Below are 137,063 nucleotides of genomic sequence, written 5' to 3' on the forward strand. Positions count from 1 at the left end.
AATGGCCCACCCTGTACATCTTATTCCCCCTGAGGTTTTGGTAGGTTTTCTCCCGCTTCCTGTTTTTTCTGTCACCCTAAAGTGCTCACAGCTGTGGTGACATAACGGTGATTTCCAAATTCTAAACTCGTCGATGCTGAATCACTTTAAATGACATTAAAGTGACTCAGCAATAGACATTCAATAGGCATTTTATTTATTTCTATGTATATATTTTTTTTTTTACATAGCATGGCATTTGGAATTTTGCTTGGTTTGCTGCTTTTTAAGGTGTATTTTTTATTTCTTTACTTTATATAATTTTCACCCTATTGACCTACTTTGTTATGTCATTCTCTAGATCATTGAGACACTTTAGGCTATGATTTAATTTTTTTTATAGCTTCTGTTTGATATTTCGGCTGCTGTAACACAAATGTATTACATTTGGGTTAAATAAAGTTATTTTATATTATTTAAATTGTCTTTTTTTCAGAAAATCTCTTCAAGTCACAAGTTTTATAATGAAAGTGCAGGTAAATGACCTTTGAAACAAACACACACCCGCCCCTCAGGGTCACCAATAAAGTTCAAAGCCCTGCCCTTGTCAAGTGAAAAATGATGTAAACAAAAATCTCAAGTGCAAATTTTAACAGCAGTGCTGCTTACCCAGGAACTCATATGTCACAATAAAGCAATAACAGGACCTCACCATTGTAGGACACAGAGAGAGAGACAGTAGTGCCCTCCTCCCTACTTCTCTTATCACGCCTTTCAGACATAAAACCGGGCTGAGCACATGTACTAAACAAACCTCTCTAGCTCTGCTAAGCACGCGTTTAGCTCTGCAGTCTGAGTCACTGCAGTTTCCTGGTAAGCCTGCTGCGGTTTGGATATCTGTCCGTAGCTGTTTTCATTGGCGCTTTCCGACTAAAGCAGGTGAGAGATAGTGTCTTTGTTTTGAGTTTTGGTTGCCACGTGTATCTTTTTCTCTATTTTTAAAATCTAAAATCAGCTCTCGCTGAGATGGAAGAGTCTAGAACATGTTTTTATTAACGTGGTATGAAGCAGACATTAAGATTAAACGGTGTTGCTTCTGAGTATATCAGATTAGACTAGAGATGCCCGATAATCAGCACTGCAGGAAGCGTCTACTGCAGAGGCCGGATGCCACAAGCAATTTACATATGAACTTTTGACCTTTACGGTATTTTCAACAAACCAAGCTTCAGTTTACACATCTTGTGAACTTGTAAGCTTGGGTAATGAGTCTTAAAAAACCGAATCCAGTAACAATAATCTAAAAATGTAAATGGTTTTAGAAAAGTTGACATTCCAGATTCCAGAAATATTCCAAACATTAATTGGGAAAATGACAGGAAACCACCCGCTTCATTCATTTACAGTTCTAGATAATTGTAGATAGTTGTTCTCGGGACTTATTGATGTTGGCTTAAAAGTCAAACAGTGTTTAGGAAAGAGATTTGGGCAAACACAATTAAAAGCCGTATACAGTGTTTTTTCTTTTTCAGTGGGTCTGACTCACTTAAAGAAATATCCGAACTTGGTGCTGGGTTTAAGAGTAAGTGAACTGTGTTGCTGCATGTGTTTTAAATTTCTTCAGTTATCTAAACATCTGGTCTTTGTTTTAGCTCTAACATATAGTAATAGTTGAAATACATACTTGATTTTAACTACATAGACATTAAAGCATAGACATTGTTCATATGGCTTTGCTTTGTTGTAGATTCCCAAAATTTAACAGAATACATTCTGAGACAGCAGCACTGAGGAGACGAGAGTAAATGACCTGTCTGCAGCTTTCATTTCAAGTTCAACTTTAGCAGCAATGAACGTAATATCATAAAGTCACACAAAAGTGCAGCAACAGGATTGTAATATGATTTTTTAAAATCTACTATTGTTAATGTTGATGTAGAATAGGCATTTTATATGGAAATCCAAAAAATAAGGATTTGTAACAAACCAAATTGCTTCAAATTTGGTTTTAAAAAATGACAAGATATGGTGATATTTGTTATGTAAAAACAAAACCGTTGCCTCAAGAGATGTAAAAGATTAGATTTTTATTAAGAAATGGTATTTACAGCAAAAATGTTCTTCAGTGTTGGGCATACAGGTGGAGACAACTGAAGGATGTCAGACAACGAAGATACGATCGAAATGGGGATAAACGGAGCCCCTAAAGGGTCCCGTTCAAGACAACAGTTGCACGGCGCAACAGTCAGTTTCCACAATATTCACTACAAGGTGAAACAGGGAGGTGGATGTTTTTGCCGAAAGAAGGCCACGACCAAAGACATCCTCATCGACCTCAAGTGAGTAGACTGGTGCATTTAAACTTCGAGGACAACAGACGTTTTATTTTTAAGCTAACAAACAACAGGCTACTTGTCATTTTAAACACACTTCTAAAAAATGAGGGCAAAGCTTAGCTGCAATATCTCATCTTCATGCAGCCTAAAAGTACAACATTAGATTAAGCGGTCAAAAGTTTGGCTGTACTTCACAGCAAAATATGCAAACTCAGCAGCCTGCAACAAGTGCTTTAAGCTGATACTGTGCAAAGAAGGTAACTCCTCGAATCTGATGAAACACCCGGCGACACATAGCGGGGTATTTTTAAAGCCGAGAAATGCACCGTACCTACTGCGGGTGTGGTGCCTGTTATCGGACCCGGAGTTAGCAACATCCCCCAAGAACCCGAAGAGCAGAGTCCTGGCCCCTAGTCCTGCCAGTGTAGCAGAAATGATGAGGATGATGATGGCAGCAGCAGCCGTTCTTCTCTGCGTGAGTAGCTTAATGTTGTTCATGTGTAATTTACGTTGAGTAGGCTAACCACGTTATTACATTAATGCATGTAAGGTGAACTAGCAAACACCATCGTGGATACATTACATGCGGCTGTCTTCTTGTTTGATGGCAGATACTCCCTTCACCCTGGCCAAGAAGGCTAAAATGACCAAAGAAAAATTGGAAAACAGCTAAACATGAGAGGTTTTAGGACAGAGTTTGTGTTATCCATTGTTTAAGCACCGGCACGGTTGCAAAAGTACCGGTTTGGCACTGGTATCAGATAAAACCTAAACGATACCCATCCCTAAATGTAACAAAGGCAAATGAAGTCTGGGATTTTGATTTTTCCATGTATATCCCACAAATGGCTAATTATCTATTGGTTTTCAGAACTTTAAGCTTAATTTTGAAAGTTGTGTGGCTGAGGAATGTTTTAATAAAAGGGACGTTGTTCACACATTCATCTTAAAAAAATATTCATCTTTTTTACTGAGGACCTTTGAACACTCACAGGTGTGTTTTTCCCAAATTCTGGTTAATGGTATAACTTGGTTATGAATTGTCCTTGTGTGATGCTCAGTGGGCTATGATGTTACAACATCAGTGAAAGGCTATTGTTTCATCACGGTAAAGGCAAACAAACAAAAATTCCTAGAATACAGACTTCTTTTTTTAGAAAGATTCAGAGGGACGTCCAGTGGATGTTCATAAAAGACACTGAGCAGGTGATGAGGACACATCATTAATGTTCGCAGAATTTTAGTTTCGGTGCAGGCAATGTTTTTTTTTTTAAAAGCTGAACAAAGAAGCCCAAGTGAAAGATGCCGCTTACCTTCCTTTTTTCAAAATTGTGAGACAACAAATTTCGTAACTTTCCAATCCTGTGTAGTTATTCAGCCATCATAAAAAAAATTAACAATGTATTTTAATTAATTTCTAAGTTCACTGCAGTTTTCACACTTTGCAAACCAATCCATTGTGTTCAGTTAGACGATTTTGCAGGCCCATGTTGGACCACGTCTCTACTAAAAGAAACATGCAGTCAGGTATTTTAAAGATAAGATAAGATCAGCTTGGGTAATGCATTATTGTTAGAGCACATGTAACCTTGTCTTACATCACACACTCTAACAATCAGCAGAGTAACATGCAGCATGAATAAAAATCGGCAAAATGAGCACGCCCTTTACCCAAGGATATACCACGCAGTCACGTGGTATATATGTGTAGAGGGTGGAAATGCTCAGGTTTTGTCAGGACTTGTGATAATGAAACAGCTTCAAGGAAAAACTGTGGATTTACAACTTGACTAACAGCCTTTTAAGTCATATCTTGTCACCTCACTGTTTCTGTAGTGATGCACTTTGCCTCTTAAAGTTTACCAACCAAACTGCAATAAGCTGGCTTGGATTTACTTTGTCTTACAAGAAATTCCTGTGATGCTACAATGCATGCTTTAGCCCTCAGGTGACTGTAAGCATGAGCCCATACTGTGGTAAACTGGTAATGCACAGTCTGCATGTGCAGCTACTGTGTGTTTATTTGTCTACGTGCTGCCAGGAGCCCACCTGGGATGCAAACGTGACACGATCAAGGTTTGCTTGGTTCAAACACTCCAACATGTTGGGAGGCAAAGGAAGGAAGTTTGCTTTGTCGGGAGACTCAGGTTCCTAAGTTTGCCTCTGTGAAACACATACACATACTGTACATACAAAAGCCTGTGAGAAGACAATGACTCTGGGCTTAAACCAACAAACAGGCACGGGTACAGGATGCTGTACTGCCTCAGTTTGTTTGAAACTTTACTTGGCAAGAACGTTGAGGGTGTAAAGGTTACTGAATCAAAGATGCTAAGTATTAACACTTTATAACAGCCAGGATTAATAAATTTAAACTGACAGTTACTTTAGCACTGAAGCAATGATTAGTAAGAAAGTTCTCCAGGTTGTTGACAGTTAAGCTTCTTCAGGTCCTTAAAACAATGCCAGATGAGCCGTGCAGATGATGTTGGAGTTAAAGCTAATAAATGCCAAATAATGTAATAATAATAATAATTATAATAGTCAAATAATAGTTTCATTAATCTTCTGAGGTCTGAGTCTTTGAGTTTTTGAGAACAACTGAACTTCAACGGTGTAAGGCCCTATTCACAAAACCTAGAGACCAGTTGCCTATTCCCCTGGTAACCTTTGGTCACTAGAAAAAAATGTTTATTCTCTGACCAATTGGTGAGTGGTTCCTGTCAGTCACTAGGTGAAATCTATCACAAATAGGTGCAGGGTTCTGACAGAAAACCACATCATGATTTGTATTCTAACAAACATAAATGTAGAAGAACTCCAAAAATAAATGAAAGTTGAATCAACGTTGCTGATATTTTCTCAGTGTCTGTTCAACTTTCATTTTGAAACCATTTTTTAGTCATAACTAGACACTGTGAAAATCCTGGCCGCCAAAAGTTATTCAACATTGAAATGTTTGTTAGCTTCGGTCGCTAACCATGCCACAGTCTCATGTTGACGATCGACAAAGATGTCACCTTGTTTGCAAATTGCGATTTGCTTATAGTGAAACTGTGAAAAGTGCAACCTGGAAAGGGAGATCATTTACCTTCAAAAATGTGTTAAAGACCATAATTGCTATTCACATTTTTTTTTTACAAATAGTTGGTTTTTTATCTTTGTAGGGTCAGGGTAAATGTAGGGTAATGGTAGAGTTAAATCTACTACACCAACACGTATCTGCAGACAAAGCCATGGATTATACTCTGTTATAAAAAAGATCAATGTGTTATTATATATGTAAGTTATGAAAGCTTTAATGGGTCAAAGTGTAGCAGGTGTGTTTGTGTGCGTGTGTGCAGATTTTAATGACTTGTACCTGTGGGATTTTATTGGACATGTGTAATCATTGACAAAGTTGAAGGTCTGTGCTTTCGTTTAATCTGTTTGCATGAGAATAAGGGCTGTATCCTGCTGTGACAGCTCATACTGGAGCGCATTAAAACTGACTTTACCATCATTTATGATTGTGCATTTATAATCAGGCCAGAAACTGACCTGTCTGGGTGTAATGGAAGCTAAATTATCAGCAACGCCATTGTCACGCGGAGAATACACGCAAGGTATTCTGAATTGTGATAAGATGTGGAAAGGAAAACCTGATAAACAAAGGACGAGAGGAAGATATAGAAAGAAGGTAAAGTTAACAAAGCAGGATTTCATCCACCTTTTGTAGTGGAGTCACTTGGATGAGAGATAATAATATTTATAACATTTATAAAGCGCTTTTCGAGACCCTCAAAGCGCTTTTACAATTCCACTATTCATCCGCTCTCACATTCACACACTGGTGAGGCAGCTACAGTTGTAGCCACAGCTGCCCTGGGGCAGACTGACAGAAGCGAGGCTGCCATATCACGCCATCGGCCCCTCTGGCCATCACCAGTAGGCGACGTGTCATTGGATTGATTAGCTAACAAGTCGCCTTCTTCTTCAAGCTAATCCATCCATTCACTGTGTCCATTAGAGCAGCTCGGTAGAGCAGTGAACTTACTCTATCTGTGCATTTAATCTCAGACATACGTCAGTATGTGATAAAGAAGTGGAGTTTCAACAGTACGCCCTCAGTTTTCTTTTCATTACTAGAATGTTTTTTTTACCCTACACCTAGTGTGTAAAAAAATAAGTCATTTGCAAAGTAGATAGTGAAAGAAAAAAAAGCAAGAATTTTTTTTTGATCAATAAAAATTGATCAAATTACTCTGGTGTAGCATGAGATGCTGTGAGCGAGGTCCTTCACGATTTTGAAAAGACACCCATTGGGCCGTGAGTGAGGCAGAAAGTATGTTTGCATGGGACAGGATACTAATGCTAAAAAGCAGTGAGACTTTTTGTAAGTTAAACAAATAGACACAAGAATGCAGATTATATGTGAAGGACAAATATACTGTATTTAATTTTTCCCTTTACATTGCATTACATTTTTTGTTTTTGTTTTAATGTTCTTATGTGTTTTGAGTTACTAATGCTACGTTCACACTGCAGGCGAAAGCGCATCAAATCTGATTTCTTTTTTTGATCCTATGCGACCCATATCCGATCATGGTATGACAGTGTGAACAGCACAAATCCAATATTTTCAAATCCGACCTGGGGCGCGGGCCACTTTGAGGGCTCACACTATAGCGTGTTTGCTGTCACATTTTATTTCTAGTGTGAACAAGCAGACAAAAAAATTGGATTTGATCAAAAAATTGGAATTAAGAGTGGCAAGTTTCTCATTTGCAGGAATCTAAACAACGCTGCAGAGTCATGTTTTCTGCTGAATGAATGACAGGACAGATTCTGAGCAGGAGGAAGTCACCTCCCTGTGTTTCTCAGACTCACTTAAATGACTGAGTGACTAAAAATGAATTTTACTTTTCCAAAACAGTAAATTGCTGACTAATGCCCTGGCAGACACTTTACAGTGTGCCCATGTGGTTTTGGGTTTCAGATGCATGTGGTAAATTTCAATCCCCTTCACTATACTATAGCGATACCAGCAAGAGCAAAAAAAATAAACCTGCATTAGCCTGAAAGGCATGAAGGAGAGAAAGGCGACTATAAGACAGATACATATAAAACTGCTGTGTCATAGTTACAGCTTGAGATTTGCTTAGTGGCAGTTTAAAAAAAAAAGAGGAAGTCTTCGTCCTTGTACATGTCAGGGAAAATGCAGAATAAGAATCACAGTGTTACGAAACATCCTCAACCAAACGGCCACTAAACTTGTAACTTTGCTGGAAAAAGCCATTTCAGTTCCTCAGAAATACAGCAGCATGACTTCTGTAGTATCATAAAAGTCACTCTAGAGAAAAGCAGAACTCAAACTGCTTCATCATTTCAGAAAAAAAACCCTGTGAAAACTTTCAGGGAAAAGTAACCCTGGAAGTTACTTTTTAGAGCCTAACCTGTCACTGGGGTCAGACAGGTGTTTTGCAAACCTTTTGAACTGTTTGTTTCATTGAAGGAATTCCAGTGCTTTCCGAAAACAGCGACTCTGAGCCTTAAAGTGATATTGGGGTCATTACTGTAATCCTAGGCTAAGCAGCACTGCGAAGATGAAGGTTGGTAGAGAGAAGAGAGGGTGAGTGAGTGGGATGGAGGTCTACAGAAAGTAAATATTTTATTGGGCGATTGGGTTCTTTTTTTATTGTTTTGTTTTTGCTGTTTGCTGTGTTCTTTTTCCTCTTATTTCCCTGAGATTTAGCTGTGGCATACTGCCTGGGATGACTACAATGACCCTGATATCACTAATGACCACAGAGGTTTTGCTTTCAGGAGTTTTTGGTTGCCCCAATTCAGAAGAAGATTTTATTATTCCTACACAGTAAAAAATAAGATCAACATTTAATCTTTATTAGTGATCCATTAAACTTTAGGAATGTAAATTTTCAAGAGCTGTATGCTTCATGCAAATGAAGCTTATTATTTTTATTGCTGATTAATTTCACAGTTACCACAGTGACTTCATTCAACCAAGAGTTCAAATTTAAAAAATAGTGAAAAATAAACAGAATAAAGAAAAAACTGGAAATTTTAAAATTTAAGAAGCTGAAACCCTTGAATGTGTCCAAACGTTTCCCGGCTGCTGTTTATGAAATGAATTATTAAAACATTTTTCATGTGAAACTCACATCTACAGATTCACCGCTGATAATATTTTTGTCGCTCTCTCCCTCAGTGGGATCATGAAGCCAGGTCTCAACGCCATTATGGGAGCGACAGGAAGCGGGAAGTCATCGTGAGTGCTGCAAATGTGTTTGTGCAGGGAGAAATCGGGATGTTTTCCATTCATGTTTAGCAAAAATCTGAAGAAAACGTCTTTGTTTGTTAAGAGATGAACAACTGGTGGTCGACGCATCAGTGTAGAGGAAGTATTGTACACATTAACTGCTGGAAACCTAAATGTTTGTGTCTTTGCCTGTACACAGAAAGATAAGGTCTTCTTCTATCTAGTACAGTTTGAATATATAAACAATTTTCCTGCCACATGGAAAAGACATTACAGGAAATAAAACAAGAACGTTTTGCTATTTTTCCGTTCAAACTTCCCGTCTATATTTGTGCCAGCTGATTAGCAAAGACTGCCTATTCTTGCCTTTGCTAATTCAGATGGTGTGTAACAGGAAAGCAACCATCCTTATAGATGGTGTGAGCTGATGTCTGCATAAAGCCTCCTGACTGGGACTCAATTTGTGATTGAATGTTGCCTTTTTGTTTTAGGTTTCTTGATGTTCTGGCAGCTAGAAAGGACCCTGCAGGTCTGTCAGGAGAGGTCCTGATTGACGGAGCCCCTCAGCCCCCAAACTTTAAGTGTCTGTCTGGCTATGTGGTTCAGGTGGGTGAAGCAGGCAGGAAGTTCGACAGGATTTAGCAGAGTTTCCTGGACAGGGCAGGAAGAGATTTCCTGCAACAATAAAACTGGCTTCTTAGGCCAAGTCTGTTTGAGTTGCATAAAGTTAATTGTTTTAGAAATACTGAGGTCATAAGTCACATCTGTGGAAATTAAACTGAGTTAAAAAGATGTCCTTGAAGCAAAAATGCATCTGGCAGCAGTAAATGTTTGGTCACTTTTAATGTGTTAGATTTTTTTTCTAAACAGTAGCTTCCTGTCTGCAGGATGATGTGGTGATGGGGACTCTGACGGTCAGAGAAAACTTCACCTTCTCTGCAGCCCTGCGGCTCCCATCAAGCATCAGCCATAAGGAGAAGAAGCAGAAAGTTGACAGACTGATCAAGGAGCTTGGACTGGGCCGAGTGGCCGACTCCAAGGTGAGACGAAAGAAACTTCAATAAAAAAAATAAAACATTTAGTCAAGAAGTGGTACAAAAGAATAATAGAATACATAAAACTGACTCTAAAATATAGGAAGGATGAAAGTATCCAAAAGATTAAATAGTGCAAAGAAATGAGAAAAAAAACAAAACAAAGACGCATGAGAAGAACTGGAAGACAGATTGAAAAAGTCTGATTGTAGTGTGCTTGTGCAGGTGGGCACTCAGCTGATTCGTGGGATTTCTGGTGGCGAGAGGAAGAGGACAAACATTGGGATGGAGCTGATTATTGACCCGCCTGTCCTCTTCCTGGATGAACCCACCACAGGCCTCGACGCCAGCACGGCCAACTCTGTGCTGCTGCTGCTCAAGAGGTGAAAACGCACATATTTTTAGTGCTGATGCCATGAAGATGCCCATCTATATCATGCGGCCACACCTTGAACGTTAACACTGAGTCTGAAGTTATGTCCTTAAATCTATGAAGTAACTGGGCAAGCTAGCTCACAAACATCACTACTGTAAATAGTGATGATTTTGCAGGATACTGATTTTTAAAAATGGCCATTTTTCCAGATCTGCATCAGGAGTTTGGATGAACTGGGCGATGTTATCTATAACTGTATTTTCCAGTGTAAAATGTTTTATTAGGGATTAAGTAAGAAGCAAGAAGGACTGATGTAATCATTGCATAGCTGAATTCTGGTTCAATTAGACAACATTCGCTGGGTGAAACATGGAGTCTGTGTTTTTCTGGAGACTGTTAGCTAGCGCTGATTACTGTTTATTCTAGGAGCAGAGCAGAAGCACCTAGAAAAAGCATTTCCTAGCAAAAATGAAAACTGAAAATTTGAAGATTTTGCCTGAAATGCTTAAAAATGTTAAAAATCTTCAAACCTTAACTTGTTGAATGAGCTTAATTGCATTAGGTTTTCAATTAGGTTGCCAGGTTGCCATCCTAAGTGTAAAAAACAACAGTACCAAAACTGAAAATGCTCTAGATAAAACCAAAAGTACAGTGAAAGGTTAGGGTAACCCTAACCAAAAACATGAGTGAGAGGACCAAAGGCTGCCCTAACATGGAAAGAAAGGCAGGCCAAAGGTAACTTCAGTTAGCAAATTGTCAATGTAGGGTGAAAGCCACAAGCTGCAGCCCTCTGCATCATATGGTAGTAGTAATAGTAGTATCACTAAATGAATAACTATAATAAATGAAAAAAAAATCCATTGAATAAGTTTAACCTAAATAACAGTTTTTTACTGTTATTCCAGGATGGCAAACAATGGTCGTACCATAATCCTCTCCATCCACCAGCCTCGATACACCATCTACCGCCTTTTCGACAGCCTCACCCTGCTAGTCAACGGTCATCAGGTCCCCTTTAAATACTGCTTATTGAAAGACTTAAACATTTTCACTGAGCTAACTTCAAGCTACCTGTGGAGGAAACTGTGACTGACATGTTAATTCTTCTTCTCTCTGTTGTAAAACATGTCAGGTTTATCACGGCCCAGCACGGAGTGCACTGGAGTACTTCTCTGGCATTGGTAAGCACGCCTGATTAACTTTAACCCAACAAGATGCAACACGACAGAAAGGCAATGTTTGTGACTATGTTTTAAAACTGTTTCCTAGGATACACCTGTGAGCCCCACAACAACCCTGCTGACTTCTTCCTGGATGTCATCAACGGAGACTCGACCGCCGTCGCCCTCAACAGTGGGAAAACAGAAGGTGTGTAAGTTTGTTCTGGACAAAAAGACAGCAGTGGGGAAAAAAGATCCTCTGAGGTGTAAGCCATCGAGGTTATAACCTGACCTTGTTTGGAAAATCTCTTAATAATAATAATAATAATAATAATAATAATAATAATGATAATAACTAGAAACATTTGCATTTCCTGCAAAAATGCTGTGTGAATGCCTTGTAGTGGAATCGGAAAACAGCAGAAGAAGGAGAACAATCTGCTGAAAAGAGCTGAAGAAGCTAAAAATTGTGCTGAAAACAGCTAAAAAATCTGGAATTTGTGCTGAAAAGATGTGAAAAAGTTAAACTATCACCTGAAAGGAAATGTTGCTACAAGCTGGGCTTGAACCCAGGCCGCCTTGTCGCAAGGCAGTTAATCATCTTGCTGAGCCAAACCAGTTCTCAGTATACTGAGACGATATGGAGAAACTGAATAATCTGCTTAAATGAGCAGAAGAGGCTGTAATTTGTGATGAAAAGAGGTGAAAAAGCTTTTTCTGCTGAAAAGCTGCGAATCAGCAGAATTTCTGCAGAAAACAGCTGAAGAAACCGGAAACGTGGCTGAAAAGGGCTGAAACAACTCAAAATTCTGCTGAAAAGTGGTGAAGAAGTTGAAATTTGTGTTGAAAAAAATAAAAAATGTTTAACCATTAATCGAAAAAAATGTTGCCATAAGCGGGATTTGAACCCGGGCCTCCTGCTCTGAGAACGGCTGCTCATCTCACTGAGCTAAAACACAGCTACCCCGGCAAGCAAAATCAGTGACCACACTAATAATGTGGTCCCATTCAGCAAAATGGGCCTAAAATGGCATAAAAACCTTAATATCTCAAAAAGTATAGACGTTATGAGCACCAAAGCCGGCATTAGCAGAAACAGCAGAATAGTTTAAAATTTGAACAATGAAAATTGCACAAAAACTGTGGAAGTAGTTTCATGGCGAAGAACCACGGAGCAACTAGAATAAAGTATAAAGAATAAAAAGAAACAGGCATTCACACAATAATAACAACCATCACATGCAGTTTTTGCAGTTGAGTGTGGACAAATTGGGGGGAAAAAATTCAGAGAAAGAAGCTTTTAGAAGTTGTGTCAAGTCTTCCCTTTTCATCTCATCAAACACCATCCAGTATCAGTAAACAGCTGTTCTACACTAACACTGATACCCAGTTGCTGCACCATCATTTTATGTTAAAACACCAAATGGACACATTTCTGTATCACTGTGTCCAGTGTCCAACTCTGCCACTATCAGGTCACAGTGGGAGCTATAACTTTGCCCTCTATAATATTCGTAGGGCTTTCCACTGTTAGTTTTTTGAGAATTCATCCTGTGAAACTTTAGTTAGTTCAAACATGAAATCATTAAAGTCTGAACAATAACTTTTGTTCAGCAGACTGCGTTTAACTCACGATATCAGCTGCATCATAGTCATGATGATTAGGTTACAGAAGAGAAACAACAACATCCATAGAAGACAAATATTCCTGAAACTTTTTGAGCACTGAGAAATTTACACTTCTTTCATGTGGAAACCAAAACATACGTTTTAACCAGCTGTCCAGCATACAGTGGTTAGGTGAAAGTGGTTGACTTTATTCCCTTTTTTGTTCTCCAAAAAGGTTTTACTAATGACTGAAAATACTTACAGAAATGTTTACTATAACTAAAAGTACATTGATTTTAAAAGGTTATGAACTCAAATTATGGACAAGCTGCTAGCAGGATGAAGGTGCCCTCTTCTGTCCTACATACATTTTTAGATTCACTGGTCAACCAGGTGTGAAAGTGCTGCAGAAAGATGTGCAAAATCAAAATTCCCTCAAGTGAACCTGTAACACATGCTGCATTCAGGCACTGTAGGACACATGACATTATTTAGACTTGATTTGACGTTAGTTTGAATTTGTTTGGGTTAAAATATTTAGTTCTAATTGTAATTGTAAAGCGATTTATCCTGATTCTGTGACATATGCCAGTGATTATATGATTAGAAGTAATAATATAAAACCCTATTTTTTGTAGACCTGACAAGACCTCTCTTTGTCCAGATCCAGATCAAGAGCTGGATTCAGAATCGATGTCAAAGTCCCGAAGAGGGATTGGGGAGAAACTGGTGGAGGAGTACAGAAACTGTCAACACTTCAAAGAGACCAAAGCAGAGCTGGGTGGGTACCAAAAGAAGGCTTCAGTTTTTATTGATTTTTAATGTTTGTATCTGAAACTGTTACAAAAATATGTTGGGTGACGATAAACAAAGCTAGATGGCTACAAAAAAGTGGTAAAGTGAGTACAAATTGGTCAAAAATTCTCCAAATAATTGAATCCCGATGTAAATGAACCACAAAGAGATAACGAATGACTACATTGTCTCAAATTGATGTTGTCTTTATTTTGGTTTTACTGTGAAACTTTGCTGTCCTGTCTTCACAGGACATGTTAATGACTTTAAATGTGAACAAAACACATTAGTTCATACAGACATGAGCATTTGTTTAAATGTAAATTAATTCAAACCGTTGCCACCTTCTGTCTGTCTCAGAGAGGATCGTCCAGGGAAAGAAGGTGGTCACTACTACTCCCTTCAGAACCATCACCTACACCACTGGCTTCTTCACGCAGTTCAGATGGGTTCTCAAGAGGACATTTCGCAACCTCATACTCAACCCGCAGACCTCCATTGCTCAGGTAAGTCTGTGTAAAGTTCACTTTATTTATTCACTTATTTAAAACAAGAACTGTCCAGTTTGGAGAATGTGTATCTTCACTGTCTAAGAGGGAATTTATTCAGTTCATTGGATTTTGCAGGCATTCATTTACTTACAAGGTATCAGAATCAGAATCAGAATCAGAATACTTTATTGATCCCTGGGGGAAATTATTTTTTGTTACAGTGCTCCATTTTAAACCAACATTAAGACAAGACAGACAATACGCTAACTAAGAATAGTACAATATATACATATATATACATACATACATACATACATACATACATACATACATACATACATAAATAAGTCACTTATAAATAAATATTTGGAAAAGAAACATGTGTAGCTGTTGCAGTAAACAGTGTGTTAAGTGGATGCGTTGTACAGGGAGATGGCCACAGGCAGGAATGATTTCCTGTGTCGTTCAGTGGTGCTTTTCACAAAGTAACACAAGGGAGGACAACCAGTACAACATGAACAAATACAAACATTAACTGAGGGATGCCAGGGAACACAACTGAACAAGACAAACAAGACAGGATGAAAAACTGAGCACAAGGCATGTGAGACAAAGACTATGACAAAAAAATTAAGTAAAACCAACAGAATGAAATATGACAAAACACGGGGAACACAGGGGAAGGCTGATAACTGAAACCTGAAATTAGATATAAAAAACTCAAGAACAATCCCAGATAACCATGATATTAAGAACAAATGGTAAAATACAGATTATCACTACAATAGAAAGTCTTTATACTTGAGTATAAAATAAACAATTCAAAAAGTCCAAACATTAGACGCTTCCAGGGCGAGGCAAGATTTAGCTATAGGATAGATGGCCACACATTTGACACTACAGTACTTTGGTATGGCTGTCAGTCCTGTGGCTGTGAAGAGAAAAAGCAGCCCTCAGTTGTCTTTTTCAATTCACTTTTACTTTTATAGTGTCAAATCACCTAGAATAATGCAGAGACATCAATTCATCACCCCTCTACCACATCACTGCACAGTCTGGGACTGACACTGTTGGGAATACTGTGGCATTGTGTTAATGCATATCTGACGTCTCCAGAACAGACAACATATATAACAAGACTTCTAATCAAGTGAATTTGATTAGCAGCTTGTGGGTGATGTTTGTCCTCTTAGTCCTACGGAAGCAGTAAGGGGGCACTTAGTCTTTTACATGACTACAAATTTATCTGAAAGTTTTCTTTTTTTTTCTTGACTGTTATTTTGCCTGCTGTTGAATTTACTGTGGGCTTTTCTGTGGTCACTGCATCACCGCTCATCTCTTCCTGTGTGCATGTGTCATCAGTCAGTGGGAGTTTAGCAGGAGCAGCACCTGGTGTCAATAACTGAAACTGCATCATCAGATCATTTTAAGGGGTTTGGGAAACACACTACCTCCCTGCCTCAAACTCAAGGAATAATGAACTTGCATTGATAACTGTGATAAGTGGTTATAAGTGTCTTTTTAAAAAAAATCTGTTTAGGTAGCAGTGACAATCTTCCTCGCTCTGGTTGTCGGAGCCCTTTTCTTCAATGTCCAGAATGATTCGAGTGGGATTCAGAACAGGTATTTACTGTAGTACTTTTGTCTTTGTCACATTTGAAAGACAAATGATAAAGATGAATCTGGGATGTGAGATTATTGATGGTGTGGTTGTGTGTCCAGGACTGGTGCGCTGTTCTTCGTCGTCGTGAATCAGTGTTTCAGCTCCCTGTCGGCTGCTGAACTCTTCATTGCAGAGAGGAAAATCTTCACGTGGGTCTCACACTCAAGGAACTTTTTTAATTCACTTTGGGGTGAAAGGTTTTCATTATATGAGGGTAAAATTCACTCATTCATTCATGTTGAGGAGTTTGCATCTTTGCTTTCTTTAAAGATGTGTTCATGAAGTGAAATTGTTGGGACTTGCTTATCATCCAGGGACCCGAGTCGGTATTCTTTGCAGGAAATGCACATCTTTACTTTCTGTTTTAGTCAGATCAATATGTTCTCCTCTCATTGCCTTCTTCTTTCACAAAATGTAATATTTTAGGTTTAGCCAAAAAAAGAGAAATCGTAATACACACATTCTTGCGGTGCCCTTTTATATCATAATGACAACTATCATCTACTTATTAAAAACACATTATATTTAATGGTTTTTTTTCAATTAATAAGGATCAGTAGGATTATTAAGAAGCATTTTAAAAATGGAAAGTTTATGCATTTCCAATCATTTTGTTTTTTTGACATTTTACATTTTTATGCTGATTTTCTTTCTTGCTAATTCAGATTAAATGCTTCTGACAACTTTATTAGCTAAAGGTCTGCAGCAATGGCACTCACCTCTATTTATCATTATGTTTTCACAGATGCCGTTTTTAACACAACGTTTCCTGTATGTCTTCCTCTCTCTCTGCAGTCATGAGTATATCAGCGGTTACTACAGGGTATCGGTCTACTTCTTGTGTAAGATCCTGTCTGACATCATCACGCTGAGGACCATGCCCGCTATCGTCTTCACCTGTGTGGCATACTTCATGGTTGGTAGGTGGAAGACAAGCTGTGCTATCCTGGTGTTTATTCTTTAATTGTATGCAGAGTAGAGCAGATGTGATTGGTAAACCGATGTGTCAGTGTTTCTAATGGTCTGTGTTATGAATGTTGATCTTGATCTGTTTATCCTTTGCATATGTGAAGGAAAAACTGTTAGACTCTGAGATTTTTATATCACAGAAATCAAGGCAAAAAAACATATAAAGACAAGGTTGTTTTACACATCAGAGGTTTGTTAGGATTTGTATCATGTGCCGTTTGTGCATCTTTGTTACTATTTATAACCCTGGCACTCTGATTTGTGATTTTGTCTGTGTATGTACAGGTCTGAAGCCGACAGCTGGGGCTTTCTTCTTCTACATGCTCACCGTCGCTCTGTGTGCCTACACTGCCACCTCCATGGCTTTCGCCATCTCAGCTGACCAGACAGTGGTGGCCATCGCTAACATCTTTATGACGATCTCCTGCGTCTTCATGATGGTGATGCACACACATCAGCATACACCTGTGCAAACATTAGTGCATACACACCCAGAGCCTGCATATATGAAGATGGCTGCAGCTTCTGGCTCTGAAAAGATAAGCCAATGTGAAGGTCTCCTAGACCTGCATTTTTTTCTAATGGACAGCAGGGGGCGACGACTCTGTCTGATTGTACAGAAGGTTATGGAAAAGTGACCCTACTTTTGACTTAATTCATGACCCGATAGGTTTGTTTATTGTTTCATGTGAGTCACAAGTGTCCTTCGGCTTCACAGGCTGACTAGCAACATACTTGTTTATTTTTTATTTAAGCTTTATTTGACCCGAAAGTCCCTTTAAATAAAAAAACAAAACAAAAAACCCCAACTCTTTTTACAGCAGGCGAGGAAGAGCGGGCAAAGAAGGCACACTATTACAAAATTACAAATGTAACATAAAATCAAATACAAAATGAATACACACAACTCCATAAGACTCCAAAAGTAAAGAGGAAGGCATAAAAGTGGTCAGCTCAAGGCTTTACTAATCAGTTGAAGACATAATAAATGAATCACGTATTAAATAATAATGGCTTAGTCAATAAGTCCATCAAAAAGTGCAGAATGCAAACTGTGTTTATAACACAGGTAATGGTAATCTCCATCAAAATCCTGCAAACACTCACAAAACCATGATGGGACTGTGCTTGCAAGCATGCACCAGGGTATATTTTCCCTTTTCTGGTTCCACCTTAACATCAGGCTGCGATTCTGACACACGTTCACAGCAAACTGAATTAAAGCAAATCTCATAATGTTCAGTTATTTGATTATAAAAATATGAATTTACATCAATTTATGAGGAACTCGCTTAGAAAAAACTGACAGTGAGAAGTTAAATATCAGCTTTAGAGAAGTTATAACTAACACCTTTAATCTTCATGATGGTCAGACAGGTAATGCTAATGTTATTGAAGTTAGACAGAATTTCATAAAGGAATGTATTCCTGTGACATGTAAGACTGACTTAGTTTTATTTCTGGCAAAGGTAAAAGTCTGGGAGCAAGAAAAGAACAGCTATAAAAACACAAATCAATATTTCAACAAATTTTATGAAAGGTCAACAAGTTCAAGGCCTATGTGCTCTGTTTGATCTGTAAAAGGCTGAGAGATCAATACCATGGTTTTGAAATTGGTACTCATCAGGGAAGCGAAAAACCTCTGTAGATGTGGGATCTTCTATGCATACAGGCAGAAAGAAATGAAAACTCAAGGCTAAACCTGAAGTTACCACACAAAGCCTCGCCACTCGCCTCATCTGCTATGTTTCCTTTTCTCCAGATCTTTGCAGGACTGCTAGTGAACATCCCCTCCATCGCCAGCTGGCTCGCGTGGTTAAAGTACTTAAGTATACCCAGATATGGCCTCAGTGTAAGTACAAACACTGGCAATTACATCTATTTTTAACAGTTTTATTATATCTGCAGCAATTTTATAATCACTTAGAAATCTTCCCTTCCCTTAAGTTAGGCCTGTAACCGACTAAACTGTTAAACTTACTTTAGTTACTTACACCATATTTGAGCTCAGTTGGGCTACACCATGATACACAACATTGCAACATTGTTTTATTAACTAATCTATTTTATTAACTAATTTGTTAACTAATCAATCAATTAATTATTCTATTTTATAATGTTTATCTCTTTTTAGGATCTTTTATCTGGCCGTCTTTATTTACATAAAGTTTTACTGCTTATTTAATTTTTTTCCCTGTTGGTTCTTCTCCTGTGGTGCTTACAAGCTATTTTTTTTCTCTTTGACATTTTGTTATTACTTTCAAAATGCATCATTGCTTTTAGTTTGTATTGCATTTGGCTCTACCTTTCCTAAAACAACCCCAAAGAGGATTTGTGTCTCCAGCTGAAAGGGCGCTATATAGATAAAGTTTGATTGATTGATGTGCTGATTATCAGTTATAAGGTAAGATCAGCTTTTAGAAATAAACCATGATAGTATATGAAGGCATTTGCAAAGATTTAGAAAACCTTTTAACTTGCTGTAGATTTTCACTCCTGTGCAATAATGCTAGCATCACCTTACCTGGAAGAACATTTTGTTTTAAAAAAAGCAGTTCTTCAGTAGTTTTTACATTTTACACATGCATACTGTGAGCAGGGTTGGTACTCTGGGTTTAAAAGAACTTTTTCTTCAGATGAAACTCTTGTTGAGTGATGTTTGTTGATTTGTCTGTGAATCTCTCCAGGCTCTGCAGGCTAATGAGTTCACCGGGCTGACATTCTGTGAGAAAATGAATACCACTCTCAACCAACAATAGTAAGCAGCACTGAGACACATGCAAGTTAACATGAAGTGATGAGGTTCACTGGGGATTCCTAAATGAGATAGAAACATGGAAAACAGGCTCATCTGTGAGCACAAAGCCCATAACTACCAAAATAATGCAAAATGTTTAAAAAACAAATTTGTGCTGCAATCAAAATTCAAAATATAAATTTAGAGAATGGGATTAAAAAGGGATTAAAGTTATTAACACAACAGATTCATCTAAAATTAAGCCTTAACACAATTCAAGTCCCTTAGAGATGTTGTTTAAATAGATACTAGGCAAAAACAGCTTTTGTATCAGGCTGTAAACATGTTTATTTCTGCAATGAAGTTGGACATTTTTACATCAGTCTGTGGGGACTGACTCGTTTATAAAGCCAGTCTCAAGTGGTCATTAGAGGAACTGCAGTTCTGGTGTACCATGAGCAAATTTCTTCTGTAAAGTTGGGAGTCTCTGGGGAATGACTCACCTCTAGTGAATCAGAGCAACTGCAGCTTTTGGTATCTCAGCATATCTCAGCATTTATTTTGTTTTTGAGGAACTTTTGTGCTCTGTTTCCAGCTGTTACTCTGGGGAGAAGGTTCTGGAGGAGCAGGGCGTCGAATACTCCCTCTGGGGAATGTGGCAGAACCACTTGGCCTTGTTTATCATGACGATCTGCTTCCTCATCATAACTTACCTGAAACTGCGCTTCATCAAGAAGTTCACCTAAACTCCTGACTGTTGGTCGTGGATGTTTTTGTGTTATTTGTTCTTCTCAAGTTCAGGTCTAGTTTTCACGTCATTTATTCAGGTTATTCAGTTTATAAATACAGATCTATAATATTGATTTTTTTTCCTTTCTTTTTTTCTTTTTGTAAATTTTTTATAAAGATTGTTATAAAAACTGATTGTTTGATCACCCCTTACTAACAATGTCATTGCCTCATCAGCTGTATCATAATTTTTGCACTTTAAAGTTCAGCATCACAAATACAAGAATTTCATATTTATAAACTTTGAATTTACATTACGTGTCTGTTTTGCTCATTTTTAAATTTTCATGATCGTTTTAGGACATACAGTGTCAGCAGCAACATTTAGCTGTAAATGTTTGCCTGTAAAAAAAATCATACATGAGCTTTGAACCAATTCCTCCTACTGTACCTTCAAAGTTATTATAATTCATTCTGATGGACTCATGAAACAAGTGTTAAACCAGTCAGCTGTAGCAAAAACATTTCAGTCAAAACCCATTGATGGTGGTGCTGGGGGAACTAAGCAACAGGCAGGGACACGAGCCATTTTATTAGGTTCAGTCATACAGCTGCTCAGTTCAAGATTCTTCAAACTGAGCATCAGAATGGAAAGAAATAGGATTTAAGTGACATTGAAAGTGGTGTAGTTGTTTATGCCAGACGGACTGGTCTGATTATTTTAGGAACTGCTGATCTGGGATTTCCCCACGCAAGTATTTACAAGTCTTACTACGAAGCCCTGCAAGGGACATGGGAGAAAAAAAATTACGATGAACTTTTGCGAGATCAAGAAAACCAACTCGGGATCTTGCAAAAGTTGAATCCCAACAATGGCGGCAGCTACTTGTAATATTACTCTTTCTGGGTCACAAAATAAACTTTTAAGATATTTTGAGGCGTGACTGTAGTTGTGTAAACGTCAAATATCTGCTCGGTTTGCAAGACATCACATATTTGCAAAAGTGCTCTGATGTTGTTGGAGATCTGACACCCACCATCTCGAAGCTAACGGGAGGTCGAGACCTACTACAGCCATGGAACACCGCTCTCCCGGCACATCGTGCCTCGACCTCCCGGTCGGCTTCGAGCTGGCGGCCTCCGAAGAATGCGGCTAAAACTTTTGCGAGATCCCGAGTTTGTTTTGCGAGATCTCTCAAAAGTCCGTCTTAATTTTATTTTTCTCCCATGTCCCTTGCGGGGCTCCGTATCTTACAGAGAATTGTCCAAAAACAGAGAAAATATCCAGACATCTTCTGATGACTGCTTCCAGTCACGCCATGTCACAAAGTTTAAATCATCTTAAATTGGTTTCTTGAACATGACAGTGAGTTCACTGTTCTCTACAGTCAGCAGATCTCAATTCAATAGAGCTCTGGTGGCATGTGGTGGAATGAGAGATTCAAATCCTGGAGGTGCAGCCGACTAATCTGCGGCATCTGTGCAATGCTATCATTATAATGTGGACCAAACAGCCCTGAGGAATGTTTCCAACACTTTATTGGATCTCTGCCATGAAAAAAGCGTGACTCAAAAAGCAATCTGCCTTTTGTTTGCACGTGATGAGATAATGGGAGAGGATCATGAGGGTAGAGCACGTGTACACAAACCCAGAAACATCAAAGGGCTACAGTAGGTGTGTGCCGGTAAACAGACACTAGCTCCCATAGAAACCACTGCTATGTTTATGGTGTTGTGTGAAGTTGGGAAATCTCATTTAACATGAGTAACGGCAGTAATGACATATAGGTAGAGAACAGCTTTGTGTTGCTGTAGGAAAACCTCTGTGTGGTAAGTGGATGATTAACTGTTTCCATAAACCGTTTAATGAGCCCTTTAGCAAAACATCAAACCAACAGCTGAGATTATAAAGAGAAGCAAATTAGAGCAAATGATGGGGATTTTGTTCTCGAAGGAGTCTGATAGATTTGTGAATGTAAATAAGACAGGGGCATAGACAAACATTATCCTTCTTTATGGTGTGTGGAGATGTTTTATACGGAGCCCCGCAAGGGACATGGGAGAAAAATAAAATTAAGACGGATTTTTGCGAGATCTCGCAAAACAAACTCGGGATCTCGCAAAAGTTTTGCGAAAAGTTCATTGTAATGTTTTTTTCTCCCCTGTCCCTTGCGGGGCTCCGTAGTTTTGTTTGAAGTCCCAAGGTGACAAAAAGTATTGTGAAGCTATCTGTGCTGATGTACAAGTAAAAGTAACAAAGTGTTCCCTGCTAACAGAGTTTTTCTTTAAAACCAAATGTATTTGTGGGTTTCTCGTGTTAGATCAGAAAAGTCAAGGTTCATTTTTCTTTCTTACTCTATATCTCGCCCAAAGTATTTGCTCAACTGCCTTCACACATATGAACTCGAGTCACATCCCGTTCTGGATTCATAAGGTGTAATATGATGTCAGCCCACGCTTTACAGCTATAACAGCTTCAACTCTTTTATGAAGGCTTCCCACAAGGTTTAAAGGTGTTTATGGGAATTTTTGACCATTGTTCTAGAAGCACATTTGTGAGGTCAGACACTGATGTTGGATGAGAACGCCTGGCTCGCACCGCAGTCTCTACTCTAATTCTTCCCAAAGATGTTCTGTGCAGGCCTGTCAGGTTCTTCCACATCAAATTTGTTCATTCATGTCTTCATGGAACTTGTTTTGTGCACTGGTATTCAGCCATGTTGGAACAGGAAGGGGTTATCCCCAAAACTGAATTTTACAGTTGTAATTTGTGTGATACTTTTGTGGTACAATTGTAAAAACTAAGCAAAGTTTTTAAGGAAAATGTATCTCTTTTTGTGTGGAAGCAAGTTTAAATAGGTAATGACATTTCTTAAGATGTATGAATTACCTTGTGAAATCATCACTGGGAACTTGTTCCTATTTTTGATGTGACTGTGTAAACAGAAAATTTGCATTTTTGTTATTTTATTGGTATTTCATTGTTTTTAATGTTGTAATTTTAATGTTTATCAGAAACAGGTGTGAATGAGGCATTGAGTTCCAGTCGGACTACTTGTATAACTAAAGGATAAATTGAAAAAAAAAACTTAAACCATTAGTTTTTTTATATAGCTCTTGACTGCCCCCTGGTGTGCCCACAACGGAACTACAGCAAACTTCTGCGCAGTAGGACTGAAAGGAAGTCATCTCTGGTTTGAGTGAAAGCTCCTTGCACTAGGAGCTTGGTAGTTTCCTAATTGTAGCTTAGGTCGCAGGTTTATTCTGTCTAAGAAACAAAACAAACAACAACAACAACAAAAAAAAAAAAAAAAAAAAAAACCCAAAATGTGCAAAATGTTTATAAAAAAAAAAAGCACCTAAATAAATATTTTTCTTGGTTTTGAAATATACTAAATCCTTCTTGCAGAATTAGTTTTGAATATTGAATGCTTGTTTCTTATCATCTGATGTAGCTCTAAAATATAAGGTGTAACGCATTCAAACAAATGCAATACAGTAGGCCAGCAGGTATCATCATGCTAATTTTAGCACAATATCTTTACAGTATTTCACCAAGCTTTGCCTTAATTTTGTAATCTCTGAATGATGAAGGTAGTCTGGGTGACTGTGCAGGTTCTTCAATCCCTAAATAACAGTCAGGCTAAAGTTATGGCAACATTTAACTTAAAAATCTTTTATATCCAGGCCTTACAGTTTGGATATAAAAGCGATTTGAGGAGGAGTTTTACTATATATAAATAATATGAAAACAGTTTTTATATGACCAGTTTAGAAAAGTCTAGAAAAGATGACAAAATCTGGGAAAAAGTTCCCAGTAATGGAGAACACATATTGACATTGCTCCATAAACCTTAAATGAATAAAGTTTAAAAAAGCAGCAAGGATTAGTGGCTTTTACTCTGTTGCAAAACAGAACCACAAATCTGTCAGTCCTGCTCTGACTAATATTTACAGTCTAGACATTGTACATGTCTTCCCTTTCTTTCTCCTCCCTCCTTTCAGCCTCTTTTATTCAACACCTTGCTCTCCTAAGTCACTCTGCTCTCTGTCTTCTTTCTGTCTACCTTCTTTTCTGTTCCTTGCATCGGTGGTCATGTCTTGGAGTTCACCCTTCATTTTCCTGCTCTTCCTCCTCAAAGTTCAGAGTGTGGACTTAATTAATGGTGAGTACAAGTAAACTAATTTTAATCTGAAGAACTTAAGCCATAGGATGCAAATGATTATGATTAAACAACATATACTATAAATACAAATTTGGTAAATGGATCTATTTTTAGTATGCTATCTTCATGGCGGCTTTGCAACAAACCAAAGACAAAAGAAAACACCTCAGTCCTGTCATCATGAAATATGCAGCACACTGACAGATCAAATAGCAGCTCACACACCTTGATACAAAACAGAGCTGTTGACCTTGGTGTAGATAAGATAGAGGTTCACCACTGACTACTGAATCTGGCCTTAAATTGTAAATATGTCTGCATTTGCAGGCTGAATGAGTTTGTGGAGCTGTAATTTAAAACTTAACCCTCTGAATTTCAACTCATAGTAATTATGTTACTCAAATCCTGAATCCTATGTTTTGGATAAAAGCAGACAAAGAATTTTTTCACAAAAGAAAGTGTAAATAGTGCTTTCCCAGGAAGAAGAAAAATGCATTTACCATGTATTCAGTATTTCTCCACCTGTGACGACTTAAGAGACTCTTGGAAACATGCAAAGTGCAATAAATGTACTTCCAGTTAAAATGTAATACTTTCAAAGTTGTGCTACATTATCATAGAAAAACAAATCAAAAAAGATGTTTCTGTTAACGTCAAAGTTAAGAAATTGACAAATAAGCCTCCCCTCTGTTAGATCGGTCCATCTCCTATCTGACGGGTTTTGCGGTTCCAGAGATCGACGGTTCAGCTGTGGATGCAACCTGCAGGATTTTCTTTGATTATACACCTGACACTCCCACTGAGATAACCACAACCTCCCCCATCACCAGGAAGGTGATGTATTAGATATATTAAGAAGTAGCACCTTGACAGATTAGCTGTAGCCTAGTTTAACCATTTTTGTTACAGGCAAACTTAATCTCTTATCTTTGTATTACAGCAGCAGGTAGCCACTACAACTAAAAAGCCATCTGTCAAGCCGCCACTTAAGAAACCACAGACCAAAGATGCTGGAGTACCAGTCAGGATACAGCCAGCTGCTGTGATACCAATCCCTAACAGCCAATCCAACGCTGCCCTCAGAATCCTTTACTACTTACTGGCCAATAGACAAAGACAAATAGGACGTTCACAGATGGCATCACGCAGTGCCAAGTCATCAGCAACCTGGAAAGCAGGTTCATTCTCTTCTGAGGACTCAAGTGATGAATCTTAAAATCATACCATGACCATGTTTTGAACCTGATTTTCTGTTACAGATTTGTGAATGTTTTTCTTTTATTAGTTTATTTTAAACTCTACCACATCGAGCAGCTAGGACAGTAGTTGTTGTACCTGGCTGTTATAACAGGATTGTTTTGGGGATGTTTCAGTGACTGTATGATACTGTTCTTAGCTTAGGTTTAGTTAGCAAATCACAACCCATCCCTTATTTTATCCTTAAAGGCTCTTTTACTTTGATCTCATAAAAAATAAAACAACAACACTAATGTAATGAATTCGTTTAAGCGGTGATTGAAAATGTATTTACAAACTATTTATTTGCCACTTTAAAAGGTTTATCGTAATTAAACAGAAAAACAAGTTACAATGATTTACATTGTCTATCTCTTTGAAAAAATGTTCAAAGTTCACTGTTTTAATCCTGTGTTTTTAACAGTTTTTGGTTATTTGACAAATCACTCAATCTAAATCTGGTTACAGAAGCAAAATCCAGATAAATAAACCTTTATAATGGACAAAAGGATAAACATTTGTGTCCATAAATAAAAGTAAATTTCATGTTTGTTTTAGTGTGTTTCAGTGCTGTTGTGTCCACGCTGCTGTGGTTCTGATGGTAGATGGGATGGTTGTTTGACTTTTCGCTGGTTTGTGGCAGCTCCTTTTTGCTTTCCTGAGAACACAGGACATGACTCATTTGATTCTGACTCATTTGACAATAATGGCCAGAATAACATATACCACAATAAAATATATACCAACAAAATGGAATGTGCAGATGAGTGCGCAAGTGATTAGGTGAGAGTGCTGGGCATCCCTACATAGAGATCCCCAAAGTTGTTAGCTAAGTATCCAGTTGAGGTCGATAATCTCTGGAACTGGTTGAAAAATAAGTGATTATTGAAAATCTTGCTCTTTTTACCCCTACACATATTGTTTGGTGTCCACTGAAACTTTACAAAGGAGGTGGAGAGTGCAAGTTAGCATGTCCCATAGATGTACCACAGACTTACAAAGTGGTAAAACATCAGGTTGAAACAAAGCAAACTACTCTCTTTATGTGTTTTTCATGTCAAATCTCAAATGTAACTGGTCTTTTTAAACCCCAGTTAGTCCAAAAGGGGGCTATTGCTCACACTTATCATATAGCTTGGAAACTGGACTACTGGGTCAAATTGAGCTGCCATCATCACCATTAGCGCGCCAAAAACTGTTACCATGTGTGAATACCTTCTCTACATACCTAAATCTGGGAAATGTATGTGTGAATTATTTTTGGAAACATCGCTGCTATTCTGGAGACGGTCAGATACAAAGGAGTGTTCACAGATTAGACTCCTCTCTGGCTCCTGAAAGGACAAAGACGTTATTTTCAAATATTTTTTTAATCTTCTGATTATGCTGTAAAGAAAGCTGTTACCTGGAAGGTAAGTAATTCTTTAACATGACTTGATGGAAACTGTTGGGATTTTTGGGTATAAATGCCACCGTGATGTCTTAACTTATCTAAAGTCCTGTAAAAACAAAGATAAAAACCTTGTACCAAACCATGCAAGATAAGCAGGACTCAAAACACCTGACAGGCCTGACCAATTTAGGGGAAGCTCAGTCTAATAACGAAGACACTGACACATAACCATATCAGTATTTTACAAAACACAGTAGTATTTGGTTATGATACCTCAGGGTGGGGGTTCTTGGATGGGAACTTGCCCCTAGGATATAATGATCACTGATGGCTGGGCCATGGGTTTTGATGACTAAGGAGTTGACAAGAGTTGTGGAGGATGAAGGGATGAGGGCAGGAGTGGAGGATGGTGGATGAGGGGGTGGAGAAGAACAAGAGACACTCAGATCAAGCTCAGCAAAGTCTGCATTGTCCTCATTGTGAAGGACAGAGCTTCTGGTCAAAGCTTTGTGGTGTGGAGTTTCTGTAGATGTGACTGAAGTCACATCTGGGACACTGGATATACTGGCTTTGTCTTTTCTTTCTGGGTTGTCATTCATCTTTCTTGTGGATCTCATGTGGTCTCTGAAAGATCCAGACTTTGTTTTAGATTCTCCAACCAAATATTTGGAGTGAGGAACTTTCCAGCCTTTTATGTCAGATTCAAAGTCACTGCTGTTGTTCTGTTTGTCATTACCTGAAGACACATTTGAGGTTTGAGTTACTGATGAGTTGGCTGTTGCACTAATGGGCACAGTGAGAACTGTATCTTCTTGGTTCTCTTTATTCAAGACATTCAGTGTTGTCCTAAGACCAGCCCCTATTATTGTGTTTTCATTTGAAATTGTTGTGACTTCTGTGGAGGTCTTAGGTTTGGTGCTCTGCTGATGTAGGCAGCAAGGTTCAGAAGATTCAGGATGTACCTTGTAGTCTCCATCAGAAGAATGAGATACGTGCATGCCCAGCTTGGTTTCTTTATCTTCTCTACAGTTAATGTGCTGTGGAAGCAGCTTTGAAGATGAGTTGTTCATTTTTGAGGTAGACACAGATGGCTTGAGGTTTAATGATAGTACTTCAGTACTTCTGGATGTCTTTCTTTCTTCTGAATCAGCTGTTTGGTCAGTATGACTATTGGTCTCACACTGTTTGGTGATACACAGTGTGGTATGGACCTCAATGTGATGATTGATTCCCAGTTTAGGGGATTTTATTGGCAAGTCTGTTTTGGACCAATGAGTGACTGATTCCACAGAAGGTTTTGGAGACGAGCAGAAATTTAGATGGTCAGTAGTTGATTGTTTCAACAACTGGGAACCTTTTTTGATTGTTTTATGCATTTTTTGTTCAAAATCCTGGCTTGATTCAAACTGATACAGTCTTGAGCTCTCTGGGGTATTTTTTTCAGTCCTACCTGACACTGTATTGTCAGAGCCGTGCATGTTTTTTATAATTCTCATAGGGTCTTCCCTTATATCTGAGGATAGCGCTCGCTCATGTTTTGGTTTTGCTACTGTGCTGTTTGCGACATCCAGGTTTGCTACAGTCTTGATGGTCTCTGATGAGTCAAAAGTAAGGGTTCTGGTTATCTTTGGAATCTCTGATTCTTTCTTCAAATCTACACCAGCAGCTTTGCCTGCTTTACTTTTCAAAGCCATAGGAGATTGAGCTGCATTGTGGATAACCTTGCTGCCTCCTTTGGATTGTTTAGTGGAGATTAAAGGTTCTGACTGACGAGGGGTTTTAGACAACTTCAAAGGCTGTTTCCCCTTTACTTTCTCCATCTTTTCCTTGTTGACTTTGTCATCCGTGTCCTCAGGTTGTTTCTTGTCCTTGCCATTACAGTTTTTCTCATCCCTTTCATCCTTTCTTGGGTTTTTGGTTATTTTGGGAAATGTAGAGTTTTCTCTGTGGTCTTTTTGGATCTTTGAATTTAGCTCGTCCAAAAATCTAAATGCACAGAGAAAGGCAGGATAGTAATTCTAATTTAGTGGCTACTCACCAGCCCAAATGTTAATTTTCAAATCACGCTATCGGTGCTGTTCTTGCTCACATGTATTTCAAGGTGTACCAGCATCAAGAGTATCTAAAACAAAGTGGTACCTGATGTGGAAGGAGTCTTGTGTAAAGAGTGGATGCTCTAACAGCTCTGAACACTGAGCCCGTCTTTCTGGATCTACGTGTAGACACTTCTGAGAAGAAGAGAAAAAAAAGAAACCAAACATATTACTGATATGTTCAACCCTGAAACTGACACAAAAATACATAAATACTTTCAGAACTCCAACAGTTATCAAGCAAGAAATAAAGATGCATGTGAAGGCCACAGATGCTGGCATTCACATGTCTCCAAGTTTTTCTAAATCTAAATATTTTTCTTTTCCTGTAAACCCACACACAGCCTTTTAGTTGTCACATTCCATTAACTGATACATCCACAATATGCTACAGCTACTGAAAAGACCACATGAACAAAATTTTAAAAAAGAAAGTATTTTTTATATACTGAGATTAAAATAAACTGTACCTGGGCCAGATCCAGGCTAATAGGTGTGATTGTAGGGAAACGCTGCTGGAGAGTGAGTCTGTCAGAACTTTCGGGCAGTGTAACTCCAGAAAATACAGGATTTCTGTAGAACAGCTCCTGGTGATGAGTTTTAAGGTTACCTATAGCAGAGAAAAGAGAGTGCAGTTAGCATGGGGAAGAGGAAAGACAATGTGCTAAAGCTGTGTGAAGAGCTTACCAAAGCACCGGATGATCTGATATATTTGATCAAGGTCCGAGTCTCCAGGAAACAGAGGCTGACCTGTTAACATCTCTAATAATACACACCCCAAAGCCCACACATCTACAGGTCTACACACACAAACACACAAATATGTTAAAATTTCTAATCAACAAACACCCTATAGCACAGGTAATTTCAGCAAGGTTAGTACACAGATACTTACTTGCCATACTTAATGTCTCCCACCAGCAGTTCGGGGGCTCTGTACCATCGAGTGGCCACATAGTCAGTGAGGACGCTGCCCTCACTGATCGATGCAACAGTGCGGGCAAAGCCAAAATCACACAGCTTAACCACACTGTCCTGAGAGATGAGGATGTTCTCTGGTTTGATGTCACGGTGGATGATCTGGAAATGAAAAGAACGAACCAGCATCATGTGGTATATTGCTCATTGAAAGCCTGCTAGGAGTAACCCTTCAAGCTTTTTTGTGATTGTTTTTTCTCATGTTTCAGGACTGCTTATAGAACAAAATGGCTGGCTTGGCATCAGAAGTTAGTGTGGGTGTTCTCTTACTATACAGCTAACTTATGAATAATTAATCATACGTCCTCACATTTTGCTGATGGCAGAAGGCAGCAGCCCTTAGGATCTGGTACAGGTACTGTCGGCATGTGTTTATCTCCAGTCCGCTTGGGTTTTGCTCCAGATCATCCAGAAGTGTCCGTTCCACAAACTCAAATACCAGATACCAGCGGCGGCGGCGCTTCCACACTTCTAGGAGGTTCACCAGGTTTTCGTGTCGCAGTTGCTTGAAGTTTATAAAGATAAGGGTGGTTACTCTGTGAATGCATACAGTACTGAGTCTATCATTGATGGTATCAGTGCTTTTGGGTCACTGAAGCTGCACAGGCCCAGCAAATCAAGGACCTTGACTTTTTCATGATATTCAAATGTTTTGAGATACACTTGTTGACAAAAAAACTTTTAGAAATAAGGACTGATTCATTTCCTTTCACTGTGACTTGCTTAAAGTATACAACAACCCTCTTATCCACCATAGGTGTTGTATACTAATTTATATAACCTGTAAGTCCGATGTCAGATTACTGTAAAGTTATTGAACTATTCATGGTCAAGTCAACACTAATATTTAGTGGATAGATTCAAATTTTCCCTTTAGATTACAATAATCTGTTGGGTTCCTCTCACACATCATCTCATAGTGACTTTTAAACTTAAGGTAAGAAACTGATACAGTTATTTTAGCGTTGTTTGTCTCTTGTTATTGTAAATGTCTTCATTCAGGTTTTACTTAATGACTGAATGAGTGGTAGGCTGATGGATTAATTGACAGGTACCCTGAGTAGCTTGATCTCCCTGTGGGCGATCTTCTTCACAGTCTTGTCATCATCAGAGTCCATGAATTTCTTGATGGCGACAATGCGACCAGTATCACGATGACGGCACTTAAGCACGGTGCCGTAACTGCCCTCTCCGACTGGACCCAGAGATTCATAACGTTCCATCGAATTCTTGTTCCAGAGGGAAAGAGGAATAAGTTGGATTTTAAAACCGATTCCTGTTTGGTGTTCATCAGTGTAATTGAAAATGTATTTTAAAACACCATTAATGTTTTCAAATTCATATTTAAATGGCCTGCATTTGTATAGCACTTTACTTAGTCCATAAGGACCCCAAAGCACTTTACACTACATTCAGTAATTCACACATTGGTGATGGCATGCTATGTTGCAGCCACAGCCACCCTGGGGCGCACTGACAGAGGCGAGCCTGCCGGACACTGGCGCCACCGGGCCCTCTGACCACTACCAGGTAACGGGTGAAGTGTCTTGCTTAACACACAACGACCGAGACTGTCGGAGGCGAGGCTCGAACCGGCAACCTTCCGAGTACAAGGCAAACTACCAACTCTTGAGCCACGATCGCCCCCATTTGCTTACAATTACTACCCAAACAAGCAATGCCTGTAGAAAACAAAGCCATATCAAACTACAGAAAGGCCATTAAAATATGAAAGAAACAAAAAAAGAAAATATAAAATTTATCCTAAAATATTACTCAGAACAAAATAATTACATTACTTTAACATGAGAAAAAAAAATCAGCTGCCGTTTTGTTATATAAAAAAGTACCTGTCAAATAATGACAGAGTAGCCTACAGACAGTAGTAAAATATTATCGCAGTCAGAGTCGTGAATGTCTTCATTAAACCTGCACACTTTTGAACTTAATGGACGACTTCATAATTTTTAAGTTCTTTCAATTAAGCAAATTATCTATATAACCTATCCAAGTGAGAGTACCTCACGTCGGAAAAAGTCCACTCTTGTACTTTCATGCACAACTACATGATTTATTATTATTATCACTCATGTATTAACGTAATATATTTTCACTAGGGCTAAATGTCTCACCAGTTATTAACATGTTTTATTTGATGTTTTATTTGCTGTATTTTTTTTTTTATCATTTCGTTCATACAAGTTTAGATATGATATTAAACCTGTGAAATAATATAAATTTAATGTAAAATATGGAATGGGTTTTGCTGACTTAATTGCGCCGTTAGATTATATTCTGGATGCATAAAAATGCCTCATTATCACTGAACATCGTGAATAAATCGTGATTAAATAGACACATTAAAAAACAAAACAGAAGTACGACGAGCGCATGACACAGACAACAAACAGCGACAGTTATATTAGACACACACTCAAACCACAAGCTGACCTTATACGGATCTCCTTTGATCGCTTTGATATGCGCACTGAGCTCCTGCACTCACAGTAAACACCGTTTCTCTGATGTGCGTAACGTGTTGCGGTCACAAGAGAAGACAACTTGACTCCGTGTCCGTGTGTTTGTCACCATGGTAACGCCACCTGTCGCTTGTCAGTGCTGAAGTTTCCCCACCACCATGTAAATTAGCTTAATGTCTCTTTAAGCATGTATTTATTTCACATTTTAGGGATTTAAATAAGCCGAATTCACCATTAAACTTTATTTGGGGTATGTATTGCTTCATGTTATGATAAGCGTCACTAAAGTCCTTGTAAACTGTAGAAACCTTAAAAACACATGAATTCTTGGGCAAGTTCTGTCTTTTTTCTATGATTTCTAACCTGTAGTGTATTTAGAGATATTAGTGATGAAGCTCTTGATACATTTATGTAATGCTTATACAGAGTTTCAAGAAGATTAGTCCACTCGTCTATGATGATGAACGAACTGTCAAATCTACAAATATAAACATGATTGTGGGATTTGTATAAAATATTTATAAAAGCCATAGGCCTGTGGAAGTTGACACAGTGTCCTCTGAAATAATTATGCCATGCTTTGTGAAGATTAGTCCACTGGTCTAGGGAGATAGAAAACATGTAAACATGTGCTAACATTTTTATGACACCAATTTGTTGTTGTTGTTGTTCCGTTTCAAATTTTCAATGAATGATGCATTCTCTTATTCATTTGGTCACTCAATCCTAATGTACACAACTGCATACTCATACTATTAATATATTTGTGCTACTATCACTTTCATGTGTGTTTCATGTGCACAGTAAGTTCCTTCAAATTCAAAGCAAACAAGGAACAGCATTGATCACTTCATTGTTCGTATGTATCCACAGCTGATGTGCATTAAGTAAAATATATAACAAGAGCATTAAAGCAAGGCCTTATAAAAATATTTATTTACAAAGACAGAATAAAATATATTTACATTCATGACAACAATAAACAAACAGTTTGGAGTCCAGCGATATAGTAATATGTGTGTGCTAGTCTTGATTTTCTGCCAGTTTTCTGATTTCCTCCAGCAGTTCAGAGAAAGATGGGCGACCATCAGGCTTCTGCACCACCACCGAAGAAGAAAAGGAGACGTAATAGTAGATGAAAAGAAGAAGAGGAGAAAGATGTCATGCATTTCTTTATAGAAGGTGCAGAAACATGGTACAGTCAAAATATTAAAATACAAAATGTTTAATACCTCATGCCAGCAGCGGTACATGATGGCGTACAGTGGTTGTGAAGCACGTTGTGGTCGGTACAGCCGGATCCCCCTGGTGATGTCAGTAACTACGTCCACATTTGATCGGTTTTCAAATGGAGTCCGACCCTCAGAGAATATTTCCCACATTACCACACCTGGAGAAAAATAGCCACATATATGTAATACTAGACACATATTACACACACACACACACACACACACACACACTATATATATATATATATATATATATATATATATATATATATATACACACATATATATGTATGTGTATATATATATATAAATATATATATACATATAAACATATAAACACACACACACACACACATATAAACACACACACACACACACACACACACACACACACACACACACACACACAGAGATTGGGAAGACAAAGAGAAGCTGCAATCTATTTTAAGCTACAACTACTCAGGAGCTATACACTTGGTATATTTGGCCTGTGTTTCCTCACCATAGGACCAGATGTCAGACTTGCTGCTGTATTTACTGTAGTGGAGAACTTCAGGAGGAGACCACTTCACTGGGAACTTGGCACCAATTGAACTGGTGTACTGATTGTCTAGAACGTATCTGGCAAACATAGTTGAAGAATTTAAATATAACCAGAGAACAGGTGGCAGGAGTAGTTATTCACCATGCTTTAGATTCTATAGGTAGTCTGCATAACAAATGTGGTTAAAATAAAAAAAAAAGAACATACCTGGTCATTCCAAAGTCGCTGACTTTCACCACATTGTGCTCACTAACCAGACAATTCCTGGCTGCCTGGATATGGAAAAGAAACATTATAAACCAAATATTCAGCTAGAACAGATCTCATGTGTGCACCACTTTGTGTTGGTCTTTCAAGTGGAATTCCAATAAAATTGATTCATGTTTGTGGCTGTAATGTGACAAAATGTGGAAAAGTTCAAGGGGGCCGAATACTTTTGCAAGCCACTGTATGTTTGAGCATTTTAGTTATTTTAATCTTTGGGTTGAGCAGCACAAGTTTTGAAATTTATTTTTTGAATCTTGTCCTTCTTCTGTTTTAAGATAAGATAAGATAGAACTTTATTAATCCCTCGGGTGGGTTCCTCTGGGAAATTCGGTTAGCCGACCAAATCACATATTTTAGTATTTTATATTTTATTTTACCTAAATGTAGTTATTATTTATTTATAATTTCTAGTTAATCTCTCTTGAAGATATATATATATTTATATTCTTAAATATTATACTCTTATAAATGCACCATGGGATCTTGGGATATTTTGGTACACTGAATACTGTGTATATTGTTATATTGACAATAAAGACCTTGAATCTGAAGATGTCAAAGATGCATTATACAGGAGTCTGTACAAACTCTGTACAGGTTCAAATCTTACAAAAAATATACCATGATTTCATAGACTGTTACTCATGTTATATAGAATTACTGTGTTGGCTCACCAGGTCTCTGTGGATGAAACTATGTCCCTCCAGGTAATCCATCCCTTCACACACATCCTGGCACATAGACAAAAGCCACGACTCCGGTAGAGTTCTGCTCCTTTGCCGCAGGAAGTTCAGCAGGCAGCCATTCTCCATGAACTCAGCTACGATCAGCAGGGGGCGCTGCTGCAAACAAACGCCATACAGCTGTACAAGCTTCGGGTGGCACAACCTCCTAAAAGAGAGATCAGTCACAAAATGTTTTTAAGGAGCTCTTTAATTGCTCTTCCTTTTCCCACATCCGGATTATCCCGACATCCTTACATCATGACTTTGGCCTCCTCGATAAAGTCCTCTTCATACATGGCTCCCTCCCTGATGGCCTTGATGGCCACTCTTTGCTGTCCCCTCCACTTGCCAAACCTCACCACGCCAAACTGACCACTACCCAGCTCCTTCATGAAGGTCAGCTCACTGGGATTGATCTCCCACTTTTCTAGAAGAAAAAACACAAGAACAAGATAAAGTGAGTAAAGACAAGAGTGAGGTCATCTCAAAACCTCTTGCTCTATGAGACCTAAAAACCAACCAGTATATAAGAAACAGAATAAATACAAGTTGGGAATTTCATGTGCTTTTCATGAAAACTGCTAATTCTTAAAAACAAAAAACTAAAAAAAACTTTAGTTATATTATTTAGTTAAATACTTAGATGCTTTTTAATTTTTCTAACTTTGGATTCACTTTCCTATTCCTTATAATGATTACACTTATTCAAAAATAATTCAAAAATAAAGAACACACCCACATTTAGTCTATGATAATAATATAATTGCAATATGCCACAGGAAATGTTAAGATGAGATAACCTTTATTAGTCGCATGCGTGGGAAATGAAAGAGGAACAAATTCTGATATAAAATAACACATCATCTACAAACAGACATTATATTCTAATCTGTATCTTTTTTTCAAATCAGGCTACAAAAATGAAAGATACTTTCAGCTATTTTCAAAATGAAAGATATTTTCATTTTTGTGTTCACTCATTTACTTTGCTATATATTAGATGTAGCTCTGGTCATATCTGCTTGCTTCTCATTCCTGTCCTTGTTAAGGATGCATTTGCATACATTTATACAACCAGTTTCTGAATGACCTAATTCTGTCCACATTTTAAAACTTGACTGCTAGCCAGTGAAGTAATTTGATAGAAAGAAGTTTGCGTTTAAGCTGCTAATTACAGCTGTTTTATATTTCCACTGTTATGTGGAAATATATTACTTTACAGAGGTTGAAGATCCAATTTCAGCAAGCTGTCAAAGTTCATCATATTCTTTTAGTAAGAAGAACAACTTTATTCATTGACTGATCATTCCACTTTAACCTTAGCTTTCATCAGGGCGATGAAGGCTACAGGCCAAGCACTAAAGGTTACAAGGGCAAAATGTGTTAAAGCCCCCAAAATTGTTGAAATTCTGTGTGCGCTTCAGTATCTTTAGACATTTGATCTTCTACATGACTAAAGAGCCAATATAGATAGAAACATAGATATAAATATAAGTATCTTAACTGCAAATCATGCAAAGCTACTCTAGCCCAGTCCCAGAATAAAAAATGTGTGAGTTAGGAAATGAGTATAACAGAAAACCGTTTCAATGGCTCAGTAAGAACTATAGCTGACGTGTTTCTCCATCTCTAAATTTAGCAGGTATTTTTGACTAATACTAGAGAGGATCTGTAAGTGTTTATATACACATACCTGAGCTGAATCCTGCCGTGGCAGGGACACACCTTCCCATTGGTCCGACTGGATATCGCAACCTGGCCACTAGACCTGCACAAAACACGCAAACAAACATATCAACTGCAGTAATGAATGGAAAACTGACAGTGTTGTTTTTACAAATACCATGTGCTCAATTACCTGCTGCATTGTGTTCATGGTAGTGTATAACCTCAGGTATGGAGCTGAAAATGTGTTTTTCAGCTAAGTAGTATTGCTCATTGTCAGTTATTTTAATCTGGTAATGCCTGACATCTCCGCTGGAACTAAAGACAAAGAAACAGAAGAATTGATCAGTTTGTAGGTTAAGATGTGCTTTGTTTGTGATTTTAATTCAGTGTATTTTTTGTCTTTGTCAGACAGGCTAAGATTTAACCCTTCAGGTTACATGAATCACCTTATTGTTTTGGTGTAAACAGAGACGGTGTAGACTCCCTTTCGACTAGACTCCCGGACCACAAATCCCCCCTCTTTGTCCTGGAAGAAAACAAGAAATAAACATTATTTATTTGAGTAATCGTTAATCATTTTTTTAAATAACATAATGTGTCTCAATTTGGATTCTTCTTTTAGTTCACTTTTTGTGCTGTGAAAAAACAACATTTGTAATGTTAAACTATTTAACATTGAATTATCCAGTAATTACTGCGGTACAGACAGCTCAGGATATTTTTGCCACAGTTTTAAAGAGCAAAGTTTTAGTTTTGTTTTATCAGGCTGGTACTTGTCTTGCACAGGTTATCACATGTACGTATCTTCGAAGACAGTTTACTAACCAAACTTGCCATCATTAGCTGATAATCTGATGCTCCGCCCTCTTGACCAAATATGGTCATGGTTATCTCCAACACTCTAAAGATTACATTTCAAAACTTCGCTAATATAATACTGAGTGTGTGCATAAAAGCATCCACTTTGAGTCTGGTCTAAAATAATCAGTCAGATACAGCTTTTCACATTTGATAAGCTAAAAACAAAACAAACAAACAAAAACATTTTTTCCAGGAAACAACAATTATCTAAGTAGTAGTATTTTTAAACACTGCTCAAAAACACTGACTAGAGAGGGGTAAAAACTTCAGTGCATGGTTGATGTACCTCATATTCATTGATTCGGGCCATGTCAGCATACATGAACGCTTTACTGCTAAACCATTGTTTTTGCTTGGCTTAGAGAACATTTAAATAGGTGCATAAATACCTCTTGTCTTAGCAGCTGCTCTGCTTCTGTCCTAGTGATGTTCTTGCAATACCACCTACAGGATGGACAATGAGAATTTAAAGGATTGTTTTTGTGATTCTAAAATGACTAAAAACAAAAGCAAAAAGAAAAAAAGAAGGCAAAAGTCAAAAATATGGTAAAACTTACGGGTTTGCCTCGATTTTGTTTTTCTCTGTCACATAGTTACTGGGGATGAAGCCTTTATTTCTGATAGAAACAGAGTAGGAAGAAAAAACACTGATAATCTAGAATCTTTAAGATGTTTAAGAATTAAATAAAAAAAAAATAGTTCTAGATTGAAAAATTTATTTACATTTCAAAATGAAAATTTGTAGGGTGTATTTCATACACTATGAAATATTTTTATCTATACTATATGTTATTAAAAATAAACAAACATATTTTTGTGTCTAGAAAACTTCACATTCCTATAACAAAGCAATATTTATTTGTTTTACTGATCAAGCACAATCCCACCAATAATTGCTCTATGATATCTTATATGAGCAGTAATATTGCTCAAAATACTCTTGCTGTAACAAACACAAACACTGAAATTTAAATTGAAAGTACCCATGCTTGTCCTGCGCCCGCCACCACAGCTGGTCTTGCTTGTGCAGTATGATGTACTCCTCCCCCTGTGGTCACAACACAAAAGATTAACAAATCTCTGAAGTTTATTTTTGTGTTTCTATTTGTTTGCATGTGTGTGTATACCTGTTTGAGTGTGAGGTCAGTGTCTTCCTTGGCGGTGAAGTCGTACATGGCCACGACACTCAAGAGGCCCTCACCTTCACCGTCCTCACCCTCAGGAGGGGGGAGGGGGAGCTTTCTCCTTGACCTCTCGACCTGTAACTGAGGCAAAAAGTAAAGATTAATTCATAGAAATGAATGAAACATTGAAACACACAGAAGCAAACCCATTTGACCTACCCGGGTGGGTTGTCCTGAATACCGCCGGTTTGGGAAACAAAGGGAGGTTCTGCTCTCCAGCTCCACACGAGTGCTGAACTCCCTGGAATCAACCAATCAATCAGTGAGTCTATATGCCACATATGTTTTTTTGTTTTTACCCAAACTGATTCAGTTCACTTCGGTTTCATTTATATAGCATAAAATCAAAACAATAGTTGCCATGTGGTGCTTTATATTTTAAGGCAAGGACCCTGCAATAAAACCAGCAGAGTCGCCTCCTGGTGACCATTTTAAAAATTCAGGTTTGAGGCAGCCTTTATTTCACATGCCTTGGTCTGTGTGTCAGTCTGTGTTAGCACTGTTTTATTTTGAAAGTCTTGAGTCTCATGTGCTTGGGTTTAATTCTACTTCCCCTGCCTTGTTATTCTGTTTTTGGTGCCAGCTGCACTCCCACCTCCTGTTCTTCCCATCATTTTTTTTTAAAATCAGTTTTAACTTAATGTTTTGATCAGTATCTATAAAATGAACGAGCTCCTTGTTTTTTTTTATGTTTGTTTTGGACTCTTTAAATGCCCACCTGGTCTGAACAGCACAGCAGCAGCAGATGATCGACCGGATAGAGTGATCTGAAGAAAGGAACAAACAAGAACAGAGTTGAATTAGTGAAAAAAGTTTCCCAGGGCTCTATTCTTGGCACACTTTTATGTTCAAATATACCTCTTCCTCTTTTAATCTAGATTAATCAAAGACATAACATTTTTTCACCACTGCAGGTTAATATGGCCACCTGCTATCAAACAGTTCCAGTAGCTTTGATCTGCCACGAAGCTTTCTAAACTAATGAATCTAATGGATTAGTTCATCTTCTTCTTTTGACTGCTCTCTTTAGGGAATGCAAATCCCCAGCATCGTCCAATGTCACACAACCCTCTGCATGTCCTTATTCGTCACTGTATATCCTTGTAGCTCCTCTGTGGTCTTCCTCTTTTCCTCCTACCTACTAGCTCCATCTTCACCATCCTTTCTCTAATATATCCACTATGCCTCAAATCATCTCAACTCTATCTCTCCAACTTAGCTTGACGTATTAGTTATTCCTCAAAATAAAAATCTATGGTCTTGGGCTACATTAAGCTAGGTTCACTGACTAGGCCTTTGATTAGCCTCTTAAGATCAGAATAATTTCCATAATTATATCACTCTTATCTGCTACAACACATTTATTCTTCCCGGCTTTGACTACTAGAGTACTTTTACCTCTCACATCCAGAGTCAAGTTGGATTCACTTTTATGTATGAGACAACAACAGTTGACTTGACTTAGGAATCCTAAGTCAAAACAAAACCATATTCCTCTAAAAATAGTAGGGTGGAAAAAGAATGGGAAAAGCAGCCAAAGAAAATCTCTGAGAGACCTTCAGAAAGTCTAGAGAGCTATTGCCTGAGTCCACTTAAAAATAAAATGACAACACAGGTTTACATTCACATTTGCTGATTGACTTTCAATGTAATTTTCCATTTCTGTTCACTCACGACTAAGACACGCACAACGAGATTTAGAGATATCTCATATTTCATGCGGTTTAAAGACTGAGTCGCCAACGCTGACAGGCTTTTAGGGGTGTTTGGATGACGTTTGAGGCCCAGTTACATAAAATACACTGATCTCTGTGTTGATGAGGAGAGGTCTATGACATACTTATCAGTCTAAGTGATATTGGAGCACTTCAGACTGTCTGTCACAGATATGGTGTAGACATGATAATTACATCAACTTTATTTTTGTTGCTTAAACTTGAGAGTTGAATGACTTTGAAAAGGTTTTATTGCTAGCAGAAGCTTTAGTCAAAAACACTGCTCATCTTAGCGTGTCGTCTGCATGCAGACATCCGTAAAAGCAGCGACGGAAATTGTGGCCAATGGCTTTCATTTGATGGCCGTGATGCTCTCAGTGCAATACGTTGCATGAAGGTGATTGTAAGAGTAAGTGCAGGATGTGATCACACTGTCAGTTCGCACGGTCAGACAATCAAAGAAGAGAGAGAGAGAGAAGATGTTATGGCAGGGCTCTCTTTACAAAGAAGAGTGCATTAGTGAGAGTGTTGCTAAAAACCACAGAGCCAGAGTTAGTGGAAAAAGAACAGTGTGGTCAGATGAGTCATCTTTCACCAAAATTTGCAATAAGTGAACAAGCGCACATGAGGGGAACACATTAAAGGGCCGAATGCTGGACCCCTGGATTTTGCACCCCTATGTGTGGTGTCCACACATAGGGGTGCACATAGAGTTCAGATTATAACACAAGTTGATGCATCAATGTATGGTCTCAATGGTTTCTATTACTCTCTGCAGTTTAAAAGAACCAGAAACATTGATTGATGAATGGATGACTCTCCTTCCACCTCAACCTGAATTAAGTACAACACTGAAATGCTTCTTTATTTTATTTATTTTTAATTTGTGGTCATATACTAAATATACTGTTACAAATATATACTGCTACTCAGTTTCTGGCGGTCCACTCTGCGCTCTGTATGATGTCACACAGAGTAAATATCCCTAATATGGCTGTGGTGGTTGCAAGAGGCAACCAATCAGAATAAAGCTTTATTGAAGGGGAAGGAGCTAAAAAGCTTGTTTCACACACAGGGTGACCTGAGAGGAGTCACCAAGGCCCAGTTTAAGATAAATAAGGATAATTTAGAATTTTTAATGATGCAAAGTTACTGTAGTGCAGTGGTGTCAAACTCCATGCCTCAACGGCCGGTGTCCTGCAAGTTTTAGATGTGTGCTTGATCCAACACAGCTGATTTAAATGGTTAGATTACCTCTTCAACGTGTCTTAAGGTTCTCCAGAGACCTAATCACTTGATTCAGGTGTGTTTACCCAGGGTGATATCTAAAACCTGCAGGACACTGACACTTGATGCCTGGAGTTGGACACTCCTGCTCTAGTGGAATCCAGTATTGCAAATCCAGAGTTCAAAGCAACCACAATGGTCAATTTTTATAAATATACTAATACAATAAGAAACTTCGATGGGGCTCCTTCGGGATCAGGGCTTTCGGACCTTTGGTTTTCCATTCCAGGTGAGTGTTTCATCTCTCGACCGCTGGTTCATTTGTGCTGCCAGATGCTCCTGATGTGCAGTCAGTTTCTTCAGCCAGTGGGTCTGAATCATGTCAGGGCCTGGTGCTGTCCAACTCTCTTTCCTGGGTGCCTGCCACGGTGATGGTTACTAGATCCTGTTCAGGAAGGTTGTTCTCATATTCTTCCCCTGCCACTGAGAGTACACCTCGGATGGTTCAGTGGAGAACTGCTGATTTATTGGCCTGCCTCTACCTTTACAATTAGGTGAATTCTTTGCTTGGAGGTTTCCAAAGCCTCAGGCACGGACAGGTTGCTGTACTTCTTAGGCGCCCCTTTCGTCATCAGACTTCTGCAGGTACAAAAACTGGCTTGATATTTTTGCTTCTAGTGTCCTTTAAGGTGGGTACTGCTCCTTGTGACTGTTTGTCGTATAGCCAAGCAGTGACGGTCACAGTAGAGAGTGTCCATAATGAGGCATTCACATCTTCTACTAGACTTTCATAGGGTATTTCACATAGTCTTTAGAGTTAACCACAGAGGGTCGATGTTCCCATCTCTCTCTCTCTCTCTCTCTCTCTCTCTCTCTCTCTCTCTCTCTATCTGTACTAAAATCAAATAAAACTAAAGGTTAATTAAATAATTAGAATTTTTATTTCAAACAGAACAGATTAGACTTTTGCCTCCAGACGCAGCTTCCTCTGTAGCTTTGGTCATCTCTTGATATTAAGTTCAAATACATGTTAATTTTCTCTCTGTGGTTTTGTGTAGGAGGTCTTTGTCAGGAAGTGCAGTTTCCTGTGAGCCTGTGTGCGCATGCCTGCATGTGTGTGTGTGTTTATGTGGGCCAGCAGACAGGTGTGTCTGTGTGTGATGGCTGCATTCCTTCCTGTGCAACTTTATGAGTTTGAGAGAACAAAAAAAAACACTCAAAGGCAAAATGCTCAAAGTGTCACATGATTTTAACTGTAACTGCCAAATGCATCTATGGCATGTCCCATCATGCTTTGCATGTGCCCTCCCTGTTGTAGAAGTTAAGCCATGGGAATTATGAACTCTTCTGTTGGTTTTTGGTGAACCAACACCCTAATAACAACCAGTCTCCGAGGTTTCTATCAGCTGGGGCCCTAAAAACCTCAACTTTTGGATAAATAAAAGTTACATTTTATTAACTGATTTGTGTTTATATGTATTTATTCTGAAACTTTTTTTTACTTTAAATTTTTCCTCCCACTGGTGCACAATGTCATAATTACAAAGTACAGTTTTAAATCCTAAATCCTGTTTACTTTTTTGTAGGTTGTTATGTTTTAAAGGATGATCAGGCTACTGGGAGTGGATGAAGGATCTGCCCAGCCCAGCAGCCACCGCCAGTCTAAATCTCATTGGACTGGCAGTCAAATCTAATTTAGGATGTGGTCCCAGCTGGTGAATATTTATTTAAAAGTTTACCTGTAAAGAAAAAGTAGGATGTGGGACAGCTTTAGACGAAGGCTGCAGTCAAATAGCCCAAAAAAATGACCTCTTCTATATCTGATCAGCCAATGGAAAATGTCACAAGGTCGAGGAAAGGTGTGAAGGAGAATCAGGAGTTAGGAAAAGAGAAGCTCGGTGATCAGAGAAACAGACAGCTTTTAAACGCAACTCCTCAACAGTGTGATCATTTATGTAGCTGACATATTTCTTCAGGATCATAAAATGCTTATCTCGGACTATTTATCGGTGAAATCATGTCACTTCCTTACCAACATTCTAATGATAGATAAACAGGAATAAATGGGCTGTAAGGTGAAAGGAAGTGTTTGCCTATCCTGTCATATTTTCACTTCCTACTGGAGAGGTGATCCAGTGTAACCTCTACCTATTCAGGCAATACAGCAGCTGTTAAACTGTGGACTCAGCTCAGAGGTCATCCAAATGACTGTGGCTGTGAACAATTAACGGATCCAAACAGTTCTCTGCTCCACTAACTGGACGTTCAGCTGAAAACCTTCTGTTTCAGGTTACAGAGAATCCACCTGCTGGTACCACAGGACCTGCATTCATTTTATATTTTTGCTTACTGCATCATAGTAGATACAGCTGTCAGACTCCTGAACTCTGCCTCCTGACATCTGACCCACGTTAAACTCATGGACTGAACATACACACACCCACAATGGACAACTGTACCCTCAAACACAATAATAACATGGATTGAACCACCACTCACAACCACCAGCACTTTATATAGCCTCTGTAGAAACTATCTACACCCTCACTTATCTTAACTGCACTACTGTATAGCTCTGTGTAAATAATCATTCTGTACATTCGATAATCTTTAATCCTACAACTGTTTACAACTTGCATAGTTCCCATTTCTGTATAGCTGTATATCCCAGATTCTGTAAAGTTATTTATTTCATATTCTGTATAGTTTTTCATATTTATATCCTGTTCATATCCTGTACATAGCTTGTACTCACTACAGCCTGTACATACTTATAGTTATAGAATATTCACAACATACTTCATACCGTGTACATTATAACATACTATAATAGACCCATTTCTGTAATATACTCACATATCTATATTATTGCTAACATATATTGTAATATATCTATATCACTAAAGCACTTCTGGATGGATGCAAACTGCATTTCGTTGCCCTGTACCTGTGCATGTGCAATGACAATAAAGTTGAATTCTATTCTATTCTATTCTATTCTATTCTATATTAACCGAATGTTTTCTAATTGTTTATCATTATGACTCATGGGATGAAATCATCTCTTTTCTTTTCATAAGAAATGTTTCAGTGTTTCCTCTAAGCTATTCACCTTTCCTGAGTATTTAAAGAGATGAAACAGCTCTTAATATGGCCATCATGCAGATACTTCTGTTTCAAGTCGCTTAGTTAGGAAGTTCCCTAAAGCAAACTGACTCTTTGACTATAGCCTCTGTGTCAACCTGGTTAGTAAGTCAACCGTTGAGGTTATTAGCTTTCATTAGATGAAAGCAGTCATCAGATGCGTCCTTGTGTTTGCTTTGGCCGCTAGCAGATTGCTAAAGTCATCCATTGACTGCACAAAAAAGGCAACTTGTCTGCAAACACCTGCCAACCTCTTGCAAATCAGTAAAAGCAAAACTCTAAAAGGTTTACAAAGTGTTACAATATGAAACTCTGTTATGAGTTATCATTGCAATCAACACATTTCAAGTGTTTCTATGAAGGCAAAAAATGTCCAGTTTGTCTCAGATTGTGTTGAGTTTCACTACTGCTTGGTAATTTGTTGAAGAGTGTTTCCAGACAAACTGGCATCTTACTTGCAAACTAAGGATGACCACAGCAACCTGCTAGCAACCACAATACATGTATGGACAGTGTTGGGAAGGTTACTTTTAAAATGTATTCCATTACAGAATACAGAACACATGCCCCAAAATGTATTCTGTAACGTATTCTGTTACGTTACTCAATGACAGTAACGTATTCTGAATACTTTGGATTACTTAATATATTATCATGCTTTTTACAACAACGTGAATGTACTGTTGCTGTGTGATTTATTACTATTACTGAAGGTCCGCGACTCCGAACTGTAGTAAAGGGACCTCTGACTAATACGGCGGGGTCCCTGTCAGCTCGTAGCCGAAAAATAGCTTTACTTTGTTGTGTGGGTCAATTTTTCTTGCGAGAGACAGAGAGAGGCGTTGAAAGACTGCTCCAACGGAACTTATTGTTTTCGGAGGAAAACACGAACACGGTGTACAGTCGAGTCTTAATAGCTTACTTACAACTGGGCTCGTCAGGCACTCTTCTTGGCTGAAGTGGTTATTATTATATTTACATGCTTCCAGCTCCCGTTTTTCCTCGATGACAACTCGTACCTTTCCACTCCCCTTTTTCTCCCTCCTCGTGCTCACAGACCCATAACGTGTATGGCAGTCCATTCTCCCTGCAGCACGAACTACACTGCCCATGATGCTACATTCTTTAGAGCTATGCTTGTAGCATTCTGCCTGTTAGCTTAGCACAACAACAACAACAACAACGAAAAGGCGCTCTCTCACCCAGGAAACACACAGTCGCAGAGAGAGAGAGCGTCACCCTGTAACCATGGCAACCGTAACGCTGCCGCCTGGAACAACAGAACGTAGCTGTCAAACAAAACCCAAACAGTCCTGACCCGCGACAATATGAAACAGGAAAGTACCGCAGTGTAATCCATTTATTTCAACAAAGTAACTGTATTCTGAATACCACCTTTTTAAACGGCAACTGTAACGGAATACAGTTACTCATATTTTGTATTTTAAATACGTAACGGCGGTACATGTATTCCGTTACTCCCCAACACTGTGTATGGATGACCTTGGTGTAGTAAACCTCTTTGCAGCCAGTTTCACCTAGAGACTTGCAGCAACTTCCCGTAGCTGGTCAGGGAACACACAGTTTTATTGAGGTATCTGTTATTGCCAGGGGGTCTAAGAGGGGTGTAATCGGCAGAAAAAAACACAGAAACCATATCCGTGAATTCTCAGATTTCTAAGATTTGTATAACTGATGCTAAATGCATTGTGCATTGCCAGGATTATATTTTTAAATGGGCTGGCATGGGTCATACACTCAGGTACTGCATTCTTTTTCTTTCTTTACTGCTTTACCAAGTGGTAAAATAAGCACTTAGATTCTAAATAAAAGTCATAATTGTCCTTTAAAAGTAACAGTTAAAGGTTTCAGAGTGTATGTAGAGTACCTGAAGTGAAAGCTGTGGATTTTAGTTGACACTTTTTGGGCTTCTGATTCCTGTTTTCTGTGGTTAGCCTGAGGATATTAACTGTAATATTTCCTTTGGGGTGAAAAATGAAGCCAACACTGAAGTTGGCGTCATAAGGCTGGTTGCAGACTTCTATTTTAGAATGCTGAAAAGAAACACGTTCATGGCCTGCTACGAAGTAAGTCCCTCTTTTCATAACAGCTTTTCGTTTTTGTAACTCATCTTGGAGTTTTACTGGTAAGGCCCAAAATTATTCTTTAACAGAGATGCTGTTGGTTGCTTAGCATGCGGACACAGGCAGCTGTAGCTGCTAGCTCTCCGCTAGGCCTCTCCTCTGCTAAACTGGAATTGCAAACTTGTTCTGAAGTGAAAGTCTAATCAGTCTCAGCTGCAAAACAGTGCATAAAGCAAATATTAGCAAATAAATATGCTAACACAATTTATTAAGATGGTGAGCATGGTAAACGTTAATTGACAGCAAATTAGCATTACTTTTGTCAACATGAGACTAACATATAGGAGAAACCTGAACTAGCTCTACTTGGGTTCTGCTCAGATTTAAAGGCCAGTATGAGTGTACCTTCCTGTCTGGGTAACTGCACCTTTGTGCCATGTGAGAAACAGAACTGAAACTTTACATTAGCAAGCAAAACACTCCTTTCTGCTCAGCAAACCAGAGGTGTTAGTTTGCATACAGGTGTCTCTGCCTCTGCTTAGCTTTCGGTCGACATTTTCACATTGTCCTTAGCTCAAGGGTTTATGCATAATAAATGTGGAAAAAGTTTCAAGCCAAAAACATGGTTTAACGGTTTAACAGCAGATGCTTCAAGCTAAAAAATACACTTTTTTGGATGTGCATACAGATTTTCTCTTCTTTTATTTTTAAACACGTAAACTAAGCCACACTGTTTTCATGTTGTTGTGTTTGTTTGGTTTTTTGGGGGGGGTCAAATCAGTGGCTCTCAGGTAAAAGTGCAGGTAAAAGCTAAACTAAGTTAAATTAATTTAAATTATGGAGGGAAATTACTTCATGTGGTTAAAACTCAAGCTTTACTGTTAAGGACTACAAAAAAACTGTCAGGTAGGCTGAAGAAGAGGGAAACCAGAAACAGTCAGAAAACTAAGACAACTAAGCAACAAATGAGAACAAGACCTGAAAATCATCCCAGCTCGGACTTTTTTGAGATTCTAATTTTTTAAAGAAGGAACATTCAAGTGAGTCACTTCAGACGGTACGAACGTGAGCTACATAACTGTGGCGTTGTGCCATTAGCAAGAATTAAAGTAAAACTCGTGTAAAGCTAGTCTAGTGCAGCCTAAGAAGAAAACTTTGGAGCGGACACCCCTGAACATGGCATTGAAAGATTATAAAGAGCCAAAGTTGAGTCTTTGTTGTGTTTTGTCATGTGATGAAGTGACATTTCAAGCCAAACTGCCATTTTGGTGTCCCCTTTAACTGCCTGACTGCCACAGCTTCAGAGATCAAGAAACATCAAAAACTTTCAGAAGACGTTCATAACCTTGAAGTTACTTCAGGTACAAAGTGACGGGAACCTATGGTGGTATTAAGCCCGGCCGTTTGTTAGATGACGTTTTAATGGTCTCGGGCTCATTTCACGCTGCATACTAACGCCGCACATTTTACTCACATTTTCTCCTTTAACGCTGAGTAACTCATTCTTATCAGTGCAAATGTTGGCTTTTTTGTTAGTTTGCTGCAACCTGCTCCAATGTCAAAAGAAGAAATAAGCAAGGTTTGTACGTATGTTCGTAAATTACTTACTTGAGTGAATCATGACTGTCTGTTTCTTTTGTCTTCCACCTCTGCTTTTTTGTCTCCCTCCTTCTCCTGCTTTGACTCTTCTTCTATCTCCTCATCAGCGCCACTTATTCTTCTTCAGTTCTTTTTAGGTCAGCTCGGTTCAATCTCTTTCTGCAACCATCGGTGCGGAGCTGATAGGACGCCACAGGTGGGAAACCATCGAATAATTGAGCGACAAGGGTGCAGAGACAGATTGAGGTAGAAAGAAAGACGGAGACACAGGCAGGCAGGTGGGTGGAGGAAGTAGAGTAGGTGAAGAAGAGAAGGCAAAAGAAAGCAGATATGGGCACAAAAAAGAAGAGGAGGATAGTTGCCTTGCTGCTGTTGACTATTTTTTGAGTCAGCTTTTAGACACATGAATCAAGATTTAAATGTCTGAATGCAGAGCATTTATATTTACAGTGTTTACAGAGAGAGAGCGGGCGAAAGAGAGTGGGAGAAAGATGAAGACAAAGATACAGAAAGGAAGTGAAAGAATGACGTGAATGAAACCACAAAGCATCCGTCTATGTGAATATCTCCATAGACACACACACACACACACACACACACACACACACACACACACACACACACACACTGAGGCTCATAATGCAAAAACAGGGCTCATATTTTATCCTCCGCTTAGCTGCTATGACCGTCAGAGCCAGTTCAAAATCTGGTCCTTTGACTCCAGCTGCTCTTTTTATTTTTGTTATTCATTTTTGTTATTTCTTTAGCAAAGGTTTTTTTAAAGAAATGTTTTAACAGAAATGTTTGACCATGTGTTACTCACACAGGTTTTCTATTTGCCCCTGATTGACCTCATTCAGGCTTCAGCTCAGCCACAGCTCCACCCTTTTTTCATAATTGTTGGCCACATCTGGTCCACAGAAGATTCACCTGTCCTGTAAATGAACTGTACCAGAGGTAGCGTAATTGTGAGCTATCCAAATGCTGTCTAGGGAGCTCAGAGTACAAGGTCACTGTATGTGATTAGAGGATCATAAAGTCATAAATTCTTTCTGTGACTTGAAAGTGTCCCATCCAGTCATTCCTTTAGTGTAAAATAAAAGCATATAAAAAATATTTCATGGGGTACAGGTTGATCCAGTGTAAAGTAGTTAACTGTAAGCGTTTTGTTTCAGACTGAATAGTTTTAGCACCGGGGTAATATCGTCCAAAACTGTAATTTCCTCCTCAGAAAGGTCAGATGCCTTGTTAGAGTACTTTCACCTTTTCTTTTACCTGGTCTATAAAGGTTAGGGCCACATCCCGTATCTTCTTCATAATTCCTGTTTCTAGCCTCCGTGTGATTGGCTGAGTGAGATAGATCAAAGATATAGCAGAGCTGCTAAAATTAGTTCAGCAAACTCAGAACGATGAGGTACACACACAGCTGACCAACACCTACATATTGTGGTCACTCCTTAATCTTATTCACAACTGAGGATAGCTGCAGCAGGACTGTATGGGTCATGATAAAAGGAGTAGAGTGTCAAAGCAAAACTCTCAATTTACTGCTCGATCTACGTCTCTACCCTCACCTACAGTCACGAGCTCTCGTAATGACCAAAAGAAAGAGGCTGTGAATATGAGCAGCAGTGACTAGGAAGCCTCCTGGATTAAGTTTTTTGGGCACGTCATACATGAAGAAGGCCCTGGGGCAGATGGGAGACATTTTTTCTCAGTAATTCAGGACTTTAAGGTCTTGAGTGTGTTACGTCCCTCTGCAGCCCCTAATCTCCTCAATGTTTTCAGCTGGTGCTAATTGATAAAAGCATACCTGAGGCAAGCTTCCCGGAAGCTCACTAGTCTTTGCCTCGGTGGCACCAGCCATTTTAGCCAACCTGCTATGCCATTTTAAGATAAAACCTCTTCTCACTACCACTCTGGTATTCGTCTCCTTTTTTATGTTGCGGCTTTTGAGCTGGGCCGTAACAGGGTGTATGAAAAAAACTGAGCTAGACTGGTCTAGATTCATGAAAATATTTCCCCCCTCATCCAAGAGAATTAGTCACTTCTAAAACTCCAGGTATTTAAACCTCTACGTGGTGGTGCTGATGATCACTGACCTTTTATTAATGGTGTTTCATCATATCAGCCAAAGTATAAACAAAACAAAACCAAAAAAAAGGTGTGATCATTGCCACTGTGCGTAAAACCACTGTGAGAACCATCGTGTGACCAGGTTAGGTCACCTGATGCTAAATGAAAGCAGAGGTTGAAACACCTGGTAAGACAACCCAAGACAGCTTTGTACTACAGATGGTTGATAGCTGGTGACATAATCCACCACCTCTGTTCAACGTTCATCTGAACGTAACATTTGCAGTGGGAGAAACATCTCGTCACTCATATAAGGGACTTCTTCTGTCTCAGCTGACTGTTTGTGTTCTTGGTCCAAAATGTGAAGACTGGCCTCGTCAAAGAGGAGAAAGGGCACTCTTGATTGCCACTCTCACCTTGCCTGGGGTGACCTGAAGAGTTTCACATGGGAACACAACGGTTTTCCTGAGGGCCCACAATTCATTAACAACAGGGAGCACCCCCAACACAGCCTGTCCATACCTTGTACTCAGGTAGGCGCTACAGGAGTCTGAAAGTCTGACATTTTTAAATAAAAGCAGGCTTTCATCTGCAGAAAGCAAACATTAGGAAGAGGTTCATTGAGATAACCAGATGGTGGCTCTTATTCTCCAGTCTACTACTGAAGCATGACAGAAGAAGAAGAAGATGATACGATTTAAAGAGTTCCAGTCAAGGCTCAAGTGATGGGAAACCCCCTGTTTTTTTCTCTTTCGTGAAGGCTTGAGTCATGTTTAAGTGACACGTTTCACGCATATCATCATTTTTCTGAAGTATGTTAGTTTATGTTGAACCCAGTCAAGTGTAAAACCTTATTTTTCATATTTCTGCTTTTATTCAACTGCAGTTTAAAAATATGTAATATAGTAGTTCACTGTTAGACTGATCATTAAATGGTTAAACAGTGGTAACTTGCACACTGACACGTTCCCATTACTTTTTTTTTTCTTTTTGCCTGTCCTGTTCGGTACTTTAGCATCAGAATTGTTGTCTGAAGGCCAGGAAAGATGCAAGTGGAGAAAATATGCCAATGCCAAATTTTTTCACTTGATTAATCTATATTATCATTGTTTATTTATTTTATTTTATTTTATTTTATTTTATTTTATTTTATTTTAAGAAATTACAAATTGGACAGACAATTAGAAAGAAAGAAAGAAAGAAAGAAAGAAAGAAAGAAAGAAAGAAAGAAAGAAAGAAAGAAAACAGAGGGGAAGGGGGCAGTAAAAGAAGACACTGAGAAAAAAAAGGAGAAAACAAACGAGAGAACAACACAATATAGAGACAACAACCTAGATACGTGTAAGTAAAAGTAAATACTAAATATTGAATGTTATTGAGCAGCACACAGGTCCGACAGTGTACAATATGCTTTAATGTAGCAGCCAAGGAAGATATAGTTTGTGTCTGTAAGCACTCACGTGTACACCTGTGTGCGTGAGCGCTTAAGTTCAAAAGGTTTCTTATGCAACGATCTCCTTTGTTATTTTCTTTTTCAGCAAATCTGTGGTAGCGATCACTGTCCAGCTTTATCCAAGATTTAACAACTGGACAAATGGCCTCGTGTTCATCTTTGGAATATTTTGGGTATAAAGAGAAATTCATGGTCGACATCATGCCTGCAACCTGTCCATTCCTGTAAAACAAAGCCCAAATAGTCATTCTTCCACCATCATTTGATATGCTGTGTTTGGTTTTCTCCAACACACTGCTGTGCATTACAGCCAAACTTTTTAATAAGAAGCTTTCTCCCGGTAACCTTTCCTATCAGTGTACTTGGACTGTAGAGTCTTCAGTATATATATCTTACAATCAGAGATGGGCTTACTGTAATCCGATTACTTTTTTCAAGTAACGAGTAAAGTAAGGGATTACTATTGCAAAAACGGTAATTAGATTACCGTTACTTTCCCGTAGGAACGCTGCATTACTAAAACCGCGAATTTTTTTGCGAGAATGTCTCATGACAGTGACGTAAGCGAGTGCGACGTTCGTGACAACAGCTGTGTGCAGATCAACAATGGATCATATATCGAGTGCGGGAGAGAGTATGAGCGTGCAGCGTTTAAAGCGTGGAAGCACTGACCTTACTTTGAGTTTGAGTCCATAAAAAGTGACAAAAACATTAGTGTCCGTTGTGCGTGGGAAGAAAACTTCTTTTTACAGTGAAAACTCCCTAAACTTCCAAGCAAGCACCGAGTGCGCTACCACGTAATGGGAAATTCACAGTAATTAGTTACTGATTACTTGACCAACACTGCTTACAATAACATAACCTTCAGTGCATCCTGTGTTGGACATGTGCCATTTTAGCTCTTTATGAGACTCTTGTGGTCACAGCAAACGCTGGTTTCCTGAGATGACCATATTAGGGAAATCACCTCCCTCTGATCTCAGACAGAGCAAAGAGCAGAAAAGAAACTATGTTTAATGGCATTTTACAGCATTTGGCATCATTTGGCAGCATTTGTTTAATATGAGCATCCGCAGTATGTGTAATAACAGAAAATGAGCAAAAGCGGAGAAAGTCAACTTGGCAATTTTCCAAAATATTTGCCCTTATAAATGCTTCCACCTTCAAAGGTGGTCTAACTTTTGAAAATGTCTTTTCAAAAGTGAGTTTTAGAAAATATATTCACAGAGAGCTGTTGTCACTCTTTACAGGATCCAAAGACTTTCCAAAACCAACCCTCCAACACAGCAGCACAAGCAGCATTAAATATTTTCCACTCAGCTATCAGTCGTGTGGTGTGACACCTCTCCCACAGTTTGAAAGGAAGTCACAGCCCACTCTAACTGATAACAGCAAAACATGTAAGGGTTATCCTTTTAATCACCTGAGCTTACATGGCACTGTGCAGATTTCTCTTTTCCTTTTAAACAAACAACCTTTATTTGTCACATACACAATCATACAGACTACAACATGTAGTGAAATGCTTGGTGTCCGAGCTGCAGACAGGCTGCAGACGTAGCCGTGCCATGGAGACGTTTCCTCTCCACCACAAGACATTTGTCATGTGTGGTCTTCCTCCTTGTCAAAAATGTTCAGTTTGAAGAAAGACCATATTTTAAAAAGAACAAAAAATTAAAAATACACAAGAATATCTAGTAAAATAATCCAGATTTTGTTTATCCATCTGTCCATCCCAAACTCCTCCAAGCTCTGCCTTTGAGACACTGTAGGTGACTTATATTCCTATTTTAAATTGACCTAGAGGACATTTCTGGGGCATTTGCTGAAACTGAAGGTCTTTTGGAAAACCTAACTTTGTTTTGCTGATTATGAGCAACACTTTTCACTTTTAACAGTTTTCCCAAATATGACTCCGATCTCTGGTACAATATGTTGACAGAGATTCAAATCTAAACAAGAAACAAAAAAGAACATTATGCGTCTGATGTTTGATTATCAATCATCAGGTGTTGAGTGGCACAACAACACTGAAAAGACCTGTGATCCATAGCAATCCTTTCTCTGTTCTCAGTCATTTGCTGCTGCTTCTACTTTTTTTTTAGTAAAGATAACAATGGCTCAAAGTGCCTGCCATGAAGAGTATACCCACAGGAAGTGTTGTGCCTCCACAGTCTAATAAAAGAAATGAAACCAGCAGCATGAAAAAAGTAAAAGTGTGAAATGTGTTAGAAAGTTTACGTCAACAATGAAATAAAGTAAGACAGGTCATTAGTCTGAAAAAACTCAAGGCTCAATCCTGCACTCCTGCCAGCTGTTCATGAGCGAACTCGATTAAAGCTTAAAGTACTTATGAGAACCTGAGCCTTAAAAATTATGCATTAATCTTAAACACAGGCTTAAAAACTCTGCGATAGGCCCTGGGAAGATGATTTATGCGTGTGTGTGTGTCCTTATCACCGTGTTGGATGCAACACATAAGTATAAATCCCTTGTGAAGTTTGGCTAATTTACCTAGTGTATATCAAGCCAAATGTTATAGTTTAATATAAGATATCTATCCACTCTAGTCAGTTCATCATGGCAGGGTAAACCGTTCATATGTGCGTATAAAAAAAGTTTAATTTGATTCAATTTCCTCTATATACACACACACACCTACGCATATCTATTTTTGTGTTTTTATTTTGGACTTTACTGGGGTAGTTCAAAATCATTGTTATTTATCGTATACTCGACCTTGGTGCAGCCTGTCAAATTCACCCACATCTGCATCAAACATCTGTTTCAGTTCCTCTTTCCTTAAGATAATATCTTCATGATTGGCTGCCCTTTACAAACAGAAGGTTTGATAAGCAGGTGGGTGGAGCTCCTCTTACAGAGTTATCATGTTTCTCAAGAAGCACAAACCAATCAGCCAAGGAGCAGCCGTTGGCTTGCGATGTAAACTACATAAGAGGCTGATGCCATTGCTAGCATTCGTGACTGAGCATGGGTTTAATTGCATTGTGGTTGTGTCCTAGTGTTTCATGTGGTGCCAGTGACAATAGAAACAAGTACAATTATGAGACTTTTTCTCTTTATTCACTGCTCTGCTTATCTGACAGCTGTGCGTCCTTATATTAAAGCTATGGCTGGCGATGTGTCACCATAGACGGTACTGATTGATGGTGCTGAGCAGGCTAGTTGCCGAGTGCAGCGTGAAATTTCCATGGAGATGCATCGCAGGTTAAGCTGCAGGTTTTGTCACAGCATTTCAAAAGGGGTGTGTGTTTAGGTATAGGGTTTGTGGAAGGTTTAACACAGAAGAATAAACCCCCTGTAAGTTTGTGCCCATCAAAGAGAAAGAGGTCAGCAATGTGTGAGAAGATTTGACCGGTCAAATAAGTCTGACAACACACTAGGAAATATTTAATAGTTGATGGTGCTCGTTAATCTGAAAACTCCTCTCTGCCCACTGCTTTTATGGAAAGTTGCACACAAATTTTAAAACGTGTAATGTCTGATAGGACAGCCAAGCTAACACTAAATGACTTTGAAGGTAGGAAGGGTCCAGTGAAAATCATTTTTCAAGGTGCATTTTCTTTACATTTCACCTGACACTCAAAATTCTAGTGTTATAGTAACGTTACTATAACACTAGAATTTTGATTAAAACATGATTTAAATGATTAAATCATGATATGCCATATACATTTTCCTTATGAGATGAATTGTCAGTGCAAACTCTCCACTCACACTCCACTGACTAAAACAGTCACTTTATCAGAAATGTTTTGGTAGCAGAGGAGCATGCTGGGAAATGTATCACTTATACTTCCGCACCTTGTTCCTTGTCAATATGTGCAAAATGTCTGCAACCCCACACACCTCAACTATGTTCCTCTTATGGAGAGGTTATCCGGTAGTGCTGCATTTTAATTGTGTTTAGCAAGCAAAGCAAAAATGTGCCTGTCAAAAGAGGAAGGAAAGAAGAGAGCAGGGTGAGGACAGCACCAGGACGTGAGATCTGAGCAGTGCTAGGCCTGAACGATGAAGCTCAGACGGCTGCATAGCAATGAACCATTGTTACCACTTACATGTTAAGTCAAGTCAAGTCAAGTTTATTTATAGAGCACATTTAAAAACAACCAAGGCTGACCAAAGTGCTGTACAGTAAATACAGATAAAAATACAATAGAACACAATTTCGTAATAACACCTCGCTGATAAAAATAAAATAAAAATATATAAAACAAATAAATTAAACCTTTCTAAAAGCCAATGAAAAGAGGTGAGTTTTAAGAGCGGTTTTAAAAGTTTCTAGGCTTTTGGAGAGTCTGACGTGCTCTCAAACTGCAACATGAGTGTGTGCATGTAGCAGCTGCTCCAGTGGAAACGATCACTGAGTAAGGAATTTTCTAAATGAGAGTACATGTTGTATGCTGACTCATCATGTCAGTTTGTGTTTTATTATGACTATATGCTGCTAGTTTTTGATTTATAGAGTGTGTGTGTGTGTGTGTGTGTGTGTGTGTGTGTGTGTGTGTGTGTGTGTGTGTGTGTGTGTGTGTGTGAAAGATACGTTCAGGTGTAACAGGGCTCATCACAGATGGAAGTGAGAAAACAAACCCTGAGTAACCCAACAGGAATGGGACCCGTGATGGAAGAAAATCCCGGCATCTCATTTGCTTCTTCTGCATTAAACACGAGGTAACAGCACGTACATGCGTGAAAGCTGGAGACGGGGACGGTCACCCACTGGTGACGCAGCCACCCCAGAGGTCTAAATCAGTCGTAGCTCACTCAGCGATCACCGTGCAGCAGCGCAATACGAGGAAGTGCGCGTGCCCGTGAGCCGGTGCGTTTCTCTTCATTTCCTGAATCCCGCTCCCGAGATTCGCAACGACATGGGAGGCCCACGGACTCCAACCAAGTGAGGAGAAACTGGGAAATGAGGCGCGGAGGTAAGGGATCCTTTTTTCCACAGACACCCAGCGAAGTTCCTGTAAACTTTTTGCCTTTTGTGTTCTGCTGTCCGCAAACGAAACCGCGGACCTGCGAGTTTAGAAGTGCCGCTGCTAAACTCTGTGAGTTTAAAAACGCTGTGAGTTTAAAACAGAGGATACGATGCAAAAACGCTCAATAACGTTGAAACTTTCATTTTGTGGGGGTGATGCTGCAGCGTATAAACAACACCAGTGGACCTGCTTTCAGCTGCTGCTTTGTAAAATATCCATATTAGTATTTAATCGGACAGTATAGATTAAAAAAAATATAGTATACATATAGTATGGTCTATGTAGTAGGACCGTGTAGTATCACCTGAGAACAGGTGTACAACCCGCGATACGCTTCAAATCACCGGCGTGCGCTACCTTCCCTCTGCTGCATTTAAGTGCGGTTGGAAAAACTTAACGGACACTACTGTGAAGAATCTCGGCCTTGTTTCACATCCAAACTGTACCCAAGCAGTAAAGGGTTTATGCTTTATGGGCGAATGTACTGATTATATGTATTCTGTGGGGACTATTCATAGTCAAAGGATGCTTTACCGCTTGCTGAAATGAAAATAAAGAAGGTAGAAGGTGAAGACGGGGAACAACTTGACCTTTGACTAAGGAGCCACAGTGCACCAGTAACAAATGTGCTTCATTGTGCAATGCCAGCAAGACAGGTGTTGCCTTTGTCACCCTTCGGGCATGAAAACTGTTAACATGTTTATCCCATACATACAGTTATATAAAGGAAACCGTTGACATGTCTCTGCAGACACATGCATGAAGGCAACCTGCCAGGATTTTGTATGTTTATATTTTGATAAGTTGGCACGGAGATCCAGACGACACTACTGTAACACTGTTGTATTGATGGCGTTATATCAAGTAATCTTATCAGATGTTATTCGCAGTGTTATTCTGCATGTGTTTAAGGTTTTAGATTAGCGTTATGCATTTTGATGCATTAAACAGTCACATGAGACCAAAATAAGTTGCCTCTTCTGCTCTGCCTCAACCCAGCTTTGTTTTTTTGACTCGTTTTTGGTTCGAGCAGCAGTAACACGTGTCTGACGCACATCGAATGCCACCAGGAAGTCACCAGCTGGTTTTTGGACTCTGGCAGTTTGAAGGGCTCTATGAATGCTTGCTCAGATGCATCACACAGACACATACCTGCTGGTTCATGCTAAGTGACAGACTCTGAAATCCTGAAGCATATTATTTGTCTGCTAATTCAATAAGGAGCCAATGTTGTGAACGCACTCAATGGGACGCTTGGCTAATGCCGCCTCACAAACAGGCCTCAGAAAAATTCAAACGAATGGCTTGGGTGAATTTTCACACCATGAACTTCTTAGAAACAGCTTTTTTTCCACCTTTTTAAAAATTTTTTATTTAAGCAAAAATGTGACTTCCACAGCTGAATTTGAGAATCGTAAAATTAGGAGTCCGTGGGTATTTATGCACTTTTGGTGACAGTTTAAGGTGGCCCCTGTGGGAAATGTGTTGGCACTTGAGCATTGGCATACATTTTTAACCTCAGATGTTGCTGCTTGGTCACGCCCAACCCCATCTGCCTCCTGATGTTGAACGCTCACATTACTTGTTTCACACAGCAGAAACAAAAGGCTTCTGTGTAGTGCAGCTAACCATTTGCCTTGCGTCTGATAGATTTGCACGGAATTACTTATTACTTACCAACCAAATTTGTAAATCACCTGATAAGTTCAAACTGAGAGAAGAGCTTTGGCGGACACAGATAAGAGCACATCCTGCATCAGCTCGAGACAAAACACCTCTTTTACTTTGACATTATCGATTGACTCAGTGTTTTACTGGATGATTAACCACCACAAAAGATGTACTGACTATCGGATGTGGTTTGTAAGCTTAATATGCTACTCACCTACCCATAAATGCTAGTGACTATGGTCATTTCTAGTCGATGAATTACATGCCCACATGTTTTTATTAATCACACTCAGTAGTTTGTGCTGATTGAACTTGGGACATTGAATCAATCACAGCAAATGAACTGATAATCAGCAAGAGAGCTATGTGATCACTGCATAATGAGCTGACAGTGAATGAATAGCTTGTGAAGCCACTGAGTGCAAAGGTCATTAGAGTTCATTACTTTGTTAAAGCGACATATGTGGTGTTTTTATGGTGTTACACGGAGCAGCTTCAACTTAGAAAAAGAAGAAACCAAACTGAAATCATGTTATTCACTCTTAAAAGTAAAAAGAGATCTGTGAGCCCTTCTTAAATCTTATCCTGGATGAATCACATCTTTCTAGAAGAAAATAAACAACAAAGGCTGAGGTGTAATGAGTTGACACAAGTGAAACTAAACTGTGTTATTATAAAGATAACTGAGCGTTGCCGGTGAAATAAAGGAAATCAGTGTGCGTCGCATGTAAACAGAGACGCTGCTTATGAGCCTTGTGGCTCTAAAGACAAAAAAAAGCAGAATCAGACAGACAGAAATAAGTCATAATGAAAGCTCGGTATAGATGGCTGCACTTCCTCAGAGTACGGGTGGATGTAATGACCAAAAATAAATTCCTGCTAAATAAGGCTTCCACAGAAAGTGCAATAAAACCCCTCAGAGCTGCTCGCTGTGTCCAGCTTCCCAAAAAGCTCCGTACCACCAGAAATGTAGGAGACAGCATTTATTAAAGATAAAGTTCTACTGTGGTAGAAGAACAATGTGGTCACAGACAAAGGAGGACTTCCTGTTTGTGGCCATATTGATGATACAGACCTGGTTCTAATTTGTTTCATCTCAGGAAATGTATTAACTTTTTTGGAACAACAAATCTAAAGGTGTGTTTATCTGGAAGGAGGAATGAGTTATATCTGAGAATTTGGTCATCTCTCTTAGATCAGTTCCATACCTTTGCGGTCTGACGTCTTCCACCAATGGGCTGAGGCCGTCGGCGGGGCCAGGATGAGTGCGGACCTGCTGATGGAGGAGCTGCTAATCAAGCGTTCGCAGCAGAAGAAGAGGACGTCGCCGCTGAACTACAAGGAGAGGCTGTTCGTCCTCACCAAGAGCCGGCTGACATATTACGATGGAAGAGCTGAGGTCGCTTTCAGTTTCTGTTCATTTGTTGTATTTTTACATTTTATACAGGAGGAACAATGCGGTTTTTGTCCTGGTCGCGGAACACTGGACCAGCTCTTTATCCTCTCCAGGATACTTGAGGGTGCATGGGAGTTTGCCCAACCAGTCTACATGTGTTTTGTGGACTTGGAGAAGGCATTCGACCGTGTCCCTCGGGGTGTCCTGTGGGAGGTGTTGCGGGAATATGGGGTGTCTGGCCCATTGCTACGGGCCATTCGATCCCTATACAACCGTTGCAAGAGCTTGGTTCGCATTGCCGGCAATAAGTCGGACTCGTTCCCGGTGGGTGATAGGCTCCGCCAGGGCTGCCCTTTGTCTCCGGTTCTGTTCATAATTTTTATGGACAGGATTTCTAGGCGCAGCCAAGTGGCGGAGGGCTTTCGCTTTGGTGGCCTCAGAATCTCATCTCTGATCTTTGCAGATGATGTGGTTCTGTTGGCTTCATCGGGTGAGGGCCTCCAGCTCGCACTGGAACGGTTCGCAGCCGAGTGTGAAGCAGCGGGAATGAGGATCAGCACCTCCAAATCTGAGGCCATGGTTCTCAGCCGGAAAAGGGTGGAGTGCCCACTCCGGGTCGGGGATGAGTTCCTGCCCCAAGTGGAGGAGTTCAAGTATCTCGGGGTCTTGTTCGCGAGTGATGGGAGAAGGGAGCCGGAGATCGACAGACGGATTGGGGCTGCGGCTGCAGTAATGCAGACGCTGCACCGGTCCGTCGTGGTGAAGAGGGAGCTGAGTGTAAAAGCGAAGCTCTCAATTTACCGGTCGAGCTACGTCCCTACCCTCACCTATGGCCACGAGCTGTGGGTAGTGACCGAAAGAACGAGATCGCGGATACAAGCGGCGGAAATGAGCTTCCTCCGAAGGGTGGCTGGCCTCTCCCTTAGAGATAGGGTGAGAAGTTCGGCCATCCGGGAGGGGCTCAGAGTAGAGCCGCTGCTGCTCCACATCGAAAGGAGCCAACTGAGGTGGTTCGGGCATCTGACAAGGATGCCCCCTGGGCGCCTCCTAGGTGAGGTGTTCCAGGCATGTCCCACCGGGAGGAGGCCCCGGGGCAGACCCAGGACATGCTGGAGAGATTATATCTCTCGGCTGGCCTGGGAACGCCTTGGTATTCCCCCGGATAAGCTGGAGGAGGTGGCTGGGGAGAGGGAGGTCTGGGCCTCTTTGCTTAGGCTGCTGCCCCCGCGACCCAGCCCCGGATAAAGCGGATGAAGATGGATGGATGGATGTTGTATTTTTATTTTTAGCTCCTTTAGTACTGATGAGATTATGTGATGGTGAAGCGTTCATCTTCCACTCCTACAGTACTGGTTAGACTTTAGTGAAACAACATTGATTTGTACATGATGTGACTGTAAGTCTCCCTGACATCTCAGTGGATTTTAGGGATTTTAGTTCTCAGACATTATAACAACCTGTGAATTGTGATGGATCATGAGGAAGACAAGCACTGACAATCTGATCATTTTTGCTTTTTCTTAAAGCCGACTTATTCTGCTCATGTCCAGCTCTGTAACTTTATTCTTGAACTTTATTGGAGTAATTTTGCATGATTAAAATACAAAAACAACTCTTATTTATTTTTTTACAGTCTCTCCTACAACCTGATTTAACCCCCTTCAGTTAAGGCCACCCTTACTTTAACAGAGCTTCTTCTGACTGGCTGCCTCTCATAGAAATAAACGATTGTGGGTTTTAATGACCATATTAGGGATATCCCCTCTCTATGACATCATACAGATCCAAAACCAAAATTGGGGGAAAAAAAGGACAGAAAAGGAGAGCTCGCAACAGTCAACAACGTGAGTTTTGGCTCACATACATGTAGTGACTTCATTTTGAAACTTTGGCCATGTTTTATAGGAACAAGACACAAATAACAGACAATAAGGAGAAGCACTGGTTCAGAGTTCATGCTTACCTGGTTCTATACTATAATCCTATAGCATAGTCTGGGAATTAGATGTTTGAACTTGCCAGTGAAACATGTTTAGTATCCAGTCAGCTTACTTGAAGATGAAAACTGGAAACAGCAAGCTGGGCTCCTGTTCAGCAGTTATTTTAGAGACATTATTAGAGAGAGAGACGCGGTTTTCAAAGAATGCTGAAGTGAAAGCTTTCAGAGAATTCAACAACAGCAGAGATGATGCAGAAGTCTAACTTCCAGGGAAGAAAAGCATCTTTTCTTATACCAAGTTTTTTTGGCATTTGGTCATTTTATACCAGTTTTTCATGCATGATACTTTGGATCAAAATATTGCCTTTTAAAAAATGACTTTTCTTCTCTTTTTGGTACATATTGTAATTTTGCTTTTGTGGTACCTTTTTTTTCTCCTGACTTTTAACCTTTGTAATGGTGATTTTTAACCTTTTGTTTAAGTAAATAGCAGCTACATGTGGGTGTTTCATCAAAAAACATTAAAGTCATTTGAGTCAGCAGTAGCTCTGTAATGTTACACTGAGCCAGAATAGTCATTTATCTCTTTTTATATTAAGTTAAGCTAATGGTTCTGGTTCATTTGTACTGCACAGGTGTGAAAGTGTCATCAATCTACATTGTTTTAATATGATTTATGCCCTTCAACTGTGAAACTGAAAATGTCTGTTTAAACATCTCGTTGGTTCAGGTAGCAACACCCTGTTTTAAGCTGAGTGTTCACTTTCAGTTTTTCCAGGAATGCCCACACAGCTGCATACAGGGCTCTTATCCCAGTTTAAATCAAAAATTCTGCTGAAGGAAATGAGTTACATGTCAAATTAGTTCAACAATCATTTGAATACTGCTAATGTGCAAATATGCTATGTCAGCACAAAATGTCAAAGTGTCTAAGACTGCAAGTTGGATAATATTACAAAGACAGCAAACATTAAAAAATGACATGATGTTTGCATCAACAGAAGAAGTTCAAGAGGGGCTCCATCGAAGTGAGTCGCATCAGATGTGTGGAGATTGTCAAGAATGGAGGAGGGGTCATCCCCTGCCAGAACAAATACCCCTTTCAGGTACAAACACACTACCACACTCTCACCTGCAACCAGAGAGACCTCTTTCTTTATATGCATACTGTCGAGTTAATGAGTAGTAATGCAAATACAGGGAGTGCAGAATTATTAGGCAAATGAGTATTTTGTCCACATCATCCTCTTCATGCATGTTGTCTTACTCCAAGCTGTATAGGCTCGAAAGCCTACTACCAATTAAGCATATTAGGTGATGTGCATCTCTGTAATGAGAAGGGGTGTGGTCTAATGACATCAACACCCTATATCAGGTGTGCATAATTATTAGGCAACGTCCTTTCCTTTGGCAAAATGGGTCAAAAGAAGGACTGGACAGGCTCAGAAAAGTCAAAAATAGTGAGATATCTTGCAGAGGGATGCAGCAGTCTCAAAATTGCAAAGCTTCTGAAGCGTGATCATCGAACAATCAAGCGTTTCATTCAAAATAGTCAACAGGGTCGCAAGAAGCGTGTGGAAAAACCAAGGCGCAAAATAACTGCCCATGAACTGAGAAAAGTCAAGCGTGCAGCTGCCAAGATGCCACTTGCCACCAGTTTGGCCATATTTCAGAGCTGCAACATCACTGGAGTGCCCAAAAGCACAAGGTGTGCAATACTCAGAGACATGGCCAAGGTAAGAAAGGCTGAAAGACGACCACCACTGAACAAGACACACAAGCTGAAACGTCAAGACTGGGCCAAGAAATATCTCAAGACTGGTTTTTCTAAGGTTTTATGGACTGATGAAATGAGAGTGAGTCTTGATGGGCCAGATGGATGGGCCCGTGGCTGGATTGGTAAAGGCAGAGAGCTCCAGTCCGACTCAGACACCAGCAAGGTGGAGGTGGAGTACTGGTTTGGGCTGGTATCATCAAAGATGAGCTTGTGGGGCCTTTTCAGGTTGAGGATGGAGTCAAGCTCAACTCCCAGTCCTACTGCCAGTTTCTGGAAGACACCTTCTTCAAGCAGTGGTACAGGAAGAAGTCTGCATCCTTCAAGAAAAACATGATTTTCATGCAGGACAATGCTCCATCACACGCGTCCAAGTACTCCACAGCGTGGCTGGCAAGAAAGGGTATAAAAGAAGAAAAACTAATGACATGGCCACCTTGTTCACCTGATCTGGACCCCATTGAGAACCTGTGGTCCATCATCAAATGTGAGATTTACAAGGTGGGAAAACAGTACACCTCTCTGAACAGTGTCTGGGAGGCTGTGGTTGCTGCTGCACGCAATGTTGATGGTGAACAGATCAAAACACTGACAGAATCCATGGATGGCAGGCTTTTGAGTGTCCTTGCAAAGAAAGGTGGCTATATTGGTCGCTGATTTGTTTTGGTTTTGTTTTTGAATGTCAGAAATGTATATTTGTGAATGTGGAGATGTTATATTGGTTTCGCTGGTAAAAATAAATAATTGAAATGGGTATATATTTGTTTTTTGTTAAGTTGCCTAATAATTATGCACAGTAATAGTCACCTGCACACACAGATATCCCCCTAAAATAGCTAAAACTAAAAACTACTTCCAAAAACATTCAGCTTTGATATTAATGAGTTTTTTGGGTTCATTGAGAACATGGTTGTTGTTCAATAATAAAATTATTCCTCAAAAATACAACTTGCCTAATAATTCTGCACTCCCTGTAGACACAAATGCAGTACCATTCTTGAGTTGATCAATAGTGGGTCAACGTCCCTTTTATGGGACAACTCGGCCTTTCCACCATTTGGTTTGAGAACTGAAGAAGCTTCTCAGATGAGAGGTGAAACGTCTTCAAGAAACTTAAAGAAGTCCAGTCACTTTCTTGCTAAGCCCCTTATACAAATTAAAATATTACATCGTTTTGGACCTCTGACCTGTTCTTGAAGGCAGAATAAGCTCAAACTTGCTTAAATGCTTAAATTTTACTCTGTTTGTATCAGGAACATTTAGGAAATGACACTGGTATATCTGGTTTATGGGGATTTTAAATATCACATTATAGTTTACATCCAATTATTATGCCAAATTTAACCTGTAACCACACTTTTACATTTCACATCTGCCTTTTTTTCAAGTTGAGTCTAAAGTGTATTATTCTTGTTGCATTATGAACCTCCTAAGTATGTTTAGGCTTTCAGACTGCTTCTTGTTTTGTTGTAAGATTAAACTATGCCTATGCAGCTTTGAAATCTACATAAAACTGTGTTAGCAGACAGATCTGTGTGTTTGTGTCCAGGTGGTGTACGATACCAACACCCTCTATGTATTTGCTCCAAGTCATGAAAGCAGAAGTCGATGGGTCCAGAGCCTCAAAGAAGGTCAGTCCCTGTTTTGTTCTGTGAAAAACTAGCAAATGCACATATATACAGGGGTAGGGTATGAAAGCTCACACTGGGAGTTTAGACATCTGAAGTACTGCAGAGATGTTTTTTCACACTTTGAACCACAAAGCACAAACTGGTTTTCACACATGCAAATACCTTCCAGCACCCCTGCACTGTTTCCATTGTTCTTGTTGTTCCTGTCATGAGAAATTTAGCATTTATTTTACTCAACAGAAGCGCTGTGTACTGCTTAGTAATTTGACCTGATTTCTCAAACCTCAGAAGTGCAATGGTTAGTTCACTTTTCTGTCTTATAGTTTGAACTGTGTATCATTACTGATGTTCTTCTAGAGGTCACAATGGTCTTTTTATTTTGTTGATCTTTTTATTCTAAATAATTTAATTCTCTTTATTTAAACAATGCAAGTATCAGTCATTAGGACTATAAATGGGTGCATCTCAAAGTCTTTCATAGGAAATAGATATCAATGAGTATAAATACAAACAGTATCATTATAGGTTAGGTGGCTGGTTGCAGTATAGATCAAAAACACGGGGATACTCTACATATTTCAGCTTCAACTGTGAATGACAACCCTGATGATCCTCTAATCGCCTGAGCCAAGGTGTGAAACTGGGCGTGGGTCCCAATCAGCCAGAGTTTCGGGTGAGTTCATTGTGAAACCTGGCCCCACCTTATCATGCGAATTCCTGAGGTCAGATGACCCAGGATGTGAGTGGGCGTTAAGGCGTCTGGGAAGGGATCTCAAAACTGGATTATAGATGGCAGACACCAACTCTCTGCCATCTATAATCCAGTCCAGGGGGTCCTGGATTATAGTCCAGGGGGTCCTGGATTATAGTCCTGGACCCCCTGATGATTAGAGGATCATCAGGGGGTCCTTTTGTCCCTCTGTGGTGGGATACTCCCACTAGGTTTATATCTGGGACTCTGCACCATTTGACCTTAGAACTGAAGAAGCTTCTCGGATGAGAGGTGAAACGTCTTCAAGCAACTTAAAGAAGTCCAGACGCTTTTCTTTGCAAGCTCCTTTGACTACGATGACCTGGATGACTGAGAACCTTCACAGACAACCCTCCTGTTGTGTTCACCCCCACCCTTACTTTAGAGCTCCGGTCACAATTGGCCAGTCTGTTTTAACAGCTCTTAAATTAACATAAGAAACATTTTTCACCACCAAATTCAGTTCAGTGGGTGGGTCAATGGGTCGTAAAGTGGGTCTTTCATTTTGCTTTATTCAGTTTGAAATTGAAATCGCTCAAACTTTCTTTAATTTGAGCATCTTCATGAACAAGTTGGATGAAATCTTTAATAATTACACGTTTTTAAATGTAGCCTCACTTTCGCATGGACTGGAAGCAAGTGGACAGTCGATAAAAAATTGTGTCATGGACTGGTGTTACTTTTCTTTCATTATTTATACTGAAATTATGGAAAAGGTAAAGGTCTGGAGTTGATTCAAAAAGATGTTTTTACATTTGAAAGCCACAGTCCAAATGAAACAGACAATCCTAAAGCTGCCAAAATAAATTAATCAGAGATCGGTAACCTTAGAAATGACCACATCAACATCAATCTGGTGCATATTGAGAATTAAAAAAAAAAAAAGATAACATAAAAACACCCAGACGGTCACACGAGACTACACTGGTAGAGGATCACAGGATCCTTAGCATGATAAAGACAAACTCTTAAGAACATTCAACCTAATAAAGAGCACCCTCCAAGTGGTAGATATTTTATTTTCCAGAGAAAACTTGGTTAGAGAAAATACTGAATGCAAGATTTATGAACCATGAATCATCCTTAAGAACGGAAATGCCAAATTAAAGTAGTAAAAAAAAATCTGGACCAGCCAAACCTGGACAGAATTGCTTTTTTTGAGCAGGTGACATTAAAATGAACTCGTACCAGAAATATGGGGGGAAAAAAAGTAAGAACAGGGCTTGGAATGATTTATGATCTGGAGTATACAACAGCACCTGAAAACATGTGGCTTACAGTGGCAATAGGTCACTTGCATTTAGTAACGATGTGGGGAAGGAGCTAGATGAAGGGATTCAGTCAACTGCTGCAAAGTTGACTTCATGCCGCTTGGAAGCACAGATAGACAACAACCCAAAACCTCCAGTTAAAGAAAACCAAATGTTTTTAAGGTAAAGGAGTGGAATATTCTGCACTGACTGAGGCAGGAAGGCCCACAAACGAACAACTGAAAACAGCTGCATTAAACGTCTGGCAAGGGATGACAAAAGAGGAAACCCATCCTTTTGTGACAGTCATGAGTTCCTCACTTCAAGCTGTCACTACAACTGTAGCTGCAGTTTAAACATTTCACAAAGTGCTTTTGTTCATCTCTAAATTAAAGCTAAAGTTCTGTACTTCAGCTGCAGCTTTAGTGATGGCGGATGCAGTTTATCAACCTAACTTTATATACAGCTTATCAAGGAAAACCAGTCTCAGATAATCTAGACATAAAAATTCAAAGAGAAGCAGCAGGAAAGACCTGGTTTTGTTGAACTTTTGTGTGTTTGTGTGTGTGTATCCAGAGATCAAAGACAACGCAGAGGTCTTGGTGAAGTTTCACCCTCAGTTCTGGCAGGATGGGTTGTGGCTCTGCTGCCGCCAGGCAGAAAAACAAGCACTGGGGTGCGAGCAGTACAACCCGTTAGAAGACAGTAAGTGCCTGACGCTCATGTTTGCTTTCTGTGCTCCATCTAGACTTCCTGTCTCTTGACTTTGTTATTAACTTTATGGTTAATAACAACCTGTGGAAAAATAATTATCCTTCAAATGGAGCTTGTAACGAAGGCGGGCTGTCCAGAATGTCTACAAAGAAGCTGCAAAGCACACACTGCTTCAACCAGCCCCCCTCCAATGAAAATGATGCCTTTTATCCATGTTTAACAGTCACGATTTCATAAAGAACAAACCAGTCTCATAAACCTGTGGGGTGACACTTTGACCCAGATCTGAAGCAAGGTTTAGCTTACATTAGCCACACATCTTAGCTGTTTGCTAAGCTGATGTCCTTGCGCTGCACTCATTTTATGTCAGCTCAGTGTGAGCTAGCACCAACCACATCACATCAGTTGCATAATACTGGAAACTAACTAACTCCAAAATTCTACCTCAGTGTGTTAACATTAAATGCTACAGACCTTTATAGTGTCTTTTTGGCTCACAGTTTTGGCCCCCGAGCTTCACATAGAATCCACAAAATGCGTGTAAATACCAGTTTTCATATTTGCTGAATAATTTGTGTATTAAAAATTCATTCTGTGCATTGTATGCTGGAATAGAATAAAACAGAAAGCCTTTTTTTGACATTGTATTTATGATACAATGAGCTTTCATGTCCCAGAGTAACAGTTGCATGTTACATTTTTAGATCATGATATCAGCTACACCACAAAGCCACGTGCACATAATGTGAACGAGGTAGCTGTGCTATAAAGTGTCCGAGTCCACATTGAATGCGCAAATCATTATTGTCATGTGACATAAAAATAAATAAATACGCTATTGCCAAACGTAATTGCTCATCTGCCTTGAGTAACATTATTGATCCAAAGGGTTCAATATGATGTCAGCCCACCCTTTGCAGCTATAAGAGCTTCCACATCATCCACACATAACTCATCCATGTCTTTATGGAGCTTGCTTTGTGCACTGGTGCACAGTCATATTTGAACAGGAGGGTGCCACAAACAAACTGTTCCCACACAGGTAGGAGCATGAAGTAAACGTCTGTGAAATGGGACGGTCTAGCCTTCAGATTAGCGTCACCGCTGTCTTGGTGGAGTTTAATAAACTCAGCCGTCTGCTCCTTGCTATCTAAAATATAACAGGACACTGGCGTAAATTCTCGACCGCCTCACACTTCTGTTTCATCAGTTTCCTGTTTCTGTTTTCACATTCAGCTATCTAATCTAATCTAATAACTTTTATCTCAGCCAAACCGATTTAGTCCTGAACAAATAAAACACTGAAAAAAACCAAACTAGGTTGTCTAAGTGACTTATATATTGCGTTTAACCTGAGTAGCGAAAGACCGTGGTGATCTGAAAATGATGTGTGCCGTTCTCTGCGGCTCTAGTGACCCTCGAGCTCCCGGCGAGCTCTCGAGCTAGTGAATAACAGACGTCTCTGAAAACGTCGGAGGACTTTTGCAATTATATGATATCTTAATTAGCCAAGCAGATATTTGAAGTTTACACAGCTACATTCTCACCTGAAAATTTGCTAAAAGTCATAAGAGTAGAAAGAGTAATAAGAGTAATATTAAAACTTAATAGTGGCAGTTTTATTAAAACTTAAAACTGGAATTGGCTGGGCCATGCTCTGAATTCTGGGATATGGTGGGCCACAAAGGATACACCTGACCCATCCTTCAAATTTGGGGAAAAGGAGGACGCATTTGTTGGCTGCATTTGGAGGAGTCTACAAATTTGGACAGCCTTCATTGTGTCGCTGTGACGTAATCGGTCTACAAATGCGGCCTCAGGAGGATGCAGCCCATGAATTTGGACACCCCCAAAGTTTGGAGGTCAGCAGTGACTGACTCTGCAGAAAGTTGGCGACCTCTGTGTTCTGTCGTCTCCGATCGCTTCCACTTTGTGATAATACCACTAACAGCTGACTGTGGAATATTTAGTAGCGAGAAAATGTTATTACTGGACCCCTGAGAGCGACCCATTATTTCACAAATGTTTGTAACAGCAGCCTGCATGCCTATGTGCCTAGGAGACTACAATAATTTTGGCAATATATAAAAAAATAAACATAAAAACATATAGTGAGAATGTAATTCCAACAGTGTTTGAATGCAGCACACCTGCTTTTTGTAAGAGAGTGGTAATGGCCTTATAGAAGAAACCGTTCATGGTCTATTAGTCCTAGTTCTCAGTGTCTGAGCCAGTGACATGAGGACAGATGTTACAGGTCCCTGGTGGCCAGAGTGGCCGCAGTCTCAGGCAATGTTTTGGCCTCTGGCGAGGTAACAATATCTAGGAGAGAGAAGGATGACAGCCAATAATTTTGTGGCCTGTGCTAATGACCATTTGTAGCCTTTTTACACTCTTCGACAGCTGCTGGGCAACCAGCTTACCACACTGTGAGTCAGTATGTTAAAATACTCCCTCGTGGAGCGGTAAGAGGCCACCGGCAGCTGAGTTGTACTTGAATAGCATTTAAGTGCCCCAGATAAAGCCTAATAGTTTTGTATAGTCACACACACAGTTGAAGCTACAGTGCTTCAATAAACCAACTATTTCTTTAAATGTAAACCTTTGAGTTTGCAAAGTGATTCCAGTCATCAGTGAAATGTAGCGATAACTACATTAATACACTTTGGTAGAGTACCTCAAACTCGTTCGCACAGTAAGTAGAATACATTTGTAAAAGTCGGTGAACCTTTCACAGTAAAGGTTTTCAGATAAAACTGAGTTGCTCCGTTGTCATGGTTATTTTATTACATTTTGAAACCCTTGATTCACCAAGTGAGAAGACAAAAACAGGAAATTGCATTTATAGCTTAAAAGCTGAGGCGTTGACTAGTGCACTACGCCGCAGTGATGTGGCTGATCAACAGCTGTTGATCAGCCACATCACTGGTGACCAGAAGCAGAAGGGTCAAGAGGTCAGTGTGAACTGAAAGCAGAGATGATGGTGAAGATGAAACTGAATGCGAAAATGTAAAAACTTCATGCTTGACTCGCTGTTTCTGTTCCTTTTTTTTTTTTTTTTTAGTTTCCAGAAAACCTCTACCCCCGATTCCTGGAGAGAAGTGTAAAAAAGAGAGGGTAACCACACGTACACACACACGTGCACACACACACACACACATGTGCACACGCACACACGTACACACACGTACTACCAATATATCAGTATAAGCCAGGAGCTGCAAGCCTGTAGTCACTCCTACTCCTCCTCAGCGTCGGACTCCTCCTCCTGCCCCCCCGACCCCCGAAGATGATGAGGAAGACGATGAGGAGGCTGAGGAAGAGGAGGTGGTCGTGGCTATGTATGACTTCCCCGGCATGGAGCCTCATGATCTGAGTCTGGTGAAAGGGGAAGAGTATGTCATCGTGGATAAGTGTGACGTCAACTGGTACAGGGCACGCAACAAGTATAAGTGAGTTCACGCTGTATTTCTGTGTTTTACCACCTAGTTTCTCATGTCTTTGTGTGTTGTGGTGATGTGGTAGTTTGTTTGTGTTTTTTCACAGTGAGGAAGGATACATTCCAAGTAACTATGTAACTGAGAAAAAATCCGGAAACTTGGTCCAATATGTGTGAGTGTGTTAATCATTTCCCAGTTACAGTTTGAGTTTAATGGCTGGCTGAATCCTAATGTCTGGACCTTGTTAATACAGGGTTTTTGAAATTTGGCATTTACTGAGTCTACACAAGCACACTTTCTATGGACTGAAAGCATGGCCAACCACCAAGCAGTTAAACACATGTTGGGAAAAGTAGTCTTGGGCAACGCCACATTTGAATTGAGTTTGATATGTGGTTATTTGCTTAAGTTAACTGTGTTTACTTAATTACATCTTACAGGTTATACAGGTTTCCAAAGTTAAAGTGTAGATTTCTGATCAAAGCTGTGATAGTTATATATTTAATAGTTAGACCTTTATGATAAAACCAGCATCTGTATGAGTAGAGGTCACACACTTGCATTGTGTTGTATTATTGTCCTATAGACAACTTCTTAAATCTTACAATTTGATCTACAAAATTAACCCTTTAAAGCCGAACGGAGCAGCACGCTCCGTTTTGCGTAACAGTTTTTAAATTTTTTACCTTCAGGGCCTTATAAGCCTATACTGGTGTTTTTCAAATTCATGTTAGACTTTATGCTTTTCTGTGTCGTTTCTGGGATGCTTAGAACTCATATTGCACTGCTGGAAATAGTTTATTTTGATGCACATGCTGGGTTTTTTTTTTTTTTTTTGCAAATTTGCATCATAATATTTATTTTCGTTTTTCCTGCAGTATATACAAATTGGTGTATCTCAAAAATAAAATTATAAAGACACTCAAAATAAATTTCCTGTTGTTTGAAACAATTTTGTGCAACTTTTTTGTATTTACAGTTTTGAGGGATAAACCTCTTAAATTTCTCTAACTAGAAATATATGTATAAAAAACAGAAAAACAAAAACAATTTTCAATTGTTTTGCAGTTTTTTGCAATTTATGTAATTACTATGCACTTAATGCATACACATTATTAAAATTTTGGCTACAATGGTTGTATTGATGTATAGCAACTTGAAATGCTCCCAAAAATGGCACTACAGCATGTAAAAATGTAAAGATAAGCTCTGGCGAACTTGGTTCTATGGTAAGTTAGGTCTATGGTAGGTCCCAGGGTTAATTAAACTTAAACGAATCTTGAACATTTATTAACGAAAAATGCTAAAAACACTATAAATGAAGTGAAACTAAACCAAAATTGAAACTCTCATGGTTGACTTTCAGCTTTCCTGAGACACCATCACAATGTCATTGGTGAAATAGCAAATCTAGGTTTTGCCACTGTAAGTTGATCAAAAACTGTAGAAGAGATATTTCGATCATTTGGAGGCTGATGTTGTACTCTTGAAGTAAATGTATTTGCAGTTGAATCGTAAAGTTCACTGTGAGTCATGCTATCTTCCAGTAAACGCTTATTTCACTCTTGATGTTTGGATTCAGCCAGCTGATAGTGTTTCACAAAGCAGGCAGAGCACTAGAGTCTCATGTTGTGTTTTCTTTGTTTGTTCCAGCTGGTACAATAAAAATGTCAACAGGAATAAAGCTGAGGAGCTGCTGAGGAAGGAGGTTAGGCTCTCTTTCCTTCCTTTGGTTCTTTGTCTTTATTCCCTCCCTGTTTATACGTACTTCTATGATTTAGAGACGGTGATATTAGTGATAGCATGTTGCTGAACGAAATCTGTTCTTAAGAAAACACAAATTTAGATATTTTCAGCCCTTCCAGTTTTCTGGATTCTTTGACTAAGGTGACTGAGATAACAGAAATTACTGTTGTGTGGATTAGAAAAGTCTTGAATTTTAAACTTGTGGAATCCGTCAACCTCTTAATAGCCGCCAGGCAAACTGTTTAATGTTAAAATGGGTTCTACTTAGCTATATGGTGTCCACAAACTAGAAAATGTTAGATTTCAGTCTAGTCTCATGCATTTTGGCCTTTCAGTTTTTCTTTTCAAAGTATTTACATTTAAGAGTTCCACACAGGTTAGCATTTTATTGTAAAAGAGGTGGATGTTAATCAAATATAAGGCCTAATCATAGATGGTTTGTCAGTGACATGTTCTGGTAACTGTTTTACTGGTGAAACTACAAAGTTTAGTCTGCAAAGTTTCAGGCATGTTTGCTCTTTGCTTTCTATGATGTCAGAAAGAAGGGATATCTCTAATATGGTAATTACAGGCACACTTTCACAGCTGAGCAGCTGGTGTGTTTAATGAACGGACCCAAAAGCAGACACGGGAGAACTGAACTGAAGTTAAACAAAAAGCGAGCCTTTATTGGGGCTGATACACAATAAACAGAAAAACAAGCCGAGATTAAACTTGGGCAAAACTAAACTAAACCTAAACTGGGAAAACTAAATAACTCTGACAAATTGTGAAGAGGCTGAGGAACTATGAATCAACTATGACAGCAATGATAACTATGACAAGAGGTATATGAACACACCACCGAACAGAGGCAGCAATATAACATAGCTAACATTAACCGTGCAGTGAATCCTGCTTGTGCCGTGATATTCAGGACTGCAAACCGAGCAGCATCACTGACTTTCAGTTTGTTGTGTTTGTGGATATATGACTGACTGAATATAAAACGTAAAGGCTTTAAAACCAAGTTAACGCTGCAAGTACAAACATCACTAATGTCACATAACTTTGCCGACATGTGGCCAACAGTAATGTTTTAATGTTCTTCTTTATTAAACATTCATACGGAGCCCCGCAGGGGACATGGGAGAAAAAAAAATTAAGACGGACTTTTGCGAGATCTCGCAAAACTAACCCCATTTCAGCCATCTGCCGTTTTTTTCCAAAGAAAATATCCACACCCACCACCGCGCTATGAATTGTGGGATATATGGGACCACAAAGTCTACACCGGACTCACCCCTCAAATTGGAGAACACTTCGAATTGGGACAGCCGTCATCGTGTCGCTGTGGCGTAATCGGTCTCCAAATGCGCACTACGGAGCGTGCGGTCGCTGGATTGGGACACAGCCAGAGACACCACAGGGGAAGTAAAACAAAACGCATAGAACGTGAAGACACTTGACTCTTCAAAAGGGGAAACAGAGATGTAGACATGACAACACAGGCTTGACAGCATGAAACATGCAGACAAGAAATACATAAAACCTACTGTGAACAGCTGAACAGAAACCCACCTGCTCAGCTCTTCTATATACAAATCAGTAGAAGGTTGGCTTATAAGGGGCTGAGCTAAAATGAATTATATCAAACTAAGGTTGAATGGAGTGTTTTTTTTTTTTATCTTTTAACAAGCCCTATGTAGCCGAGCCATCTGGGGTTAGTTAGTTTTTGCCTGTTTGGAAGGCTCAAATGGAAAATCCTGAAAGAGGAAAAACTGCAAGGTCAAAACTTTATTTTGTGGCTGAAACAACCCTAGCCCAAAATCTAGTCTGTTGGTGCCCTGGTGTATGTTGAGAGGTTAAACAAAAATCTTATTTAGTTTTCAGCCTTTGTCTCTGTGCCATGCCCTCCAGGATAAAGAAGGAGCCTTCGTTATTAGAAACTCCAGCACCCCAGGAACCTACACTGTTTCGCTCTACACCAAGTCTTCAGGGTAATTCTGCACATGTGTGGTAGTTATAAGTTTTATGTAATAAAAGCTGGTACAACTTGATTTACACTGTGGTTATGTTGTATTTGTAGGGATGGAGGTGCAGCTATTAAACATTACCACATCAAGGAGACACAAACCCTACCAAAACACTTCTACCTGGCTGAGAAACATCTCTTCAGCTCCATCCCAGACCTGATCGAATACCACAAACATAATGCAGCAGGTAACCAACACACAATTTGTGTAGACTATTAAACAGTGACTTAAGCTAAATGCATTACGGTGCTTTTCTGACCCTCTGAGGCCTAAAACATCAATGGTGACAGTGACGTGCCCCAGACCCACCCCCTAACACTAACCCTGTGTTACAGAGATGGGACGAAGTACTGTTCTGGTAAAAATATAAATGATATTTTATGCATATCAGCTGATTATTTATTTTGATCCCTGCTTTTCAAAACTCAGGAGACTTACTTTGGTCGCCCTGTCCGCATTGGGTGGCAAATACCCGCCAGCGTACTCGATCAGCTGCGGCTGGCCTCATCCCATGCAATGTCTAAGGCACGTAAATCATCAATGAAAGTCCTCCACCTTTTTGTATGGGCGTGGCCTGGTTTGCGTCTTCCATGGGGAGGGTTCCACGTGATGGCAATCTTGGGCAGTCTTTGCGGGAATTGACATAGAATGTGACCTCCAAAGTGCACTGTCCGCTAAGTCACAATGCCATGGAGGGGACGTGTTGCAGTCCGATGGTTGCTCTCCGACACACAACATCATTCATGGTCAGCATCTCTGTTGCTTGCAAGGATGCTGCCCAGGTAGGTGAATTGATTCACCTCCTCCAGCGGTTGCAGTGCTACCATAATGGGGTCCTGTGTTGTCATGTAACCAATCCTCATGGCCTTGGTCTTGTTCCCACTGATCCACAAGCCCACTTTGGCTCTTGCTCCAAGTTTGATGTCATGGTTTTCATGTTCTTCTGGATGTCAGCCATCAGCGATGTCATCCATGAAGCCGAGGTCCTTCAGACGTGTTGGTGGATGCCAAGGTATCCCAAAGCCATCCATGGCCATGGCAGTCCGCAAAACAAAGTTGATGTTGAGAAGGAAGAGTAGGGGAGAGAGAATGCACTGGTTCAGGGTCTCTTTGAAGTGTTCCAGAGGGCGTCTTCTTCCTGTTTGGTCAGCAGCAGGTTGACATTTTTTTCTTTGACAGGTACTCGCTGCCCACTCTTTGCACCAGTGAGTTCATGGACAATGTGATTGAGGGTCTTCATGTCAAACTCAGGAGAACAAAACCTCAGCAGGGAAAACATTGTTGGGGTTTTCTCTGTTGTAATCGCTGTAAATCAGCTGATTATACTTTGCACTTTTTCAGTGCAACATCTGCTGATGGCTTAGATGAGCCTTGTCCAAATGGCTATTTTCATGTAGTCAATGCTTTTCAAGCTAATTTAGTGAACTTACAATGTTTTTCCTGAATACTATCGTTATGTTTACTGCAGGAAGAAACTCTAAAACTTTGTAAGGAGTGACAGCGACGAGAGTGAGAGAAAGAGAGAAAGAGTTTTGAGACGTGAGAGATATGTGACTTTTAGCGTGTTTGGAGTCTAAAGTTAGTTTGTTGCGTTGTGTTGTGTAGTGTAATCGATAGTTTTGTTTTGTGTGTCAGAACAATAGTGCAACTGCTGAATATCACAGTTGCTGCCAAAACAGCCACCAAAGACAGATTGCAGTGTAAATGCTGTCTCCAGGTGGAAAACAGGAGGAGTGATACACCTCCTGCTGTCAGGCCTACAGGTATCAGACTTGTGATGTTCTTCTTTATCTTACAGTGGATAGAAATGATGTTTTGGACTTGCACAAATAATTTGAGTGCCATCTTATTTGATGCAGAACACCTGATTGTTTTGTAAATACTGCATTTTTAGGTAAATAGCTGCATATAACCTTTGTTGTTTGCAAAACCTTCGTTTTTAAAATTTACAGTTTATATTTGCATTTCAAGTTATAAAAATCATTCAGTAAACATGTTTGTGTTTTTTACAGTGTAAAATATCACTTTTTTCTACTCAGATTTTAAGCCTTTAGTCTGATTTCAGATCAATTGTGTTAATACAATATGTCAAAATGAAAAAATAATTATAAATTCAGACACGTGAGGTTGTGCTGAAAAGAATGATACTAAAAAAGGAAAGGTAAATATTTTTTAAAGGTAAAATGTAGAAGTAAAACGTAGTCGAAAACGGCCAATTGTACCCTGGACCTGGTTAAACTTTTTTTTTTTTAAGTATCACAATAGTTACTTTTCTTAGTAATCAGTTACTTTTATAAAATTGGGACTCAGTTACATTTTGAAGAAGTAACTACTAACTATAACTTTTTTTTCTCCTTTTTTTTTTTTGTACCTGTCCCGTTTGGCTCTTTTGCCATCAGAATTGTTGTCTAAAGGCAAAGAAAGATGCCCAACGGATTTACTTTACCAAACTGACCATCCCAGCCTTGCCGTAATGGTCCATTTGATTCACCTTTTATTGTTTATTTTATTTTCACTTGCTGAATACGGGACAGACTTGACTGGGAGAAAGAAAGAGGGAAAGAGAAACAGCTGAGAAGAGGGACGGGGGAGAAGGGCAAAAGACAAAAACCAACAGAACGGGCAGAAAAAAAAATGCATCTATCGATCACCTGGATCACCTGCTGAGAAAGAAAAAAGAAAACAAGCAGAAGAGAACAAGAGTAATAGAATAAACAGCATCACAATGATATATGGGAATATGACAGTAAATACTAAATGTTAAACATTATTGTGCAGCACATAAGATCAACAGAACAAAGTGTGCTTTGAGGTAGGAGCCAAAAAGGGTGTAGTTTGTGGGTGTGATCACCCGTGTGTACACCTGTGAGCATGGACGCGCTTGTTTTTTTAAAAGGTTCCTTCATGTAATAATCTGCTAGAGGGTGTGGGGGGGCCACAGCCCCGTCCTCCAGGGCATGAAGCAGGTATGGAGGAGATCAAAACTCCAGACATCCAGAGGCCCCCAGAACACAAGAAAACATGGAAGACCAACAGAGGGGCAGCCGCGCCACTGTCCCAGAAAGAGCTGAGGAGAGTCCCAGATGAGGGCTCACTCAGCAGCCGCGGAGCAGAAGCCAGGGGGAGTTGCAGTGACGCGCCCGTGAGCTCCGCCGGCAGCCAGCCGTGCCTGAGTGACCGAGCCCCAGGCCGAGAGGCCGGGGGCACCCCACCTCCGAAGTGGCCCGAGCGAGCCCCAGGCTCCAGGCCCCGATAAGCGGCCGCCAAGGAGTGAGCCGGTGTGTAACTGGACGCCCATCCCCGGACACAAAGAACCACCAACGCACCGATGTCTGAGGGAGTCCGCCACTGGCAGGGAAGTGGTGGTAGGGAGAGATAGGTCTCCAAACCTTGGAGGGCCTGAGGTGTCCCCAGAGAGGTGGCGTCTGACACCCAACCTGACATATAGACACAGAAATACAGGCACACACAGACACAAACATCCATTCCCACCCTCATGCTCTCATATGCACTTACTCCACACTCAACCAACGTGGAGACAGACATAAAGAGACGCTGTACACACGATCACACTCCCCAAGCGTACTCTACGAACCGGGTCTAGGTACCCTTGCCCCTGGAGGGGGGAACTGCACCCAGACCCAGGTGGTGTTACCCTTTTCCCTGCGGTGGGGGGAGGCAGACCGCCCCGACTCCGCAGCAGCAGGGAGGCCCCACACTCCAGACCGCAGTCGGACGGCCAACTCCTCCTCCTAGCCCCCCCGCTCCAGCAGGTCGCAGAGAACGGGGGTGAGAGAAGACTCCAAACCTCCCTCCACCCGCTCATTGTAGTGTTGATGCATGTGTGTTCTAAGGTGCATTTAAAACCCAGGAGGGCTTGGAGCTACCTGCCAGAGAGCAGCAGGTAAACGCATGGTCCCTCCTGCTAGCCCTCAATGTCTACGTGTATTTAAAATTGAGAGGTGGGCAACGACGCCAGGGGTGAGGTCTACACCCTGATGGTCTTTTGGAATCCGTGTATCGTGCCCACCCCCAAGATCCTATATGTATGTGTTATGAGAGTGTGACTAATGTGAATGTCTAAGTTGTGAGATAAAATTGAGGCAGAGGCAGCCAGAAGGGGACAGGGGGGGGGGGGGGGTATCCTCCTCTGCACCCTGGTGACATACCCCTACTCCAAGGCCCTGCATGTGTGGGTGGTTGTGGTGGAGCGGGAAGAGGTTTCCTAACTATAACTAATTACTTTTTCAAAGTAATTTGCCCAACACTTTGCAATAAATACTATAATATGATATGATGTATAAAGGTATTAATGTAGAAAGAAATTGTTTTCTGACAACATTAGATTTGGCTGGAATTGAGAATTATTCTTGCAACTTATTGAAAGTTGTGTCCATCCATCCATTCATCATCTTCCACTTATCCAGTCAAGGGTACTGTATCCCAACTGCAAATCTGTAACAGGGGTTAAATTGTGTACAGTTTAAAAAGAAGTTCTTTAGGTTCTTTGTACTTACCATTTTCAGTTTTAAAGAAAATTAATATTACACAGTACTTAGACTTAATTTGAGCAGTTTTATCTCACTACTGAAAGTAGTATGTATAGTAGTAGGATATTGCAGGGTTTTCACCTTACAACATAAAGTGCCTTGAGGCAACTGCTGTTGTCGCCCCAAGGCAGGTCTGCCATCGCGCTTGCTTTTTCTAGTCACAGGTCAAAAGAAGTTCAGTTCATAGAGTGATGCAATCGTGCATCTGAGAAACGGTAGAAAGTTCGAGCTCGTTTGCACAGTTTTCTGAAAAGAACAATTTGTGAACTTATGAATTTGTGCTTATTTGTGTCGACTGCTGCCATCATGATAACTGTTCAACTCTGACAGCTGAGAATAAAGGTAAAGCTTTGAAGTATCATTTAAGCCTCACCTATACCGACCTAGATAATGACTCAAAAATGTTGAATGTGGATAAATGTGACGGAAAGCTTCCTTTTCTGGGCTCCCCTCTTAGCCTATCATGAAGGGCTCTCTGGTAAAGTTTACATTTATATCTCTCTACATGTCTCTCTTAGGTCTTGTAGCCAGGTTGAGATATCCTGTTGGAAAACAAGACAAATCAGCTCCATCCACTGCTGGCTTCAGCTATGGTGAGTCTTTACGATGAACTGTGTATCTTTAAACAAATAATGCTCTTTCTTTTTTACCCTTTTTGCTCTTTATTGAACTAACATTAAAAATTAACCATTGCTTGATTGATGCTAGCTTGAGTACAGACTAGAGTTTACTCAAGAACGACAAATATCACGAACAATGTCTTGGTAGGAGTTATCGTGTGCTCTTGTAATGTTTGACATTTTTTCCTTTCAGAAAAGTGGGAGATTGACCCCAATGAACTAACCTTCATGAAGGAGCTGGGCTGCGGTCAGTTTGGAGTAGTGAGGCTCGGCAAGTGGAGAGCTCAACACAAAGTGGCCATCAAGGCGTTAAAGGAGGGAGCCATGTATGAGGAAGACTTCATTGAGGAGGCCAAGGTTATGATGTAAGTAAGGAAAAGGCCAAAGTCATACTGGATGAGGAAATGGTGTGAGAAAGAGGGATTTTTGCAGGTCTATTCAAAAACAGCACAGATGAAGTCGTCCTTCACCTGTTCTACCACCTGGTGGAGTTTAAAAAGTCCTACAGCAATATTTCACCTACACCTTATCTATGTGCCTCCATAGTTTATAGTGGTTTACAAATTCACCTCATAAGTGAAAGATTCCAGCTTTGTCCTGGGAGACGACACATCCTTTCACTGTGTGAAAATCTGCCACATCAAACATGTGGAGCTACCTAGTGTGGTGACCGCTTGCGAAAAAGGGAGCAGCCAAAAGGAGCTTTCCTTATCTTTTCTCTGTCAAGTAGAAGGTTGTCTCAGAACAAGTAGAGAAATGATGAAGCAATCAAATATGACAAAGGAGGAACTGAAATCTGTAACAGACTCTTCACATTTGAGCCTCTTTGACCAATAAATATTTGAAACTGCTGCTTGGAAAATGGCATTTCCATTTAACAAAACCAACTCCCCTCTCCAGGAAACTGTCCCACCCCAAACTGGTACAGTTGTATGGGGTGTGCAGCCAGCAGCGGCCAATCTACATTGTCACGGAGTTCATGGAGCAGGGCTGCCTGTTGAACTACCTCAGGCAGCGGCGGGGCAGCTTTAACCAGGGGTGCTTGCTGAGTATCTGTTTGGATGTCTGCGAGGGCATGGCACACCTGGAAGCCAACGGCTTCATCCACAGAGACTTGGTAACTTCAAGCTTGGCTTATCGTTGGGAAACTGTTAAATCCATCACTAAGTAAATTGAGCTGCTAAGTACTTTTAGTCATATGTTTTGATTCCATCCTCTTCTGTTGTTCTTCGTTTTCTAAAGGCAGCCAGAAACTGTCTGGTAAACGACTCTCTAGTGGTGAAAGTGTCTGACTTTGGCATGACCAGGTACAAGTTTCCCTCCAGTTATAAATGACTCGCATCAAGTCAGCAGATAGAAAATAAAAGCGTCTGATATCACTAAATGGTTTAAATGCAGATACGTGTTAGATGATCAGTACACCAGCTCATCGGGCGCCAAGTTTCCTGTGAAGTGGTCACCTCCTGAAGTCTTTAACTTTTGCAAATACAGCAGCAAGTCGGACGTCTGGTCATACGGTGAGCTGGAACATTTTTCCACTTAGTTTAACAGACAGAAATTTTCTCAGCGCTCATAAAAAAAAATCGCCTCTCTGTGTTTGGGTCTCCAGGTGTGTTGATGTGGGAGGTCTTCACAGAGGGTCGGATGCCATTTGAGCAAAGCCCCAACCATGAGGTGGTGACATTAGTTACACAGGGTCATCGCCTGTACAGGCCCAAAATGGCCAAGCCTGCCATCTATGACACCATGCAGATGTGTTGGTATGAGGTGAGTAAAAAATGGGAAGTAAATTCTTCATATGAGGCTCGTTTCTTATAATTTTTTATTTTTTAAATGTATTTTTTAGCTGTTATTTTTATATTGATAGGATTTTATATTATTTTACTTACTCAATCTGAAAAATGTTACAAAAGTATTCAAATTAATATGGTCTAGTACACCGTATGCCCCCCTTTAGACTCACCGCTGTTCACTTCCATGTAAAATAGGATGGCTGTCATCAGCCTTCAGCAAGCTGTATAATTTAAACATGATATCAGACCATGTTAAAGGTTCTTCTGCATATTTTTATACAACATCTGAAAGCTTACTGCAGATTTTTCTCTTCGTAAAACAAACGGCGGTGGATGGAGTAACGGCTCCGCCTTTTTGCACTTCCGGTGTGTAAACAGACTCCGGCTCCACGTTAAACTGTGGCAGTGTCATCATCGCTGCTGTTGTGTTATGAGTGTTAATGTTTAAAGCTGGAGGCTGTGTGGGCTTAATGTTGTCAAACTTTTTATTCACACATTGCTCTGAAATACGTTTGTATTGCAGGTCTGTTTTTAGTCACGAATGTGGGTGAAACACTCACGTTTCCATGGTGACAATGGCGTGCTACCAAGCCTTGCCCTAAACGAAGCATCAAAACAAAGATTTAGTGCTTAGAATTTTTTATAATCATCTTACTCTGTGAATAGTTGCAGTTCTAGATTACAATAACACTTTACCTTGGAACACATTGCATGAAACACAAAAATCATAATGCAATAATTTGTTTTGTTTTGCTTTTTAACCTCTATTGACCTCTTTAGCTCAGCTGATTCTAACAGTGGTTTACTAATGGAGAAGTGAGAGCGCCTCGTTGCCCTGGGATTATGTGTCAATCATTGTTATTAAAATATACAACAACGCAAACATGAATGACTAGAACAAGAAAAACTCCCAAATTTTTTTAATTGAGTTTTTTGGTACATGCACAAAAGCTGAACATTGACTCATTTAAAAATGCTTTTTCATATGGATAATTGGAAATGTCTCGTGATACGAGAACCCATCCTCTTACATGATATAAACATGTAAAAGTCCTGTATTCAAATATCTTTTGTCTTTTCTCTCTCTCTGCAGAGGACAGAGGACCGTCCCTCATTCGCCAATCTTTGCGTAATGATCTCCGAAGCTCTGGAGGACGACGAGGCAACTCCAAACTGACCAATCAGCTGCTCACACCCTCCATGGCTGCCATTCAGGAGCCACATCTAAAATGCCATGCAATGGTGCTTTATTGTGATTGGAATGGACCGATGAACTAAATGGGGAGGAAGGACCAATCGCACCAGTTCTAAACTCATTCTCCGCTCACTAAATCACATCAGCTCACAGCCATACACCTGCACCAGCAGTACTAAAGACAAAAGTTCACATCACATGTTGGTGGTATTTCAAGATGACTCACAGGGATGAACTGACAGCAACAATGAAGACACATAACGACAGGCTCTGCATGTACGATGCATTATTTGCTGACATGTTTCCTCCCACTCAGACACGAACAGGAAGCCGTTTGGTCAGAGACCTGTCAGCAAGAAAAAGCCACTGAAAGTATTTTTTTTTTCAAGCTCAAGTTTCCATTAACTTTATACTCATTTGTGTTGCTCTGAAATCCATCAGGTCTACAGCAACCCATCTAGTGTCAATGTTGGGTTTATTCTGACCCATGCTAAATAAACAAACTTTTCAAATAGTGAATCTCATTATATTTGTTCTGGTAAAAGCTTTTCTATTGTTTCCTAAATAAAATAGTGGATTCTAATGAAACCCTGACCCTAACAGTAGAGGGGTCACCATTAAACTAACCTTTTAAAGTCAAAATATGGAACGTTTGCTTTATAAAAACTGCTCTCCCAAGTCTTTGAAATTCAAATCATAGGATTGTGTTTCGTGTTGGGGCTCAGGTTGAGGTGATGATGACTGATGACCTAGACCTCACAGAGTTAAGGGAGTTACCCGTGTGTGCTCTTTATGTTGTGTACTTCCCCATCACCTCCCACACATAATATGTATAATGCAATGCATAATATTAGAGTACTGTAGAAAATAAATAAATAAATAAATAATTGTGTTACTTTTACAACTAAAAAATATAATAAAAGTTATACCATGTCAACATGCTGCAAGGCCAGTTTTCATTCTGTGATAACAAACATTGTATTTAGACATTTAGACTTTGACACAAGTTTGACATCAACGTCTTCAGAATAACATTGATGACAAATTGCTGACAGTGCATACTCTTCTCATAATAAAACTGCTGAACTACTCCATATTATTCGTATTTACACAACCGAGGAAGCGTTCCCAGTTTCCACAGCCATTTTCACGTGACAGGAGTTTCAGTGATAATCTTGAGAGTGGTAAGTTAAGTCTTCTTGCTGATTATTCAGTGTATTTGTCCTTTTTTAATATTGTGTGTGTATTACATTTAAAATGTAATCTTTAATCCTCTTGAATTTTCGCAGCTTTTTATATTTATGTGGACAAAGAATGAAATCATTCACCAATGCTAGAGAATTATATTTCAAAGCATTTACAAACTTTTGTGACGGCATTTTAGCTCATTGTCATGGTCGCCGAAGAATGAATGAGAAATGCAAAATCAGAACAAAGTATTTTATGGGTATAAATATTTAACTATTAAATATATAAAAATTTAACTTAAGGTAAATCATATACATGTAATGTTAAAATGCATATATACTTCAAATTATCATTCAAATGAAAATGTATTAAATTGAACACTGATGAAGTTGGTCTGAACAAAGAATTTACCTAATTAGAATATGTTGAACAGGAACAGATTATTAGTGTTTTGAAAACAACACATTCGGATGACAGATGAATATTTAATATTTATGAAGAAACATGAACTGACTTGAGGTGGTGTTTGTAGGCTGTATGCTCGCTATGTGACTTCCACCTAAATACTAAGAAAGTAACTGAGCATTGAGCGTCTCCATTAGAATCGTGGACTATTTATATATACTATTTATATAGTGCTTTTAAACACAGACATTCAACTTTCATGAAAAAGAAACTAGCCCATTTTGAAAGTGATGGCAGAAACACTTTGTAAAAATGTTGGGACAGGAGCAAAAATAAATCCTGGAAAAGTAAGTGGAAAATGAAACCGTAGCAGAAGCGTTTTGCAAATAATAAGATTAACTGGCAGCAAGTCAGTAACATGTTCGGGTATAAAAACATAAGCTTAGAGAGGCAGTGCTTCAGAGTAGTTCACCAATCTACAAAAAAGTAACTCTACAAAGTGCGGACAGTTTTCCTCATCTGAACATTGCCAAGACTTTAAATACCTCATCATGTATAGTGCAAAATATCAAAAGATTCAGAGAATCTGAAGAAATCTCTCTGCAGAAGGGAGAAGGCTGAAAATCAGTACTGGATGCCTGTGAGCATCGTGCCCTCAGGCGGCACCGCATTAAAGAACAGGCATGAATGTGGCATAGAAATAACATTTTCACAAATCATTTTCTGGTAACACAGGTCAGTGTGCCATCCATAAATGCAAGTCTCCTTCATTCAAATATAAACCATATATGATTTTAAAAAAAGCCACCATCTTCTCATCTAAAAGGGTCTGAAGCAAAGTGGAAAACTGTTCTGTGGGGACAATGAATTGAAACTCTATATATAATTTGAAAAACACTGACCCTGTAACCTCTAAAGAGCAGAGAGACCATTCGCCTTGCTATCAGACAGTTCCAAAGCCTACAGCTCTGATGGATACCAATTGGTATCCAGTGATGTATTAGTGCCTATGGAATTGGCAGCTTGCACATCTGGAAAGGCATCAACAATGGTGAAAGATATATACAGGTCAGATAAATATCCACTCCCATTCAGATGTCTTTTTTAGGGAAGGTCTTGCATATTTCAGCAAAAAGGCACAATACATCTATTACAACAGCATGGCTTCACAGTAGAAGAGTCTGGGTGCTGAATTGGCCTGCCTGCAGTCCAGACCTTCTGGGAACTGAAAAGATTTGGAGTATCATAAAATGAAAAATGCGGCAAAGAAGACCCTGGACTGCTGAGCAGCTAAAATCCAACATCAGACAAGACAGTGAGATAACATTACTCTCCCCAAATTCCAATAATTGTTGTCCTCAGTTCGCAGAATTGACAGGGAAGTAAATAAAAGTTTTTTGAAACATGCTGCTGCCATCAAATTCAAAATGAGTTAATATTTTTTTAATTGTGATTTTCTTTCCCCCTTTAAACATTTGATATGTTTCTATGTTATATTTAGAATAAATACAAATTCAAATTTTATTTTATTTGTCACGTACACAGTCATACACAGTACGATATGTAGTGAAATGCTTGGACAACTGCTCGTGACCTAAAGAAAACAAAAAAGGAAAAGGCTATGAATAAGATAGGAAATAAATATGAAAAATTAAAAAGGGTAAATTTAACTAGGAAGGAATAAAATATAAATTAAGGTTAAAAATGAAATAACTGTACAACACAAATTAGAATGAAGGGTAAATTTAACTGGGAAGAATAAGATAAAATATATAAATTAAAGTTGAAAATAAAATAACTGTACAACAAAATACACAATACACAATATAGAACTATATAAGAATGTATGAAGAAATCTAAATATAAATAAATATATACACAATAACAGCAGCTGTACAAGTATTAACCGGAAATGAAGAATATAGTGACCAGTGTTGTGCAAAAAAAAAATAAATCACCAAGTCACTTCGCCAGTTTAGGAATGAAATGACGTAGGACCTTCAAACTGATACCACAGGTGTATCTATTAAAAATCTCGGACGAGTTTGAATCTCATTGACCTTGATGTCACAGTATCAGAGGTGAGAGTAAGTTTTCTGAAACTCTTGTGAAAGTGATAAGGTGACAAAAGATGTTGAAATTGTTACCACAGGTGTGTCTACTGGTGCTCTATAAGCCACCTGTAACCACATATTAAAACAGTACCTTATTCTATGCAAGTAAGCAGTATACTTTAGAATGTTTTCTGCCAGCAATGAATGACTTAATATCCGTCATCATAACTGTTTATTTCACTTGCTTACACCACCCTTCAACTTCTTTTTAAGCCAAAGCACACTCTCTGAGAAAGACCTACTTTGTACTTACAGGCCTTCCAAGAAAGGAAGGCCTGTAAGTACACAGTCTGCAAATGCAGAGAAGTAGAATCACAATGGCTCATTAAATGCAAGATCACTGCAGCTTGATGTTATCGTTTCCACTTATGCAACCCTTGTACATATCTGTTGTAGAATCGAGACCTCCTGTTGTCATTATGTGTAGGCTAGCATTACTCCTCTACACAGGTTGTTCAGTCTTGTCCAAAAATTTTAAGGTGTATTGCTGATGAGTTTTTTTGTTTTTTCATCTGACCACAGGACACATCTCAGTTGAGGATGTCATCAATACAAACCTGTTTCCTGTCCATCCCTGCCCTGCTCTTCCTAGTCCTTCCAATAGATCCCACTTTAGCTGAAGTGGTCACATCAGTATCAATCTGTAAACAATTTCTTCTTGAGGAAACTCCCCCTCAGGTCCCTGGTGTCTTGGAAAGTGGAAATATCCTGAACCAGAACCAGTACAAGCCTATATGCCAGACTTATAAGAACAAGAGAAGGTTTTTAACTCTCTATGACATCAAGAACAAGATTCCAGTATTTTCTGCATACAAGTACATTGGAGACGTAGAAATAAAGCGACCCCGCAGTCATTGGCAGATAGAGCCACAGGTAGGTCTCACAGACTGTAAATCAAACTTTTATTTATATCTTACAATGTGCTACTGTACAGGGTGGGCCATTTATATGGATACACCATAATAACATGGGAATGGTTGGTGATATTAAAGTCCTGTTTGTGGCACATTAGTATATGTGAGGGGGCAAACTCCTCAAGATGGGTGGTGACCATGGTGGCCATTTAGAAGTCGGCCATCTTGGATACAACTTCTGTTTTTTCAATAGGAAATGTCACAAGAAAAACAATGGTGTGCTTGGTTTCAACGTAACTTTATTCTTTCATGAGTTATTTACAAGTTTCTGACCACTTATAAAATGTGTTCAATGTGCTGCCCATTGTGTTGGATTGTCAATGCAACCCTCTTCTCCCACTCTTCACACACTGATAGCCATCCAGTATCCGTAGTTTCAGGTGCTGCACATCTCGTATCTTCACACCATAGACAATTGCCTGTAGATGAACCCAAAGATAAAAGTCTAAGGGGGTCAGATCGGGAGACCTTGGGGGCCATTCAACTGGCCCACAATGACCAATCCACTTTCCAGGAAACTGTTCATCTAGGAATGCTCGGACCTGGCACCCATAATGTGGTGGTGCACCATCTTGCTGGAAAAACTCAGGGAACGTGCCAGCTTCAGTGCATAAAGAGGGAAACACATCATCATGTAGCAATTTCAAATATCCAGTGGCCTTGAGGTTTCCATTGATGAAGAATGGACCCACTATCATTGTATCCCATATACCACACCAAACCATCACTTTTGTTGGTCCAACAGTCTTGGAGGGATCCATCCAATGTGGGTTAGTGTCAGACTAATAGCCGTGGTTTTGTTTGTTAACTTCACCATTCACATAAAAGTTTGCCTCATCACTGAACAAAATCTTCTGCGTGAACTGAGGGTCCTGTTCCAATTTTTGTTTTGCCCATTCTGCAAATTATGTGCGCCAATCTGGGTCATCCTCGTTGAGATGCTGCAGTAGCTGGAGTTTGAAAGGGTGCCATTTGTGAGTAGCTAATATCCGCTGAAGGGATGTTCGACTAATGCCACTCTCCAGTGACATGCGGCGAGTGCTACGCTGTGGGCTCTTGCTGAATGACGCTAGAACAGCCACTGATGTTTCTTCATTAGTGACAGTTTTCTTGCGTCCACATTTTGGCAAATCCAACACTGAACCAGTTTCACGAAACTTAGCAAGCAGTTTGCTAACTGTAGCATGGGAGATGGGTGGTCTTGCAGGGTGTCTTGCCTTGAAATCTGCTGCAATGACCCGGTTACTGCGTTCACCAGATATCAACACAATTTCGATCCGCTCCTCACGGACATGTCAATGGCTGTGAACAAAGAGAAACTTGTAAATAACTCATGAAATAATAAAGTTACGTTGAAACCAAGCACACCGTTGTTTTTCTTGTGACGTTACCAATAAGTTTGATGTGTCACATGGCCTTCTTCCTATTGAAAAAACAAAAGTTGTATCCAAGATGGCCGACTTCTAAATGTCCACCATGGTCACCACCCATCTTGAGGAGTTTGCCCCCTCACATATACTAATGTGCCACAAACAGGACTTTAATATCACCAACCATTCCCATTTTATTACGGTGTATCCATATAAATGGCCCACCCTGTATATTCATAACTAACTGTAAGCCTCTTTGCAGCTTGAGAATGAAAATGACAGCAATAACATGAGGAGAAAAGACAAAGAGAAGATCTACAATCACCAGGCTGTAGACACTGATTTCAAATCCAATGGAACATATGACAAAGGTCACATATTTCCAAGCTCTCATGCATTCACTAAAGATGACAAAATGGCTACTTTCACCCTGACCAACATTGTTCCACAAGCAAGAACTTTCAACCAGGGAAGCTGGAACAAAATGGAGAGGTGCATCAAATGTGTTATGGACAAATACTGCAAAAATAGCAGTGGTGTCACTGAAGTTTTTGTGGTAACTGGAGCACAACCCAGCTCTAACAACATCCTCAACAACAAGATTAACATTCCCTCCATGCTCTGGTCGGCATTCTGCTGCTACAGCTCCAACATGGACATGTGGATCGCTAGCGCACACTGGGGCGAAAATGTTCCAGATGAATCTAAACACAAATATCTACAGACCAAGACTCTGTCAGAACTGCACAACAAACTGAGGACAGCAGACTCTGAGTTTAACATGTTTCCTGGAACACAGTGTCCTCTACACAAGACTGTCTCACAGTTTTACCCAGATATCAAAAACTGCTTCTGCCCCTCATCCATATCAACCACTTCTGCCCCTAGCAATTTAACAACTCCCACTCCACCTTCTGGTTCAACCACATTACAACTGACCCCCACGCTTCAAATTCTACTCCTAACACATCTGTTTCTCTACTTTTAACACCTTCTATTAGCTCTATGTCAGATTGGTGACCTGACCTGGGTGTTCCCCACCTCTCGCCCTATGGTAGCTGGGATAGGCTCCAGTGCAACCATTGACCCTATTTAACATAAGAAGAAGAGAATGGATGGATAGATGGATGAATTCCCATGATGCACTTCATCGTGTTTCTTCTTCAGTCACCATTTTCACTTGCTATGGGATTATTCACCTCTCTCCCTTCACCCCCACTGCAGATGCCTCCATGCTGCTACATCGTCAAAAACCGGCTCTCCCATTTGAACATCTGCCTTGCTTACTATGATCTGGCTCTCCAGTTACTACATCTACTCCTCTTACTATGATGGGCTTTTATCTACAACATCATTCAACATCAGAATTTTAACTCAATATCTGACCTTGTGATTGTGACATTTGAAACATCAGGCTCAGTTTTCTCTCTGAACTTTGCCCCTAGAGGGACTAATACTGTGCAGACCAAGGATAGATAGAGCTGATTACAATAAACAATGCAAATATTTTCATTAATCTCTAGAACTGATTTCGGGAAACTTGAGATTCAGTATCTTGCCCAATGAAGAATGACAATAGCAATGCAAACAGAACTAGTAAATATGAACAATTAGTGATAAATTCAGACAGATTTATCAAGGTAACACAAGAACATTCACTGCCTGGACTAGCATATGGATGCTATGCACCACGGGGAATGCAAAGATACAGTTAGAAACAACTCCCCTCAACAAAAATGCACAGGTCTTGCAATAAACTGATAGCAACAAAGGTTGCGACAGCTAATAAACGTATTAATACTCTCAGCTGCTTCATAAACGCACAGAAGGAAATGCCCACTGCATGGTAAGCCTCACAATGACTAGTTAAATTGGCTGCTGTAGCGAGAAGGGTAACCAGTCATGAGATGGTGATTAGGTTTTTCACCACAAGGTGTCACTGCTATTTAAAAATTATTCTGTGAAAAGTGATCATTGTTTTTCCAGCTAACTTCATTATTGGCCCATTTATTCACCTGATTCTTCCTGCTCTTGTTCAAACTTGTACAATGTTTTAAATCTGCACCACTGATTCATCCTCTTTAAAGACAGCTTGCTGTCTTTAACAGTCTCATTATTTACTTGACTTGTTTATATGCGGATTTCTCCAAAACATGTGTTGATCACAGTTATTGACAGAATGGTATGATGAGTATTGTTTTGACTTGTGCAGGACTCGTATGTGTCACTTTTTCACAGAACATCATCTTCAAGATCTGGCGATAAACCAAATTGGCCAGCAGGTGTCACACAAAGCACCGTGTGGATCTTTTCTTTGGTGTTAGATCAATAAAACCAACTGTCAAGAAAAATATAATTGCTTTTTCCTAATTATGATTACATTCACAGATTTTCATTTTTATATGTATTTATATTCTCTATGTTTTATACAAGTAGTTTTTGCCAGGCCTGCAGCGCCTGTTTTGATCTATTTGATCAAAACTATTTGATTATTGTGTGCATGCAGTTTGTTTCAGTTTCAGTTGCTTCTCTTTTTTTCCCTTATTTTAATCTTTTGTCTTTTACTTTTTTGTCTTTTACTTATTATTGTAGGTGGTTATTTGTTTTAGTTTTCTCTTTGATCATTGTCTCTAGGATTCTAAAAATGTGATATTTGAGTTTAACAAATTTATTACATGAAATTCCAGTCATGTCAACGCAAATGCTTCACTGACTATTCACAGAACAACACAACAATTTACGGTATATGTCACATGTCATATAATTTTATGTAAAGGTAAAGGTAACAGTGGTCGCCATGGTAATCAGAGTAAGCTGGGCGAGTGGCTCCAGCAGATGCTAGGACCAAGATCCAAGATCTCTGTCCAGAGGAGCGCAGTCCTAGGAACAGCAAAGGTACTCCACTGTTAGAGGACCCGACCTTAAAGGATAAAGACCATATTTTAAGTATTTCATTAATCATTTTCCTATTTGATTTATTTTCCCTTTAATTAAACTGGACATCACTTTAAATACTTCTAAATTTGAAATGTCCTATTAAAGAATCTCTGATAACAATGAATTAAAATTCCAGTTTTAGTGGCATTCGAAGGATGTCTCGCTGTTCTCACCTCACTGTACCCTCACCTGCTAAAACTTTATACAAGCTGCTATGAAATTAAACAACCTAGAAGATAACATAAAATAGCATGTGTTTTCTGACATAACTGAAATCTAATCTTTACGAAAAATCGGATAGTGTTACACACATAACTATGTGTTATCTGAAAATGCACAGGTGTGCACTTATGCAGAAACATTTCAGAGACACACCCAATGAGATAAAGAACAAAAAGGTTTGCAAAACAAAAAGTATCACCTGATGCAGAGTTAAGACGACCCAGCTCCAATAATAGATCATATTTAAGCAAAGCAGCAGCTTGTTGTGCATTTAAATATTATCAGCTGTGTTATAACCATTGTGACAAAATGGTAAATTGAGAGCTAATTTACCTTTGCCACATCAATAGCAATCATGAAAGTGGGGTTTTGTTATGGGAATTTTGGCATTACAGTTTTTCTGGTTTAAGATTTTTCATTGAGGTTATTTGTTGTTAACAATGAAAACTGTAATTAACAACTGCCAACTGTTAACACTAGATTGCTTTTAGAGTCAGCTGTGTACTGCTTGGTACAGAGACACCAGTTCCAATATTCTATTCTATTCTATTTTGGGGCCATGAAAGGCTTTAAAAGTATAATCCTAAAATCAGTTCTTAAACAAATGGGCAGTTGGTGCAGAGTCATTAAAACCGGTGTAATATCCCCACATTTCTTGGGCAATTACAGCGACTGAGAATAAAAGGATCATTAATCATATGAGTGTCAGCAAAACTCACAGTATTAGGCTAATAATAATAATAATAATAATAATAATAATAATAATAATAATAAAAAATAAAAATAATTTTAGTTATAGTTTTTGTAACATTTTAAAACACGTAAAACTCTTCTGAATCTGGATTTAAAAAACACAAAATAAATGTACTGTATGGATCCCAACAGGGGATCAAATAATTATTTAATAATAATAATTGTGGTTTGTAGTCTAAAGTGCTTTGGGTGATCGGTGATGCTAGAAAAGCTCAAGTTAAAAATTTGTTTGCTGTTTTTAACCCTGTTTGGTTTGGTGGTTTTGGTTTCCGGCAGATTGAAATGGTTGCCTGTATTTCATATGGAAAATGGCAGCTGAAGACTTGCTTGCAGCTTGCACAATTTCATAGTGATTGGTGGTTGCCAGAGGGTTACTGGTCTCTGGACCTGTCCGACTGGCTCATTTGCACAGTGAATGCTAGTTGTGCTCTTTACTCATCTATGAGTTTGATGGCATCTGCAGCAAAAAGAATTCATGTGATATAATCAGCTACATAATGCCAACTGTTGGAGACTAAAGCAGTCCCTTTCCCTTTTCTGAGCTGGTATCTAAAAAATGTTATCTAATTCTAATCAGTCTCACTTGGTTGGCAGTTTTAAATGATCTGCCTTTCAAAGAAATGTCCCAAAAACCTGTTTCAGCAGGAATTGTATCTCTTTAAGTATGCCAGGCTCTTTAAAAGGCAGGAACCTATAGTGTTTGCTACTCTGTTTTCAGAGCTGAGCTGTTGCTTTCCAAACCTGCGATCGTTGTGATCCCTCCAGTAACTGGCATGATGGCAAACAGTGAGTATAAATGGCCTGTATTTATATAGCGCTTTACTAGTCCCTAAGGACCCCAAAGCGCTTTACATATCCAGTCATCCACCCATTCACACACTGGTGATGGCAAGCTACATTGTAGCCACAGCCACCCTGGGGCGCACTGACAGAGGCGAGGCTGCCCGACACTGGCGCCACCGGGCCCTCTGACCACCACCAGTAGGGAACGGGTGAAGTGTCTTGCCCAAGGACACAACGACCGAGACTGTCCAAGCCGGGGCTCGAACCGGCAACCTTCCGATTACAAGGCGAACGCCCAACTCTTGAGCCACGATCGCCCCATACATTTTATTTTTTTAATTATAAATATATATAAATGACCTGACAACTAGAAAAAGGTTGAACAAGAATCATTTGTCTGAAATTACAAAAAAAAAAAAAATTAAAAGAAATTAAAAATTTGAAAATTCTGGTTCAAATTTTTGACAATATATATAAAGGACCTCATGAGAGCCGTACAACAGTGAGTCTCTACAGCCATCTGTAAAACATGGTGAACGCTCTGACCTGATTCAGGGCTGCACTTTAGCCAGTGATGTTGGAGATCTTGCTAAAATTGATGGAATTATGAGTTATGCTCAATCAGATTTTGATCCACCATGCAATATCTGTCTGTAAATTTCTGGAAAAGTTCCTTTTTTAGAATGACGATGATCCCTAACACACTACCAATGTAGTGTGTTGACAAGGAACAGAATAGAAGGCAGCCGACATTCAAAAAAGATGTTTGAATGACTGAAGAGAGCAGGCAGTTTTGAAGAATAAAGTTGGTCACACCAGCTACAACTTAGAGTTGTACAAACTCTGTTTTTGCCTTATATCCTATATTTCCATGTGCTTGTACACAATTTAATAAATTGCTACATTTATTTACCATTTTCCTAGTAAAATATTAAAAAAAACAAAACAAGAGGTGGGTAGAGACTTTCACACTGTACTGTAATAATAGTCCAGCAACAGATAATAAATCCATTGCTGATATGTTTATTAACACCTGTTTATCTTCAGGACATCAATGTGTGGTGTCGAGTAACTTTGCACTTTTTTCAGATATTTTTCAGTTCTATTTCATTACATTCAGTTTGATTTATATATTTTATTTATTTGCACAGGGTAAAAATATTTCCACACAAATGCTTGTAAATAAGGCCCAATTATTCCAATCACATTACCGTACACTTCAATGCACATATTTCCCTTCTTCCTAGCTAAACATAAAGAAATCACAGGTAGCTCAATGCTTTCACACAGTACTACTGTTATTAGTCCACCAAGAGAAAAAAGATACATTGATAAGAAAAATTAAATTGAAGCCTTTTGTGCTTGGCTTTCATCATCATTTTCACTTTTTCAGAGAGTTTTCCCGACAGTTAAAGTTTGCAGTCAGACATGAATCCAGATGAGTTTGATATTCTGTGAATGAATACCAGACGACAAACAACCATATCACCAAACCAGCTGTACACCAACTAGTTCGACTTAAACAAATAAACTTTATTTTCAGTTATTATCAAACTGTCAGTGTGATGAGTTTATACAAATCAATTGAATTGAATTTTATTAAATTTTATTTCCATATTGCCAAATCACATTGATACTCATCTCAAGGCACTTTGTTCTTTGCACACTTTATATTGAAAGGTAAAAAGCCTAAAAAAACACTGAGAGGAAAAACACCCCAATAAGCAGACAACCCCCTATGAGCAAGCACTAGTTGACAGTAGGAAGAAGAACTCCCTTTTAACAGAAAGTAGTAAGTAGGTCAGATCCTGTAATTACAAAAAAAAGGGATATAAAGGGAAACAAAATGCTATCACTTAGGGAAAGCACAGGGGACGTATCGACCAGTAAATCAACAGCTTTACTTTTACACTGAGCTCTGTCTTCACCACAACAGACCGGTGCGACATCTGCATCACTGCAGCTGTGACCATGAAGCATTTGTCAACTGAAACATATTCCATGATCTCTTGTCTTATCTTGTCTCTCATTTCACCCCTTTCTTTGCTTCACCTGGAAATAAACGTGTTGCTATACAGAGAAATTGCTGTGGGGCAGTATACAGATTCAACAAGGCTGTTGGTTCCAAACAATTCAAATTTACTGACCTACGAACGGTGCTGAGAGCAAAATAGGTTTGTACACATTTCATAAATCTGACAGTATTTTTATATGGTGGCATATTTTTATTTTTTGCACAGGGTAAGAACATTCCCACACAAATGTTAGTAAATGAGGCCCAATTTTTCCTAACACACCAGTGCTGTGCACAGACGTTTAAAGGGGCGGGTGTTCAAAGTTAAAAAGTGGCACAGAGAACCAGGCTGAATATGAAAGACCCACATTCATCAAGAATCTAATATGGAATTACATTATGCTATATCGCTGTCATTAGGTGGGGACAATGCAAAGCAAATGTAGCATATGTGTTACCTGATGGGTACAATGTTGCTGCTGCTCCTGCTGCTGGTAGTGCTGGAGGGCAGGGCTGTGCTGATCTGAGACTGTAGACATTAAAAAGTCCACAGGAGAAATGGTAGCTGATTAAACAAGTGTTATGAGATAATAATAAAATGCAAAGATTGGTGACAGTGCTTGGAACCATAAGGCAACAGATTTAAAAAACTGTGGGAAATGAACTGAAACTGGAATATTACTAGGGAAAAACAAATGGGTGGTCATGGTAGGGTAACAATGTAGCAAAAAAAATCTATACACATAAAACATGCACACATACACACGTGTGCATACAGTGACATTTTGGTGTCACTTTGATGGACAGAGCTACAGAGCCATGACACCCTTATCCAGTTAGCTAGCGGCTAATGACCACCACTACTTGTGCAGTTAATAAAAGTACGGCTAATGTTTTGTTGCACTGTTGCACACACAGTGTGCTCATTTGTTTCAATTCGTCAGTTGCCACAAGAAAACTTAACAACGTGTACACAAAAAATGTGCATACTCTTTGCGAGCTCGTTCCCGGCTCGTAACCAGCGCCCTCTGCCATCAAGGGTGAGCATTGGTTTGTGGTCATCATGTGACTGATGCAAGCCAGATCCTTTTATTTAGTAAAATGTAAATGTTACTGTTGATGGGTACAGGCAGGGGAAGGTGCTCAAATCCCTGCTTCCCTTTTGATGCCTTATATCATCTATTTCATCGATTTGTACGTTTTCACACAATTCAATGCACATATTTCCCTTTTTCCTAGCTAAACATAAAGAAACTACAGGTAGCTCAATGCTTTCACACAGTACTACTGTATTATTAGTCCACCAAGAGAAAAAAATATATACATTGATAAAAAATAAAAAATGATTAAAGCCTTTTGTGCTTGTAAAATGGTCTGTATTTGTATAGCGCTTTACTTGGTCCTAAGGACCCCAAAGCGCTTTACACTATACACAATCATTCACACACTGGTGATGGCAAGCTACAGTGTAGCCACAGCACTATCAGAGGTAAGGCTGCCGGACACTGGTGCCACCGGGCCCTGTGGTGGCGCTGGTGGTGCCTACTCTGACCACCACCAGTAGGCAACGAGTGAAGTGTCTTGCCCAAGGACACAACGACCGAGACTGTCGGAGCCGGGGCTCGAACCGACAACCTTCCGATTACAAGACGAACGCCCAACTCTTGAGCCACGATCGCCCCATCAATTGGCTTTCATCAGCAGGTGTTTATCTGGAGGGCATCAGGCTTAAAGCCATAGGCGTGGTGTGTGGTACATTTTCACTTTTTCAGAGATTTTTCCTGATAGTTAAAATATATAGTCAGAAATGAATCCAGATGAGTTTGATACTCTAAGAATGAATACCAGATGACAAACAACCATATCACCAAACCAGCTCAGCTACTTCTACTTAAACAGATAAACTTCAATTTTAATTACTGTCCAACTGTCAATGAAATGAATTAAAATTTAATAAAATTCAGTTCAACTGAATTTTATTAAATTTAATTCAGTTCTGTTTGTATCTATTTCTATATTGCCAAATCATAACAACTGTCATCTTAAGGTCAAACCACCAGTAGCACCAGGATCAGGGAGGGACAGCTATGTGCTCCGACCAGTTGGTGGTGACGGGAGAAATGAAAGTTCACCGGGGTTGATTTAAAAGTGGAATTTAGTAATTTGTGAATATTGATTGCTAATCATTGATTCTCTAAAAAAATAAAATAAAATCATCTTGTTCTCACAGATGTTTGAAAATAGTTGAAAATTATTAACTATTTTATATTTTTTCACAGTTTTCAAAAGCCCACAATATGTGAAAGGGGCACTAACAGGAAGTAAATAACAACTTAAAAAGAGGTCATTGCAGAGGAATTTATGATCAAAACTGAGATATTTTTGAGATAATTTGAATATTTTTGAATCCTAGAAGAGTTAAAAACAGTAAGATAGGAAACCTGTGACTCAAATGTCATCACTACCATTTCTGAATTATAACTTCCTGTAAAATTTCAAGCTTGCCAGTTAACAAAGGCTTTTCATGTCATACTTATAGTTGCTTTTGTGGCTCTCTAAGATAATTACATTTGTACTCATGTTGTGTTTTTTGTTGCAGGAATTAACAAGGTGAATTTTCACTGCGTGACTAACAACACTGCTCATCGCACCATTGAAATTACAAGAAAGCAGCTGATTGTTAGGCGTGGCCAGTCCTGCTGACCCTGGAAATGGTGCAGCCTTTCAGTGTCAGACAGTGTCCGTCAGCTCATCCAGATGCTGAGATGCAGCTTCGAAAACAGTCCAATCAGTGCAGTCAAAACAGTCCTACAGTTCCTGCTTTGCTGCGTTAGTCCACTTCTTCACAGTTTTTAATACAGGCTTGGCATGTTTGAGTTGTTGCCTTTAAACTGCAATAAGATGGACCAGGCAGTGATCAGAATATCCCAAGGCTGCCTGGGGGACAGAGCGAAATCTGCCGGGCTTACAACTTCATCGGGTGGACCGTGAAGCGGAGCTCTCAGGGAAAACAAAGGGTGGTGGAGTCTGCTTCTACATCAACGAAGGTTGGTGTACTGATGTCGCAGTGTTACAGAAATACTGCTGCTCAAACCTGGAAACTTTTTTCATCAACTGCAAACCATTTTATTCACTGCAGGAGTTTTGTTCCTTCATGCTGGTTGGAGTTTGCATCCCTCCTCAGGCCAATGCAAACAACGCACTGGCTGACCAGATTACCACCCTTGAAAGAAAATTCCTGGATTCCTTCACAATTGTCCTTGGGGATTCTAACAGAGCAAATCTAAACCATGAACTTTCTAAATATAGACAGCATATAGACTGCCCCACCAGGTACAACATTATATTGGAGCACTGTTACCCAGATACTGTCTTAAAGTAGTGACTCTAAGACAGTATCTGGGATTCGCTGGGAAGAGAGCGGAGAGCGGAGATTCAGGAGGTGAATGGAGGGGAGTGTTGTGCGGAATCTCGGCTGATGTTACACCCCTGAAAACAGGGGGAAAGAATCACAAGAGTGATTATGACTTGCGTCTCTCGTGCAGTCGTTTATTGCAGTGAAAATGAACAGAAATGTTTCACATTCTGTACTGCTAAATGTCACATGGTGGAAGACAAACACTAAATAATAAACCAAAATACTAAAGTGCTTACTATATATGCCAGAACATGTTTCCTCAAAAATAGTTCACAATAGCGGCGGTTTTAGCTCCTGCCGTTATCTTAATTTCCATTATAAAGTACAAAACTGAGGCTCAAAACCGCCATGTATATGTGCACAAAACTGTAATATATGCTTCTAAAGCTTACAAAACAATGAAGGGTTACCTCTTAGATACCTTAACAGTGTACAAATTGAAAATATGTCAACCTTTAAGCACTTTTACCTGAAAACACGGGGAAAAGAATCACGAGAGTTATTATAACTTGCGTCTCTCATGCAGTGAGGAGAATGCTACAAAAGCCCCCTAGTGGAGATTAGAGACACTACAAATCGATCCCAGAAAAGGCTTACTAGCCGATCAGTGATGTATAGATTGCAGTTCTCTTAAGTAACATGAAAGCCATTAATATAACATGAAAAATAACCTCTTAACCATTTTCTTACCATATTTACATTATTTGTCCTTATATGAACTGATATGAATTAGTATTAACTGAACAGTTTTATATGCAGTAGTCCTTCAACCTGTCACACTGATGTACAGGGTGGGCCATTTATATGGATACACCGTGGGAATGGTTGGTGATATTAAAGTCCTGTTTGTGGCACATTAGTATATGTGAGGGGACAAACTCCTCAAGATGGGTGGTGACCATGGTGGCCAATTAGATGTCGGCCATCTTGGATACAACTTTTGTTTTTTTTCAATAGGAAGAGGGTCATGTGACACATCAAATTTATTGGTAATGTCACAAGAAAAACACTGGTGTGCTTGGTTTCAACATAACTTTCAATGTAACTTCAACACCAGGAGACCAAGGCGATAAATGGCCAGGACATTAAACTGAGGCTCAAGCTGAGCAGTAAGGATCACACCAATAAGGTGTTGTCTGTCCGTGTCAACGCTCAGGCCATGAGGTACAACGGCAATCCAGCGGACAACATCCTGAACAAAGTGCAGCACGTGACACTTCTGTCTGGACAAGGTCTGCAGTTCTTATCTTACAATTTTGGTCAGCATTGTAATTTATTTGAAAAGAAAAAAAAGAAATGATATAGATTTCTATGATTTGAGGCTGCTACTTCAAACTCCACCCCAAGTCTCACACTCTAAAAAATGTTTTGTTGACTCAACTTAAAAAAATTGAGGTAACAATTTCCACTCAGCTTTTTAAGTTACAAATTTTGCATATTATTAAGTAAATCCAGCAAGTAATTTTTAGGTTTGGCTAACTCAACTGGTTCAACAAACCAACATGATTTACTTTGACCTGTAAAAGCATAATTAAGTTTAAGCAACCTAATATTAATTTAGAATTTCTGGTAATATTGAGTTGACAAATTACATTAATTGAGTTAATCTAACTTACTTTTTTACATATATCCTACTCACAATTATCCATGCAAACATAGCCATTTAAATTATTCCAACTGATGAAACAGTTTATTGCATAACATTTTCGAAGTAATACACTTCTGTGTCATACAACATAAATCAAACATTACAGCAGCCCTTTAATTATAAATGAGTGGGCAAAAACAATAATGTATTTCAGTACAATTCCTCCGCAAACAACCTCAGTAACAAAAGAAAATGTAGCATGTTTATTACCTGGACAAGGTGTGTTGAATCAGAAGCTAAAACATACTGGTAGTAGACTTCCGCAGGCACAAGCATTCTCCACTGCAACCACTGAACATCCAGGGTATGGACATTGAGGCTGTGGACAGCTACAGGTACCTTGGTGTTCATCTGAACAACAGACTGGACTGGACTCATAACTCAGACGCCCTCTACAGGAAAGGGCAGAGCAGGCTGTACCTGCTGCGGAGACTCAGGTCTTTTGGAGTGGAGGGCCCACTCCTGAAGAAATTCTATGACTCTGTTGTGGCTTCTGCTATCTTTTATGGTGTGGTCTGCTGGGGCGGCAGCATCTCTGCTGGGGACAGGAAGAGACTGAACAGGGTGATCTGAAGGGCCAGCTCTGTTCTAGGATGCCCTCTGGACCCAGTGGAGGTGGTGAGTGACAGGAGAACGGCGGCTAAGCTGTCATCCCTGATGGACAACATCTCCCACCCCATGCAGCAGACTGTGACAGCACTGAGCAGCTCCTTCAGTGGGAGACTGCGGCACCCACGGTGTGGGACGGAGAGATTTCGCAGGTCTTTCCTCCCCACTGCTGTCAGACTCAATAATAAAGACTTTAACTGATCAAGCACACACATCCATACATATGCAATAATACTAAGTGCAATAATCCTTTCTGTCATCGTTGTATTTTTACTCAGTTGTATATAGTATTTGTATTTGTATTCTATTTTTATCTTATTGTATATTTATTTTTATTTTATTCTACTGTATATAGTATTTTATTTTATTCTATTCTGTACAGTTGTGTACTGTATTTATTCTTATTGTATTCTAATTTTTGCCTCATAACTTTTGCACTGTCCACTTCCTGCTGTGACAAAACAAATTTCCCACGTGTGGGACTAATAAAGGTTATCTTATCTTATCTTATACCAATTCACTTTGTTTTTCTTACTCCACAATGGTGTCTACAACCTCTGATTAACTGAACACACCAGCCAATCAACAGTGTTTAGTTATTACTAGAAACAAGCAGAGCAGTGGGGCCTGATGACCAACTTTGAGAACCACTATAAAGATTTGTAAAGGTATATTAAATAAAGCGGCAAATATATATATATATATATATATATATATATATATATATATATATATATATATATATATATATATATATATATATATATAAGTTTGTACTTAAGAGACATTACCCATGGGCTGGCTTTAAGCCCATCAAGTTCCAGAAACACCTTCTGGAATACCTCTAGAGTGTTCTTTACTTGTTTGGGGTAGCTCAGATTGAGAGCGTCTATAAGTCCCATCATTAAGGCACATGCTCTGGGCACATCAAGGTCTTCCAGGACAGCTGTTCCTTCAATCACAATTTTAGCAACGCTGGAAGAGACATTGCTGCACGTCTGGTGACTACGATCTTTACCACTTCTTCTGAGAACTGTTCTTCACCATCCTGGCAAGTAGGTTAAAAAGAAACATGTCGGTATTTTATGTGCTATTTAAAAATATAACACAAAACAATGTGAGATTTACCTACCAGCTGTTCTCTGAAGAGATCCTCTTCTTTCTCTTTCAAATACACCACCAGGCAATGGATTGTGACCTCTCTTCTTGTTTCCACCGAACTCTGGAGAATAAAAAAAGTTTACTAGGCCAAAAGTCAAACATATTACATTCATAGGACTAGCGTTTTGCTAATTATTGATTTAATTTTTGTTTTTAACCAATAAACAATTTAATTTTTATAACTTGAATTTAATCTGTTACATACTGCCCTGCTTTCAATGCACCCTTTGCTAGCAGTAGGATAAGGTGAGTGAAAGTAAATGTAACCTAGATTTGGAGACTATTTCAAACAGTTTTTGTTGAGTTCTAAGGACTATAAAAGACTACAAAGGCTTACCAAGGCTTTTGAGTTAACAAGTTATTTTAAGTATAAAACCTTCTCTAAAACACTACAATGAAACACTGAAAAGATGAATCCAAAATTCAAAAAATAAATAAATAACTAAATAAATCTACAGACTGTAGTTTAAAATTGGAAAAATTGTGTCATATCCAAATGTGTGAGAGAATTTTCTTTTTAATTATTTGAAGACCACTGTTGACATGCCACAATCCCACACTTCACATTATGCTTACAATTGCAGAAGGTAACGAAAGCAAGTCTTGTGTGCACACACACAATTTTGTTTTTTCTTGCTAGGTCAACTAACTTTAACCTCAGGCATATTTCACATTTGAGCTTAAAATACCAATACATTTGATAGAAATACTTTTACTCACACTGTCAGTAATTAGTTACCTCACCCAAGACCGTGGAAACACAAATTTACTCTGACACCATGATAAAAATGCAGGCAGCTGCTGACTGGTTAATTTGAACATATACAGGTTCAAATTGAACATGCTCTGCTGTCTGCAAGGTCTGTCAGCTAACCAAATGCACCCTGACAAGTGACAAATTTTAAGTATAAGTGGAAAAATGTACAATTGCGAGGAACGTTTGCTAGCTAAAAGAAAGCTAGCTAACAACTTTAACTTTAGCAACTTTACTATGCTAAACTATGATTAAAACCATCAAATTTAAAGTGTACAAATATAACTTGTAATTAATCTATTTTGAAATTCAATGCTTAGTTAACTCACCGAACACACCTCTACTCCCACAAAGTGATAAGAATGCAGACAACTGCTACGCCTGTGATGATACGAACATATGCTACGGGGTTACCCTCTGCTGTATGCATGGTCTCATACACACCTATGGCTAACCAAAGTAACCACCAGAGTGACAGATTTAACTGACAGATTTCATTAACAACAGGAAAAAATACAAACACTCTTTTATACTTTTATAGAGTAACAACTAACATAACACAGAGTGTCAATTCACATCATGCAGCTGCCATTGTCAGACTAAACTTAAGCAGTAAATTCCTGTAACTAGTACATATTTATAAAAGACTATAAAAAAAGAAACTTACCAGGTAGTGGTGCCAACCTCTGTTTTTTTCCGTTTCTTCTTTTTTTATGGCAGTTGTAATTATTTTTTCGTTATGGTCCAGTTATGGGCAGTTCAAACACGAAGGATGTTCAAACTCACTTTTACATGTTACACAAACTTAATATTTTCTGTTGTTGATTGATGACAAAAGTATTTTGTTCAATATACTCAAACATTTAAGTTAAGGAGGTGTTTATTAATTTCTGTGTTGCACTGACTTTTAACATTGATTAGTCAACTCACTGAAACGTGTACATGTAGACAACTTACTTTTTTAAGTAGAAAAATGCTTTTTTGTTAAGTTCTACCTACAAACACCATGAATATTTTTAGAGTGCAGAAATGAAAGAAATGAGAAAGAAACAAGAAATTAAAGTTTCCTGATGATACCATGAATCTCTGGATCAGTTCTCACATTCCTGCCTCTCACTGTATGTCCTACAGATGTGGCCATACCTATCCAGATCCCCTTTGCAGATTACAGTAAATATATGGTGAACTACGACAGCATAAAGGTTTCAGCAGTGGCCAGTGACAGTGATGAATACTACCAGACTGAGACCAACATCACCCTAGAGCAACCAGTCATCTCCATGAAGGTCATTAAAATCCAAATTTTGTGTGTAATATAAGGAAGTGCGTGATTTTATAACACAGGAAGTGAAAGCAGATTCAAACTAATGACATTACTTGGTAACAAAGTATGTGTTCATGGTATACGGTAGACTGGCTGTGTGGCATGGCCTTACAACGATAACTGCTGATTGGTTATTTGACAGTCAAAAAAGCGTCACCTGAACTCAGTTGATGAACAGGTTCTATGAGATTCTGAAAATTCTGGACTTTGTTCTATAATTTGCTGCACATTAATGCTGTACTATATCTGTGCTTCTTTTAGGTTTTGTATCCAGTCCATGTGAACCATGAAATGACATTGGAGGTGGAATTTAAAAACCCGCTCAATGAGAGGCTGAGGAACTGCTCCCTGACAGTCATTGGATGTGGCCTTTTTAAATCAGACTATATGCAAAGGTCAGTACTGAGACTTAACATACAATCTAACTCATTACAATCACAGGGTATAAGGAACAATGTGACTGTCTGGAGTTAATGATAATATTTCCCATCTTCAACCAGATGCTTTTTGTGAAACAGTAATTTGCTTTTTATGTGAGAGTTACAAAAACAAATATTGATTCTAGTCAGATTTCATTTCATCATCTCAGCGGTTCAATAATACTGGTTAAAAAAAACTCTTTATTTTCCTTGTACTCTGCCAGTTCACTCATTTTCATTTGGTTTAATATTGATGTTAATGCAGTAACCTCATTATGTAAAATATCTTTAAAACAACACTTTTAAACCATAAACTATTGATGCTTGTGTAAAGATGAAACAAATTCATGGAAATTTTCTTGTAACTTTAACTTATTTAATTCAAGCCATCGTTTGTCTGCCACGTGTCTGATATGTTGCCACAGAAAAAGAATTAAAAATCTTCAAAAAGGAAATAACGAGAGAAATAATCCATTAACTACTCATTTTTGTATACGTAGCCTTTTGTTTTGATTAAAGTTGTGTTTTTTCAAAGAATTGAAGTGGCCACAAAAGACTTTCAGATTTTGATTCATGCTGCATATTTTAGTGCTCCAAACAAATCTAAATTTTCTTTTTTTTCTCCAGTCTTCAAAAGAAAAGAAACATTTCTAACTTACAGTGCTATGTTGTTGGTAGTGCCACCAAGTGTTGTTCACCAATAAATAGTTCCAGCTCACAATTCCATTTTGCATAAAGATAAAAATAAAAAGAAACAGTATGCTAATCCTAATTACTGCTTACAGACTGCTTTTGTAAAGAGTTTAGCTAAAGCTAGGCAACCGTTTTCCTTTATTCCCCCCCCAAGCTAAGTTGGCTTAACTAGCCTAGGTTCTCATCCAAACAGGGCTTGAAGTAAAATAAAAAATAATAATGTTTTTCTATTTACAGTGACCTGGGTGAGGTAGAGCCAAAGGCCACACTGAAGCTCAAGATTACCACGACTCCCTACAGAGCTGGACTGAAGACCGTGGTTGCTGACTTCGACTGCAGCAGCTTCAGAGACATAAAGAGCTCCTGCATCGTTGACGTTAAACCATGAAGCTCTGGTTTCATTTACAGCTCCCTCTGTGTTTCTGTTTCTTTATTTAGTTTAAACTGGGATAGATTAATCTACTACACCTTGTTATAACTATCATCCACAGTAACGTTACTATCCATAGTCAAGGTTTTGTTTTTGTTTTTTCCCACTGGCTGAGATATAATCAAGTAGATTTTTTATTTCAAAGATGCAAACTGCCCAACATTTTCAGGGATATGCTTTGGGACTAACAGTTACCATAATTAATAATTAATGAGTAATGTAATCATTTTAATAAAAGAAGAGGGAGAAAACCGATTTCCTGATATTGCTTTGTAGCTTTTCTCTGTTTGTGCATTAATTATTATTGGGTTTAATTGATTGTGGGAAAATTATGAAGCTGTATTTTATGACAAGTTCTAAATATATAGCTCATCTCTTATACAAATTTGAGTAACAGTGATGGACCACCTCCTCCCCATCTCCTGTCCTAAATCCTGTCACCACTCGGATTCTGTTCTGCCATGATGGGTCAAATAAATAAATAAATTTCTCCATCTCAATAAATAATGTTCAGATTTAATGGCTATCAAAAGCATATGGTTGAGGTGCACCACCTCCACTCTGTGCCCTTCTCCCACACTCTCAGCAGCAAACACTCACACCCGGTAAATCACGACTATCATATAATTTGGAACAGTTATGATTGGAACATGCAGGTTTATGCTGGGAAACCTGCAGACTGTGTTCCTGAAAAGAACCAAGTGAAGTTTGTAGATGATGATTGCACAGCTCAGGGATACAGGGTAGTGTGAGCTGTATCAGAAGCAGAAGCAAGTATAACAACAGATAATTTCCTCCATACACATACACTTCTGTGTTTACTTTATGTGACTGTATAAGAATTTAAAATAGTTTCAAAACAAATGTTCTTGATAACTTTGATCTGTGATAAACAGTATACTATGTTTTATCTGACTATTTAGTCAAAAGAATCCCCAAATCATGTTTTTAAGAGCTTGAATTCAAGGCATATGAGCACAATGAGACATACAGACAATTTTGACAGTTTGACAGCGTGGGAGGTCTGTATTTCCCGTAAACATGCTGTTATCAGAGTGTACTGAAAATGGACTAACACGTGTTTTTGATATTTTATTGTAATGGGTTACCAACAGATAAATTGTTGCACTAGCCTTGAAGAAAAAACTTGTGAAACCTTATCACAGTTTGTTAATGTTCAATTTAACTATGTGATTTTCCTTGGAAAAAGAGATGTTCCCAGATAAGGCCATGAATGCAGGCTGGGAATAAAGAGTACATAAGACAGTCACGGTACTGGGTCTGGTGATGTTTCCTTGTCTAGTCTTCATCTCCTGTTTTACTTTGATAGTCTCCCGTCCTTTGTTAATGTTTTCAGTTTTGCTTCCCCCATGTCTCGTTATGTGTGATTGATCCCAGCTGTGCTCTCCTCCTGTGTCTGATTCCTTCGTTACTCCCTTGAGTATTTAAGCCCTGTGTTTTCTTCTGTCTGTTGTCATGTCACACCATCATGTACCCTCACTGCTGTGTTTCCCTCGTGCTCCTGCCTAGATCTCAGTTCCAGGGTTGTTTCCTTGTTGCCTATTTTGAGTTTCTAGTTTCTAGATCCAAGTTTAGTTTGTTGTATTCATCTTTTGAATTTTTCCAGCAATAAATCTGCCGTTTTGAGTAGTGATGGACAGACGAAGCTTCATGAAGCACTGAACCTTTTCATCCAATTGGTTCACCCCAGCGCAAAGCGTCTTGAAGCTTCATTTGCTCTAGTAGGACACCTACTGGACGTAAAAATATTAGTTGGCATGAATTTGAAGAGTGTGGCCTTTTGCACACAGCCTGTAAATGTCAACAACAAAAGCAGTGTGTAAAACATGTATATTGTAGTGATGGCATGATACTGTGTATATTTATACTGGCAGTATGGAAAATGATTATTTGGAAATGCTAAAAATGGAAATGATCATTTACTGTGAGGTGAGGTGTGGTTGGGGTGTGGACAGTAGTTGTGCTTTTGTAACATTGAGGTAAGGACAGTGATTAGTGTTCAGGGGACACATCATTGGTTTTTATTTAAAAACAACAGTTTCTCCACTGTGGCAGGTCGTAGGCGATTTCTTTTTTGGACAATATTTCCCCTGCTTTTGAAAACACTCGCTCACAGGGCACAGATGAGGCAGGGTACACAGGTATGTCAGTGCTAACTTGTATAAGTGAGGGTAGACATATTTTTGTCTCTCCCAATATTTAAGGGGGTCCTCCAGCCTTCCAATATTTGGCTCCATCATGTACCGTTGGACCTCAATATTTGCGTCTGCTGTCACATTTTGTGTCTGTCTACCTGACACTTTCATTCAGGCAACGCCACAGGTTGTTAGCTAAACAATAAGGAGAGTTTTATGAGATACTAGCAATTCAATTTTTAATGTGAATGAATGTTTTATTGGCCATATGCAGGTTGCCCCGCAGAGGAATAGGAGGCCCCCCCCCCCCCCCCCCCCCCGACGTACACACACACACACACATGGGAATACAGTCGGAGATCGGCAGCGTTACAGAAAAAACACTGAAAGTACACAACAATGGGAAAAGTACAAGAGGAAGAAAAGAGACCTCTCCTCACGCTGGGCACCTATGGGAGGACAGCATGAGAACAGGAAACAAAAACTCCTCTGCACAGAGAGCACATAAATGTCCACATCACAACATTGGAGCACGTGACAAGCCACAGGGGTTGGGTAGGGGGTGAGGAGTAATCCGAAGGAAACACAGCAGTCGTCCTGCACAGCGCAACCATTCCAGCGCCGCACACAGACCCGCCGTCTTCCACAGGAAACAAGCATCGAAGGCGTTTGGAAAGGGAGGGGGATGAGTGCGTGCTTATCAGTGTAAGTGTATGTGTGTGCGTGTCCAGAGTTCAGCTGAGACAGTGTCCTTCGCTCTATCAGGCTAAGTAAACAGTCTGCCAGCCTACCCAGGTGGCCTTGCATGGGATGGGAAGAATAGTCATCGCACAGTCGTTATCAGGGAGTTGTTGTTCGGCTCCAGCCTTGGGCCTGAGCAGCTGGCGCCGTGGTGTCCGCATGTTGAATATTGCTGATTTTTCTTTTATGCGAGCAGCACAGAGAATTTCAAGCTGCTCTTTAACACTCTGACACTGGTCTCTCAATCTGAGACCCCACAACTGCAGTGAGCCGTTCTGCGATGTGATCCAACTTTCGCTCAAGGGTCTCATTTTGAGCAGGCCTCTCTCTGATGTATCCCCCCATACGCTGAATGGTGTTGTTTTGAGCCTTCACAGCAGCTGTAAGCGTCTCCAAGGTGTTGACCATGCTGCGTTCGTTGTGAGAGGTCGCGCCTCGTCCCATCGCTTCAATTCCAGCGGGCAGCCTTGGGGGGGGGGGGGGGGGTTGAACAGCCGGTTCCGCTCTCTTAATTCTCCGATAAGTCAGGGCCAAGCCAGCTCCGATCAGCAAGAACCCTGTTATCATGGTTCCGAATAGGTAGATATCTTCAGCGTCCTCGATCAACAGTCCTGCCAGGCACAAGATCCTCCAGTTCTGCCACCCGTCCATCGTGTATCCGGCAGGGAAAGTCCCTCCAGGGCACTCAGGCTCTCCCGAGCCCAGACTTCTCGTTGAGAAAAGGGTGTCAATAGCATTCAGAGACCAGTTGATCAAATCCATAATTCTCTTTTAGGTTTTAGAGAACGACAGTGAGAGACTGTTCAGGGAAAGTAATACACACGAGACAAGACAAGGACACAAGAGGCTAAGCAGGGAAGATAAGGGGAAGGAGGAGAGGAGAAAAAGTGCGACCGCCTTCGCCAAGAGAAATAATTTTCAATTCAATGTTATTTCTATAGCGCCAAATAACAACAAGGCGCTTTATATTGTACAGTAGATCGTACAATAACCCAACAATCAGTTTATATAAATGCAACTAAAATGCAATAACAATAGAAACAGCCTCAACAGATTGTGACGTTGATGGCTGTGGTGGTGGAGGCCCTCATTACGGAAGCACGTTCTGCTTTCAGGCTTTTTTTCTGCTTCGCTAGCTCTTGCAGGGCTGAGAAACCAGAGTTTTCTGAACCTTGGGTCCAGCAGTGTCGCAAGGAACATAATGCTCATGGTCTGTATTTTATCTAGCTTCTCTCTCATCCTCAGCTTCTGAGCCAGAGAAGACCCAATGGATGGTGTTTGTTTTTTTTTTTTTTTTTTTTTCTTTTTTTCCCCAGTTGTTCATTGAGGCAATGATCCAGCATAGTGAGCAAAGGTATGACCTTTGACCCAGACACCCTTTTTTCCTGAGAGAGCTCAGTGGTTGCATCGTTAAATGGTGCTAGGACAACCAGACACTCTGAAATTATACCAAATTCCTCAGATGAAACAGGTGGGATGTCTGTTGTGCGACTTGCCAAAGCAGCACCCACTGGCTCCCTTTGCTCGAACAGTCTTTGCAGCATATTACAAGTGCTGTTCCAGCGGGTTTCCACCTCCTGTATTAGTTTGAGTTGAGGCTTCCTTAGTTGTTCCTGCACGACTGAAAGCCTCTCCTTACAAAATACAATTAAAAAAGCATACATTAGATTGTCAAGGGAGCAGAACTATACACATAAGTAGCATTAAAGAAACTGTAATTAAGCCACTTAAGAACTTACCTTTGCAGGGGTACTGCTCCTGAAATATCCCACGATCTTCCTGGACTTGGCTCGGATGTCAGAGACCTCAGGGGTCTGGTCAAGGGCCTTCTTCACCACTAAGTTCAGGGTGTGAGCTATGCATATGGCATGTTTAAGTCTTAGCTCCCTTGCACAAGCCCCATCTGTTAATAGGCATGTGACTTTGTCAGTAATTGCCCATTCTGCCATGAGTGAGCCTTTCACTTGTGCAATGTTTTCTGCAGTTTTCAATATTTATCTAAAACAAAAGTTTACTGTAAATTGATGTTGTACAGTAAAAATGTTTTATGTTTTCTCCCTAAAGTGTATGTAAATATCTGGTTACAAATGTGAATATCCTGCTGTGTACTGAAATCCCTCTTGGGCTACGTCCACACGTACACGGGTATTTTTGAAAACGGAGATTTTTCTTTTTAAAAAATAATCCCGTCCACACGTAAAGGCAGAAATGAAGGAAAACGCTGCTAGGAACATGCCAAAGCAACAGGTGGCGCTATATTCCTAACCGTGTAGAAATGTTGGCCAATCAGAAGTCTAGAAGCCTCGGTGGGAAAAAGTAAACAAAGCTGGGGCATAGAAGCAGAACCGAGTCGTATGTGTGGAGGGACAGCAACTGTGTGTATATGTAAGCATTTAAACACTGCAGAGAGTAGAATTAACAGTATTGTAAAAATTCATTTCACCGAAACAACAACGTGGCGCACACTGTGACGTCAAAAAAAGGCGCAAATCTTTGACGCTGCGTTTTCTCTGTTTTTCTCGTCCACACGTAAATGCAAAAACGGAGTTTTAGAAAATATCCACCCTGCCCGGAGTTTTTAAAAATCTCCGTTTTCAGTGACCAAAAACGCCGTTTACGTGTGGACGAAAGGTGCAAACGCATGTATGGATGGATGGATGGATGGATGGTTCTTGTCTTGGGGAGAACCAACCTGTCACTGAACAGACTCTTCTGTTTGTTTATGGCCGTGTGCAGAAGATGCCCAGCATTGTTCATAATGTCCAGCAGTTTTGTTTTGTTTTCTTTTTAGTGTCCTTTTCTCTGCCACTGTCACCAGAGTGTCCAGCTTCATGCCGACCACAGAGCTAGCCTTCCTGATCAGTTTCCCCAGCCTGGATGAGTCCTTCTTTGCTGTGCTGCTCCCCCAGCACACCACAGCATAGAAAAGTACTCCAGCAACCACTGACTGGTAAAACATCCTCAGGAGCTTCCTGCAGATGTTAAAAGACCTCAGCCTCCTGAGGAAGTACAGTCGGCTTTGGGCTTTTTTATACAGGTGCTCTGTGTTGCATGACCAGTCCAGTTTATTGTCCACCCACAGCCCGAGGTACTTGTACTTGTTGTCCACCTCCTCCCCCTCTATATACTGAACAGCATACAAAGCATAATATATAAAATAACATTTACCTGAGTTTTTTTCTTTGAAAGAACCCTCTAACCCTCTGACATCTGTGGTCATGAAGTCATTTGAGCGCCTAGTTCTCTCCCATCTCAAGACCCTCACGGCCCCCCTCCTGGACCCCCTGCAGTTTGCATATAGAGCCAACAGGTCTGTAGACGACGCCATCAACATGGCCCTACACTTCATCCTGCAGCATCTGGACTCCCCAGGAACCTACGCCAGGATCCTGTTTGTGGATTTCAGCTCTGCCTTCAACACCATCCTTCCAGACCATCTCCGAGGCAAGCTTTCCCAGATGAATGTGCCTGATCCCATCTGCCGGTGGATCACTGACTTCCTGACGGACAGGAAGCAGCATGTGAGGCTGGGAAAGAATGTCTCGGACTCCCGGACCATCAGCACCGGCTCCCCTCAGGGCTGTGTTCTTTCTCCTCTGCTCTTCTCCCTGTACACCAACTGCTGCACCTCCACCCACCAGTCTGTCAAGCTAATCAAGTTTGCAGATGACACCACCGTTATTGGGCTCATCTCGGACGGGGATGAGTCTGCCTACAGGAGGGAGGTTGAACGTCTGGTGTCCTGGTGCAGCCACAACAACCTGGTGCTGAATGCCCAGAAGACAGTGGAGATTATTGTGGACTTCAGGAAGCACACAGCCCCACTCCCCCCCATCATCCTGACTGACACCCCCATCACCTCTGTGGACTCATTCCGCTTCCTGGGTACCACCATCACCCAGGACCTGAAGTGGGAGCCCACCATCACCTCCATCATCAAGAAAGCCCAGCAGAGGATGTACTTCCTGAGGCAGCTGAAGAAATTCAACCTGCCAACACGGACGATGATGCAGTTCTACACTGCAATCATCGAGTCCATCCTCACCTCCTCCATCACCGTGTGGTACGCTGGAGCCACTATCAAGGACAAACTGAGACTGCAGCGTGTTGTGCGCTCTGCTGAGAAGGTGATTGGCTGCAGACTCCCATCTCTGCAGGACCTGTACACCTCCAGGACATTGCGGCGTGCAGCTCGGATCTCAGCTGACCCTTCTCACCCTGGACACAGTCTGTTTGACCTGCTCCCCTCAGGCAGGAGGCTCCGGTCCATTCGCACCAGAACCTCTCGCCATAAGAACAGTTTCTTCCCCTCTGCTGTCGGACACATGAACAATAACCATATGACTGTACCCGCCACTAACATATGACCCTACGCTGTGTCACTGCATCATTCCATGTTTGGCACTGATCACCACCTGCACTCATGTATATATCTTTCTACGTAGCACTCTTAATTCTTATTCTCATGTATATATCTCATGTATATCTCATGTATATATCTTTCTACGTAGCACTTTTAATTCTTATTCTTACTTTTATTTTTTCATGTCTATTTAAGCCCAACTTATGACACTATGTTTGCACTGAAGCACCGCAGCAATTTCCTGATGTTGTAAACCTGCTCAACATTTGGCAATAAACCCCATTCTGATTCTGATTCTGATTCTGATTCTAATGTCCATTCTTATATTTCAGTACATAACTGAAACCGATTTAGTCGGGGAGGGTAAGAACTGAAAATATGAAATAAACACATGTAAGCTAAGACTCTAAAAAAAATAGCATTTGTTCGGTTTTTCATTTCGCCATTTGTTGATTCACTTGAAGAGCAAGTAACGTAATATGGGTCAAGTGATCAGTTTGATATCAATCTTTTGTGATACACCGTCATATTTACATTATTTGTACAGTACGAATGATTTTCTTTGGTACCTGCTCAAACTTAAGCTCTCCTTAGTATGGTTGGCTGGCTCCGTTTCCCCAACAGCGCACTCACAGGCAGCAGCTGCCCCGCCCCCTCGCTCAGTCGCTTAGTGCCTGAGCTCGGATCATACCAATATCAGGGGGGATTCACGCACAGTCGTAAATTCCCACAGTGTGCACTATGTGCTTCGAATATTGTGTGTACTTTTTGTTTTATACAGTTGTCAGCCAGGCATCTAACTATGAAAAAATTGCACTCCAAAATACCCCGGGCTTCTGACAAAACAACCCGGGCTTAAGCCCAGTAAGCCACCCCCACGCTCCGCCCCTGGTTTACTCCCCGTTTATGAATCCTGCTTTTGGGTCCTACCTCCTGCCTGCCACTCTGCAAACCATGACAAAGACAAAAATATATTTTATTTTAATTGGTTACCAACAGATAAATTGTTGTACTAGCCTTAAAGAAAAAAAAACTTGCGTTTGAGTGAAACGTCATCACAGTTTGTTAATTTTTAATTAAACTATGGAAAAAGTGATGTTCCCAGAACAGGCCATGAATGTATCCTGGGAATTAGGAATGTATATAAGACAATAAAGAGAAACACTGTTTTTATTTGTTGTTACTTTTAATATATCCCATTACATTGTTTTTGAGTATTTGATTACACACAGAGGTCTTTGAATTTAAATATGCTTTTTTTTTTAAATGGTAACTACAGATATGATATTTGCATTCAAAGGACAATAATTTGTTATTAGCACTGGACTGTCCATAAACAGCACTGGGATCAAATTGTTGCTCACCAGAATATTTCCATAATATTTTTTTATTCTGCTAATGTGGATCATTTCCCTCTCAAGCTTTTAGTTGTATAATCTGGAGTGAAATTTCCAGCCTAAAATGTTGTTTCGGTTCATCACCGTTATATTCAAATTTGTTACAGAGATGAGATAAATGTTTATAACATGTTACAAAATACAGCTTCATAATTTTCCCACAATCATTTAAACCCAATAATAATTAATGCACAAACAGAGAAAAGCTACAAAGCAATATCAGGAAATCGGTTTTCTCCCTCTTCTTTTATTAAAATGATTACATTACTCATTAATTATTATTAATTATGGTAACTGTTAGTCCCAAAGCATATCCCCGAAAATGTTGGGCAGTTTGCATCTTTGAAATAAAAAATCTACTTGATTATATCTCAGCCAGTGGGAAAAAAAACAAACAAAACCTTGACTATGGATAGTAACGTTACTGTGGATGATAGTTATAACAAGATGTAGTAGATTAATCTATCCCAGTTTAAACTAAATAAAGAAACAGAAACACAGAGGGAGCTGTAAATGAAACCAGAGCTTCATGGTTTAACGTCAACGATGCAGGAGCTCTTTATGTCTCTGAAGCTGCTGCAGTCGAAGTCAGCAACCACGGTCTTCAGTCCAGCTCTGTAGGGAGTCGTGGTAATCTTGAGCTTCAGTGTGGCCTTTGGCTCTACCTCACCCAGGTCACTGTAAATAGAAAAACATTATTATTTTTTATTTTACTTCAAGCCCTGTTTGGATGAGAACCTAGGCTAGTTAAGCCAACTTAGCTTGGGGGGGGGAATAAAGGAAAACGGTTGCCTAGCTTTAGCTAAACTCTTTACAAAAGCAGTCTGTAAGCAGTAATTAGGATTAGCATACTGTTTCTTTTTATTTTTATCTTTATGCAAAATGGAATTGTGAGCTGGAACTATTTATTGGTGAACAACACTTGGTGGCACTACCAACAACATAGCACTGTAAGTTAGAAATGTTTCTTTTCTTTTGAAGACTGGAGAAAAAAAAGAAAATTTAGATTTGTTTGGAGCACTAAAATATGCAGCATGAATCAAAATCTGAAAGTCTTTTGTGGCCACTTCAATTCTTTGAAAAAACACAACTTTAATCAAAACAAAAGGCTACGTATACAAAAATGAGTAGTTAATGGATTATTTCTCTCGTTATTTCCTTTTTGAAGATTTTTAATTCTTTTTCTGTGGCAACATATCAGACACGTGGCAGACAAACGATGGCTTGAATTAAATAAGTTAAAGTTACGAGAAAATTTCCATGAATTTGTTTCATCTTTACACAAGCATCAATAGTTTATGGTTTAAAAGTGTTGTTTTAAAGATATTTTACATAATGAGGTTACTGCATTAACATCAATATTAAACCAAATGAAAATGAGTGAACTGGCAGAGTACAAGGAAAATAAAGAGTTTTTTTTAACCAGTATTATTGAACCGCTGAGATGATGAAATGAAATCTGACTAGAATCAATATTTGTTTTTGTAACTCTCACATAAAAAGCAAATTACTGTTTCACAAAAAGCATCTGGTTGAAGATGGGAAATATTATCATTAACTCCAGACAATCACATTGTTCCTTATACCCTGTGATTGTAATGAGTTAGATTGTATGTTAAGTCTCAGTACTGACCTTTGCATATAGTCTGATTTAAAAAGGCCACATCCAATGACTGTCAGGGAGCAGTTCCTCAGCCTCTCATTGAGCGGGTTTTTAAATTCCACCTCCAATGTCATTTCATGGTTCACATGGACTGGATACAAAACCTAAAAGAAGCACAGATATAGTACAGCATTAATGTGCAGCAAATTATAGAACAAAGTCCAGAATTTTCAGAATCTCATAGAACCTGTTCATCAACTGAGTTCAGGTGACGCTTTTTTGACTGTCAAATAACCAATCAGCAGTTATCGTTGTAAGGCCATGCCACACAGCCAGTCTACCGTATACCATGAACACATACTTTGTTACCAAGTAATGACATTAGTTTGAATCTGCTTTCACTTCCTGTGTTATAAAATCACGCACTTCCTTATATTACACACAAAATTTGGATTTTAATGACCTTCATGGAGATGACTGGTTGCTCTAGGGTGATGTTGGTCTCAGTCTGGTAGTATTCATCACTGTCACTGGCCACTGCTGAAACCTTTATGCTGTCGCAGTTCACCATATATTTACTGTAATCTGCAAAGGGGATCTGGATAGGTATGGCCACATCTGTAGGACATACAGTGAGAGGCAGGAATGTGAGAACTGATCCAGAGATTCATGGTATCATCAGGAAACTTTAATTTCTTGTTTCTTTCTAATTTCTTTCATTTCTGAGACTTGGGGTGGAGTTTGAAGTAGCAGCCTCAAATCATAGAAATCTATATCATTTCTTTTTTTTCTTTTCAAATAAATTACAATGCTGACCAAAATTGTAAGATAAGAACTGCAGACCTTGTCCAGACAGAAGTGTCACGTGCTGCACTTTGTTCAGGATGTTGTCCGCTGGATTGCCGTTGTACCTCATGGCCTGAGCGTTGACACGGACAGACAACACCTTATTGGTGTGATCCTTACTGCTCAGCTTGAGCCTCAGTCTAATGTCCTGGCCATTTATCGCCTTGGTCTCCTGGTGTTGAAGTTACATTGAAAGTTATGTTGAAACCAAGCACACCAGTCTTTTTCTTGTGACATTACCAATAAATTTGATGTGTCACATGACCCTCTTCCTATTGAAAAAAAACAAAAGTTGTATCCAAGATGGCCGACATCTAATTGGCCACCATGGTCACCACCCATCTTGAGGAGTTTGTCCCCTCACATATACTAATGTGCCACAAACAGGACTTTAATATCACCAACCATTCCCACGGTGTATCCATATAAATGGCCCACCCTGTACATCAGTGTGACAGGTTGAAGGACTACTGCATATAAAACTGTTCAGTTAATACTAATTCATATCAGTTCATATAAGGACAAATAATGTAAATATGGTAAGAAAATGGTTAAGAGGTTATTTTTTCATGTTATATTAATGGCTTTCATGTTACTTAAGAGAACTGCAATCTATACATCACTGATCGGCTAGTAAGCCTTTTCTGGGATCGATTTGTAGTGTCTCTATTCTCCACTAGGGGGCTTTCGCGCGTTCTCCTCACTGCAATAAACGACTGCACGAGAGACGCAAGTTATAATCACTCTCGTGATTCTTTCCCCCTGTTTTCAGGGGTGTAACATCAGCCGGGATTCCGCACAACACTCCCCTCCATTCACCTCGTGAATGTACACTCTCCGCTCTCTTCCCAGCGAATCCCAGATACTGTCTTAAAGTAGTGTAACAGTGCTCCAATATAATGTTGTACCTGGTGGGGCAGTCTATATGCTGTCTATATTTAGAAAGTTCATGGTTTAGATTTGCTCTGTTAGAATCCCCAAGGACAATTGTGAAGGAATCCAGGAATTTTCTTTCAAGGGTGGTAATCTGGTCAGCCAGTGCGTTGTTTGCATTGGCCTGAGGAGGGATGCAAACTCCAACCAGCATGAAGGAACAAAACTCCTGCAGTGAATAAAATGGTTTGCAGTTGATGAAAAAAGTTTCCAGGTTTGAGCAGCAGTATTTCTGTAACACTGCGACATCAGTACACCAACCTTCGTTGATGTAGAAGCAGACTCCACCACCCTTTGTTTTCCCTGAGAGCTCCGCTTCACGGTCCACCCGATGAAGTTGTAAGCCCGGCAGATTTCGCTCTGTCCCCCAGGCAGCCTTGGGATATTCTGATCACTGCCTGGTCCATCTTATTGCAGTTTAAAGGCAACAACTCAAACATGCCAAGCCTGTATTAAAAACTGTGAAGAAGTGGACTAACGCAGCAAAGCAGGAACTGTAGGACTGTTTTGACTGCACTGATTGGACTGTTTTCGAAGCTGCATCTCAGCATCTGGATGAGCTGACGGACACTGTGACATCATACATCAGTTTTTGTGAAGATGTGTGTGTGTGTGTGTGTGTGTGTGTGTGTGTGTGTGTGTGTGCCAACTAAGACCTTTTGCACATACAACAATAAACCATGGTTCACTCCTAAACTCCAACATCTTCGTAAGGCCAAGAAGGACTCCTACAGAAGTGGTGACAGGGCCCTGTACAAGCAGGCCAGGAACACACTGACCAGGGAGATCAAAGCAGCCAAAAGGATCTACTCCCAGAAGCTGAAAGAATGGCTCTCAGCCAACAACCCTGCGTCAGTGTAGAGGGGCCTGCAGGAAATCACCGACTACAGACACTCCCCACCCCCTGTGGAAGCAAACAAAGACCTGGCAGATGGGCTGATGGCCATCCGTCGGCTCTTTGTTACTTCGGAAACATGGCTTGAACAATTTCTCTTCAATGACGTAATCCGATATCAACTGATCTCTTTACCTGTCGGCTTCCCGTGGCTGACATGCGACCGGCTATTGCAGATAATAATACAACAGCTTCTTGCTATTTTTTGCTTCTTTTTATCGCTGTGTAACCGATTTCAATTGAAAACCTGCGTGCGCTAGTACCTCTTCCCACGACTTCCCACAATCCTTTGCGGTTTTACCCCAGAATGACGTCACATTTCCAATCTCTATAGAGATTGAAAATGTGACGTCATTCAGGGGTAAAACCGCAAAGGATTGTGGGTACGAGTGGCACACAGGCCGTTTCAATCCTTTGATTTTTTTTTCTCCTCATACTTTTTGTTGCCTTTTCGTCAAGTCTGTCTTTGTACAGAACTGTTTTTGGGGCAAATAAAATGCAAGTAGGGATTAAAACCGCAGAATTAATGATTACCGGTGCTGGAAATACTAGCGTTTGATGCAGTGTTTTGATTTTATTGCCACTGGTACCTGCAATGCGCGACACTGTTTCAGACATTGACCCCCAAGTCCATGAAAGCCCCTGTACCAGACGGAGTTTCACCCTCCTTGCCTCAAACATCCTGCAACATCTCGACCGCCCAGGAACTTATGCCAGGGTCCTGTTTGTTTACTTTAGTTCGGCTTTTAATACCATTGTGCTTGAATTTCTCTCCTCCAAACTCTCCCAGCTCAGCATGTCACCAGCTACCTGTCAGTGGATCACCAGCTTCCTGACAGACAGGAAGCAGCAAGTGAGGCTGGGGGAGATCACCTCTGAAACTCGGTCCTCTCACCACTATTGCTCCTGCTGTACATCAATGACTGCGCCTCCAAGAACTCGGCTGTTAAACTCCTAAAATTTGCAGATGATATCACCGTCATTGGCCTCATTCAGGATGGTGATGAGTCTGCAGCTTTCCAGGCTTCTAGTTGCTATTCTTAGATAATTCTTAGATAATTTCCTTAAAGGCCCCATCCCATTTCACACTGTTTCAACTGTTTGTTTTTTTTTACTTGTCGTGCATTATGAATTTTGACCAAATCAACACATTCTTGTATTTATATCATGTTGTAATGATACAAAGTTTTCCCAGTCTTGTATTTTGAGTTTTACCTCTTTGATTTTCATCTCAACATACTGGGGTGCCTCTTCTATGTCACCTTGACCTTCTTTTGAGTTCATTCTGACTGCACGTTTGAAGATGGCTCTCTCCTCTGCGCTGCCTGTAGGGAAATATGGCATGTGCTGTGTGAAGCGGGCATGATTGGGGGACCCAAAATGCAGACTCTTGGAGGCAAAACTAAACTCAAAAAGCAGCTTTACTGATTAACTATAGAATGTACAAAACTGAACTGGGAGTTACTGGAAACTAGACAAGCAGGCAGAACACACAGCTGAAGAATGAGGGAGATCACCGACGGGGGGATGGAGGGATTTGGGACAGAGAGAAGACACATGGTGAACACGACTGAACACAATCCACCAATGAGACAGGTAAAGCACAGCTGAACATTGAACACACATGATAAGAGAGTGACAAACTGAAACAGGAAGTAGGAGAAACACACACTCTGAGATGCAGACAGATGAAACCCAGGGAACAGAGGGAGGAGAGAGAGGGGCAGAGAGCCAGGGACAAGAGACAGAGTGCCACACAGAGACATGCCACAGAAGAAGAGACTGACCTAACTGGGGAAACAGGGAAGGACAGAGAGACACAAGACAAAATGGCATATATATGCCATAGAAACAAGACAAAAACATGAACAGGATCAAATAAAAACCAAGAAAACCTAAACTAGAAATACTGATAAACTCAAGATCGTAAGCAAACTGAGCTAGGAAACATAAGAAACTTGTTTGTGTTGTCTGGGATCATTTGAACTGAAACTGCCTTTAGCAGTTCTACTAGAATGTTACCAAACAGTTATCCAAATAATAAAGCTATTGATGTCCAGTTGACACGAGCAATGCAAATGAGCATTGTATGTTTGTTTTACCTTCCCTGTGCTTGTAGCTGTAAGTGATATCAACCCTTTTCCAGGAGTCAACAGCCTTGGTAGAGATGCTCTGACCCACTGACATGGAGTCAGTGTACATTTTCTTCTTTGAACCGTTAGTACTGATCTGAGAAAAGTAACATCAAAACAGAAAATTGTCAATACTTTGTGCTGGACTGCATAATTTAATAAGCTAAAGCCACTGGTAAATCTGCACTTATGTTTGTCAGTCAGAATAACTTTTGTGTTGAAGTTATCGCCATTAAATTGTAGACAATGTAAGTGTGATCTCTGTTTGCATTTGGGATGTTGAATGAGTTTGAAGGGGTAGCCAAGAGAAATATAGAGTGAACATTGGGCTCCTTAATGGTCTTACATCTTGTCAATTAACAACAACATCCATCCATTTTCGCAGGGGGCAGCAACCTAACCCGCTGCTTAACACTTGGCTGCAAACCACTCCAGTGTGAGCTGGAGGCAACCACCTGATGAAGCCAACAGAACCACATCATCCTCAAAAAACAGAGATTAAATTTTGAGTCTGCCCAAGTGGAAGCCTTCTGCCACTTCGCTAAGCCTAGAAATTCTGTGCATAAAAATTATGAACAGAATTGGTGACAAAGGGCAACACTGGCTGTCCAACACCCAATGGGAACGAGACAGGGTAAAGAGCTGCTCTAGTGTTCCGTGACAGGGATGAACCTTGTGAGATGCTTTGGGTGGCGCTGTAACTTGGTGTTCGCGCTCTCTGCAGTAGAGTATTGTGTTGTGTTCAAACACACAGTGGTGTTTTTGTGTAGTTTATCTGCGTAGCAATTTAATCAAAGAAATCTTATTTCATAGTGCAATCTTCACATGCTTCATTCGAAGCAATTTAGAGTCCAAGTATTCACTCGCTGTGTCTTTAGGGTTTCACTTGCTTAGCTTGTAGCCGAGTCGCTAGCAGCATGGCCTCTTCACCTGTTCCTCCTGCACTTTCCTGCTCATTGTGTCAGATGTTTAGTTACTGCTTGGCAGTAATGATACTTGTAACAAATGTAGCCAATTTGCAGGTCTGGAGGCCAGGATCACTGAACACCACCAAGCTGTTCATGTGTCTACCTGCTTTTCCCGATTCAGCGACACACCCACAGGTGGTCAAACTCTGGTAATTGGTGATTCTGTTCTGAGGCATGAAGCTAGAGACACCGGCAACCATAGTCATTTTTCTTCCAGGTGCCAGAGCAGGAGACATTGGAGGAAATTTAAAACTGCTGGCTAAGAGTAAACGTAAATTCAGTAAAATTATAATTCACGTCGGCAGTAATGACACCCGGTTACGCCAATCAGAGGTCACTAAAACCAATATTGAACCAATATTGTAGTTTTCTCTGGTCCCCTCCCCAATCAGACCAGGAGTGACATATTTAGCCGCATGTTCTCCTTAAATTGCTGGCTGTCTGAGTGGTGTCTCAGAAACGATGTGGGCTTCATAGATAATTGGCAAACCTTCCAGAGGAAACCTGGTCTTGTTAGGAGAGACGGCATCCATCCCACTTTGGATGGAGCAGCTCTCATTTCTAGAAATATGGACAAATTTATTAAACCCTTCAAAATATGACTATCCAGAGTTGGGACCAGGAAGCAGAGTTGCAGTCTTACACGCCTCTCTGCAGCTTCTCTCCTCCATCTCCATAGAGACTGTGTCAGCTCCCAAACAGACAAAAAACAAACTAAAAACCAGCAACAAACAACTTAAACATAAACAATTACAAAGAAAGAACAATACAGTATCCACATCTGAACCAAAGAGTAAAACAGTGAAATGTGGATTATTAAATATTAGGTCTCTCTCCTCCAAGTCTCTGTTAGTACATGACTTAATAATTGAACTGAATAAATGAATTGAATAAATGAATCAACACCCCGAGTCATTCTAACTTCCGGATATCTCAAAGAACAGGCCGAGGGGGCGGTGTGGCAGCAATTTTTCACACCAGCCTATTAATCAACGAAAAACCAAGACAGACTTTTAATTCATTTGAAAGCCTGATGCTTAACATTGTCCACCCCAGCTGTAAAACTCAGAAACCAGTCTTACTTGTTATCATCTATCGTCCACCTGGGCCTTACACAGAGTTTCTCTCTGATTTCTCAGAGTTTTTATCTAATTTAGTTCTGAGCTCAGATAAAATAATTATTGTGGGTGATTTTAACATCCATGTAGATGCTAAAAATGACAGCCTCAACATGGCATTTAATCTGTTATTAGACTCAATTGGTTTCTCTCAAAATGTAAAAGAACCCACCCACCACTTTAATCACACTCTAGATCTTGTTTTAACATATGGCATAAAAACTGAACATTTAACAGTGTTTCCTGAACACTGTTTAAATTTACAATAATTGATTACACAGCAGTGGGGAGTAGACTTCATCACAGTAGATGTCTTTCTGAAAGTGCTGTAACTAAACTTGCTGTATAAATTGAATTGAATTGAATGAAAAACATATTTTTCCTTCTGTATCCGAGATTCAACTAACGGACAGACACTCCTTTCCAGCACCTTGGCATAGACTTTCTAGCAGAGGCTGAGGAGTGTGATCCTTCTACAGTTGTAGCACACCCTCTGCTCCCCTTCTTGATGATGGGAACCACCACACCAGTCTGTTAATCCAGAAGTACTCTGATCTCTATTGTTGAGGCGTGTTGACCAAAACAGCCCTACAACATCCAGAACCTTCGGGAACTCAGGGTGAACCTCATCCATCCCAGGGACCCTGCCACCAGGTTGTTGTTTAACTGCCTCAGTGACCTTACTCCCGGTGATGAACAGGTCATTTCCATCATCCCCTGAATCTGCTTCCTCTGTGGAAGACGTGTCAATAACAATAACATATAATAGGGAAACTTGATAAAAATGGTAGGTACCAGATCTTTTAAGGTTAGGATTAAGGTTAAAACTGAGTTTAAAAGAGCTGAAAGAGTTAATTCTTCAGATAAAAGGTAGAAATACAGATTGTATAGACAGACTGTATAGTATACAGCTGGTTATTTTATAACACTGGTACAGACCATCCATTTGACAATGTCAGCGTTGACCTCAGCGTAGACAAATGGTACATCATACTTGACGTCTGTGTCACCACGTAGGATAGCGTTGACTGGGGCTGGACCACAGCAGAATACACCTGGAGCAGCAAAAGCAAAGCTGGACTTTTACAAATTTAACAAAAACTTTTTTAAAGAACCAACAAAATAATTGTTTGTACTTCTCATTGGAATCATTCATTTGTGCATCTGTCTCAGTGCATTCATTTCTAAATAAAAACTAAATAGTTTTTACCTTCACTTTTTTCCTGTGGAGTGGGATCCAAGACCTGCCAGCCATCATAGATACCACCTTTCATGAGGTCTGGTCGTTTCATCCATCCTTCCACCCACACATGGAAGTTCCTGCACAAGAAAGGTGAGCTTTCCAGTTTATATCTCTGAGGTTTTTAAATTGCATAATATAATAGCTCTGTCTGTGTGAAAATATGTCATTAGTATTATCAATATGTAACTTTAACAGACGTTCTTGTTCCTTTTCAAGTCAGGCCTCAAAACTCAAACAGCAAGAAAACAATAATAAAGTTTTCATTTTACTTGCACATCTGACTGACTGTCTGAATGTCTTACCAGACACTTTCAGAGGCCTCCTTGCTACGGACTCCATAGTCATCATAATATTCATCAATAGTGAGGCTATTGTTTGAGTCATGAGCAGATTGAAAGTTGGTGACGACACGGCATGGAATACCAAAGAATCGCATCACTGAAATCACAGACAACAAAATGATCAAGTCAAATGACGTCTCGGTCTTGCTTAAAGTTCATGGCAATACTCTGCCACACAAAAACAACACAGTAACCACAGTACCTGTACACATTACAGCAGCGAACACCCAGCACTGTCCGTACTTGACAGGATAGCAGCGGTTTTGAAACCAGCGCTGAAGGATGCTAACACTACTAGTCCAGCAGGTGGGGCTGCATCCATCATTATAGTTTCCATCCCAGCGTCCCACTAGTACACCTTCATCATCATTGGAATTGACCTGCAAATCAGACAAATGCTCCATTCTTGCTCATCCATTGGTTGCACAAGAGTAAATTTGGTTTATATTATTATTATTATTGTTACAACAGGTAGCATTAAAAACTTAACTTGTAAGTTTTTAAATGAAGTGTTAAATGTAAATTGTAATGCACGTGAATTTAGGTCCTACCATGGCACTGATCACACGGCTAACATAGACGGGGTTACAACGAGCAGAGGTGTCACCAGCTGGGTCTTTTCTGTGTTTGAGGTTGGCATCCAATATCTTGAGACAAATGTCAACCATTTCCTCCTCGAACTGGGTAAGAAGCACAAGTTAGAGCTACAATACCAATTGCAGGAAAGAATGTATTATTAATCTGGCTGTAAGCTTAGGGATCTTTGTCATGAATTTGTGACCAGTCAAAAGCTCAAAGGCCACTTTTGTCATGACACGGTGTATCAAATATTCTTCAAATTAAACAGCACACTTTAACGTTCTTAATTCTCTTGTAGAAAAATAAAAGTAATGTGGATTTCTAACAGAATATGCTACTGGTGCGTATTGCTGTATAATTACTATTTTGGACCAACATCAATAATTTTAACTTTTACATCGAAAATTATTGACAATTGCCTTCCAGTGACTGCATCATGGAAACATCAATAATATTGTTAGTCTGATAAAAGAAGTCACCTGTAATCAGCAGAAAAGTCACAACATCATGTTAGAGTCAAATTATTAAATGTTGTCATTGTGTTATTTAAATTTGTAAGTCTTAGTTCAAACTGTATGATCAAAGACATTCCTTTGTCTCTGACCACCTCTCCAGCCTGTTAAATGGTGGGTGAGGCTGTAGTGTTTTATTATAGGGACATCTATGTGAGGGTTTTGTTTTCTTGGTTAGTAAGCTTCCTGCTTTTATTACCCTTTTGATAAGCAGGAGGTCACACAAACGCACCCCCAAACACAAACACACACACTCACATGCATACACACACATACACACACGTGCTTACACGTGCACACACATAGTGCCTTATCTTTTAGAACCATAGGGGGCTTTTACAATGGGTGGTGCTTGTGTGTACTGTAACTGTTTTCAATGAAAGGCAGCAAGGAAGGCTGTTTATTTGATGCTGGCTAGGAGACAGGTGAGGAGCGTTTAGCTCCAAGAGCCTGGTTCCAACAGCCTCCCTTGCTAGCATGTAAAACCCGGTTCTGTCATTGTCTTGCTTTCTTCATGAGGAATAAGTCTCTAAACCAGCGGGGGCCTGTGGAAGCGCAGACCAGGTTTTTTAGTGTATTTATGTCATATTCAAATTCAAATCAAGTCTTAAAAAATCTAGCGTCAAATCATAACAAAAACTGTCTCAAAGCCCTTTAAATAGGAAGATAAAGAGCCTAAAATGATTTTAAAAAGTGAAAAAACACAAAACAATCAAATTCAATTATTCTACTGATTGTGGCGATTGTGGCTCAAGAGTTGGGAGTTCGCCTTGTAATCGGAAGGTTGCCGGTTTGAGCCCCGGCTTGGACAGTCTTGGTCGTTGTGTCCTTGGGCAAGACACTTCACCCGTAGCCTACTGGTGGTGGTCAGAGGGCCCGGTGGCGCCAGTGTCCGGCAGCCTCGCCTCTGTCAGTGCGCCCCAGGGTGGCTGTGGCTACAATGTAGCTTGCCATCACCAGTGTGTGAATGTGTGTGTGAATGGGTGGATGACTGGATATGTAAAGCGCTTTGGGGTCCTTAGGGACTAGTAAAGCGCTATATAAATACAGGCCATTTACCATTTACTTTCTTCTGGTTTTAATGATTTTGGTTTCTCTAAATAATTATCTGGTTATATTCTTATAACTTTATGTTGCTGAAAATTCACCCTAAGATCAGACCATCCAATACTCAGGATACCTGGAAAAATCCCAGAGGTATTCTACAGGCCTCAGTTAGCATGTTACATCTTGATGTTCTCTACAGTACAATTAGAAAAAGAGTGAACAAGTCTGAGCTGCCAGGAGAAAGCCTCTTTTCTCTCAAAACAACATCGCAGTGCAGCTCAACAAATCACAAGACTTCTGGAAGAAGAAGACAGATGATACCAAAGTGCAAATGTTTGGCCAGAACGATCTTTGGAGAAAAACCAAACAGAACATATTAGCACAAAAACCTCATATCAACTGTCAGTACAGTGGGTTAAGAAAGTCATAAAGCCATGCAGAAAACAAAACTCTGTGTATTGCTGTTAAAGTAGGTTCTAGAAGCTGTCAAATCATTGGATTTACTTAAGTTTTTCATTATGCTGTATACAGTCCTTTGAAGTTTTCACATGACTATGTGCTTCAGCTAATTTCCAAATATATTTTCAGCTTTCTTGCTTCACTCATATTACTAATTGTTACAGGTTTAGGGAAAGTACAAAACTGACAGATAATTGACTAGCTAATCTTCCTGTTTCTCATATAAATCACTTTGTTGTAACTAACATTCAATTTTGCGTAACCTTCAGAATACTGGCCAAATATGGCAGCATAAGCATGGCAGCACTCTGGTGCTGACCTGTCCAAAGATCCAGGGCTGTGAACCTATGTAGTGTGATGTTCCTGTGTAGACGGTTCCCTCTTCATTCATCACATATTCTTGTCTTTCTCTGTCATCAGGAAGATACACCCAGTCATCTGCAGACACATGCAAATATAATGCAAGCATCCTTAGCAAATTTATTAGCAGAATGACTCAGCTTTTATGGTAAGTTCATATATCAAAAACACAACAAAAACCTCTATCTATAGATAATAACTTCTATTAGTTACAGATTGTCTGTCTTTTTTCTTTTTCTTTTGTTTTACTTATCAGGACTAAAACTTTGCTTCTTACCAGAGTACCAGGGGTTGAAGAGCACCACCAAAGTTCCCAGATTTCTTGTTTCACCATGTGTCATTGCAGACAGGGAGTATTTCCCCACAGGAGCGTCAGTTGGTGGGGTCACAGAGAGAGCCACAATGCCCATCTCCAGGACAGCACTCCTGTCAATCTCATACTTCCATATTGCCTTGGCATCACTGGTATATTTGGCAGACGGGTTACCAAACTGAGAACGTGTTCCATGTCTTTCTGATGGAGCAGAACCTGAAGTAAGGAAGAAGTGGGGAAGAGCACTTGTTACATTTCAGGGATCAATCAGTTTTATTTTGTTGTTTTCTTCAAAAAACTCTACTTAACCTCTTTACTTCCACCAGGTCACTGAGGACTATGATTAGGCAATGGTTGTTAACCAGAGCCTAACCATAATAGACTGCCAATAAGCTGGAGGACATCAACAGGTGATTTTGTAGAGTTACAAATGTGTTATGTTAATTGTTGAGTTCAAATATGTTATTTAACTCCTGTATGGACACTTTACCATATTAAGAACTTTTAAACATTATATTGTAAATAGTTATTTATCAGTGGACTATTTTAATGTTTTGAAGCATGTGATGTGATGACAAACAGCGTGGCAGAAAAATTGGCTTTTAAAACCAGTTCAAGTGGCTACCTGTCTCCACAGTGAGCAGGAGTGTGTCTCTGACACTGAAAGGCTGCACCATTTCCAGGGTCAGCAGGAAGGGCTGGCCACGCCTAACAATCAGCTGCTTTCTTGTAATTTCAATGGTGCGATGAGCAGTGTTGTTAGTCACGCAGTGAAAATTCACCTTGTTAATTCCTGCAACAAAAAACACAACATGAGTACAAATGTAATTATCTTAGAGAGCCACAAAAGCAACTATAAGTATGACATGAAAAGCCTTTGTTAACTGGCAAGCTTGAAGTTTTACAGGAAGTTATAATTCAGAAATGGTAGTGATGACATTTGAGTCACAGGTTTCCTATCTTACTGTTTTTAACTCTTCTAGGATTCAAAAATATTCAAATTATCTCAAATATCTCAGTTTTGATCATAAATTCCTCTGCAATGACCTCTTTTTAAGTTGTTATTTACTTCCTGTTAGTGCCACTTTCACATATTGTGGGCTTTTGAAAACTGTGAAAAAATGAAAGTTTATAAAAGAGTTAATAATTTTCAACTATTTTCAAACATCTGTGAGAACAAGATGTTTTTTTTTTTTTTAGAGAATCAATGATTAGCAATCAATATTCACTAATTACTAAATTCCACTTTTAAATCAACCCCGGTGAACTTTCATTTCTCCCGTCACCACCAACTGGTCGGAGCACATAGCTGTCCCTCCCTGATCCTGGTGCTACTGGTGGTTTGACCTTAAGTAGTTGGTGTACGGCTGGTTTGGTGATATGGTTGTTTGTTGTCTGGTATTCATTCACAGAATATCAAACTCATCTCGATTCTTGTCTGACTGCAAACTTTAACTGTCAGGAAAAATCTCTGAAAAAGTGAAAATGAAGCAGACACCACACCTATGGCTTTAAGCCTGATGCCCTCCAGATAAACACCTGCTGATGAAAGCCAAGCACAAAAGGCTTCAATCAATTTTTTTTTTTATCAATGCATCTTTTTCTCTTGGTGGACTAATAATACAGTAGTACTGTGTGAAAGCATTGAGCTACCTGTAGTTTCTTTATGTTTAGCTAGGAAAAAGGGAAATATGTGCATTGAATTGTGTGCAAACGTACATGGAAATAGACGATATACTGCAAAAAGAGTTTGCACAACTCTAATGACCTTGAACATCAACACAGCCTGCAATCTTTTTTATAATGTCTCCAAATAGTGTTCAGGAATATCTCTTCGAGCTTCTTGAAAGACAAGCTCATTTTTGTATGCTGGCTGCCTTTTGTCCTGTTCTTTGTCATCACACTGCATTGGTAGTGCATTATGAATAATTGGGCCTCATTTGCTAACATTCTTACCCTGTGCAAAAAATGAAAATAAATATAAAAAATCCCAGCACACAAAAATACTATCAGATTTATGAAACATGCGTACCCATATATTTTGTTCTCAGCACAGTGCATATGTCAGTAAATTTAAATTGCTTGGAACCAATAGCTTTGTTACATATGTACACTGCCCCACCCCAATTTCTAAACTAAAAATAGGCCACGACATAAAAATACTGTCAGATTTATGAAATTTTTGTTTTCACCCTCGTGTGTATGTCAATAAATCAGAATTGTTTGGAACCAACAGCCTTGTTGAGATAAGATAAGAGATCATGGAATATGTTTCAATTGACAAATGTTTCATGGTCACAGCTGCAGTGATGCAGATGTGACCATGTGACCATGTGCTGGTCTGTTGTGGTGAAGAGAGAGCTCAGTGTAAAAGTAAAGCTGTTGATTTACTGGTCGATCTGACCAGTGGTCACCAGCTTTGCGTAGCGGCTGAAATAAGTCCTCCAAAGGGTGGCTGTGCTTTCTCTAAGTGATAATATTTTGTTTTCTTTATGCTTTTTATTGTAATTCTGAGCATTTTATGGTTTATAGTGTTTTGGCAATAACAACAATAACTGTAGTTAATATTGTTATTATTATTAAAAATAGTAGTAGTACTTAATTTTAGAGACTCGTGTTTAAATTCCTGAGGCAGCCAGGCTGCCATTTGTTTGTTTTTCATAATTCCAAAAATGCTAACATCAGTGGCTAAAATGCAGCCTCAGACCATGACAGAACCCCCAAGATCTCTCCTCTGTACTGATGAACATTTTAACCAAAAATGTAAAATCTGGACTTTATGTCCACCTTTTATGTAATTTCAGACAAACTGTATCTGTTCTAAATGTACTGTCATTTATATATATTGATAATTCAAACATATAAATATATATTTTATACTCACTGTTCGCCATCGTCTCAGTTATTGGAGGAATCACAGCAGTTGCAGGTTTGGAAAGCAACAGCTCGGCTCTGAAAACAGATTAGAGAATTCTGTAGCCTCCTGCCTTTTAAAGACCCAAAGATACAGACTCTGACCTACTTAATGAGAAAAAAATTCTTGCTGAAACAGGTTTTTGAAAAGACATCCTTCTTTCAAAAATGTGGTCCAACAATCTGTTTCAGAAGGAATGTTTTCTACAGTTTGTTGGGCAAGTTTTTTTCAAAGAGAGACATTTTCCACTTTCTTTGCTTCACCTGGAGGTGTTGTTTTTTATTTTGCACAGGGTAGGAACATTTCCATGCAAATGTTAGCAAATGAGGCCCAATTATTCCTAAAGAACAAGACAAAAGGCAGCCAGCATACAAAAAACTGCTTTGAAAACTAGACATTATAAGAAAAATTGCAGGCTGCATTTGCACACAATTCAATGCACATATTTCCCTTTTTCCTAGCTAAACATAAAGAAACTACAGGTAGCTCAATGCTTTCACATAGTACTACTGTATTATTAGTCCACCAAGAGGAAAAAAAGATACATTGATTTAAAAAAAACTGAATTGAAGCCTTTTGTGCTTGGCTTTCATCAGCAGGTGTTTATCTGGAGGGCAAAAGCTTTAAAGCCATAGGTGTGGTGTCTGCTTCATTTTCACTTTTTCAGAGATTTTTCCCGATAGTTAAAGTATGCAGTCAGACATGAATCCAGATGAGTTTGATACTCTAAGAATGAATACTAGACGACAAACAACCATATCACCAAACCAGCTCAGCTAGTTCTACTTAAACAGAAAAACTTTAGTTTTAGTTATTAACAAACTGTCAGTGTGATGAGTTGAGAGTTAATACAAATCAATTCAATTCAATTTTTAAAAATTGTATTTCATTTTATTTCCATATTGCCAAAAATAACCTTTTAAGGCACTTTATACTTTACACGCTTTATATTGAAAGGTAAAGAGCCTATAAAACAGAGTGGAGAAAAAACAACAACAAGCAGACAACCCCCTATGAGCAAGCACTTGGTGACAGTAGTAAGTAGGTCAGATCCTGTAATTATATATTTTAAAAAGGCATATAAAGGAAAACAAAATACTATCACTTAGGGAAAGCACAGGGGACGTATCGACCAGTAAATCAACAGCTTTACTTTTACACTGAGCTCTGTCTTCACCACAACAGACCGGTGCGACATCTGCATCACTGCAGCTGTGACCATGAAGCATTTGTCAATTGAAACATATTCCATGATCTCTTGTCTTATCTTGTCTCTCATTTCACCCCTTTCTTTGCTTCACCTGGAAATAAACGTGTCGGTATACAGAGAAATTGCTGTGGGGCAGTATACAGATTCAACAAGGCTGTTGGTTCCAAACAATTCTGATTTATTGACATACGCACGAGGGTGAAAACAAAAATTTCATAAATCTGACAGTATTTTTATGTCGTGGCCTATTTTTAGTTTTACTCCTTGCACAGGATAAGAACGTTCCCACGCAATTGTTACCAAATGTGGCCCAATTATTCCTAACACACTACCAGTGCAGTGTGATGACAAAGAACAGGACAAAAGGCAAAAAAAGAGATTTGAATGTCTTTCAAGAAGCTTGAAGAGATATTCCTGAACACTACTTGGAGACATTTATATTGCAGGCTGTGTTGATGTTCAAGAGCATTAGAGTTGTGCAAACTCTTTTTGCAGTATATCGTCTATTTCCATGTACGTTTGCACACAATTCAATGCACATATTTCCCTTTTTCCTAGCTAAACATAAAGAAACTACAGGTAGCTCAATGCTTTCACACAGTACTACTGTATTATTAGTCCACCAAGAGAAAAAGATGCATTGATAAAAAAAATTGATTGAAGCCTTTTGTGCTTGGCTTTCATCAGCAGGTGTTTATCTGGAGGGCATCAGGCTTAAAGCCATAGGTGTGGTGTCTGCTTCATTTTCACTTTTTCAGAGATTTTTCCTGACAGTTAAAGTTTGCAGTCATACAAGAATCCAGGTGAGTTTGATATTCTGAGAATGAATACCAGACGACAAACAACCATATCACCAAACCAGCTCAGCTAGTTCTACTTAAACAGACAAACTTTAGTTTTAATTGCTGTCCAACTGTCAATGAAATGAACTGAGAATTAATACAAATTAAGTACAACTGAATTTTATTAAATTTAACAATTTTTAGTTCAGTTTGTATCTATTTCTATATTGCCAATCATAACAACTGTCATCTTAAGGTCAAACCACCAGTAGAACCAGGATCGGGGAGGGGCAGCTATGTGCTCCGACCAGTTGGTGGTGACGGGAGAAATGAAAGTTCACCGGGGTTGATTTAAAAGTGGAATTTAGTAATTTGTGAATATTGATTGCTCAGCAGTGATTGACTTTCCAGACACCTCATTTACCGCTTAGTCTCACTTGCAAGTATGAGATTATCCTCATCTAGAAAGAAAATAAAGCAGAAGTTGCTTTAAGGTGGGTCTAACTTGTGAAGTCACCATGACCGTACACCGTTTTTAGGTCTTGCATTCATTATGTTTCAAAAAGTAAGGCAATGACAGTCAAAATGCTCAGGGGCATAAAAGGGGTTAATGTGTGTTTGATAAGGGAGTGCTTTACACCACTATCACTTTCCCATGCTGTCAAACTCAGTACTGACATCATTACTCTAGTCCAGGGGTCAGCAACCTTTAACACCCAAAGAGCCACTTGGACCCGGTTTCCACGCAAAAGAAAACACTGGGAGCCGCAAATACTTTTTGACATTTAAAATGCAGATAACGCTGTATATATTGTTTTTTTTTACCTTTATGCTTTGTATGAACAACTAAAGTAAGTAAAGTTTATTTATTAAGCGCTTTTCACAGACAGGCAGTCACAAAGCGCTGTACACAAATATTAAAATAAACAATACAATCAATAGACATTATACACAATGTAAAAGATCAAATGTAAAGAATGTAAAGAATATAAAATACGTAGATCAACAAAAGGCTTGTTTGAACAGAAAAGTTTTTAACTGCTTTTTAAAAGAATCCACAGAGCAACTAAGGTGTGTTGCTTATGAAATCCATGAAGTGCTACAGAGAAAATTACATTTTATTTATGTAATTAACACATTTTGAACTCTTAAAGAAATATAACAAAAGGAAAGACACCCAGCTGAACTAAAACTATGCTGCTAAAAAAGAAAAATAGATATTTGCAAAATTCTGCCTAAATATGTATTTTACCTGATAAATGTGTGTGGCGGGGCGTGGTCTGCAGCACCGCTGCAGGGGATGCGGACGCACCTGAGCGGCACCTGCAATCACGCCTCACCGGCTTAACGTCTGTGCTATCTGTGCTGTTGTGTTGGTGTGTGTCGAGCTGTGAGCTGCAAAGCTACAGCCGGCTGTATGCGTACAGCAACCATGTGTGAAAAGTGGTCAATAAAGAGATGTATATTTTTATATTTCAATATCACAATAATCTAACAATTTAGAACTACACGTTAAAAAAGAACTAACATAAATAAAATACACTTCAGCTAAATACTTCTAATTTATTTTCCCAAACCACGCCGAGCCGCACTATAAGGACTAAAGAGCCGCAGGTTGCCGACCCCTGCTCTAGTCCAATCATCTTCTCGCCCATCTGCTTTGAGAATCAGCCTTCACTTTGCATGCTTTAAATATCAATGCTCTTTGTCATGCTCCCTTTCAGATTCTTATTCATGCAACCCACCTCTAATTATCAAATAGATTAATTAATTTCTCTACCTCAAGAAATCATGTTGAATACTGATGTCTATCAAAAGCATCTGATGTGCACCATCCAGATGCTTTGTACTTTTGACCTCCTATGGATGGAAAAGCCCCCCCAACAATACTTGCTTTTTAAAGATGTATGCTGCACAATCATTCCTCCCTGGAAAAATAACATTTCAAATAAACCTTTAGTATCCCCAAATTCAGGCCCTTGATAAGTGGATGTAAATGGGCTCACCTGTCTGGCCTCCACTCTGTGCCCTTCCCACACACAACAGTCTTTCACCTACAAATACTCATACCCAGTAAATCAAAAAAGTTGAAACATGGAAATAAACAAACACCTATACAAACACACAGCCACATTTAGCTCTACTTTAAAATCAACAGACAAAAATGAGCATTGCCACACCTCCACTGGATATCATTAGTCTCCTTTATGTTTCCCCCCAATGAACGACAGCTCTTCCTGATTTTTGTGAAGCTCTAATTTAAGCTGGTGTTTTCTTTTTAATACTTGAAATGACTGCTTAATTATTTACTGATTAATAGCTATCCAAAAATACAAGAATATGGACAAGCAAACAACAAAGCCTTTAATATTTTTTGTCATTTCTACATTCCTTTGTTCTATCATAAAGAAATTAAAATTATCCTTTTCATCGATCAAAGACATAACTTCTTAGCCAGGCCTCTTTCTATAAATCTCTACTTAAATAGAAGGTTTGCTAATTTAGGTTATAGATGTTCTGGTCAACAGGGTAAGTGCTGATGTAATAATGTTATCAGGCTCTCAAAGCTTTGCTGTTGCAGAATGGAAAGATTTATAAGCAGAGATAAAAATCGTTCAGTAGTGCTTAATAAAATCACATACAATGTGATTAATGACAACATTTTTATACCATGTAATTACTCAGGAACTATTAATGGTTCATGATATCATTAAGAAAATAAGTAAATAAGCGACTAACAACATATTTAGATGCAAATTTATACATATAATTCATTGAGATATGAGATAATTTAATGTGGGCATGTTGTTTAAGGTTTTATAAATTATATATATATATATATATATATACACACACACACACATAAAGGATTTTAAGCTAATCTGAATGTTGGAAGCTACATCATGATGTCATTACCATCACTTTCAAGTCGTCTTTGTGTCATCTCTTCTCTGTAAAAACACAAAAGAATAGAAGGAATACAGCTTTTAAACGGCATCAGCACACTTTAAATACTTCCCTGGGTGAGGGCCAATAGTGTCCTTGAGAGTTCACTGTAGAGGCAGGGCCAGATGTATAAAGCATCTCTGCCCTCGTCAATATCTTGTTTTGTAGTTAGCGTTCATTAACTTGAAACAATGTTTTTGTTTGTTTGTTTTTATTTTTATGCTAAAATAATCTTATGTAGTTGTTACAACTAGTTTTTGTCATAGTTAAAATGAAGTTACCTAATGTAAATAAGTAGTTCTT

The 137,063-nt window shown here is 39.6% G+C and overlaps 8 protein-coding genes across 10 annotated transcripts; 5 read left to right on the forward strand and 3 right to left on the reverse strand.

The window, feature by feature from the left end:
- Nucleotides 1-759: 759 nt before the first annotated feature.
- On the forward strand, nt 760-20,450 carry abcg2a (ATP-binding cassette, sub-family G (WHITE), member 2a). Its single transcript, XM_026160377.2, has 18 exons — nt 760-918; nt 2,106-2,318; nt 8,524-8,583; nt 9,066-9,180; nt 9,462-9,614; nt 9,834-9,991; nt 10,890-10,992; nt 11,117-11,165; nt 11,254-11,352; nt 13,417-13,533; nt 13,908-14,053; nt 15,579-15,661; nt 15,761-15,850; nt 16,497-16,621; nt 16,956-17,110; nt 18,433-18,522; nt 19,358-19,428; nt 20,003-20,450. Exons 2-18 carry the CDS (start codon nt 2,137-2,139, stop codon nt 20,151-20,153), a joined length of 1,947 nt encoding a protein of 648 aa, XP_026016162.2. The 5' UTR covers nt 760-918; nt 2,106-2,136; the 3' UTR covers nt 20,154-20,450.
- Nucleotides 20,451-20,592: 142 nt separating this feature from the next.
- Nucleotides 20,593-26,185, forward strand: LOC145421851 (uncharacterized). Its single transcript, XM_080292726.1, has 4 exons — nt 20,593-21,966; nt 24,142-24,302; nt 24,997-25,136; nt 25,243-26,185. The coding sequence occupies exons 2-4, from the start codon at nt 24,233-24,235 to the stop codon at nt 25,516-25,518; spliced, it is 486 nt and encodes a 161-aa protein (XP_080148852.1). The 5' UTR covers nt 20,593-21,966; nt 24,142-24,232; the 3' UTR covers nt 25,519-26,185.
- LOC113017281 (uncharacterized) lies at nt 25,818-32,593 on the reverse strand. Of its 2 annotated transcripts, XM_026160453.2 has the most exons (11): nt 32,454-32,593; nt 31,058-31,231; nt 30,313-30,507; nt 29,920-30,104; nt 29,712-29,824; nt 29,495-29,634; nt 29,071-29,159; nt 27,205-28,917; nt 26,944-27,037; nt 26,767-26,872; nt 25,818-26,196 (listed from the first exon to the last, which is right to left on the reverse strand). In XM_026160453.2, the coding sequence occupies exons 2-11, from the start codon at nt 31,223-31,225 to the stop codon at nt 26,093-26,095; spliced, it is 2,907 nt and encodes a 968-aa protein (XP_026016238.2). In that variant the 5' UTR covers nt 31,226-31,231; nt 32,454-32,593; the 3' UTR covers nt 25,818-26,092. The 2 variants fall into 2 exon arrangements, with proteins under 2 accessions (XP_026016238.2, XP_080148839.1); XM_080292713.1 differs by lacking the exon at nt 32,454-32,593 and having other exon boundaries at nt 31,058-32,122.
- Nucleotides 32,594-33,396: 803 nt separating this feature from the next.
- txk (TXK tyrosine kinase) lies at nt 33,397-48,907 on the reverse strand. Of its 2 annotated transcripts, none has more exons than XM_080292743.1 (16): nt 48,742-48,907; nt 39,682-39,730; nt 39,123-39,204; nt 38,907-39,038; nt 38,763-38,827; nt 38,337-38,396; nt 38,169-38,223; nt 37,365-37,444; nt 37,109-37,233; nt 36,944-37,018; nt 35,506-35,677; nt 35,200-35,416; nt 34,466-34,530; nt 34,217-34,335; nt 33,715-33,872; nt 33,397-33,577 (listed from the first exon to the last, which is right to left on the reverse strand). In XM_080292743.1, the coding sequence occupies exons 1-16, from the start codon at nt 48,752-48,754 to the stop codon at nt 33,506-33,508; spliced, it is 1,539 nt and encodes a 512-aa protein (XP_080148869.1). In that variant the 5' UTR covers nt 48,755-48,907; the 3' UTR covers nt 33,397-33,505. The 2 variants fall into 2 exon arrangements, with proteins under 2 accessions (XP_080148869.1, XP_026016213.1); XM_026160428.2 differs by having other exon boundaries at nt 38,907-39,044.
- Nucleotides 48,908-56,930: 8,023 nt separating this feature from the next.
- tec (tec protein tyrosine kinase) lies at nt 56,931-84,688 on the forward strand. The gene is made up of 18 exons (XM_026160399.2): nt 56,931-57,207; nt 60,128-60,331; nt 63,269-63,373; nt 65,591-65,672; nt 68,250-68,378; nt 71,452-71,504; nt 71,640-71,839; nt 71,934-71,999; nt 73,481-73,535; nt 75,473-75,552; nt 75,642-75,775; nt 80,657-80,731; nt 80,952-81,123; nt 81,659-81,875; nt 82,001-82,065; nt 82,157-82,275; nt 82,368-82,525; nt 83,645-84,688. Exons 2-18 carry the CDS (start codon nt 60,194-60,196, stop codon nt 83,726-83,728), a joined length of 1,932 nt encoding a protein of 643 aa, XP_026016184.2. The 5' UTR covers nt 56,931-57,207; nt 60,128-60,193; the 3' UTR covers nt 83,729-84,688.
- A 172-nt stretch (nt 84,689-84,860) lies between these two features.
- On the forward strand, nt 84,861-92,090 carry LOC113017270 (endonuclease domain-containing 1 protein-like). Its single transcript, XM_080292751.1, has 3 exons — nt 84,861-84,930; nt 87,976-88,326; nt 90,000-92,090. Exons 2-3 carry the CDS (start codon nt 87,994-87,996, stop codon nt 90,723-90,725), a joined length of 1,059 nt encoding a protein of 352 aa, XP_080148877.1. The 5' UTR covers nt 84,861-84,930; nt 87,976-87,993; the 3' UTR covers nt 90,726-92,090.
- An 8,453-nt stretch (nt 92,091-100,543) lies between these two features.
- On the forward strand, nt 100,544-107,406 carry LOC145421855 (protein-glutamine gamma-glutamyltransferase E-like). Its single transcript, XM_080292756.1, has 4 exons — nt 100,544-101,096; nt 105,168-105,322; nt 105,622-105,755; nt 106,710-107,406. Exons 1-4 carry the CDS (start codon nt 101,024-101,026, stop codon nt 106,858-106,860), a joined length of 513 nt encoding a protein of 170 aa, XP_080148882.1. The 5' UTR covers nt 100,544-101,023; the 3' UTR covers nt 106,861-107,406.
- A 7,923-nt stretch (nt 107,407-115,329) lies between these two features.
- LOC113017188 (protein-glutamine gamma-glutamyltransferase 2-like) lies at nt 115,330-131,926 on the reverse strand. Its single transcript, XM_026160342.2, has 15 exons — nt 131,793-131,926; nt 129,534-129,701; nt 128,873-129,124; nt 128,555-128,673; nt 126,190-126,318; nt 125,841-126,018; nt 125,600-125,735; nt 125,265-125,374; nt 124,994-125,109; nt 121,939-122,065; nt 121,052-121,161; nt 118,006-118,180; nt 117,626-117,780; nt 117,193-117,326; nt 115,330-116,237 (listed from the first exon to the last, which is right to left on the reverse strand). Exons 1-15 carry the CDS (start codon nt 131,800-131,802, stop codon nt 116,087-116,089), a joined length of 2,070 nt encoding a protein of 689 aa, XP_026016127.2. The 5' UTR covers nt 131,803-131,926; the 3' UTR covers nt 115,330-116,086.
- Between the last annotated feature and the right edge of the window lie 5,137 nt (nt 131,927-137,063).

The sequence above is a fragment of the Astatotilapia calliptera genome, chromosome 3 (assembly GCF_964374335.1).
Source record: "Astatotilapia calliptera chromosome 3, fAstCal68.1, whole genome shotgun sequence".
In the NCBI taxonomy this organism is placed as follows: Eukaryota; Metazoa; Chordata; class Actinopteri; order Cichliformes; family Cichlidae; genus Astatotilapia; species Astatotilapia calliptera.

Coding starts and splice junctions, on each gene's coding strand:
- abcg2a (XM_026160377.2), top strand. CDS start 2,137: ATGTCAGACAACGAAGATACGATCGAAATGGGGATAAACGGAGCCCCT. Junction 16,622..16,955: donor TGTGGCATACTTCATGGTTG/GTAGGTGGAAGA, acceptor GTGTATGTACAG/GTCTGAAGCCGACAGCTGGG. Junction 17,111..18,432: donor TCTCCTGCGTCTTCATGATG/GTGATGCACACA, acceptor CCTTTTCTCCAG/ATCTTTGCAGGACTGCTAGT.
- LOC145421851 (XM_080292726.1), top strand. CDS start 24,233: ATGTCTTGGAGTTCACCCTTCATTTTCCTGCTCTTCCTCCTCAAAGTT. Junction 24,303..24,996: donor GAGTGTGGACTTAATTAATG/GTGAGTACAAGT, acceptor CCCCTCTGTTAG/ATCGGTCCATCTCCTATCTG. Junction 25,137..25,242: donor CCTCCCCCATCACCAGGAAG/GTGATGTATTAG, acceptor TTTGTATTACAG/CAGCAGGTAGCCACTACAAC.
- LOC113017281 (XM_026160453.2), bottom strand. CDS start 31,225: ATGGAACGTTATGAATCTCTGGGTCCAGTCGGAGAGGGCAGTTACGGC. Junction 29,635..29,711: donor TCAGATCATCCGGTGCTTTG/GTAAGCTCTTCA, acceptor TCTCTGCTATAG/GTAACCTTAAAACTCATCAC. Junction 26,197..26,766: donor CATACATTTCCCAGATTTAG/GTATGTAGAGAA, acceptor CTGTGTTCTCAG/GAAAGCAAAAAGGAGCTGCC.
- txk (XM_026160428.2), bottom strand. Junction 39,205..39,681: donor TGCTGTGCTGTTCAGACCAG/GTGGGCATTTAA, acceptor GGTTGATTCCAG/GGAGTTCAGCACTCGTGTGG. Junction 37,019..37,108: donor CCATGAACACAATGCAGCAG/GTAATTGAGCAC, acceptor TGTTTTGTGCAG/GTCTAGTGGCCAGGTTGCGA.
- tec (XM_026160399.2), top strand. CDS start 60,194: ATGAGTGCGGACCTGCTGATGGAGGAGCTGCTAATCAAGCGTTCGCAG. Junction 71,840..71,933: donor AGGGCACGCAACAAGTATAA/GTGAGTTCACGC, acceptor GTTTTTTCACAG/TGAGGAAGGATACATTCCAA. Junction 80,732..80,951: donor CACTGCTGGCTTCAGCTATG/GTGAGTCTTTAC, acceptor TTTTCCTTTCAG/AAAAGTGGGAGATTGACCCC.
- LOC113017270 (XM_080292751.1), top strand. CDS start 87,994: ATGTCATCAATACAAACCTGTTTCCTGTCCATCCCTGCCCTGCTCTTC. Junction 88,327..89,999: donor ATTGGCAGATAGAGCCACAG/GTAGGTCTCACA, acceptor GCCTCTTTGCAG/CTTGAGAATGAAAATGACAG.
- LOC145421855 (XM_080292756.1), top strand. CDS start 101,024: ATGAGGTACAACGGCAATCCAGCGGACAACATCCTGAACAAAGTGCAG. Junction 101,097..105,167: donor GACACTTCTGTCTGGACAAG/GTCTGCAGTTCT, acceptor TATGTCCTACAG/ATGTGGCCATACCTATCCAG. Junction 105,323..105,621: donor AACCAGTCATCTCCATGAAG/GTCATTAAAATC, acceptor TGCTTCTTTTAG/GTTTTGTATCCAGTCCATGT.
- LOC113017188 (XM_026160342.2), bottom strand. Junction 129,125..129,533: donor CCTGCTCACTGTGGAGACAG/GTAGCCACTTGA, acceptor TCCTTACTTCAG/GTTCTGCTCCATCAGAAAGA. Junction 118,181..121,051: donor TTGAGATGAAAATCAAAGAG/GTAAAACTCAAA, acceptor CTTCAACACCAG/GAGACCAAGGCGATAAATGG.